Raw genomic sequence first — 144,179 nt, forward strand, 5'->3', positions numbered from 1 at the left:
GAGCCCTTCATCACCAGAGATAAAAAGGTAAAAGAAATTCCCTTTCACCTAGATTTCTGTCCTATCGTTCTAACCCCCGCAAAAATGTCTGCCCAAAGCTGATCGATCTTCAATATCTGTTCATTAACTGACCAGATTGTGGCCATTCTGTAGTCTTTAAAAAAAGGTCATTGGTATCAATTAAGAGTGAGCACCTTGGGAGCTCGAGATTTGCAGATACTATCACATATAAAATAGATAAACAAGTTTCCCCTGTATAGCACAGGGAACTATATTTAATATCTTGTAGTAACCTATAATGAAAAACAATATGAAAACAAATATATGTATGGATATGTATGACTGAAACACTATGCTGTACCCCAGAAAGTGACACAACATTGTAAACTGACTATACGTCAATAAAAAATAAAGAAATGGAATAAAAAAAGAAATCAGACCACCAATGTCCACAGCCCGCAGAAGAAAGGAAGAAAGGAAGAAAGGAAGAAAGGAAGAAAGGAAGAAAGGAAGGAAGGAAGGAAGGAGGGAAGGAAAGAGGCGAGGCACTTGTAAAGCAGGCCGAGGGGCTTCTGTCTGATAACCATGACGGTGGGGGTGGGGACTTAGCTGCAGAATCTAACCCGGGCCGGATCGCACCCAGGGCCAGAGCAGTTTTGCCTTCAGGCTGAAGGCAAGTCCCGGCTGCCAGCGTGAAGGTGTTGAGAAAAATGGGCTCCCCCGCCCTTACTACATCCCGTAGTTTCTTTCAGTTCTCTTTTGAAGAACAAAGCCAATAAACTGCCACTAGGGGTCCTCAAAGTAAAAATAATCACGGCGAAAAAGTACTCCGGCACCTTTAAGAACGAACATGCCCCGGTTCTTTTGACTCCCGGGCGCTAAGGGATGGAGTGGTATTTAGTAGTTAAACAGGAACATCTGACTGCTGTAAATGAAGCGGAGTTCTGTAAAGAAAAAGACATTTCAGCTGCTGATTTTCATTTCTAATTAGGATTTACATTAATCTGCTTCAGGAAGGCAGGCCAAGGAGATTTCAACTGGGCAGTGGAAACACTGTTCTCGCCTCAAACCTACCAATCTTTTGGCGAGCTCTGAAGAATACAAAACACCTGGGGGACAGCTTATCCTTGGCTCAGAGCTACTGAGCAATTTCAAAAGTACAGAAAATGTTCTGGAGGATTTTTAAGGTCAAAACACCTTAAAATTTAAATTAGGTGAATTGCAGCAATTGCCTTTTCCTGAAGCAGCAGCTGCAGTAGCCTTTGTTTTCTTTAGTTATGTCATAGGCAAACAGAAAAGCACAATTTAGCAAAGTATGTTCCCCGTCGTCTGTCAGTCTTTTAAAGGCACAGACTTCTCACCATTGGCTCTGCAGGCTCAGGGTCCCCTTCTCACCGCCCTCTTCCCAGTTCTTTTTCCCATCTCCACCTCTCCATCTCTCCTCTTCCATCTTCTCCCTCTTTTAACAGTTTTTACACAAAAATCAATTTCCTGATTATAATCTTGTATACATTCAACATAAATAAGTAATTGTCCTGGTTTTAAGAGTCAGGAAAGGAAAACGGGGGGGGGGGGGAGGGAGGGAGAAAAAGAAGAGTAGAAAACAGGTCTCTCTACCTGCACCTGTCCAAAATTCAAGAAGGAAAATTAGGCTTCCAAGGGGTGGTGGTGAAAATAGAAGCCACAGAGGGCTGTATCAGATGCTGGACTCGTATATCATGTTTTAGGAATTTCTAATCTGACCACAGCCAGATGACTCATACTGACTGACTGACTGTTTAGGCTTCTGCAAAACACCTGGACAGATAAAACCGAGAAAACAATTTCTCATGCCAGGTTAGCCTTTCAAGGTGGGCAGGGGAATTTTCAGCGTTTATTTCTGTTTTGTTCACCAAAGACTCACAGGTGTAGTCGTGATTTCAGACATAGTTGTGTCTGACAGTCAAAAACAATTTCCAAATCAAGTGATAAACTAGCATGGACTGAGGCTTGCTTCTGGGGAGGGAAACTGAAATGAGTCAAAGATGACCTTATTTGGGGCCAGAAAGAAGTTTCTGGAAGAGGAGCACCCTGTCTGCTGGCGGAAGCTGGCTCCCTGGCTCCCTCACTGGCCTCAGGTTGCAGTTTAGGGACATGTCTTCTCTGTCTCCCTCAAGGCTGACTGAGATGATCCTTGTGACTGAAGTCTCTCTGAATGCAAGCCATAGGGAAAGAGAAAGTAGGGTCCATAGAGTTGAATTCAAAACAGAAATATTAACTAAACCCATAGAAACAACCATATACCAGCGTGCCTCTTCTTTTTGTGTGAGAATCAGAACAGAAAAGGGATAAATAAATTTTAAAAAAATTCTGAAATTCAGGAGTCCTGAATTTAGAAACCTTGGGTGGAGAAGTAAACCGTACACACAAACAAATAACTATCTTTTCAATTCTTATTTCTAAGGTAACAGTTAACATTAACCAAGCACTTAAAATATTCCTGACTCTGTGCTGGGAGCTCTACAAGCATTAATCAATTTAATGTTCTCAACAGCCCTACAAGATAGCTATCACTTTTTAAACTGAAACATAATTGACAAGTAACATTGCATAAATGTAAGGTGTACGATGTAAATGTATACATTTATATATTGCAATATGATTATCATCTCATATCATTATTATGTCCATTGACAGATAAGGAGACAGTTGCTCAGAGGGGTTTGAAACTTTTTTTGACATGAGCAGCAGTTTCCTCTGACATAATTTGATTGAGGCCCTCACCATAACCTGAGAGCTTGAGGAACCTGGGATTAGAAAAAACTGAATTAGAATTTAAGATGGAAAATAAAGTCATTCATTAATTTTTGGATCTTCAAAAATAAAACTGATATTTTTCAGTATACAAAGTGGTTCCAGAAACATATTCTCTGACTGTCCCCTGTTTTTGTCTTTTTCTTTCTCTTTTAGAAGATTATCCATATGGTTCCCCAGTAGACTCCACTCCCCATTCAAAGTATCCATGAACACAGAGCTAGTGGGCAGAGGCCCAGAATTTGAACCCAGGATGATCCAGCCTGGAATCTACTCTGCTAGGATGACTTAACACTGTTCACACCCCTCATGCCACTGCCATGGAGACCACGTATGAAGGGTAGAGAACTGACACTTTTAGGAATCTGAATTCTCTTGTGTGCACAAAGGGGAACAACTGTGAAATGACAAAGGAATGGAGGAAAATCCACTCCCACTGCTGACTCCCACTAGAAACTAGTTCGTCTGCGGTACTACATCCAATTCACAAGATGTTTCCTGAGGTTGTTTACTTTGGTGCTATTCTGTGTGCTCCAAGGACCTCTGACTGAGGTAAGAACAAAAACTCAGAGTGTGTAGGAACCCTTGGTAGTACCACATCATCCAAGCAAAGGATTCTATATGTCCAAAATATCTGTCTGCCACTGATTGGAAATAAAAACAGTTGGTCCTTCAGGACAGTTTAAGAAGCATTAACTTATTTCATTAGGATCTTGGTAGGTGTCTCCAGGTCCCCCTTATAAGGTTTAATAATTCAGCAAAACCTAAGTTTATTAGCTGCCTCTCCAACTAGAAGGTAAATTTCCCAAGGGTGAGACTTCTTGTTCACTGCTTTATCCCTAGTTCCTAGAATTATGCCTGATGTTCAATGAATCTTTAGTGAATGACTGAAATATGATCATTTCCCAATGAGAAATGACCCCTCACTCAGCCCAGATCTTCATCCCCCTAGAAGGAGAGGTAAGGGAAATTATTTCCATTTATTTTCCCAGATAAGCTTCAGAATCATTTGGACACATTTTCCAAAAAGTTCCACTGAAATTTTGACTGACATTATGCTTAATATATAAATTAATTTGAAAAGATACACATCTTTACAACATTCAGTCTTCTCACAAGCATATGTCTGTTTACTTTCTTGTCTTCTTTTATAACTAATGGTAAAATTTTGTAGTTTTTATATAGTTTCTTCATATTCATCAAAAAGTGAATTTTAGGATGCTTTATTTTTATAGTTGCTGTGGTGTATGGGGGTCTTCCCCCAACCTTTTACTTTCTAATTATTGTTGGTATGGAGGAAGAAAGGATTCACTTTGTGAATGCTTGTTTTGTATCAATTCACTTTAAACTTTTACTAATTCTAAGAATTTTTCATTTATTGTCTTGGGTACAATATCATGTTATCAACAACTGACCATTTTATCTTCTTCTGTTTCCTTCCTTTAGTTGTACCTCTTTTTTTTTTTTTAGCTCTTTTTCTTATTGCATTCATCAGAGTAATTTCTTCTTAAATAAATCTTTGGTTAGGAAGATGTTTAAGATGCAACAAAATATTTAAAGAACAAAATCATGAGAGTTCACATAATATCTGTGATACTGCCAGTGTAGTACTTAGAGGAGATTTATTACTCTCAGTGCTTATATTAGGGAGGGGAAAAAAGAGAAACAATAAATGAAGTCAATACCTGATGAATTTTGTTCCCTTTAAGTTATAAACCAAGAGAAAGAAGAAAAAAGGAAGCAATAAATTTAAACAAAATGAAGGAATAAGACAGAGGACTAGTGAAAAAAATTACCCTTCATCACAAATAGTTTAAGAGCACTACTAGTCTACCACACTAGGGTCTTGGTAGGTATCTCGGTCTCTCTTATAAAACCTAAGAATCACTAAACAAAAGCCACTCTGAAAAGAGACATTTTCCTTCAGTCAAAAGACTACTTTTTAAAGGTCTTGAAGCCTGTAGACCTTGAAAATATAACTAATTGATATAACTAATGATAGTTTTTGAGTTTATATTCCAATGCTATATTTGTAATGAAATATAAAGGTGTGACTAGCCACAATCTGCAATTTTTTAAAGAATGATAGTTTTTTGCACTTAGCCAGCCTCGCCACAGAATGCTTAGTCATTATTGATGGAAGTCAGAGCTTTCCCCTGCCTACCCAATAAAAATGAAAAACCCAGTGGGCATTTCTTCAATGATACCTGCGGAGACCAACTCCAGAAATTACCTGGATAAAGGATCCCAGTCTTCTGGGAGATAGAGGCTGTGGAAACAACTCTACCATCACTTCTCTCCATCAGCATGTACCAAACCCTGACTGGAGGGTGAGCAAATGTACTTCACAACTTGTCTGTCTCAGGCCTTTATCAGTGAAAAAAATGTCTCCTCTAAGAATTTTGAACTTCGAAGCTTCCAACCAGGAAGGTTGAGGGGTAGGACATTTAATTTATACTTCTAGGAAGTCCTGGAACATGCAAGCAAATACATTAAATTAAATGTGCCTCTAGGTTGGTAACACTCCACCTCTTGTCAAAGAGAAACACAAATCCTTTCTAAAACTTTAGGCGTTCTCATTTAAGTATTTTATGTAGTCCAAAAAAATTAGTCAGCCAAATATGAAGAATAAAAAGTTATCAAAAGTGAGCAAAAATGTGTAAGAAAAAATAGAACTTCCAAGAATGAAAATATGCTTGTCAAAATTAAAAACTCACTAGATTATTTAAATAGCAGATTAGAATGAATCAAAGAATTGGTGAACTAGGACTAGATCTGAATAATGATGCTTAATATTTCACAGAGAAAAAGAAGCGGAAAAGATATGTTAAGAAATGTGGAGATCAAAGCAAAAATAAATAAATGGGACCTAATTAAACTTATAAGCTTTTGCACAGCAAAGGGAACTATAAACAAAACAAAAAACAACCTACAGATGGGAGAAAATTTTGCAAATGATGTAATTTACAGCACTTAATTTCTATAAGAACAGCTTGTACAACTTAATAACAACAACAAATAAACAACCTATTCCAAAAATGGGCAAAAAACCTAAACAAGCATTTCTCCACTGAAGACATACAAATGGCCAATAGGCACGTGAAAAAATAGTCAATGGAGAAGGGCCAAGATGGCAGAGTAGAACGCTGGTAGCTCACCCTCTCCCACAGCTACACCAACACTGACATCTATGGACCCACCCATCCACTCAGAACACCTACTAAACTTTGACAGAACATCGCCTTCTTCAGAAGACAAAATATGCCACAAACCTGGTAGGAGAAAAGGAAAAAGGAAAGAAGAAAAAGGAAAATAGTGCTGGACCAGTCCTGTGGGGAGGGAGCGGCAAAGGAGGAATGGCGCTCATTTGCTGGGTCTCCCCCTCCTCAATGGCAAGGTCAGCAGGACGGACGGGGAACCTCGAGGCTCATATCTGTATGAAATAGACTTTGACCGACAGAATTAACTTAAACGGGCACAAAGGGTCCCTGTGACCCCCAGCCCTAGAGGCAAGCAGGCAGGAATGGGACGGGACAGGCTGCCCGAGCCGGGTGGAGTACTGGGGCCGACTGTACAGAGGCAACCTCAGGGGACTGCAGTGTGCTGTGTGCTGTGACTGGGAGGGTACACAACAGAACAGCCTGGGTCCCCCATAAGATACAAATTTAAAAGCAAAGCAACACTGCTGGTGTGCCCAGCGGGGAGGGGCGCGGTAGCATCTGTCTCCACAGACCTGCGGCATCATTGCCGGCGCGTTCTCAAGAGAAGAGAGGCAGGGCTCAGAAACAGCCACCATATTCTCGGCTGCGGGGCTCCCAGGCAGAGGCGGGGTGGAAACCTGAATCCGTACCTAGGGGCTCCTCAACCTCAAATGCGGGACCGAGGTTTATTTACAGCCCCAAGCAGAGAGGAACATTCAGCCCTGGTGCCTCTGTGAACTCGCGCTTCTAAGCTAAACGAACAAAGAGCGGAGTTCTGGCACACTGCATGGGCGAGGGCTGGCGCGGCTGTTTTGTCAGAGCCCACCTACCAAGTTTGGACCCTGTGGCACTAAACTGGGGAGCAACCCGGCCACCTACCTTGCACAAGTGCGGCACCTGAATGAGGTGTTGGAAGAGGGCACGACCCGCCAGCCTACTGTGCACAAGCGCGGTGACGCAACGTGGTGTTGGGAGGGGGCGTGACCGGCCCGCCTACTGGCTCCAGGAGCAGAACAGACCTGGGGCTCAACCGGAGGGCCTCTGGAACCAGCCAGCGGAGTTTGCACAGCAGGGCCAGGGCAGGAGTGGCGGCAAGCACGGAACATTAAGGAGGCCCTGCTAAATAGCCAGGGCATGCTCTGGCCATCACAACATGCACCATACTCGCAACAAAAGGGATAATAGACAAAAGGCATGGAAGGAAGACTTGGCAACCACCCATACTTAAGAGGGACCTCTCAACAAAATTAAGAGTGCACAGACTCCATGGAAACACATTCACCGGTTTTTTTCTTTTCCTTTTTCTTTCTTTTTTAATTTTTAATTTTTTAATTATTTATTTATTTTTAATCCCTTTTAAATTTTTTAAATTAATTTTAAAAATTTGTCGGAGGAGGCCAAGATGGCAGAGTAGTAGGACGCACATAGCTCACCCTCTCCCACAGATACACCAAGACTCACATCTATGGACCCACTCAGCCAACCAGAGCACCTGCGGAACTCTGACAGAACATTGGCCTCTTCAAAAGACAAAGATGCCAAAAATCTGGTAGGAAAAAGGAAAACAAAAAAGGAAGATGAAAAGGCAAAACAGTGCGGGACCGGTCCCGCGGGGAGGGAGCAGCAAAGGAGGACTGGCGCTCCTTTGCTGGGTCTCCCACTCTCCAACCGAGAGGCCAGCAAGCCAGAGGGGGAGCGTCTGAGGCTCGGATCTGTACTGAGCAGCCCTTGACCAACAGAACTGGGTTGAACAGGCACAGAGGGTCCCTGTGACACCCAGCCCGAGACCCGAGCCGGGAGCTGGGGGCCAGAACAGGCTGCCCCAGCCAGGCAGAGGACGGGGATGGCTGCGCTGAGGCAGCCCCAGGGGGCTTCAGGGTGCTACACAACGTGGATGAGTGGGTGCACAGGGCAGAACAACCTGGGCCCTCCATGAAATAGCACGGCTGATGTGCCCTGGGGAGAAGGGTGCATACCCCCATCTCTGAAAACCCACGGAAGGTTCTCACCGAGGAGAGGCGGGACTCAAGCGCAGCCGCCATATCCTCCGCGCTTGGCACCCAGGTTGGGGCAGGGGCGAAACCTGAGTCCGCGCCTGGGGGCTTGGTAGCCTCAGAGGCCGGACAGTGACTTGTTTGCATCCTGAATCAGATAGGATTCTTCCGCCCTGGTGCCTCGCAAAGTTCAGAGTTCGCGCTGCCAGAACAAAGAGCTGAGTTTGGACACGGAGCAGGGGCGGGGCTGTTCCGCGGCCTTCCTGGAGCCGCCTGCCTGCGGAGCGCCGACCTGGGGCGGAGCGCGGAGCTTCGGAGCAACCTGTGCCAGGAGACGGCGGGTAGCCCCTAGCCTTTCCCGCAGGAACGCTGTGCTGGGAGGGGTCGCGATCTGCTTGCCCACAGGCACTGAGAGCAGCACAGATGAGGGCGCCAATGGAGGGCCTTGGGAAACAACAAGCCGAGCTCACGAAACAGGGCGAAGACAGAAAGACTTCTCATTAAGAGCAGTCTTCAGGAAAATGCCCCCTCCCGCCCCCCTTTTTTTTGATCTGTTCTTGCTTGTTGTATTTTCTGTTACCTTTTTGATCTTTGCTTTTTAAACAGTTGTATATCCTCCCAGTTTTGGTCCCTTTTGAATTTTTCTTTTAAAATGGTATTGTTATTTTGAAATATCCACGTCATGTCATTTTTCTCTCTCTTGGTTTTGATCGCCTGTTGTTGATTGTACACAGGTTTCAAATGTGTTTTTTTCCTCTTTTCTCCTATTTTGGAGATTTTTGGGAGACGTCTCAACCCGATTGCTGTTCTGCTTCACCTTACTCTTCAGTTTTTCATTTTATGCTGTTTTCAGGCCTTTTTTTCCCCTCCCCTTTGGAATTCTCTATCATATCTTTTTTTTTTTTTTTTTTTGTCTGTTCTATTTTTTATTACCTTTTTGATTTCTAATTTCTGGACGGTTGTGTATGCTTCTAGTTTTGGTTCCTTTTTGACTTTTTCTTTCTAGACAATTGTGTGGGCTTCTAGTTTTGATTCCTTTTGGGTTTTTCTCTTAAAGTAGTTATATTGTTGTTTTTTTAAAGAGAATCCACTTAATTGCATTTTCACTTTTTTGGGGTTTGATCTCCTGTTGTTGATTGTAAATGGGTTTCAGGTGTCATTTTTTTAATCTCCCCCCCCCCCTTTTTTTTGAGGGTTTTAAAAAAGATCTCAACTCGAATGCTAGTCTAATTCAAATTGCTCTTCTATAATTGACTATACACTATTTTCAGGCTTATTTTTCCTCCCTTCTCTTAAAATTATCTCTTTATCTTTTTTTATCTGTTCTATTTTTTATTACCTTTTTAATTTCTACTTTCTAAACAATTGTATATGCTTCTAGTTTTAATTCCTTTTTAAATTTTTCTTTTAAAGCAGTTATATTATTATTATTATTATTTTCAAATCCACCTGATTTCATCATTTTCATTTCTTTTGGTTTTGATCTCCTGTTATTGACTATAAGTAGGTTTCAAATATCATTTTTGGATCTTTTTTTTTTTTTTAAGGGTTTTTAAGGGGGGAAAAAAGACGTCTTAAAGTGAAAGCTAGTCTGATTCAAATTGCACTTCTACAGTTGATTATACACTGTTTTCAAACCTTTTTTTCTCCCTTGTTTTAAAATTCTCTTTCTCTCTCTCCTTTTTTTACTTTTAAAGTTTTATTCCTACATAGGCATTAGATAAATAAATAAATAAATAAACTCCTTTAAGGACCACAATAGATAACTGACACTCCATAAGCCACAGTACCAGAGACATATGAGCAAGATGAAGAAGCAGAGAAGCCATTCCCAATTAAAAGAACAAGAGAAATCCCCTGAAAGAATGATCGATGAAATAGACGTCGATAGCCTACTAGATCAAGATTTCAAAAAAGGAGTGATCAAAGTACTGAAGGAACTAAAAGAGATAGTGTTTAGAGATATAAAATATGTCAAAAATGAAATCAAAGCTATAAAGAAGAGGCAAGTAGAATTGGTAAACTCATTGGCTGAGATGAGAACAGATCTAAAGGCTGTGCAAAGCAGACTAGATAATGCCGAGGAACGAATTAGTGACCTAGAAGACAGGACAACAGAAAGCACCCAGTCAGAACAACTGCAAGATACACAAATAAAAACAAATGAAAGCAACATAAGGGACCTATAGGATAACACAAAGCATGCCAATTTTCGCATAATAGGGGTCCCAGAAGGGGAAGAAAGATCAAAGGGGATTGAAAAGGTTTTTGAAGAAATCATGACTGAAAATTTCCCAAACTTAAAGAAGGAATCAGATATCCAAATACAGGAAGTTCAAAGGGTCCCAAACAGGAAGACTCCAAACAGACCCACACCAAGACATACCATAATCAAGATGGCCAGAGTCAAGGATAAAGAAATGATCCTAAAGGAAGCAAGAGAAAAGCAAAGAGTGAGTTACAAGGGACCCCCATAAGGCTCTCAGCTGATTTCTCTACACAAACACTACAGGCCAGAAGGGAGTGGCAAGATATATTCAAAGTCCTGAATGAAAAAAAGTTGCAGCCTAGGATACTTTATCCAGCAAAGCTATCTTCTAGGACAGAAGGAGACATAAATAATTTCACAGACAAGCAAAAACTAGAAGAGTTTAGCAACACTAAACCCATGCTAAAAGAAATATTGAAAGGTCTACTCTAAATAGAAAAGCAGCAGGATGCTACAGAAATGAGAAACTCATAACTGGAAAGGTGATAACTCATGAGTTACAAATAAAATAAACATGAAATTGTAAAAGAAGACATTTAAGTCATTAAGAGTGGGAGAGGGAAGCAAGAAAATATAGAGTATTTTTATTTTCTTTCTTTCTTTTTTAAAATTTTTTGTTTTTGGTAGGATGGGTTCGAGATATAGTAATGGGCTAATAGACTTACAGAAAAGGGTAACCACAAGCCAAAAACTTACAAGGGAGTCACAAAAACTAAATAAAATCCATGATAATACAAAGGAAAATTAACAAACCACAAAAGGAAGAAGAAAGGAACAAAGAGGAAATACCAAATCAACTGCAAAGATTAGTCCAAACTGGCAATAAACACACATCTATCATTAATTACTGTAAATGTTAATGGACTAAATGCTCCAGTCAAAAGACATAGAGTGGCAGACTGGATAATAAAGCAAGAACCTTCAATATGCTGCATACAAGCAACCCACTTTAGGGAGAAGGACACATATAGATTGAGAGTGAAAGGATGGAAGAGGATATTCCATGCAAATGGAAAAGCCAAAAAATCAGGTGTTGCAGTACTGATTTCAGACAAAACAGACTTTAAAACAAAGGCCATAAAGATAAAGAAAGACATTTTATAATGATTAAAGGAGTGATACAAGATGAGGATATTACACTCATTAATATATATGCACCCAATATAGGAGCACCTAAGTACATAAAACAGTTACTAACAGAGATAAAGGGGGATATTGATGGGAATACAAACATAGCTGGAGATTTTAACACCACATTAACATCACTACACAGATCTTCCAGACAGAAAATAAATAAGGCAACAGAGAAATTAAATAATACAACAGAAAAATTAGATCTGGTGGATATTTTCAGAGCATTACACCCCCCCAAAAATAGGATGTATATTCTTTTCAAGTGCACATGGAACATTTTCTAGGATTGATCATGTACTCGGGCACAAAAGAATCCTCAACAATTTTAAGAAGATAGAAATTATCTCAAGCATCTTTTCTGATCACAGTGCCATGAAACTAGAAATCAACTACAGAAAAACAAAGGAGGAAAAAAACTACAGCATGGAGATTAAATAATATGCTACTAAAAAACCAATGGTCAATGATGAAATCAAAGAAGAAATTAAAAAATACTTTGAGACAAATGACAACAAAAACACAACCCAAAGAATCTATGGGCTGCAGCAAAAGCAGCCCTAAAAGGGAAGTTCATAGTGATACAGATCTTCCTCAAAAAAGAAGAACAATCTCAAATAAACAATCTAACCTACCAGCTAAAAGAATTAGAAAAAGAAGAGCAAACAAAACCAAAAGTCAGCAGAAGGAAGAAATAATAAAGATCAGGGAGGAAATAAATAAAATAGAGATTTTAAAAAATTTTAAAAATCAATCAAACCAAGAGCTAGTTTTTTGAAAGAGTAAACAAAATTGACAAACATCTGGCCAGGCTCACCAAGAAGAGAAAAGAGAGGGCACAAATAAACAAAATAAGAAAGGAAAATGAAGAAATTACAACCAATACCACAGAAATACAAAATATCATATGAGAATACTATGAACAACTATATGGAAGCAAAATAGATAACCCAGAAGAAATGGACACGTTTCTGGAAAAATACAGTCCACCAAGACTGAATCAAGAAGAAATTGACCACTTGAACAAACCGAGTACCAGAAATGAAATAGAATTAGCAATAAAAAAGCTCCCTACAAACAAAAGTCCAGAACTGGATGGCTTCACTGGGAAATTCTACCAAGCACACAAAGAAGAACTCATAGAAGTCCTTCTCAAACTCTTGCAGAAGACTGAAAAGGAGGGAGTACTCCCAAACTCATTCTATGAAGCCACCATCACTCTGATATTAAAACCAGACAAAGACACTACCAAAAAAGAAAATTGCAGACCAATATCACTGATGAACATAGATGCAAAAATCCTCCACAAAATATTAGCAAACAGAATCGAACAGCACATAAAAAAGATCATACACCATGATCAAGTTGGGTTCATCAAATCAAAACTACTTTGAGATATCATCTCACACCACTCAGAATGGCCATCATTCAAAAGCCCACAAATGATAAATGCTAGAGAGGGTGTGGGGAAGAGGGAACAGTCCTCCACTGTTGGTGGGAATACAGTTTCGTGTAGTCATTGTGGAAAACAGTATGGAGATTCCTCAAAAGACTTAAAACAGCCTTACAATATGACCCAGCAATCCCACTCCTGGGCATATATCCAGAGGGAACCTTAATTCAAAAAGACACCTTCACCCCAATGTTCATAGCAGCACTATTTACAATAGCCAAGACATGGAAACAACCTAAATGTCCATTGACAGATGACTGGATAAAGACGTTGTGATATTTTTATACAATGGAATACTACTCAGCCATTAAAAATAATAAAATAATGCTATTTGCAGCAACATATATGGCCCTGGAGAATGTCATTCTAAGTGAAGTAAGCCAGTAAGAGAAAGAAAAATACCATATGATAACACTCATAAGTGGAATCTAAAAAATAGACAAATGGAACTTTTATATAAAACAGAAACAGACTCACAGACATAGAATACAGACTTGTGGTTGCCAGGGGGAGGGGAGTGGGAAGGGATAAACTGGGAGTTCAAGATTTGCAGATACTGACTTGTATATATAAAACAGATAAACAAGTTTATACTGTATAGCACAGGGAAATGTATTCAATATCTTGTTGTAGCTTACAGTGAAAAAGAATATGAAAATGAATACATGTATATTCATGTATGACTGAAGCATTGTCCTGTACACCAGAAATTGACACAACAGTGTAAACTGACTATACCTCAATTAAAAATAAATAAATAAATAAAAATAAAATCTATTCTTCACTCAAAAAAAAAACTCAATATCACTAATTATCAGAGAAATGCAAATCAAAAATATGAGATATCACCTCACATCAGTCAGAATGGCCATCATTCAAAAGTCCACAAACAATAAAAGCTGAAGAAGGCGTGGAGAAAAGGGAACCCTTTTATACTGCTGGTGGGAATGTAGTTTGATGCAACCATTATGGAAAACAATTTGGAGATTCCTTAAAAAACTAAAAATAGACTTACCATATGAGTCATCAATCCCACTCCTGAGCATATATCCAGAGAGAACTCTAATTCAAAAGGATATCTGCACCCCAATGTTCACAGCAGCACTATTTACAATAGCCAAGACATGGAAACAACCTAAATGTCCATCAACAGATGACTGGATACAGAAATTGTGGTATATTTATACAATAGAATACTATTCAGCTATAAACAAATAATAAAATAATGCCATTTACAGCAACATGGATGGACCTGGAGATCATCATACTAGGTGAAGTAAGCCAGAAAAAGAAGGAAAAATACCATGTGATATCACTCATATGTGGAGTCTAAAAAAATGACACAAATGAACTCATTTACAAGACATAGACAGACTCACAGACATAGAAAACATACTTATGGTTACCAGGAGGGAAAAGAGTTGGGAAGGGATAAATGGGGAGTTCGAGATTTGCAGATACTAACTCCTACATATAAAATAGATAAACAACAAGTTTCTACTAGATAGCATGGGGAACTATATTCAATATCTTGTAGTAATCTATAATGAAGAAGAATATGAAAAGGAGTATTTGTATGTACATGTATGACTGAAACATTATGCTGTATACCAGAAATTGACACAACATTGTAAACTGACTATACTTCAATAAAATAAATAAGTAAAAAGAAATGTGGAGAGTAGAATGAAAAAAAGCTAGTAATTGTCCAATTGGAGTTCTAGAAAAAGAAAATAGAGAAAATAGGATTGTGTTAGTTATCTACTACCATCAAACAAATTTCCCTAAAACTTTGCTGTTGCAAACAATAAACAGTTGTTTTCAGAAGGTCAGGAATCTGGAAACAGCTTACCCGAGTAATTCTGGCTGAGGATCTCACATGAAGTTGTAGTCATGATGTCAGCCAATGCTGCAGTCATCTAGTGATTAACTAGTTCGGTTAGCCAGGATGATATAAATGTTCTAAACTTGAATATAGCTATTAACATAGTCTCATAGCATATATAGAAAAAAAAAAAAACAAAGTTGCAAGGAAAAATTGATAAATACACCATAAATGAAGGGATTTTAACAAATATTCTGTAAGATGAACAGATAAAACCAATATACTTATAGGAATAAGGAATATTTGAACATAATTAATAATTTATTTAATGGACATAAATTAAATCCTACACATCTAATGATCAGCAAATACACATTCTTTTCAAGCATATGTGGAACATTGATGAAAACTGGCCACATGTCAGTTCATAGAAAAAAATTCCCAGAAAGTTTCAGCCAGCCTTCAAACCATGTTCTGTGTTTTCATTACAATTATATTTACAATCAGTAAAAATTATTATAAGAAAATAGATTTGGAAAAAATAATAAGCATACTTTATTCAACAGCTAAAGGACCAAAGGTAAAATCCTAATGAAAATCAGAATAAACCTAGAATTGGATGGCAAACTTTATAAGGGCAAAAGCCATGTCTGTTTCTTTAACAATTTTACATTCTGGCATTTAGCAGGGGCTTCACTGATAATTGCCAAATAAATACATGAATGGATTTGAATCATAAAAGTTTAAAAATATTTACATGTAATTTAAAAAAAATTATTGTTGCTGCCTGCATTCTCTTGAGGTTAAAAAAAAAAAAATCTAGCAATTGTTAATCACAAGGTGTCCCTAGCTGAGCTATTAGAAAAGTCTGCTTGCTGGCAGATTGGTCAGGCTATTTTTTTCTTCAGCTTTATTGAGGTGTAATAGGCAGATCAAAATTGTATATATTTAAGGTGTACAACTTGATGTTTTGATACATGTATACATTGTGAAATGATCACCACAATCAAGTAATTAACATATTCATCAGCTCATAGGGTAAATTTTTTCAAATTTGTGATGAGAACACTTATATGATCTACTGTCTAAGCAAATTACAAGTATACAAGCATACAATGTGGTATTTTTAGCTGTGGTCACCATGTTGTAAATGAGATCTCCAGATCTTACTCACCTTGTGTAACTGAAACTTTGTACCCTTTGACCAAATTCTCCCCCAAATTTCCCACACTCCCCAACCTCTGGTAACCACCATTCTACTCATTATTTCTGTATATTTGACTATTTTAGATTCTACATATAAGTGAGATTATGCAGTATTTGTCTTTCTGTATCCAGCCTATTTCACTTAGCATAATGTCCTCCAGATTCATCCATATTGCTGCAAATGGCAGGATTTCCTCCTTTTTAAGGGCTGAGTAATATTCCATCATATAATGCATGTAAAATTTTTAATTACCACAAAAATTTGAGGGAACTATTTTCATGAAATTCATTTGTAATCAGAAAAAAGAAAGAAATGTTAGTTATAAAATAAAGGAAAAATAGGAAACAGTCTTTTTTTACCTGGATAAAACTACACACAAAAAAATACTATTGTCTCAAAAAGTGAAATATATGTCATAGAAAGTTAAATAGCATGGAAATGTTATACTCAGTCAAATCCCCACTCTACACTTAAGGCAAATGAGGACCAAAGAGAGTAATTGTCTTTCCCAGGGCATTAAGGCTGTTTAAAAGGAAGGTAACTCATTTCCTGTTTCCACTAATTTGTAGCTGTACCACGTCTACACAATGTGTCTTCCACATGATTCCTGCTTTCACACATGACCTTCCTGTCCACACGGCTTCCCTCAAGTGAACCCTGAAGAACTTGACCTGGGAGTGTAAATAATAATTATAGTCATTTACAGGAATTTCTTATTATGTACATCTAATTAAATTATAATAAAATTGTGTATATTTCTAAAAAATTCACGTTGAAACACTGCTATAACTTGTATTTTATCACAAAATGATATTGCCCTTGTGTACTTCATAATTTTTACCATTTTTATCTGCTTTCAAGGGAACATTGGTGCAAATATTCCATACTGCCTACCTATGGGGTCAGGAGAGGAAATAGGACACCAGAAGTGGGTAATGAGTGTTTATTCTAACTGCATATTTCTGAAGTCCTAGGCACTGAATTGACTAGTGTTTTTTCAAATTTCTCTTCATAGATTTGTAGTTACACTGTGAAATGCAACATACATTCAGCACTTCTCCAGAGCTCAATCTGTCCTGCTCTCCTGCCCTGTGAAGTGCCTCTGTGAACATGCATTTGGAGTTCAGAAAGATTGTTAAGGAGTCCATTTGTTTTTGGAAAAGAAATTTTCTAAGAAGCAGCATAGGTGCTGCCTTTTGAGAGAGTCCCAGTTCTCAGCATGTTAGGAAAATTCTTTTAAGACTGAGAAAGTGATTTCATTTTCAAATGTTCACCTTATTTTTGAAATACACCTTTTTGTCTTAAGTTCTAGAGTCCATTTACATGCAAAAAAATCTGAATTTTATAACTTTACTTTGAGAACTTTTACCTGTCACCAACAAGCTATGTCTAAAAGTCCCCATCTTTGTTCTTTAAGAAATAAACATTTTCTCACTACAAACTGACAGGAGGTAACATTTGGTACATAGATTTACTTTGTTATTCTAAGATCGTTATGTTCCCCAAACAAAATCCTGCTTTGTCCATTTTAGTCCATATATGGCTACAACACAGTGAGAACAAAAGAACTTTGAAATAATTATCTTCCTAAGACAAGAGTATATCATAAGACTATTACAGCAAGATAGATCATAAGAAGTTATTTCAATCTCTGGTTTTACAACAGTCAACTAAATGTAGAGGAAAATTCATGCTCTTGGGAGCTGTAGCAATTTTCCAGTCTTATGGATTAACTGACTCATCCATTCATTGGACCATTCCTTCACTCTTCAGAGTATATATTAAGTGCTCACTAGGTAGGATGTACATCTAGGTACTAGAGAAACAGAGCTGTAAACAACATGAAGTCCTCACACCACCACTCCACCCCATGGGGTTTGTATTCTAACAGAGAAGAGAAACAATAAATACATAAACAAATGAATGTGCAAGCAGTGTCCAGTTTTATGAAGAAAATAACAACAGGGCTAGAGTGAGGAGGGGAAGTGGTGCCACAGATAAGGGGGCAGGGTAAAGTGTCTCTAAGGTGGTGACATTTGAACAGAGGCCTGAAAGAAGAAAAGCAAGAAGCCCCAGCAGTATCTCAGAGAAAGGGTTCCAGATGGAAGGCATGAGAGGAGCAGAGATCCTGAAACAGGGGTATGAAGGATGTGTTAGACTTTTTTTTAGGGGACTTAATCTTTTCTGTTTTTAGCAATATTTTGTCTATATAATCTTGCATTTTCAACCCAGGATTGATGAATAAAACCAAAAGATTGTCACAGAGTGCCTATTAGGCCAATACCAGGCTGGCTACTCGAGATGCAGACTCCATTTAAAGGAACTTAAAGGACTCTTTGTAAATTAGAAGAGATCTTAGAATGTGAGCTCAGCCACTCAACCAGAATCTCTGAAATTGGGCAAAAATGTGCTCTTTCTTTGCATTATATAATCTAAGTTTAATTTTTTTTTAAGGGACAACAAGTATATCACTTGCAAAACAGAAATTTATCTTTCACAGCCGAAAGTATTCCAGTAAGTCATAAATCAACTGGTCATTTCTCTGTTTAATGATTTACCACCTTATCAATGGCATCTCCTTGTTAGCTTTTTATGAGGCTTATTGTCTAGAGCCAGCCTCCAAAATTAGAGGCTAATAAATGATTAGCTACATGTCTAGATGTGCAACAGCTGACTGAGAAGTAATAAAAGATCCCTCCCCTCTTACCATTCAGCTGGGGGATTAGTCAGTGTCTACTGGCACAATCCTGTAAAGATCTGGAAATCACTCTGCTAATGTGTTCAATACAGGCAGCTGGGAGAAAAGCCTCTCCGAAGTGGCTTTGGAGAAACTCAGTAATCTGATTTGACTGCTTATACTGATCACATTTAGAAGTCTCAGACCTCTACCTCCCTCTGCCATGTGTCTGTAGTCAGAGGCAGATATTGATATTTTGAATTTGATTTATAATTCCAAAAATTCATGGGCTTTTCAAGTGTGCTGTGAAATTTCAGCCATCTGGATTGAGTCGACTAATTTTGGAAGTCCAAGGAATGCTAACAATAGCTGCAAAAAGGTCATCTTTTTAAAGAAAATCCTTTCTTTCCTGGTTAAGTTACAAGCAAATTATGTAAAAATATTTGTAAAGGCAAAAATGTTTTATATTCCATTAGAAAGTAAAGTTTTCTTGCATTTCAGAAGGATCCTTTCTAGCCCAATCTAGATATGTAGGAATGTCCCGCCTTGAAGGATATTAGATAGATAGATAGATAGATAGATAGATAGATAGACAGACAGACAGACAGACAGATAGATAGATAATGGATGGAAAGAAGGAAGGAGGGAAGGGTTAGGGAGGAAAGGAGGAACAAGGGGGAAGGAATCTAGATCACTAGGACCTAGGACCTGTTGCCCAGGTTTCCAGATCTAGAAACTTGATATGCTTGATTTTTCTCAGGATTGATGAGCCTCTTGGAAGCTGACTCAGTCTAACAATCTCACAAAAGAATATTTATAAAAATATTATATTCAAAGTCATTTAAAAATTTCCTAGATGAAATCTCCCTGACCAAGATCTAAGGCCAATCGCCTGCCTTCTTATGGAAAAATGCAAAAGATACATTCAGTAGTAAACTGTGGTTGGTGGTGAGAGAATTTGAGCCGAAGGAGTTGGTATTCTGTAGCAGAAGTCACTATTATTATTATAGAAAGAACAGAAAACAGAGCTGCTAAAGTAAGCGAGCTGATGGCTGAGGCAAAGGAATACAAATGGCCCTACTTTTGTAGGGTCGTCACATGTGAGATTCAGTGTGCAGATCCGAAAGTGCAGAAACTCAATGCAGATGGTACAATTACAGAAGATCAATCAAAGAAGGAATAACTCTTGTTAATGTAATTCACAATAAGTAGGTGTATATGCTGGTTATTAGCACACTTCACAAAATATTCCTGGACTTCACTTTTCCCCACCCCACTGATATAAGACATGCTCATTATTTTAGCCAAAAAAATAAATGAATAGAAGTGAAATGTGTCACTTTCAAACCTAAGCTCTAAGAGGCAGGGTATGATTTGCCACTTCCCCTGATATGGTTATTACGGACACACAGGGTGAGTCAACTGCCCCAGGACAACCTTTGTTGGGTACGTGTGTGAGAAAGAAATAAGTGATTGTTAGGTTAAGCCACCAACATATTGGGGCTGTTTATTATTAAGGATAACCCAACCTATTCTTATACAGCCCACTATTAAAAATTATTTTAAATTAAGGCACACCTTCTTGGAATCAAAGTATATTGACAGACCAATGAATACATATAAGTTGACTTGATGTTTATATCATCACAACAAAGGGAACACCAGAATATTGTGAGATGCCTGGAAAAGCACAATTAACTATGACTGCACTGTAATAGAGCATACTCTGGCCAACGTTATAAAGTTTTATATGCTAGGTAACCTCTTCAGGTCAGTCCTCTGTTGCCCATTCAGCTCACCACATATTGTTATTTAGTTAATATTTTAAACATCAACTCACTTTTTAATATGGATACATTTTTTAATGTCTACTCCATGTAAACAGAAAATCAGTTTCACTTGCCATAAATAAAATGTCACTGTACAAAGAAATGCTATGAATAAGTAGTTATTCAAGACTAAGGAGATGTGGTTGCCTGCTCTGAGGAGATTTAAAATCCCACTAATGCAAACTGAAACTTTCTACTTGACATAATCACAGAAGTGAGAGGAAATTAAAAAGAGGGCATTTACTCATTAAATCATTGCTATGTAGTGCCCTATTCATGTTCCATCTAAAACCATTTTCAGGACCAAACAGTAGTCTCTCTATACCTCAAAAAGCAAGGCATTATTTTAACTCTCCTAATATGAGGATCAACTCCTAGTTGTCCTCCATGACTGTGTCTGTCTGCAGTCACCAGTCAGGTGGTCACAAGCAAGCGGATAACTGTGATTGAACACAGGTGTCAGATGTCCCACTTTCTTTCCTTGTACCCCTGTGTTATGGACCACTGATGCTGTGGGCCATAGACTCATTTCAACTTCTGAAAATAATCTTCTCCCATGTGCAAAAAGTCTTCCTGAGACTTTTTGGAGTTCTATTGCAGCAGCTGGGTGCACCGTTAAGCACCCAACTAACTTGTATTTCCTTCCTTCCTCCATTAATAATCAGTTTCTTTTCCTGATGGAAAAAAAAATTTAATGACTGAAATTTCCTCTTAGGCTCCCTTTTAGCTACAAGGAGAAAAACTGATTCCTACCCACTTACGTTTTACTGTTGGAATTATTTACTCATACTCCACACCTATAATATTGATGATATTATCCAATGGACCTCAGAGGCTTGGCTTGGTCTCTGTTTTCATATACCTACAAGGTTATCCAACTTTGAGCTTAATTTTCACTCACATTAGGGACCAGAGACTCTAAGGACAAAGAAGAATCATTCAGCCTGTTGTTTATTCTCTGTGAATTAAACTAAATGCGAGATCAGGGCTTCTGTGTGCACTAGGTCAAGCTGAGAGTACACAACAGGCTAGAGAATTAAATTAGTGTGCTATTCTCAGAGAGATAAGTATGAGCTGAAGTTTTATCACAACAGAAAGATCCTTCCGCATGCATTTCTTACCTAATGTTGAACTTTTATCAAAGAATTTTTTTTCCAACTAGCTGTTTCAAATAAATGCTAACCATACAGTGTCCCTTCTCTCCCTTCAGGATATACAAACCACAGAATTCCGATGACTCACCCCAAAATAGCTTATGAATATGCCAAGGACGGAAGGGCATGCTGTTTGGTTCTTTAAAACTTCCTGCCAAACTGAAGAAACCGAGAAACTGAACATACACAGATATTTAGGGACTAACTATGAGTAATAATGAGAATTTAATCCCTTTTAGTCTTCTGGGTTAGCAACAGCTTGCCTAACATGTCCGGTTACATCCTGTTTGCTACATGTGACTCCTCAAATAAATAATAATATTAATAGCACAGTGTTTCATTGTTAACACTGCTGTTATCTGTGTCAGTGGTTCCCAAATATTTGCAGCCATTTCTAGATTAAGGTCACATCTTGGAAGAACTATCAGTTAATGTCTTTATGGAACAAACATTATCACTATGACTTTGAAATAAAAAGACAGGATTCATTGTATAGAAGTTTAAGGCTGCATAATCCCTTAGAAAGGAAAGGCAATAGAATATATTAATTAAAATCTCAGGTTTGAATTCCAGTCCTTACCCCAGCGATGCCACCTTTAGCAGTTACGACCTAACTTTACCATATGTAAAGTGAGGCCGATACTATTATCTGTCTAGGGTTAGGACAGATGAGGTGAGGATTGTGGGGTGAGGATTAAACAAAGGTATGTATGTAAATAAGGGGTTCTGCTAAGTAAATAAATTATCTAGTGCTATTAATGAATCTGAAGGCCACAACCATTAAGTGACTAACAAGGGTCACACACTCATTAGTGCAGTGCCAAGAAAGAGCATTGTGAGACTGTGCTTAAAAACAGGCTCTGGAGCCTGTCAGCCCGAGTTCAAACCCCAGTTTTCCTATTTATTAACTGTAACACCCTGGGCAGTCACTTACCTTTTCTGTGCTTCAATATTCTTATCTATAATATTGAGGTAATAATAGTACTTTTCTCACAGGGCTGTTTTGACAGCTTAAAAGGAATACACATAACAGTGACTGGTACATAATAACTAATCAACAAATACTACTACCCCGAACTGGGAAGTCCTGGTTCTTCTAAAAAATAATGTATAAGTAAAATAACTGTCAACAATGACAGACTTTTTAAAACTAGGTCCAGATAAAGCAACCCAAACTGTAAAAAAAAATACATAACTTAAAAATTTACTTGATGTGGTTTACAAAGTGATCAGAATATTTGCAGATGACTTTTCTTTTTTGTCTGGTTGGTTGTCTTTTTTTTTTTTTTGAACAGAGGAGGTAATTCGGTTTATTTATTTATTTTGTAACAGAAGTACTGGGGATTGAATCCAGGGCCTCGTGTATGCTACACACTCACTCTACCACTAAACTCTACGCTCCCTCCAGTGCCTTTTCAGATTAAGATACACGTCTTCTTCAACCATGCTGTTGTGTCATGTTTCCCTTTTCCTACAGAGGAAGGATACCAAACAAACAACTTAAAAATATTTCAGACGGTAACCCCAATTGCTGAAGAGTCGCTTTAATTGGAGTTTGGAAAGAATGCCAACATCCGGCTGCCCTTGACATTCGTGGAAGAAGAACAGTGCAGTGGGAGAGTATGAGACTCCCTGTCCCAGTCCAGGCTCTGTCACCTGACCAGCTACAGTAAGCTGCTCAACCTCTGAGTTGCCATCTGTAAAACGGGGCAGTAAACAGTGCCTGCCTTATTACACATACTGCATGGAGACACGTATGTGACATGCTTTAAAATAACATGTTCTATTCATATTCATATTTAAATATTGTTATGACACTTAGACTAGTTTATTCAAAACTGTTCTGAGTTAAGAGTCATAAATGTAGTTTCCTTTTCTTTGCTTATTACATATTCAAACGACATAGATACTCTCATTTTATTTATTTTTTTCTTAAGCATATTTTTATCAGTCCTTTTTATTGAAGCACAGTTGATTTGCAATTTTATATTAGTTTCAGGTGTACAGCATTGTGATTCACTATATTTACAAATTAAACTCCATTAAAAGTTACTATAAGATAATGGCCATAGTTGCATGTGCTGTATGATAAATCCTTGTTGTTTATCTATTTTATACATAGTAGTTTGTATCTCTCAGTCCCTTCCTCTTATCTAGCCCTTCCCTCTTTCCATCTCCTCACTGGTAACTACTAGTTTGTTTTCTATATCTCTTAGTCTGTTTCTAGTTTGCCAAATATATTCATTTGCTTTATTTTTTATATTCTCACATGTAAGTCATATCATACAGCATTTGTCTTTCTCTGACTTATTTCGCTAAGCATATCTTCCAGTTTCATCCATGTCATTGCTAATGGCAAACTTTCATGTTTTTTTATGGCTGAGTAGTATTCCTGTGTGTGTGTGTGTGTGTGTCTGTTTGTGTGTGTGTGTGTATCTCACATCTTCTGCATCCATTTATCTGTTGATTGAAACTTAGGTTGCTTCCATATCTTGGCTATTATGAGACTCATTTTAAGAAGCAGTGGGGTAGACAGTGGGGTAGAGAAACAAACAAACAAAAACCTTCAAATCCTAGAGAAAGAGAAAAATAATTTGAAACTTGCCAGTCCTGACATGTGATAAAAAGGCATATTTTTACATCTCTTGATGAGAATTAGCACAGAACCCCATACATGGTAGGTGCTTAAGACATATTTGTTTAAATAATAACTAAGAGCAGATTAAAGATTTTAGGATTTATTGTGTCCAGCCCCTAATTGAAACCATCATATCCCTACTCCCACCCAATTAGTACCTAATTTGAAAATCATTGATCTAGGCCCAGCCATTGATGGCTTCCAAGAGTTAAAGGCCTGTACTTGACAGTACCTTAATAAAAAGGTTAAAATGGTGACAAAGGTATAGATAAAGAACTTCTCCCCAAACCATCATTTGTTTCTCAAATAATAAAGTACCTTTGCATTGCCTTGGAGTTCTGCTAGTGATTTCAATCCCCAGTTGAAACCAAGTGGTTAAAGGTCTTCAGAAACCATATTCCCTACCCACAATAGACACCATATCCAAAAATGAGAGAAAAAATATCTACATGACTTTTGTACTCCATGTGTCTCTTGAAGCACCATAAGAAATGAATGGGGATGTTTTGTGATTTGGGAGTAGCATTGGGGCCTGGACAGGTATGGCACCTCGCAGCTCCTCACATCTTCCAGGAGAAAACTTACGGGACAGAACTCTGCTTAAAAACTTCAGAGAACTTCATAATTCAGACTGCTTCCTTTGATCATATCACATCTGAGGATCAGATGGAGACGGTTCTTCAGGGTTGCACGTGTTTGCTGGCACAGCACTCTCATTGCGTCAGAGCCTCACCTGACACTGACTCATTATTGGATGAAAGCCCAGGGATTGGTCCTTTGTAACTTGCAAAGTCCAGCCAGTATTCCAAGCCCTTTTAGAAATGGTCCACCAACTCGCTCCCCCACTCTACCCTGAAATATTTCCGTCACAGACTCCTGAATTCTCTTGCCACCATGAGTTAGCTCCTGTCTCTCCTGATGGCTCTTCTCCCCCATTACAGCTGGCCTTTGTATCAAAACCTAATGCAAACGCTGGGAGGCTCTTCTTTGTGGGCTTTCAATAAATATTTATTCAACTCAATTCAGTCACATTCAGAGATAACAGGCAGCAAGATATCAGACTTCCTAAATGCATCTGAAAACTCATTGCCTGGGGTCAGGGTGATAGCGGGTTGTTTCCTTACAGAAAAACCAATTTTCTCAAATGTACTGCATTAAGCCTCAATACAGATACTATGTCTTATTCAAGCTTTATAAAAAATTCAACATGTCTGTCATAGCAGCTTAAGGCTCCAAGGCAGAAAATCTGAATCAGTAACAAAATTCTCCCAAAGTAATAGATGGTTCACAGACACCAAAGAAACAGTCAAACCTATCATGAAATATGTATTGGACAAAGAGAGCATAGAACCAGCTCTTGTTTCTCGATATTTCAAATAGTATGTCCTCCCATCTTCCACAGTGGATTCCCTATCTTATTAGTTTGTATACATCCTGTGCCTGCCAAATGCTAGGAACATAAATACATTATTTTGCGATTTTTTTTGTTACAAAAATAAAAATAAACGAATATGGAGTTGCAAGAGAGTAAGAAAGGAAGTGAAAAAGAAAGCAAAAAAAAAAAAAAAAAAAGAACAAACCTGTGGTTAATCAACATTTATTCTATGAGTATAAGCACTTTAGTATCATTTTGTGTGTAATGACATCTTAAATCTAAAAACAAGCTTACGAAGCCCAATTCTGTGTCCAACCTGGACAAAGCTAAACTCTTATCTATTCTCTGCACCTGTAACCGCTTGACTTATAAACAGTTTGCCCTTTTACTTTGCTTCACGGTCAGCTGCACAGCAGAAGGAATGCCTGAGATCACGTGGCTGTTGTGACTAATCTCTACAAAGAATAGTGCAGGAGATGAAAGGGAAGCCACCTCCAAAGCCCTCAAAACCAGGAGCAGGGAGCCCACCAGCCCAATGTGGTGAGTCACAGTGCAAGGATATCATGATGTGACTTGCTGGAAAAAAAGAAAGAAAAGAAAACAAACAAACAAAAAACCACTGAAATGAATTTGGGCAATATGGAACAGAGATAGTACAAGAAAAGAAAATAATTGGCTAGTTTCTGAGACTTTTTCCTCTTAGAAGACAGATAATATCGTATCTTAGTATAAAGTTTAAAATACACTGCCTCAGTTAATCAACCATTAGTATGTTACACAGCCTCAGAAATTATCATTATGAATTTCACCTGGTAGCATAAAAACTCACCTACTTGTTCATCTGATAAATATTTTTGACCTATTTGCTGCCTCTGCTTTAGATGCTGGGTGTATATGAAAAGGCAAAACAGATAAACACCTCTTCCAGAATGGACCTAACATTCTAGTATAATGTGCATGATATAATGCTGGGTCAAGGCACAGAATAAAATCCAGGGCAGCAAAAAGGAAAGAGCATGAATTTTGGTGGCCTGGCAGACACAGTTTTAAACTTTTAAATTTAAAAATAAAATTTCTAGAAATAAAAATATATAATCATTAAAATTAGAAATGCACTGAGGGAAGTGGCCAGCCAACATATGGGGAACACGTTTATTTTTGTGGGCTTGAATCATTGATCCATACTTTTTTAAATTGTTCGTCTTAACAGCTTTATTAAAGTATAATTGATATACAAAGAACTGCACATATTTAATGTTGTACAATTTGATGAGTTTGAAGATATGCAGCACCAGTAACATCATCACCACAATCAAGGAAATACACATATCCTACACCTCCTAAAATATTCTCATGTCCTTACTAACTTTTCTTTTTTCTTTTTTAGGGGGACTAGAACACTTAATATGAGATCTACCCACAGCAAGTTTCTAATGGCATAATACTGTATTGTTAACTATAGGTACTGTGTTGTATAGTAGATCTTTAGAACTTACACATCTTTCATAACCGAAACTGGCTACACATTGAATAACTGCCTATTTCCCCCTACCACTGCCACTCCCCCAGCTCCAGGAAACCACTATTGCATTTTCTGCTTCTATGAGTTTGACTATTAGATTCCTCATATAAGTGGAACCATGTAGTGTTTGTCCTTCTGTGACAAGCTCGTTTCACTTAGCTTGATGTCCTTTAGATTCATCCATGTTGTCACAGATGGCAGGATTTCTCCTCCTTTTTTAAGGCTGAATAATATCTATTGTATGTATACACCACATTTTCTTTATCCATTCATGTGCTGATAAACACATTGGCTGTTTTCATATCTTGGCTATTCTGAATAATGCTGTAGTGAACACGGAAATGTGATCCATACTTTTTCTGTTGAGATATCATAAAATACAGTGATTTCTTGGGGCAAGGGTTCTTAAGTGAGGTCCATAACTCATAGAATTCAGGGAGTCTGTGAATTTAAATAGGAACAATTTACATACGTATTTTCATGAACTAGAATCTAGCATTTCTTTCTATTTTAAGTGTAAACAACAAGTCATGGTAGAGATAATAATAACTTAGATTTTTTGCCAATATATAGTTCAGATATTTTCATATCACATAATAATTGTTGCTGTATCACAAATATTGCTTATTTCATCTCATCAAAATCATTATACTCATTATAATAGACCTATGAACTTTCTTATTATTTATTACATTGATTTTAGAGTATATAACTATTTCACAATTATTATATTTAAAAAATTTTTGATGACTACACTTCAATGTAATTGGCTTCTTCTGTAGTATTTTGTATTTGAGCCTATCCATTTAAAAATCATTATTTAGAGAAGTCCCTAGGCTTCCTCTGACAATCAAAAGTGTCCATGGTATAAGCAAGGTTAAAACAATACTGCAAAAACAAGCTCAGAAAAAAAAAAGTTATAACCACCTGCAAATTTAAATTTAAATCAATTCCCTTTTTATTTTTTAACTCTGAAAATGGCCTTCAATATAGCCCTTTGACAAATTTTACTAAGCATATTTTTGTTTTGGCTTTCAAGTTTTAATGTAGACGTTTGTCACAATTTTAATAGTGAAAGAGGAAAAAAGTGAAGAAAGAAGAAGTGAAAGATTTGTTTTTGCAATTTATCAAGCTATACTCTGTTACCTCCTTTCATACCAAAAAAAAAGAAAAAAAAAAGATATTTGAATGCCCCTAGTTTCTCTTATTTTCAAATCACTCATCTAAGAATTTATATTGGAAACTAAGCATATGTTCAACCTCTTGAGGAAGTAAATTATTTACATTTACTACTTGACATTTAAAATATAATTTAGTTTTCAGATGTTTCTATGCAAGAGTCTGAGTTTGGGTATTCTATGATTTAACAAGGCTGCTTTATCTCATTGCATCTTAGATTTCTTCATAAAATACAGAAATGAAATTCAAATATTTTCTCTTCACACTGTTATTTTGCCCCCTTCATCTCCCTCTCTGGACCTTTTCTATGGCATTCTATCTTAGTCCTTAGAGTTCTACCTGTTTGTGTCTCAGTTTCATTCAACTCAACTGACCCACCATACACCAACCAGAATTTCAAAAGAAGCTATGAACAGCAGCACTATTCTAACTGGAAGATCATCCTGACTCCCTCCCTGTTTACTCTTGAGATGTTTGGGCCTCCTTTCATCTCCAGTTCTCAGATTCTGGCAAAGTAATCCACTCTGACGTCAGCTTCTAACCCTCTGGATCCCAGGTTGCCACTGAAATTTTTGCATTGTGCCAGGCTGATTCTGTGGCTCTGCTCATACAACTAATTTTGTAGTCTATGCTGCCTTGAGGGAGAAGTCTCCCTGTCTAGGATGAGACTCCAGATTCCCAGAGGACAGGGGTTTGGCCACCCCACTGCCTCTTTTCACATAGCCCAGCCAGATCTGGAAGGATCTATACCATTGTTGAAACAGGACTTTTAAATGACCCCTTGTATGATGTCATTGGTCCTCTCCTGAAACTCAAATAAAATTGACCTCCTTATTACACTTTCAAATCTACTTCAGCAAAATGACATATCCAATACAAGAGAAAAGTGGCCTTATCGGAAATTTTTCACAGAAGATAGAGAAATAAATTGAATTACACCTCGCAACCCAGAGAAATACTTCCAGAAATGTTCTTTACTCTTCTGTCTCCCCCACACCCCCACATCATACAGCAGTAGCCTCCCCTCCCCACCCCCTCTCTCTGGCTCATTGCTGCTCTCCAAATTACATGCAGCTATAAAAAACAATAAGAAATACTGCTATGAACTCATGTGACACAATTTCCCAACGATACAGTGAAGTGACACACAGTACAATGCATAAAAGCATGTATAGCAAACTACCTTTTGTGTAACAGAAGACAAAGAAACAAGAATAGTACATATACCAGCATAGCTTCACAAAAAGAAACAAGAAAGGAGAAACCTGAAAGTAATGAAGTTGGTTACCTGCAAGGGGTGAGGGGAACAGGGTAGAAGGGCTATGCAAGGCAGTGACATTTCCCTGTGAATTTCTATTTTTTTAGTTTTGACTTGAAATCATGTTAATAGTCTACATACTCAAAGAATGAACATAAATTTTTTTAAAGGGTAAGAAAGGAGAAAAAACTAAAACTGAAAGCAAACTGAAACAAATGAGCCCAATGTTATTTGAAAAGAAAAACAGAACATCACAGGGATAGGATGGCAATAAAAGAACTACTCCAAGTAAGTTACGATCACAGTATTTGACCCTCAGCCTTAGATGAGGCATAAAGCAGAGGGTGGAGAACAGGAAACACACTTTGAACCCTTTTTAATAGGTTTTCTTTTTTAATGGTATAGGCAAAGAAATTCCTAATTATTTTATGTCTGTTATAGGACTTAGTAAATGAAGAAATGTGTTGAGATGATTGGGAGCCATGGTTTCCTCACTGTTGAAGGAGGGACAAACTAATACAGAACAGAGAAGGCAAAACCCTGTGGGGATAGATCTGAATTGGTAGTATCAGCATGGACTCAAAATTTCTAATATATATAGCTGTATATGCATATATACATGTCTGTACACGTACTTATGTAATTTACATCTGTGTATATATAGACATATGTGCCTGTGTAGCATAGGCATATATGTAGACATATCTAGATATACGTTTTAGTCATGTTCACGGAAAGGCTTAAAGGCAAATTGTCATAGTAGCAATGAACACCACCAGTGTCCAGATATTAGTCTCTAACACCATTCATCACTAAAGATAAACAGGAATTCTAGTTTCCTTGACGCCAGACTTCACTCAACTGCTCAAACTAAAGCTTTTTAATTAACTTTTAAAAATGAACAGTTATTATTAATGATTAAAGATCTATAAATGCCTTCTACATTCTTTTTTTGCCCTTTATGTTCTTTTGAAAGGTAAATAAGGACCCCCCAATCTTTAATATTTTTAAATCAAATAAAATTCCTAGAGTACTTTGGTAAATAACTTGTTGAATTCTTTAAAGAACCTTATTTCATAGTTCAAATCAGAAATGAGCTGTTGATACGAGTTTACTGGGATTGGGGATAACAGAAATGTCAATGCTTAGAGTCATACTACTCAAAGCATATTAAGCATATGCCACCAAAGAAACTGTTTAGGAAATTAACTTGTAGAGTAGTCTTAATGTGGAAAACATCTACCTTTGCTTTGACAGACTTTTCCTAGACTAGGTAGAAGTTATTCAAGAAGATCTCTGATCTATGGGTTAAATCAAAGGTTTGTCATTAATACTTTTTCTGACCTCCTTGAGAATAATTAAGTGAAAATTTTTTTAAATCCAAGAAACTTGAGCTTACAGGAGGTTCCAGTTGTGTACCTTTTGTTCACCCCAGGCAACCTCCTGTTTTGCATCCTATCTCACTTGACTTAAATTTTTGGCGCCAGACTTACAATTTCTTTGCCAGAAATAGTTAGCAACCTTAGTATGCCAGTAGATTTTGGTGAGTGGCTTCTCATAAAGGAAAAAAGTATACAGTCTTAGCCTGCTCTTCTTGTAATGAGATGTGGCCATGGGTTTCTTCTTGGGACCCAGGTTCAGGTGGTATCAGCAAGGAGCCCTGTGAACCCGCACTAACCCATCAGCAAATGACTCACCCTGCTTCCTATTGATAAGGTCAATTAAGAACGGAGTTGCCAGAGCCCCAAAGGGGAAAAACCCGCCTATTGGGAGCCAAGGCACCACCCTCGGCAGTTAAACCTAAATTCAGCCTAGGGTCTGACTATAACCAGCTTGCTGCAGTTAAGCAAGCGTGGGTGTCCTGAAAACTCAAAACAGGAAGGAGACCTGGATGTCATTCAGGTCTACTAGTTCATTCTTCAGAGATCAAAAGTAAAGTTGCTCAAATGAATTGCTCAAAACAATGGCACACCTACGTCTAAAATCCTAATCTTTGGTCTAGATTCTAGAATTTTCTCTGAAACAGAATTTGTGTGGTGATTATTTTATGTAAGTTGTAATCAGCTAATGAATATAATGCACACAGGTTATTAAATGTATATAAGAGATGGTTGAAGTAAAATCCCCAATTTATGAAAATCATTACAGGTGAAAATAGATGCAGTGATGTGTTGTAAAGAAAATGAAAACATTTTAAAACATAGCATGTTAGCATTGAGAGAACACTTGGGTGGTTATCTGTCTCAGTGATTTTACAAGGGGTTTTTTATTGCTGGGTTTTTTGAGGTTTGGGGGGAGGGGGAAAGGGAGAAGTGTTCTGTTATTTTGTTTTGGTTTGGTTTTTTTAGACTGTTTTTAAACAGCGGCCCCCACGGAACCTTTTCATTCCTAGGAACCCAGTCAGTTTGAAAACCCCCATCTATTCCTGTCCCCTTGCTTTATTTAACGGGAACTGTAGGCCAGACACCATGGTCGCTCAGCAAGAAGCAAAGACGTTTACTTAATGAAGTAACGAAATAAAAAGACCTTCTCAATCCATTCTTACTATGCTGCCAAGGGAGGCCTAGGGAAGAGCGAGAAAGGGGAGGAAGTCGGGGAGGGAGCCTCGCGCGAGCTGTCAGCCTTTGACCGAGGCGGCCAGCCCCGGCCGGCCCGAGCTCGGTGAAGACGGGCAGCAGCCGAGCGCCAGAGACCCGCGGGACTCCGCGGCCTCCAGGAGGCGCTGCAGGGCCCGAGATCTGCTCCGTGGCTGTGGCTTGGGTGGGAGGAGCGCTTCAAGGCACAGACTCATTCATAGAGCATCTGTAGAATGAATGCAGTACTGAAAGAGGTTGCAAAAGCAATGGAAGATCTGGTCCCTGTGGGGATGGAGTTTACAGTGGAGTTAGCATCGGGTTGTGTGTGTGTGTGTGTGTGTGTGTGTGCGCGCGCGCGTGTGTGTGTGTGTGTTTGTGTGTGTGTGTACGCTACAGAAGAATCTCCAGAAGCAGATACTTAGGAGAATGTTGTTGCGATGTTCCAGAACTGGTGGGGTACGTTGGTGTACTTGAAAATCCTGCTGGATTGACAAGATACAGTGCAATCTTCAAAGGTTTTTTGTTGTTGTTGTTTTTTGCAAGAAGTGTCTGTACATTACTAGGGTTTGAGAAATACCGGCTCAGCTGCATCACAATTGTTTCAGAATGATGAATTCAAATTCCCTTGGATCCGAATGTTAATCCTGATCCTGGGGACCATGAGAACCTAACCGGATGCTCTGACTTGGGAGGTGACTGTGTTTGCATTGTTAAGTTACCTGAAAGAATCATGAACAGGAGGGGTCATTAAGGAACCCATCAGGCCCAGTGTCCTTTTATCCAAAAGTTAAATATTTAAACCAGTCAAAACAGACATTCACTTATCTTAGAGTTAATACTTTCCCGGATATATTAATGACTCATTAATTGTTTATTTCATACTTCAAAATTTTATTGATTGCAGCGTTCAAAGCAATGGGGGAAATTCAAAAGAAGACTACAAAGAGGGTCCTCTAACAGTTTACTGAGGAAAGATAGTACGTCCACAGCCCATTTACTTGGAAATCAATACACCATTATGTGCCAAAGTGGACATAAAAGTTTAGTGTATGAAATGTTAGTATCAAACAACCAGTAAGGAAAGAAAAGGTTGTTTTTTTGTATGATACAGAAATGAAATAACTGGAAAAAGCCCTGTCAGTGCCTCCCGTTATACCATACTCCTAAAATTAATTCAGAAAAAAAAAAAAGAATTCAGTGTTTTTAAAAATCATACATCAACATGAAGCAAGTTTAAGCATATACATATTATCTTGGAATGGGAAGGACTTTCTAAGTAAAATCTTTGAAAGAAATAACAGTAAAAACTATTGATAGGCCTGACTGTAAAAATGTAAAATTTCATAAGGAAAAAACAAATGAAAGTAGAAGAAAAAACCAGGAAAATATTTAACAACATAAGATACCCAAAAAGCTTTATCTTTATTACAGATAAAGTTTTTACAAATCAATAAAATCTATTTCTAGTTCCTAAAATAGAAAGTTGGTCCAACATCATGATAGGCAAATTACAATTGTGATAGAAACATCTGAAAAAGAATTTTCAAAAAAAGCACTGAAGAATAATTCATTCTCACAAAAAGTTAAAGGAAAGATGTAATATTTCATGCATATTTTATTTTGAAAGTTACATGTTAATATTTTATAATAATGAAGTTGAATTAAAATAAGTACTCATTTTCTGGAAATTAAATTGGAAAACAATTTCTGGGAAATAATTAAGCAATAGATTCTAAAAATCTTACAAGCATTCATACTCTTGAACACAGTAATTCTGTTTTAGGAAATCAAATTAAATTTTATAAAAATTAAAAAGGAAGCACTTTTAAATTGACTTTCTAAAATGTTATGCAATTAAAACTAAAAATATTTGCAAATTAATCCCAGAGACAATAATTATTTTTACTATAATAGGTAACAAGTCTATCATCATCATCAAAATGTCATTAGAATAAACGTTTCTTCAGATAAGTCTTTTATGACTTCCAGTAATGTCTCTAATTTTTGCTCAATTGTAATAAGTGAGATATGCTGTCAAAAATAATATGAGACAAGTAAATGTGAATATGGATTGAATATTAAAAATTACTGTTAATTTTGTACATGGTGATAATGATATGATTGGTACATAAAACATATTCCTTCAATTAGCAATGCAATGAAGTATTTGTGGGTGAAATGAGACAATGTCTGCAATTTGCTTAAATACTCACCCCCCCCAAAAAAAAGTGAGACTCTAAATGAAACAAAATTGGAAAAACATTAATAATTCTTGAAGCTGTATGATAAGGTCATGAGAATTTATTACCCTTTCTTCCTCTACTTTTGTGTATGCTTTAGATTTTTCACAATACAGAGTTTTTAAATGTCAGTGGAATGATTTTGGCAGCTACTAATAAACATATTTTACAGGGAGGAAAACAATGTCCTAGAGAAATATAGGATGACACCTTCTAAGGCAGTAGAATTTTTTCTCAGTGCTCTTTATCTTGTTAAAAATGTAAAATATGTCTGGCTTTTGAGTTATCTACCTTCCTTTGGACCCCTCACACATTTTTTTCCTCTCTAATAACAATGCATTTCACTACATGAGTGCTAGAAGTGGGTCAAGAACCACGGTGAAAATCATTATTAAAATCTCAATAAATCTTAAGGCTGCTTATCATATTTTAAAACCGTATTTTTATATATAAATATATAAATGAATATATGTTTTATATTATTTATTTTAAAATTATATATTTATATGTATTTTAAAGAATATTTTATAAAATATAAACATATTATATATTTATAATTTTTATAGATTTATTTTAATTATATTTTTAATAAGCCAATATTCCCATCACTTATAGATAGAAATAAAAATTTATTTGTACAACTGTGGTCAGTGTCAATATGCAAAAGAGTACATCCAAAAAACTGCTCCTACCATGCTATATCCTATAATGTGTTTCTTGCCGCTGCTGTTGGGAACAAAGTTTAAGAGGACCATTAAGATGGATTGAAATGAGATTTTCTTGTGTTATTTCAATTTTGATCTTTTCTCCCACCACAGATACAAGATGGGAGGCAGTATGGAAATATATTATTATAAAGGGTAAAACCTCTTGCTCAGGAAACTCTTCACTTCCAAAGTGATATGGGATTTCTGCTTATGCATGGCAAGCCTTGTCTCGGTTAGTAGTCTGACCTGTTCTGGAGTCTTAAGCTAATTGGTCTGTTTTAGTGGCAGACTTGCTATACATGATCTGCAAACACAGTGAGATTTGAAACCATCAGGCTTGTTTGATTCTTTCATATCCTCGTGGTCTTTACTCAGCTTTGAACTCTTGGCTCCATGACCCAGCCTCCTCCATCCTTGCCTGTACTGCCATAGATCTTGATTGACATTTAGAAGTTCTTTCTCTACTGTTTGTACCTTCAGTCTTCCCCAATAGAACTTGACTTATCATGCTTTCAATTATTCCCCTCTGCCTTCACCCTGTTCCAATGAGTTCTACATCACCACTACCCAGGTCTTTCTAGCCTCCCTACTTTCCTGCCCCTCCCCCATCCACGCTAACCACAACCCAGTAGAGATGCATTTGGGTATCCGACGCGCCCAAGGCTACAGAGTTGTGATAGCTCATCTATCAGCTCTAAACAAGTGATTCTCATAATAAGTCATTTTAACAAAGATTTATAAAATAAACGCTGATAGTACATATTTTCTAGGGTGTTTTTACCATTACCTTGGCCAGAAGGAAAGGATGTGGTTTCGTTTACAGTTGTGGGGACAATGAAATACCTTTAGAATTTAGTACATTTCGAAAGTATGACTTCCCTCTCACCCTCTAAGTTCAGATATTGCTGCTTGGTAATAAGGAAAATGAGTAAAACTTAAACCTGAAGCTAAAATCAAAAGCTTCATTTGAGTCAATAATTTCTAACATTGCCATAACCAAATCTCATACTAGAAAAGTTGATCAGATTTTTTTAAAAAAGATGTTTAATTTGAATTTTCCTCCTTTTCCCTTAGGTTGCATTCAGACATTGTGTGACTTAAAATATTTTCTTTTTAACTACTCACCTCTTCTGTGAAACCTGCTCTCCTTGTGGCCTAACAACTCTGTTCAATTCAGCAGACATTTGGTAGGCATCCAGTACGTTCAAAATATTAGGAATGTAAATGTGTCATAATAATCATAGCTAACAGTTCTGGACCGCTTACTCTGCTCTAGACACAAAAATGGTCATTTATTATTTTATTTAATCCTCACAGCATCACTATGAGGTAGAGGGGCTGTTATTTTCAAGTGCCAAACTAAAAATTAGCTAGAAAAGTACAAAACTTTAGACATACAAGTTTGGATATATTCTGAAGTGTTATCAAAAAATATTTATTAAACTGATAAATGGCATGTGAAACACAAACAGGCAAATAGGTAATCTTAGAGGCAAATGTGCAGAAGACTATCTCCCACTTACTCAGAGTGTGAAGTCATGAAGGGTCCTTGCCACTGATGTCCTGCTATAGGCATTTCATTGACTGTTAGCCTTTCTTCTAGGAGTTGGAAAGGTGTGAGGCTACAGGAGAAAGGAGAGAACAGTATCCAGGAGTTGGAAAGGTGTTTACAGGAGAAAGGAGAGAACAATAGAATTCAAAATTTTTCCACAGCTACAAGCTCTGGAGAGAAGTTTGTTAAGGGATAATTGGAAATGACGGACTCAGCTAAGGTTTTGAATTCACCATAATCTCTCAGGTCCAAATTACCTATCAGATTTGGAAACTGAACTAGAAAGCACAAGTTTTCTGACCACTGATAAAAGCTAAAGGCTTTCTGTGCATTATCGCATTTAGCAATTGCAACTATGTGACACAGTATGTATTCATAGTCCTGTTTTAGAGATAAGGAAACCAAGATTCACGAAACTAAATTAGTGTGTTCAAGATATCAAAGTTGTGATGTCTTGGGGGAAGGTAGCAGAGAAGTCTCAAGGAAAGATTGAGTTTTGAAGTCAGGTAGATGTGGGTTCATATTAGAGCTCTGATATATTCCTGTGATGTAACCTGGACAAGTTCCTTAAGCTGTCTGAACTCTGCTTCCTTAACTATAAGTAACTATCGTCCCTGTTACATAGACTAATAATTAAATGAGGTAACATGTGCACAGGAGATTTTCAGTAATTGATAGTTCTTCAAATTCCTACCCACTGTGACTAACGTAGTAAGGGAAAGTCCAGGTCTTCCTCTGTTGGGCCAAGAATCTCTCTCAAATGGCAATCACTATACATTAGAGGCAAAATGTAGAGAATGACAGCAAGAGAATGAAATTTCTATGAGGAAACTATACAGGTATGGGGAGAATAAGGAGGGCCAGAGAGAGCTGTTCATATTAAATAATACCGTATCAGGAATTTTTTTGGTTTTATATAACATAAACCACATTTTTAGGGAGTCTATTGGCAATAGATTAGGGAGTCTATTGGCAGGATGAAGTAGCTCACAAAATCAAAGGAAACCTGACTAACTGGCTTCTTGCAGGACAAGGAAGGCAGAGAAGGCAGGACCCGTCATCAAGGCAGGCTGGATCATGTCTTCAGGACACAACCATGGGAATGAAATCTTCAACGATTTTCCTTCCTTAAGACTCTCTAAGATTCAAAATCCTAGGAGAGAGGATCAGTTAGCCTATCCTGGGTCACATACCTGCCCCTTTGGTTAAAATAATCCAGTCACCTTGACTGACAGTCTGTTACATGTCGAATGACAGATCATAATGGGTAAGGAATGATTCACCAGGAAAAGTTGGGGTCCTGTAAGAGAAGGAGTAAGGAAGGCTGAGCAGGTAAAACCAACAGGGTCCATGACAAATGATATGGGAGTGATGTAAGAAAAGGTACAGGAGAAAACACAATCCCATGCAAACTTCTTTTATACTTTTGATCAAAATGTTTTACAAGTGTTCCTTTATCTCGGTTCCCATAGCACTGTGAACTCTGCGAGGGGAGGGGACTGCTTTGAATATTTGTCCTCAGTACCTGACACTTAGGAAGCTCTCCTACAAATCTCAGACTCACAAAACTCTTCCATTTCACCACACAAGTGTTGCAATGGAACCACTGAGTTAGATACCATAAACAAAGGAAGAATATTCATTTATATGAATCCTGCATATAAATGAGTAAAATTCAGGATAGATGATGAATCGAATTAGTGAAAAGTTCAATTTTCAGTCTTTAGAATTTGTGAGCAATATACGTGAAGGAGGGGAAAGGATCTTAAAAATCTGGTAAACAACAGAAATAACCTTTGTTGTATACTTTGATATGCACATCAATAAATTCATTCCTGGCTAGTTGATTTTTTTAAGTCAAAATCTTATTTAAATAAATAAATAAGATGCAGACAGAAAGATTCTGGACATTTACATCCATCCATGACAGGGCAATGGCATAATTTATCCAACACCACACCCTAACCACCTGCAACCCTGAATTCTTTTCTCACAGGAGCATGTGTGTATATTGATTTACCCCTTCCTCTTGCCAAGTCCTATTAGTGAGTAAAGAGTATATTTCAGAAGCTTAGAGACATAGTCTAAAACCTTGGGGTATATTAAAAAACATGATCCTTAAAGCCAAGTGGCTCACGTAGAATCAAAGTCATGTTTATTAGCATTGGACACTAGCAATTGATAACACCCTTGGTGATTTGTTTTTCCAAAACCTGATGTAAATAAGTTTTAGGGTCAGAGTTTAAAAGGAAATTTATGGAGGATTATTAGAAATTGTTATTACTGTTTTTATTTCAAATAATTAATCACAAAGTAACCTTTCAATTTTATGTAATTAAATAATAAGTCAATTTTTCTAAGAAACTAGAATTTCTCATCAGGAAATGAATGAGCTTGGAATGTAATGAGCTTGGAACTGTATATATGCTTCTCTATTGTTGAGTGTATTTATCACCATCGCTCCAAAATGTACTGGGAAATATTTTTAAAACTAGAAAGTAGGAAGGAAACTCTCCCTTTTCTGTCATCAAACAAAATTGTTAACAACCTTGCAGAACCCATCCCAATGTCCTTTTTCATCTTCTATAAACAGGATCCTTGGGATTTTATAAACATTTCCTCCTAAAAAGAAAAGATTGTTCATTAGAAGTGGAGACATTTATTTTAAGATGAAAAATTCCAATTAACAAAACATCAATTAGCAGATTTCCACAATGTCAACAATTAAAGGGTATTAGCCCTTATCACAAAGTTGTCAATAAAAGGACTGTATGATATTAGGACAAAAAGGGAAGTGTTCAAATAATGGTACTTATCACCTTGGATTTCCAGAGGGCTATAAAACACTCCTGCTGTCATGCTTTCCCTTCCAAGTGCAAAGCAGATAAGGAGAGTGGCCCCTCTCTCTTACTGATTGCAGCCCCAAAGCAGAAATGGTCAATTGTCTTTCCTGGGCTAATACATTCACCTGGGTAACACTGTAAATTCTTCATTATCTGCAAGGTTAATTTTATGTATCAACTTGGCTAGACTATAGTGCCCAGTTTTTTTGGCCAAACACCAGTCTAGAGATTGCTGGGAAGCTGTTTTTTTAGGTGTGATTAACATTTGATCAGAAGACCTTGAGTAAAACTGGTTACCCTTCATAATGTGAGTGACCGTCAACCAATCAGTCAAAGGCCTTGAGAGCAAGACTGAGGTTTCCTGAACAGAAAGGACTTTTCCTCAAGACTCCAACATAGAAACCCTGCCTGAATCTCCAGACTGCGGCTCTCTGGAATTCAGACCCAAGGATGGAACATCAACCCTTATCAAAATTTCCAGCATGCTGGCTTGCCCCTCACAATCAGGAGACCCAATTTATTCTATATATTCCCTAATATGAAATATCGATATAATATATAGATAGATCTATGTCATATAGATCTATAGACATATAGATCTATATGTCTATATAATATACGTATATAGATCTATAGACATATATCTGTATCTATATCTATCCTGTTTCTCTGGAGAACCCTGACTAGTACATTACCTTAAGAGTGTTTCCAAAGTTTTCATGAATGGAAAGCAAGTGATTCTTTTTAATTTAATATAGCTGAAGTAGATGATTTTTCCAATTTCATATTTTATAAATCTATAAATACCACCACATTTACTCTCACTTCCCTGCTTAAAACCCACAAATGGCTTCCTAAACCCCAAAATCCTTAGCATGGCCCATCCGGCCCTGGATTTTCTGCCCCACATAGAAGGCTCATCTAACAAGATTACCAGCATCAGGCATTTTCACAAACCTCTTCCCAATGTTAGGTATGAACACTAAGTGTTAAAAATGATGCCCCAATCTGCGCCCTCGTGAGCACAGGATGAAAGCAGCTGGGAATAGGTGCTCTTAATAGTTTCAGAAGAGCATCTAAGTGGATTATTCCATCCTTACTAGATGCTTCTGCCCAGAAACTGGGGCCTACACTCAGCTTACTTTCTACTCTGAGAATTGCCGCCTGGTGAGAAGACTTTACTTACTGGTGCTCATTTCTCCAAACTCCATTTCCATAATGTGATTTGTTTCAACAACACAAATTCCCGTAGGTGTCCTGCAATACTACTGTCCTGTTTTCCTAGGGTACACACACTGATCACTTTGATGCAGCTTGAGAAACACCCTGGTGCCTATGAATAAATAGAAAAAACATCTTGGTTTCATTAGCAACACATTTAAAATTTCTCTCTTCAGTTACTGCTACAGAGGGTACATTATATCTACTTTGGTATTGTTATTTTCTTCAGTTTGAGTGGGAAATGTTTTCTGACACAGTCTATGTAATCTGAGAATAGTGTTTCCATTTGGGATCTAGTGTTCCCTGTGTACTACTCAGGTCTGCCTAGTCCTGAATAATTTGGCCATGTGGTTTGTACCTATGCCTGTTATTCGGCACCCTCTCCCAAACCTGTCTGATAATCCCCTGTTGTCAACGTGTATGGGAGAACTTGGTTATCCCATTCCTACCCTCACCAAGCATAGTGCCATGTTTACCTTTCGAGAGATATACTAATAAAATGTCCCATAACAGAAGCAAAAATCTGTAGCAATTTCCCAACAAAAAACTAATCATAAAATGGATGTGTGAAAGTTTAAACTACACCCAAGTGCATCAGGGTGGTTGTACCACTGTATCTCAGGACCACAACACACACAAACACACACACACATGCACAGGACAACCACCACCACTGCCATCACAACAATAAAAAGGAAAAAAGACAAGGAAAAAGGGATAAACCTCACATAAGTCTAATCAGTTATAATCATAAGAGGAAACCTTGACCTAATTAAGTAAAGTCTGAACTGTGTGGCTGTATTAAATATATCAACAGAAGGAAGAAGTTCTGTATAAGACTTAGGAAATGAGAAGTGAAAATTAAGAAGTGGTCAATGGATCTCACGCATCATCCAAGGGGGAACTGCCTTGAACCTTGAGCTTGGAAATTCCATTCCTCTAGGCAGATAATAAAGACAATAGCTTACACCCTGCAGTTCCCATTCTGTGGCAGAAAAGGTTCTAAGCACTCTGAGTTGACTCATTTGATATGCATAGCAGCCTGTAAGTAGGTATTATTACTATCCTCATTTTCAGATAAGGAAACTGAGGCACAAAAACGTTTATTTTTATCACTTGCCCAAAGCCAGGAGTGGAGCTAGACTTGAATCTAGATCTCCTGACCCCAAGATCGGCTCTCTAATCTTAGAATATAGTAAAAGTGCCAAAGACTGCTTCCCTTTCTCTTTGGGAAGAGAGAAGAGAAAACTAGCATTTGTTGAGCACCTGCTAATTGCTGAGGATTGTGCCAGGAGTTTTACCTACTTGTGCTGGAACCAACCCTACACCTGATCCCCGTTTTACAGAGGTAGAAAATAGGCCTCAGGGAGATCCGTGTAGAATCAGGTACTTTCTTGGGGATCACTGAGAATTGTCAGAATCAAAGCCAGTGATAATTTCACTCATCTTGAAACTAAGCAACAGACAAATTTAGTATGTCAAATAGGCCCTGACGAGAAATGCAGTCTTGAGATTGTGATCCATCTGTTCATCTGATATGGACCAATGGACCAGTCGATAAAGTATACAAACACACGGGAAAGAAACAAAAACAGGAAATGAGTTCGGCTATCATCTGACCTGATCGAATGGAGCTGAACATGAAAGGATTTAATAGATCCCATTCTACTGATTCTGTGAGTCAACAGAGAGTGTTATTTTTAATGAAAAAGAAGTCTCTGAGTCTATAGAATTGAGTGCATTTTAAATCTCTACAATTGTTTGGTTAGTACCAGAAAGACTCATTTAGATGTAGGAGAGAAATTCGGAAGTTACAGAGGTCAAAGCTGGAGCCAAGATCACCATGTATCCATTTCTTTGAGTATGACTTATCCAGAGGCCTTTCCTTTAAACAAATTTACATTTTTAAAATAATAAAATTGATATATTTTATAGGAAGTTCTATAAAAATTAAAGGTAAAAATTTCAAGACCCCAAAACTCACTATCCTATGGTAATCATGTTAATACCTGAGGCTGAGACAGTATTTTACAATGCATGTATTTTAGATAATATTTGGATCACACTATATGCACATTTCTGTCTTGTTTCACTTACTATTTTACCCAGAATATTTTTCTATGTTATTAAATATTCTTTTAAATTTAAAGACACACAATGTCTATAGCATAAGTATACAACAGGATATCTTTTGCTGCTGGACATTTATGTTGCTACCAGTTTGCACCATTATAAACCAGTGAGATAGAGGTGGGAAGAGCATTAACCCATTACTCTGAAAATTAATAAATAAGGGGAAGAATCAAGCATGTGCCATGCCTTTCCTTCATGAACTGTTTTAGAGTAACTAAACAGGGAGGAAGGGTTTCTCTTTACAGAAAATTTCCAGTTAATTTATGCAAAAGAATTGGCAGAATTGGAAAAATACCATTCTGTGAATTCCAATGAACACTGGGGTGTATGTATCTTTAGAAAACAAACTATAGTTATCAAAAGAGAGAGGGAAGGGGGAGAGGCAAATTAGTGGTATGAGGTTAAAGGATACAAGCTACTTTGTAGAAAATAGACAAGCAACAAAGATACATTGTATAGCACAAGAAATTATAGCCATTATTTTGTAGTAACTTTTAATGGAGTATAATCTGTAAAAATACTGACTCACTATACTGTACCCCTGAAACTCATTATTATATATTGTAAGTCAACCACACTTCAGTAAAAATAATTCTAATGAAGTAATAGATGTAGGCAATGACCATTAATGAATGTTATAAATAGCAATTATGTAAAATGTCAATAGGGAACTTGATAAAAGATGGCTCACCAGAACCTACAGATCGATTTTAGCATCAGTAAAAGCAGGGCAACCAGAAATTCTGTGCATTCTGGCATGATACAATAGGAAGTACCAAAAACCACACATACAGTATTGTAGCCAAAAAATAAAAATACAAATGAGCCTGACTCTAATCAAGCCTCATTCTAAGTACAAGTTTACAGGAAATAGGAGGGATAGAAAAAAATTTAAATGAAACCATGAAGCAGATATCAGCTAAATCTAGAATGTAGGACATTCTGCAGGACGAATGACCTAGTTTATTTATCAAATAAATAACAGGAGAAAGAGGAAGAGGGAGGACTGTTATACATTAGAAAAAAGTTAAGAGACATAACATCAACATAGGCAATGTGCAGGCCTCTTTTGGATTCTAACGTGAACAAAACAATTATAAAAAGACATTCTTGAGACAATAAAGAAATTCAAACATAAACTCATTCAGTTCTCTTTGGATACTTTGTAAAGCTTAGAAAACTCCTGAAGAAAGAGAGAGAGAGGAAAAGAGAGAAAGATAAGAAACAAATGAAATGAGACTGGGAAAATATGAGTAATTGCTGAAGCTGGATAACAGATACATGAAAATTCATTGTAATATTACCTCTACTTTTATATTGGTATAAAATTTTCCATAATAAAAAGTTTCCTAAAATACTGAAATAAAAATCTGTGTGTGTGTGTGTCTATATATACACGTATCTTTGTGTGAATTTTTAATAAAACCACAGATTACATTCCTAGAAAAAGAATTATGAGGTCAAAAGGCACAAACTTCTTTGAGGTTCTTAGAAAACAATTTAAGTGGTCCCCAGACAGTTTGCATCTGTTTATAACTCCCCATATGTATGTGTCCATTTCACTAGATCACCAAAATTCAATGTATATTTTGAAACATTCATTCTATTTTGATAGATAAAGGGTATCTTGTTTTAATTAATGCTTTTGTTAAGAAATGGGTTGAAATCTTTTAGTTACAATTAGTCACATATTTCTTCTTCACAGAATTGTCTAGTTATAGCCTTCATCCATTTTTCATTGCAGTCTTAGTTATTTTTGTCTTTGATTTGTAAAGGCCTTTTACACCTGAAAAATAAGTCTTAATCTGATGCCAAATATTTTCTCTTTTTTGTTAATTTTATTTATGTTATGATTATTCAGAAGTAAATTCTTATGTAATGAAAACTATAGACATTCATCTGTGCTTTATTTCATTGCCTTGATGCTTAAAAATTCTTGCCCTCTCCTAAGATGAGGTCCTCTCCTAATTATTCACGTTCTTATAGTTTTGAATGACTTTTTACTTTTACTTTTTAATCTATCTAGATTTCACTTTAGTATATGGCTTATGGCATCAGTTGGGATCCTACTTTATTATTTTCCAAACAGTAAGCCATTTTTTTCTTTTTAATTGTTTTATTTTGTCTTTTTTAGATTTAATATACCACCTGACACATAATCAATCTCTTCACAGAGTACTCACTCTTGTGTGTTTCTGACTTTCTTGATAACATGGCTCCCTCTTACTGTTGAATTCTGTGCCCGTAATCATGTTATTACGATTTTGGACCTAGTGAATAGAGAGAGGCTTGTTAAACAAACTAGGATAGGAAATGAGAGAAACAAGGAGAAGGCAAGAGATTATTATAACATGGACAGTAGATTCATTTCAGATATAGTGTATCATCTGTATCACTCAGTATTTTGTTAGCATCTACACAAAAACTGTCTGCACTAGAAAAAGAGAATAAAGACACTGGAGGCTGTGGACAGAGATTCAGAATCTGGCTTTATTTATTTCCTGGCTGTGTGTTCTTGGACAAAGCACTTAACGTCTCTGATCCTGTCTCCTCCACAGCACAATGAAGGTAGTAACATCTACATCATGGGATTCTTGTAAGGTTTAAAGGTAAGTGAGAAATTTTTGTAAGATATAGAAGTTTTTTTTTTAATTAAATGTTGATAATGCCCAGGATATTGTAAAAATATGTAACAATAAATTCATCGGGAAGACACTGAGTATGTTGGCCTTGTCTTTTTCAGTAATTTCTGCAGTAAACATGTCCACTTGTAGGACAGATGAGTATTATACAACTGGCCAGCTATTCGGAAGTAAATTTAAAACAACACACCAAAGACTTTGTTTAGCTTTTGGGAGCTCTGCATCATTAACAGAATTAAACATTTTGCAATGAACTTCAATTCTATGTGGTCAATTTGACTGAAGCACGGGACAGACTGAAATCTAACTTCATTACTTTGTGCCTTTGGCAACTACCGACTTAGCTCACCTGTGTAATGAGGAATTGTGAGTAGAAGAGGGAAAAAAAATCCCCCCCCCACAGTTGTAAACAAATCGGGCCAATATTGTGCTTAAAGCGATCCTTCAAAATACTTTCAACGAGCGAGCTTTGTAAAGACGCTCCTCTCGCCTCTGGGATCGGAAGCTGTGACCTGTGCCTTTAAAAAGATGGAGGGGCGCACGCACGCACGCGCTCGTGCCTCAGTGCCGCGAGGAGGCGGGATGACACACAGCTGGGGCTGGAGGCAGCGGCCAGGCTTCCAGCAGTAATTTGGCGCGCTTGCCCTCACTCCTCCTGCTTTAACAACTTTACGGCTGCCTACAGCTGAGCACCCTGCTCTCAACACCGCCAGTCCTCAGTTTTCCCCACGCTAGCTTCTCCTCAATGCTGCCCCGCCGGGCGCTGACTCCTAGCCGGCTTCCCAGCCTTCAGTCCTCGCTCCCGCGGTGTGCCTGGCTTCCTCCCTTGTGTCAACAAGTCCCAGCATGTGGAACAGGAGGAGGAGCCAACGTTCAATAAATACACTTGGTGAGTAGAACTGAACTGCAAATGAAGAGTAGAAACAGTGCTACTAAAAAGGTGAAAAACGCCAGTCTTCAAATGGAATAATGCAGCCGAATGCAAACACAGTCAGGAAATTATAGGAACGTTGAATCCTAGTAGAACATAGGTTTCTTAACTGTTCACATTTGCATTCCTCTCAGGCCAGAGAGGAGAGGTTTAAGTGAAAAGACTAGGTGCTGAAATAAAGCAGGGACAAATAATTTCACAGCCCAGTTTGGCTTTTTTCACTTTTAGTAATGAAGTCTCCAGAGGGGTTTGTCTCAATGTGAGAGCAATTAAAAGGAGAGAATAATGGTATAAAGGTTATATATATTTAGATGTGCACTCTCCTGGAAATCTATATACCATCCCATACTTCAATTTAATTCATTCAGTGTATGCCTTGTTGATCTAACTAGACTCAAACTTACATACATAAGATTGAGTTGAATATAAACAAAACAGTCCTGTGTATTCTACTCAAAAACCACCAAGCATAGACCAGAGCCCCAAACTGGCCACAGTCCAAATAAATAAAGCCATATCCTTTATCCTTATGCTTAAGTCTTGAAATTAGTGGTGCTTCATCATTATATTTTTATCTAATTTCTCAACCTCCTAGTAAATGCATACCATGTGATGAGCATAACTAGGCATTTGCCCATACGTTTTCTCATTTAAATCATAAAATAACCCTGGGAAGTTGATATTGGCATTTTGAATTCACCAAAGAACACAAAGCTGAGAGAGAGCAGGCAGCTGTAAAGAGCAGAACTGAAGTTTTAACTTAGGTCTTCTGATTCTAAGACTTTTCCATAGCTTAGGGTTCCTTTCCTAAACTTCCTGCTAACTTCAGTGGGTAACTGTGGATGTAAGGTATTGACATACCTTTAATAATAATAACAACAACAACAGACACAAATAGAAAGTGTCATAGAATATACTTTAAAATATATTTTCCCTCGTATTTAAAACTGGATCATGGATTTTCAAATAGAAAAACTCCAAAATCCAACCATTGTCATCATCCTGTGAAAGCTAAGGCAAAAGTCCAGCAAAGGCAAAGGCCTAGACTCTAAAGATTAATAGAGATTGCCGAGAACAAAATCTGGCTCTGCCTTTATTCACTGTCTCTCTTTCTCTGTAAGTCACTTCACTCCTCATTACCTCAGTCTCTTCATCTGTAAAATGGATAAAGTAATTTCTCCACAGAGTATTGAATCAAGGATTAAATTAAATAGCATAGGAATTACCCTACTAGGTGCCCAGAAAATCATAACTGATGTGATAAACTTTCCATTTTTTTTAGAAGCAAGTTAACTGATTGGCAGAATAAAGATGGATCTAGTTAAAATCATACATTTACACACATAATGTACGTGTATGTATAAATATGTGTGCATGTGTGTGTAAATTAGAATGCACGTGATATTTGTAGCATATGATGATAATGGCTGTCCCAAGACCAAATATGCAGTGCATTGACCTACAACCCAACCCTGCCGTTGCAGCTTTGTCTGCTCAGCCTCCACCCCAGCCCCTTCCATTCCTTCAGTCTTGCTATCCCTCACCCCACTGTGCACTCTCTACCCATCCTGGTGAAGATTTCTCTTTTCTCTCATTTGTAATAGCAGCTGCCTAACCTGCCCAATTGTGCAGGTCAGCTAGGAAGGTAATTAGGGTCCAAGTCCCCTCTGCTCCCAACAACAGTTAATTTGCATCCATATGATACACATATGAATATCGTTAACGTTTACAGATTATTTGGGATTATTTGTGACCTTTCTTGCCCCACTCAAAGTCCCCATACACAAACACTTTTCTCTCAGTTAATTTTCATTTGACATTTTTCTCTTTCTACACCTTGCTTTCCAGGTGACCCTTCAGCTTATGTCTCTACACCTTATAATGACACAGAAATTATTTTCTCTTGCAGATGCATCCTATTTTGGTATTTAATAACTCTGAAAATGTCCTTTCTCATACTAAGCCAAGCTCTCCTTTTGGATGATACTAATCTGAATTTTTTTTCCTTTTAATGATCCTTAAAAAAAACTCTCATCTAATCCCTTTTACATACAGTCAGCTCTTTAGGTAAGATCTTGTATAAATCAGATTTTACCACAAAGGCATTATGCTAAGTGAAAGGTGTCAGTCTCAAAAGATCACACACAGTATGATCCCATTCATATGACATTGTGAAAAAAGGCAAAACCATAGGGACAGAAAACACACCAATGGTAGCCAGGGCTAGGATCTGGGGGAGGGAGAGGAGTGGCACTAGTGTCTGTCTACAAAGAGGTAGCATAAGGAAATTCTTTGGGATATTGAAATATTCTGTATCCTACTGTGTTGGTGTGTTGGTGGTTATAATAATCTATGCATGTATTAAATCTCATAGAACTGTACAGCAGAAAAAGGTGAATATGACTATATGTAAATTCTGAAGAATTACATGTATTAATCTCTTACTATGTGCCAAGCGCTTCCCATGATTCTTTCATTTTAATCTTCATAATAACCCCACAAGATAAGTAATACTATTATCATCCCCATTTTACAAATAAAGAAACTGAGGCACAGAGAGTTTAACTAATTTGCCCAAGGTCACAACATTTGGTAGAGGCAGAGCTTTGATTTTAACCCAAGCAGTCTGACTCTAGAACTGAGTATCTTCACCGCTGTCCTATGCCGGCTCTGCAAAGACTAAAGGGGCTTAATTTATCTCTCATCATGAAACTGCATGACCTATTTGACAAGTAGAACATGAGACAGAACTACATAAACACAATTAGCCTGCAAATGGAGCATAGCATATGCCAGCAAGACAAGTGTATTTCTGGGCCACAGAAAGGTTTAATTGCTGTTTTAATAACTAGAATTTAAACTTTCCAATTTCCAATTTTTTTTTAAAATAAAATGCCTTTTTGTTAACATACCAAATAAATTTCAAAATCAACTTTCTAATGCCTATGGACACTGGTATGAAAACCCTTAAGTGTCTCTTAAGGAATTCTGATTCTGATGTAAAGAAAATAGAATATAGCAATTGGAAGATCAAATAAATTGTTTAAAAGTTCAAAAACCTTATTCCACTCCTCCCTCCCCACTTCCCCAAAACTAAATCCTTCCGGATATGTTTTTGGAACTAAAACCTCTTGGTAATGAGACAAACGGATAAATACACCCACGTCTGGTGCCTTGTGGTCATTCTTACACATTCATTTAGGTCTTTCAGTGCTTGCAGTCATCATCCCCACTATCTTCATTCCATGCACTTTGCAAAAAATGAAGCTATCCACTGCAGAAGTGATGCATGGCATGCCTCATAATTCAGAAGCAGCAGCAGCTGGAAAGAGAAAACAAAGGGGAAAATTATGATGACTTTTAAAAACTAAGAGTTACAAGGAATGACTAAATTTGCTAAGCAAAATCTTGAGATAATAAAGGTTCTCAGTTGTGATGCAAAGAGCTGGTTGAAGAAAACCTGCTTCTGGATTTTTAATGTTCAGTCCTTGTTCATGATGGATTTAATCACTTCAGTACTGTGCCCAAGACAAATTACATACCCAGTCCTGTACACAGTCTCCATCTCCAGGTAAGAATGGTCTGAGGTCTATGTGACATTTCTGCCTTGGATCCACCTCCCTGAAATAGTCAAGAGTTTGATGGAGCTATTCTCAGCCCACTAGCATCGTTCTCCAAACTTCTTTAGCCTGAACCCCCTTAATATACAGAGGCAGTTCTTCTAATAAATTCTACCATAACTTATATAACCTATGATTAAATTTCATACAAAATAACATCAAAAAAGGAACCAAAGAGAGATCAGGCCAACACAGGACACATGATTTGAATTCTCTGATTCCTTTCTTCTCTAAATTGCTTTAGCCATACTTTTCTTTCTGAGCTACCGTTAGAATCAAATAAGATGATGCTGAGCTGACAAAGTTCTTGCCACATAACTAGGCTCTCTATAAGTGATAGTTATCATTACAGTCAATGAAAGAAATACTGCAGATGGATGGATCCATGGCCATTTGCAGCTTTATTTCAGAATATTTCCTTAGGCAGATTTCTCTACTACTTGCCTCAATATCAGGCTTGATCTTGTTATAAACTCATGGACTTTTCAGTGTTAATTATTAGTTACCAGCACACCTCCTGTGAAATACAATGGTTTTGGTTTATGAAATTAGGCTTGCTAGAGAAATATTTAGGAGATGTGAAATGACTTTGCAACTTGATGCAGCTAGCAGGGAGATTGCACAATCTTAATTCACAGGCGCAAGCACACACACCCACACACCCAGGAAGTGCGGGGGTCTTGTGGAAATCAGTAGCTTATCTATTATGTGCACTCCGGAGCTGTAAACAAGACCATGTGAGGACTCAGCTAGAATGCTTCCTCTGAGTCAGTATTAAACAAACTTCCGAAATGTTAGAGAAGGAAATAAAGCCACTGTACCCTAAAGACACCCAGGACAGAGAGCTGGGAATATAGAAGTTGTATTCAGCATTCTGTCAGAGACTGATGCAGTAATTAAAGTAAGTTTTGTAATAAAAACAAAATGCTGCTTAATAATCAACAGCTAGCATGAATTAGAATAGGTTGTATAGAAATAGAAAACAAATTATGGTTATCAAAAGGGAAATCGGGACAGGGATTAATTAGGAGTTTGGGATTAACAGATACACACTGCTCTATGAAAAATAGATAAGCAACAGGGACCTACTGTATAGCACAGGGAACTATATTCTATTTCTTGTAATAAGCTATGATGGAAAAAATCTGAAAAAATATATATGTATATGTATAACTAAATCGCTTTGCTGTACACATGAAACTAGCATTGTCAATCGACTGCACTTCAATAAAAAATTAAATTAAAAAAGGGAATAGGTTGTAATCTCCATACCAAGTGCCTTATCAAAAATTTACATGACTTAATATGTGGAATGGCAAAATTTTAAAACACTTTTGGTGTTTTACTCCATGAGAATGCTAGCACAACCTTCTGTTTGGTGATAACACTAATGTAATGGTCTCTAATGTGGTTTTGGTTCCGAATGAATCAGAGGCAAGGATCTCGTCAATGGTGAAAATAATAAAACACCAGCAAATCACAGATTTTCACATACAGCATAGCATGATGCCGTGGAAAAGACACAGGCTTTGAAATTAGAAGTGTTCCATCTCTGCGTTTTCAAGTTTTGTGATCGTGGGCAAGTTACATCTTATTAAGATTCCATTTTCTCATCTGTAAGATCATGATATTCATGAGGTTCTTATTAAGGTCATATTAGATATTAGCTGAGTAAGCACTTGGACAAATATGAAGAGCTCTACGAATATAGGATATTACGATTTACTGCTTTAACCTGTAAATGTTCTCAGGTCAACAAAACAGAGTTAGAAATCAAGTTTAGAATATCCTGGAACTGTTTTTGCTTGACGTAGGTAATGAGTTCTAAAACTTATATCCCTTTTGAGCTGCAGTATATTTTGGTTTTTAGGAAGGAAAAGAGGGGTATCACCTATAACTGAAAATCTGCAGTTAGAGCTGAATGCAGGGAACACAGCTATTACTTACATGTAATTTTATTTCTGAGTCTTAGAAGACCAAATATAGAAATCACAAATCACAAATTAAGAGGAAATAGTTAAAGTACTTTAATCCTTACCAATGTCCACAAAGTAGGATGTTTCATTAAGTACTGTCTGGGTGCTCAGACAGTAAAGGACATTACCATTTCCGGCAACCCAAGGCTTGACCTTACACTTGGACTTCTGAAGGTAAACTTCCGGAGAGGAAATTAAATACAGAAAACCCCTTCCAGTTTGGAATACCAGTTCTTCCAAAAACACTGAAAGAAACATTTAGACTAAATTAATTTTTTAAATTTTACCCTAAAAATATTAAAACAGAAAGGCTAGTATTTTTTGAAATTTATTTAGAATAGGAAGGAAAATCAAAATCAGAGATGTCCAGAATATTTTTTTCTTTTTACCTGTGCTCCCATAAAAATATGCTCTAAAGTACAGTAAGAGTTCCTCTTTCCATCCCTACAATATTTTTACTTAAACCCTTAATCTCCAGGGCTTAAAAATGAAAACATTCAACTAAATGGAGAAGAAAGAACTGTAACATCTTAATTTACATCTATGACATATATAAATCAAATTAAATATAAAATTTGTTCACTCTCTTTTCAGTTCACAAGCTGCTCAGGATCCTTCAGACTTACTTTCTTCTCTAAGGTGTGTGTACCTCCTGGGTTTAGTGGATACTCTGAGAGGTCAAACAGAGTCCATCCTTCAAGCAGATGAGATGCTGTTCTATTTTTAAAAGACCTCTAGAGAAGGAAATTCCACAAGCTTCCCCAGTTACACATTCCAGTGTCTATCAAATCTCACTGTCTGAAAATTTTTCCTTTTCTCTTATCTAAATCCCTCATGCTATAACCTAAGCCTGTTGCCTCCTGTCTGGTCCCTAACGGAGATGGTCATCATCCTTCGTAGATCAACCTCCTCACACAAGGCACTTTTCAAATTCTCCAAGCCAGAAACCACTTGATTTCTAACTCTCTTTATCACAGCTCTTTAATCATTATCATTACTCACCTATCATTTTCTTCCAAGTTTTCTTCCTCCAACCTTGTATTGATTTCACATATCCTTTAAAAATAATGTTTTTAACGAAGCAAAAGAAATGAAAAGTGTTCAGTAACTTTACTACACTTACACCACCTATTTTAATTTTTTAGTTGTCACCCCTACATACATATATATATACATCATTGTAATCATAATGTGTAATTTTATTGAATTTATTCCGAGTTTTAAAGTTACTCCCTTAGTATCACAACCCAGAACATACCTAGAATGAGCTAGCTTATCATTATAACTTTGATGATGTTGATATAAAGTTCATGATTTGAAGAATTTCCTTCTTCACTCAGTAGAATTAAATGATTGATAAGTACTGAAACACTCTGCTAAGGAGTCAAAGCATTTAACATTCAGTCCTTGCCCACAAGCAGGTCATAATAAGACACACAGCCAATTAATTAGGATGAAAAACATCTATATAGATGATTCCTGCATCTACCTATACTGTATGTACCAGTACAAACTCACAGGGTTGACTGAGAGAGCTGGACCACAGAGGAGGGCTGACCCTGGAGAAGCCAGGATGGGGTAGTCACCCAGCCAGTGATCTGGAGGGGCAGGAGCTCTGGGTGAACTGCTACAGTTTCCACTATATACCAGGAGGCCAGAGCACCTAGGAGGAGATGCTCAGTCCTGTCCAGAGTGTAACTGGGCCTCTGTCTACCAGGAGGAAGCTGGTCAAAGACTGAACTCAGTGGCAGCTGCTTCCTGAATCTCTTCTGGATTATAAGAGCTTTGGTTACCAGAATGAAATGGCACTTTTGTGCAACTAGCAGGGGAAAAAAGGATGGTTAATAGGTTAGGTGGCTCTGGGGTAAGAATTACTTGAGGATTCACTTAGTAATTGATGAAACAAGCTAATATCATCAAGAGAGCAAAGACCTGAAAGGAAAAATTGGTTTTAGTCCCATAATGTCCTTGAAGAAATCACTTCAGATCTGATCCCCAGTTTCTTCAACTATAAAAGTAGCTGTTAGTTATGGTGTAGTCTATGATTTAGACCCCAGGAAATAGTAAATATTAAAAATAATGCATTGTATTTCCAAAAACCAAACATATAGTTATTTGAAGAAAAAATTGCTCATTTTCACAATATATGTATATATATATATATGAAATACACAGATATTATGCTCTCAACAAGTTTAGTTTTAAAAATAGAATCATGGTTTTAAAATATTAAAGGAGTTTACAGCTTAATAGATTTTGAGTACAGAGCAAAAGAGCTCAATCATTCATCCATGCATTCAGAAAATTTGATGATTGTTACCTGTATGAGGCTCTCTGTTAAGTACTGTCAATACATCGGAGAACAAAATTCAGGGTCCCAGAAAGAAAACAATGGCATACTTGAAACAGATAATTAAAGAGCATTTAATGAAGGATCTATTAATGAGAATGTGGACAGCATTAGGGGAAAATGGAGCATCCTGAGGCTGGCAACAGCTAGGAAGAGAAGCCAAATAATTCAACTTTATCCCCTATAGGCCTAAATCATCAGAGAGGAAACAGTCATGAATTGAAGAGCTGTAGCAGAGGACTGCTTGAAAGAAGCTATGACCTTCAGTAGAAAAATGCAGCTACCACTAAACCTTTCCTCCTGCCCTCTGATCTCTACTTAAATGAACTCAGTTGGAAGCCAGAGGGCAGGGAAACCCAGTTGAGGCAGCTCTTAGAAGTCAGCCTCCCAGGATACAGAGCAGAATGAAGAATTTACAGCACATCCCTGCTTGTAATAAGCATATGGTTCTGGTGGCAGAGATATTAAACAAGTAAATAAATAAAATAATTTGAAGTAATCACAAGTGATCTGAACAATTTAAAGCAAGGATGTAACTGAGGAGATGAAGGTCCCTCAAAGGAGGTATTTTTTCCAAAGAATTTAAAGACAAGAAGTAACCAACTATAAAGATTAAGAGGGAGCATCCTAGGCAGAGGAATAGCAAATGTAAATGTCCTCAGGTAGAGGGACTCTTGGAGTATTTGAGAATTGAAGAAAAGGCCAAGTACTTCTGAAGCGCATTAAGGCCAAAGACAAGTATAAAAAATGAGGTCCGAGTAGTAGGCAGTGCCCATATCTTGTGGGAGGTCAAGGAGATCAGGGAGGCCATGGCAAGGAATTTGGGCTCTATTTTAGTGCAATGCACAGCTATTGAATGATTATGTGCAGGATAGCAACTTCATCCTGTTTACATGTTCCAAAGATCACTTAGGCTGTGGAGTGAAGACTGATATTCAAGGGCATAAGAATAGAAGCAGAGAAACCAGTTAGAAGAGCATTTCAGAAGTCCATTGAAAGTTGATGGTGATTTGGACTAAGATAGTAACAGGGAAATTAAAGAGAAGATACTGTATTTTTAGAAGTATTTGCAATAGAGGATGAGGAAGAAGGGGGAGGGAGAGGAGGAGAAAGGATGACTAGATTTTTTCCACTTACACATAATGTACTTTTTGTAAGTTATATAAATAACTTGCATTTCTCTAAACATATTCATGCATACTTCTCTGCCTGCAGATTTGTAGTTTTCTCTTTCAGGAATGTTCTTCTTCTGATACACATATCTAATCTAGATAATTCATTGTTCAAGACTCAGGTCTAGGAGTACTTAAGGAGATGTCCCTACTACCCTGGACTGAGTTGGCCTTCCCTCTTCAGAGCTTCCCACAGCAACCTCTGCCTGGAACACTTACCACCTTCCTGTTAACTTGGGTTTCTCTATCACTATGGGAACAGAGATTCCTCATGGACAGAGACTGTGTTTTATCCATCTTTTAAACCTGTGTGCTCATTATGACTTCTGACACCCAAGTGGCCTATTAAATGAATGAAATAATGAAACTGTTTAGTAGAAATGGGGTCACTTCACCCTGGAGAATGAAGGATAGTTTTCATGAAGGAATTGACATTTGACTTAGGTCTTGAAGGACAGTCAGCATTTGGACATGCAAATATAGGAGAAACGCTCTTCTCAAGAATTGTATGAGCAAAGGAGCAGAGTGAAACAGAATGGAGACCAGTTCAGTGTGGCTGGAATATGGAATCTGTTGTGGGGAAAAATTTTAAAATAGTGTGCATTCAGTCTAATGAATCTGTTTTTATTCTTTAGACCAAGAAGAGCCACTGAAGATTTTTAAAGAGATACATAACAAGGTAAAATCTATTTAATACTAGAGTCTGGTTCTAGAAATGGCTGAATATTTGATTAACCCTCCCACAGATAGCCATTATAAACTCTAAACCAGGATGAAAAACAATTATATGAAGGTACTTGAGAACAACCAAAAGGAGGCCAAGGTGGAGGTGGTTCAACCCTTGAATGAAGGCAATTACAGTGAGGTTTACTTTTATAAAGCTTTTCTTCTGAGGACATCTCTCAGCCCATATAGTGCATGGTAGGTGAAGTTCATAAAGAAAGTCACTGTCTTTCTGACTTGAGGAGTCAAGAGAAGGAATTCAGGGATGCCAAAGTGACTCGATATCAAACAGAGAAAGCCCTGAAAAGGGGGAAACCACAGAGAAAGCCCCCAAATCTCCATGTAAACTTCCTTCAAATCCTTGGCTAACTACTGAATGATGTACACATGGAGGAGACTACAAATGGCCCAGCAAAGAGCAACCATTGAAAGGCTAAAAAACTAAGCAGAGATTTCAGCTGATGCCCCTCTTCCAAAACAAAGTCAATATTCTTGTTGACAAAGGTAACAGACCCCAAAATCTCTACAACAAACTATCTTCAATGCCTTGTATATAATAAAAAATCACTAGAAATTAGAAGAAAAAGGAAAATGTGACCTAGAGCCAAGATACAAAGTATTCAAGACAAAACAAACTCTGAAATTACCCAGATGTCATAGTTAGCAGAAAAAGACTTAAAGCAGCTATCATAAATATGTTCAAAGACTTAAGAGAAATTATGACTGTAAAGAGTGAACAGATGTGAAGTATCAACAGAAAAGTAAAAACTATTTTTAAAAAATGAAAATTCTAGAACTACAGCATATAATGTCGTAAGTGATAAATCCCTGAAAGTACTTAAAAACAGATTGAAAATTTCAGGGGGAAAAGGCAGGGAGCAGGACAGGGAACTTTAAGATCTATTTGCTAAAAGAAAAAAATACTGAAAAATATTGAACAGAGCCCTCATGACTATGGAATAACATCAAGAACTCTACATGCATATAATTGGAGTCCTCCATGGAGAGGAGAGAAAAAATGAGAGGGAAAATATTTGAAGACATAATGGCCTAAATTTTATGAATGCATTTAAAACATTAACCTACATATTTCAGAAACTCAGTCTTAAGCAGGATAAATATAAAGAAAACTACACCTAAGCACATCATTATCAAACTACTGAAAACAAAGAGAGAAAATCTTGAAAGCAGCTAAAAGGAAACTAATATATTATACAGAGAGGAACAATGATGCAAGTAATGTCTGACTTCTCATCAGATGCAATAGAGACAAAACACAATAAAACATGTATAAGCATGGAAAATTTTTTTTTAAAAGGCAAAAACAAAAACTAAAAAAACTATCAAACCAGCATTATATATTCAGTGAAAATAGCCTTTGAAAATGAAGATAAATGGACTTTTTTGGGATGAACGGAAATTGAGAAAATGTATTACTCAGCTAGTCAGCCCTAAAAGAAGTTATTCATATTGAAGAAAAGGATGTCTGATGGAAACTCATAGTCACAGTAAAGAATGAAGAAAAGTAAGTAGAAATGGTAAATATAAAGACCATCTCTTTTCTTTCTTCTTCTTTTAGTTTATTTAAAAGACAACTGAAAAATTTAAAGCCGTCCAAGAATTACAAAACATCAACACAGAGATCAGAACCAAACAGCTGACCTTCATCAAGGCACTTTATCTGAAAATTCAGAACACTAGGGACTAAAGAAGATTCTGTAAGCTTCCAGAGAGGGTGAAAAAGCACATGTAAAGGATTCTAAACACAATTGCTCTGGATTTTTCAATAATGACACTGAAAACAAGACATTCAAATATTTAAAGAAAATAATCTCTAACCTGTAATTCCGTATCTAGTCAATCATGTAGGGGGAAAAGAAACACTTCTTCAGATTTTCAAGGAGTCAAAAAAATTACCTTCTATGAATTGTTTCTAAGACTATTGAGGAAGTGCTTCAAGAAAGAAAGCATAGGGTGTAAGAAATAGTTTCGGCACATACGAATAATAAAGAAAAATCTTAGGAGGACAGCTGTACACCAGATGCAGAAATAAAAACAGACTATTCATGGAGAAAAACTTCAAAATAATCTATTTTTAACCATTTTTGGGCTACTCAGTGGACCCTTTCAACTGACAGCTTAAGTCCTTGTAGAAATTCTATTTAACTATTTGTTGATAGTCCTTCCCTTTTATTTCTCCATTGATTCCCTTGGCATATAACAGGGAAGCCAGAAAGAAACACAGAATAAAACAGGGTAGAAAATGGAGGACAGAGATACTGGGATTTAAGGACCTTTTTTTAGCTTGAGTTTTCCCAGAAGTAGTGCCTCAAGCAAGAACTTGTAAACAGGGAGCAGGAGTGAGGGAGTGGGAAAAGTGAGGAAAAGTGGAAAAGCAAATACACAGATGCATTATTAAAATCTCTATTGCAGGTGCTCAGTGCTGCCTGGAATCTTCTAAAGAGGATGTAGAATACCTTTTGGAATTGTTTACTTGAGGATTGATGATTTTTTTTCCCCTATAGCTCATATCCTGCATTCGTTGAGCTTTACTTTGAAGCAAATAAATTCCTATATACTTCCAGACTGAGCACACCAGCTGGAACAGAGGGCTTCCCAAAGGCAACTGCGGCATTGGAAAAACCTGAAGGCAAAAGCACAAAACATCAAGTGCTGGAGAGGATATGTCAGCATGAGGTAAGCCAATCTGCTCACTGCACATGCACTGACATTAGAGACAAGGCTAAGTGGATGTGAGTCAGGAGTCCAGCAGTGGTTCATACAGCCAATAATCTTTGCACCACTCAGACACACCATAAGTCCCATCTGCCTCGAAGCCTTCAAGATGGTGGTCAGCCACGGTCTCTACATGTGACTTAGCAGATAAGGGTTAATACAATAAGCTGCAATTAGGTTTGTGTTGCAGGAAGATTACACTTGAGATACTGAAGAAGATGAATTAGGCAGAGGATAGAATGGTGAAATATGGGAGACCATTATGGAGACTTCATCTACAGCTGATTGTGCACTACTGCAGTGTCAGTGGGGATGAGGGAAGGAAAGAATGAGCTATTTGAGATAGTGACTCAACAGAGGAAAGTTGAAAAAAAAAAGCTTCACATTGATAATTTGCTCAAAGATATCATAACAAAGTATCCAGTTTTAGGTGTTACTTGTCATTTAGTAGGGAATAAAGAGTTTGTTGATGGAATCAATGTGGTTTCAAACATAGGCCAATGAATGGATCATGAGACCAGTCATAGTATATGCATTGAAAAATAGAAATCAACTCATGTGTTAACTGTGGTTATACTCGAGGAGGTGGGTAGAGGATGAATTGATGCGATTTTTCACTTTCATTTTCTAAATTATTATCTTTGTGGCATTTTATCTTTCAAAATGAGATGATAGTCAATTTTAGGTTCTAAAAATCAGAGGCAGGGAAAATGAAGACATCAAAAATAAAAAAGGAAATAGAACTCCCTCCCTATAAACACATGTATGCAACAAAATGGAAAATCTTGTCTCTCATGCCAAGAAAAAAGTGATGTTAAGTACTTGAAAAAGAGAACTTTTGAAAAATAACATAAAGGAAGTTTAAAAATAATGTGTGAAAAGAACTTCTGCAGAAATGAACCAAATGCCACTGAAATGCTGAAAGCAATGAAGTCTTATCACTTCGTATGATGGTGATGTAAAATGGAAATGAGTAAATAAAAGCCTTTAGTTTCAGAGTTTATAAGTTCTGATAGGTTTTGTGCTATCCTCTGCATCTATTTAGCTATTATTGGAACATTTATCAAGTTCTATACTTACCTGTTTTTTCTTTTGTGAAATTTATATTTCTCCAAATACCTAGCACCCCTTTTCTTTTTTTTTTGCTCAGTGATACGTAATGAGCAGCTACTATGTACCACTCTGCTAGGACTGCTGACACTGTCATTAGTAACATAGACATGATATTTGCCCTTCTGATGATTAAGGCCTAGATTTGCATCTGACCTCAGCACTTATTTAACAGTATAACGTCAAGTAATTCACTTAATCTTGCTGAGCCTCAACTTTCTCATTATTAAAGGTAGAGGGGAATATTACACACGCAGAATTGTGTCAAGGTAGATATTGTTCATGCCTTCACTAACTCAATAAACACGAAGTTCTACATGTCTGTTATGTAAATGCTTTGTGAATCAAAACTAATGTCAGTAGTGTGACTTAGTGTTAAGTGTATTCAATGAACTGAGCTGTATTTTTTGCTTATTGGTTTGTTTGTTTTGTTCAAAAAGCTTTTACGTGAATTCAGTCACCACCAAAATGTCATTTTCTACTTCAAGTAACCGTCTCAATGTCTAAATCCAACATGTAACTTGTAAATCTGATGGAGTATAACACTTTATTTCTAAATAGTCAAATAGACAACCAACAAAACTAGAAAGCAACTTGAAGCAAGAAGAAAAATAATGAGTAAAGAGATCATAGTGAAAAGCAGGAAATTTAGAGGGATGATTTTTAAATGTGCTATCTCAGAATCACTTACATTCACTGTTCCTTATTTGCATTTTTAATGTGAGGACTACCTCAACAAAGCCAGATACTTTACTGATAATCAGACTATTGCTCGGCGTTCTATTGATTGGAGCATTTCATAAGATGACTTAGCATGAGATGTCTGTGATATTTATGTTTTGATATTTGTATTACCTGATTTTTGAGACTAAATCCCACATAAATCTTTACATTATCATATATAATACAAGCAATAGCCATGGCAGAAAGTTAATGGTATAGAAGCTGCACTCATTTTGCTGAGAACAGCAAATTCAAAGGAAGAGAAATATGTTATTATAAAGCCCACAACTTCCGTCCAACCTCACTTCTTTGCATATATCGGTGTGATTCATTATACATAAACATTTTTATACTGTTTGCTATCTGCAATCTAATACCAGCCCTTCTGCTTGATTAAGGCATTATTATAAATATGTGTACATACATATTTTATGACCTCATGAAATTTGAAAACCTGTAACATGTACCACCTGCTCTCTTTATCACCATGTCAATTTCATGACTGACAACCAGAAACAGGAAGTGAATGTGTATAGAAAATGCAGTAGAATTAGTGCTAAAAATCAGGGGACAGATAAAATAACTTTAGAATGAATGGAGTCTCCATGACTTAAAGTGAAAGGTACTGCACATAAGCACTCTAGCTAGTTGATAAAGTTGTTTTCTACAGGGATGCTGGGTTAGCAATTCTGATAGTGCTCGTTGTATATACTGGAATTGGCAGATGGTGGGAGCAGGGTTTCTCACTGTTGGAGTGGGAGCATACAGATCAGCCAGTGGAAGCTAAAATGTATGAGGGGTAATGGATTAGAGTTGGAAACAAAGGTGTGAATTCGTGTTTAGGTTGCTTTTGATACAAGTGATTACACAGAGAACTATTTATGTATGTGTCTATATGTATGGCTTAGCACATACATTACCTTGCTCTGTCAGCTAAGAGGTCCTAGAAGCACCTGCAGGTAGTAGCAATAAGCATGCCTACTGGCTAAATCTTGGTTTCTGATAGCAGAAAACTAACTAAAGAAATCAGGGCTCCTTAGAGATATGGTTGATTCTAATGCTGAGGGAGGAAATATGCAAAATAAGCCTGGAGCATCTTGTAGTACCAGAAATGAAGAAAGTTCTTTAAAAAAAACAAACAAAAAACCCCAGAAAACAAACACCTGTATTGATAGAGGTATATCAAATAGATCCAGGAGCCAACTGAAAGAGCTCCCAATGGCCAAATCTGAAACAATTTGAGCAACAAAATAAAGAGATGTATTAGATTATAACCCAAAGTATAAAAGAAATATCCATGAGTGTATACTGCTATAAATAATTGAATAAATGGGGAAGTAGAGAAAAATCTCCCATGCAGAAGAATTTCAATTAATTTATGTAAGTACTCCATCCTCAAGGAGAGGGAGAATAACTTCCCATTCCTATTTATTCATTTTTTAATCTGTTGAGATGCTTTTTTTTTTTAATTTCACCTTTTTTGAGGTATTAATTGACATCTATGACTGTAAGATACTTAAAATGTACATCCTGGTGATTTGATATATATATATACATTGTGGAAAGATTCCACCCATTTAGTTAATTAATATATCCAACAACTCATTTATTATTTTCTGATTTGGGTGAGAGCATTTAAGTTCTACTCTCTTAGCAAATTTCAATTATACAATATAGTACTAGTAACCATAGTCACAATGTTTTACATTAGAGCCTCAAAATTTATTCGTCTTATAGCTGAAAGTTTATACCCTTATACTAACCTTTATGTCCCCATCCCCTAGCCCCTGGCAACTACTTTTCTACTCTCTGTTTCTGTGAGTTTTGACTTTTGTCCACCCATTCCTTAAATGTGGACTTCACATAGTAACTTCATTGCAAAGCGTACAAGAAGGAAAGGAAGAAAGAAGAGTAACTTTACAGTGGACAAAGCTGACAGACACCGCCCTAGCCAGGTGTGAAGGTCAACATCAACAGTGATACGTCATTTGATAGCATGTATCCTTGATACGGTGTGATGAAAATGGTACTTTACTTCTGTGGTCTTCCTCCCAAATATCCATAACCTCAGCCCAAACATGAAAAAACCCCAGAACAGTTCTACTAGTGGGGCATTCTATAAAATATCTAATCAGTATTCCTTAAAACTGTCAAAGTCATTAAAATCAAGGAAAGTCTGAGAAACTGGGACAGCCAAGAAGAGCCCAAGAGACATGATGACTAAATGTAATGTGTCATTCTGGATGAGATCCCGAAACAGAAAAATGATGTTAGGTAAAAACTAAAGAAAGCAGAAAATACAGACTTTGGGTAATGATAATATATCCATATTGGTCCATTAATTATAATAAATATACGGTTCTAATGTAAGATATTAATAATAGGGAAAACTGGGTGTGGGGTTTATAGAAACTCTTTGTACTATCATCTCAATTTTTCTGTGAGCCCCAAACTGTTTCTAAAAAATAAACTATTTGAAAAAAATCAGTAGACATTGAAAAGGCATTTGATAAATTTAAGTATCAATCCCCTTTTATTTAAAAAAAATTTTTTTATTAAAAAAATTAAAAATAACAAGATACTTCCTAAACATGATATACTGGATAAATTTAAACTCAGAAGCTTTGGAAGAATTCACAGAGAAAATTGTATGTAGATTAAGTAACTTACAAGTTTCAAAATAGGTCTCTCAAAGAGAGAAAAATAAAACCTGAAAAACCATCTTCAAAGGGAAAACAATAAACAAAGGTTGATATTCTGAATCAATGTACAGCCCTTATAGATTTACTTTTTAAAGAATACTCCATTTCAAAATAGGCAAAAGCCATGTGAAGGCAATTGATAAAAGAGGAACTAAAAGTGTTTTAAAAAAAGGGAAATTATTTTGTCTCACAGCAAATCAAAGAAATAAATAAAAATTAAAGTATAAAAGAGATATGATACTGTTCTCTATTAATTTTCAAATGTATAACTTTAAAATGTATATTAAATTTCAAATGTATAATTAACTTTCAAATGTATAACTTGCAAATTATATAATATATAGCTGGTGAGATATATATATGTATATGTGTATGTGTGTGTGTGTATATATATATATATCTGGTTACAGATAATCAAACAATAGCCTCATCAGACAAATCCTGGTGAAACTGTCCACGGGTGTGTAAACTTTGAGTATATGTTTACAAGAGCCTTACAGTATCGTTCACATGTGACTCTAAATAAAAGTCTGTCCTCAAGGTTGGCAAACTGTTTCTAGAAAGGGCTGGAGAGCAGGTATTTTAGGCTTTGTGGGCCCCGTGGGCTCTGCTACAAACACTCAGTTCTGCCCCTTGTAGCATGACAGCAGTCACAGACAATTCTGAAAATGAACGAGTGTGGCTGCGTTCCACTAAAACAGACAGTGTGCCAGATTTGGCCCATAGCTTGCCAACCCCCGATCTCTCCTAAAGAATAATGAAAGTGAAAGAAAATGCATGAAACAAAATTACATGTACTTTATGAGTTCAACTATGTAAAAAAAGTATTTGTGATGAAAACATTAGCAGAAACAGCATTAAAATGTTAACCAGATTTTTTTTCTTCATAGTGAAAAGTGGACTTTTTCCCATCCTTACTCCTGCAATTACACTTTTTTGCGTATTAAAAATAAGAAAGATCTTAAAGCCAGTTTCTTTGAATTTGTATTTTATTAGTAAGTTAGAGCTTCCCAGACCTGTTTAAGATTTGAAAGTATTCTTGTGTTATTTATGTACATTCAACAAAATAATCCAGTTAATCTTCATCCAGTTCTCTATAATAACGAGCTTCTTTTGACATTTAGAAATTATATTTTGAAATATCACTTGCTTCTAATCAATTCAGATTCTGATTCTGCATCTACTGTTAGTTACTCACGAAATGTTTCACTTCTTCCGGAGCTTCTGATCCTTTATGGGGATCGCCTAAAGCCACAATATTGGAAAATGTTGCCTGTTTTTCTAAAGCTCTTTTTAATGACTCGTGTTCTAATAGCCTCTGTTGAAGTGACAAAAGAACCACTGTTGTTAGGAGGGATGTACAGTGCATTACACAAGTTTACCCTGGCAAGCCGCAGGCCCTGATCTGCAATCCTGTGTCAGCACTTTTCAGTCCCACTCATATGGCTACAGATGGGTGTGTGAGCTGCTCCAGGCTTCTCACAGGGCCAATGAAAACACGGAAAACAAAGGCCTTTATAAGCGCAGTGCTGACCACAGTCCCTGCAGTATTGCTAAAATCACATTTTTCTCTTGACTTTCCATATACAGAATACCTCTCACCTGAGAGAAATCAGATTTCACGCACAGCCTAGGACCTAAGTTTGTTGTTCTAGTGAGAGTGTGTAATTGCTCCCTTTGGAAAAGGGAAAATGCATCCTTTTTCAGCCTTTCTCTATGAACTTTCAAAACAACTCAGGAGCTCTCTGAACACATAGGATGCAAACCGTGGATGACAAGTTGGCCTAGAGCAAAGGCATACAACTGGGTTGACACTACATGAATTTAGAAAAATGAAAAAATGAAACCATATCCGAGACCATTCGAGGGAGAGAAGGAGGTGCTTGCTCGGCTTCACCAGCACCTGGGACACCACCAAGGTCATCATCCCCTGGCCTTCACCCCATCTGTTATTCTCTCTCAGAAGGACATGTGTGCTATTATAAGAGTTAGTCACTATATTAGATTTAAATGTACTTGTTTTTGTTTGCTTCCCTCCCTAGAAATTTGCTCTTTGTGAAAGCAGAGACTGTCTGGGTTTTTGTGGTGGTGGTGGTGGTGGTCTGTTTTCCATAGTAGATGTATGATAAATATGTGATGAATGCTTCGATGAATAGCAGACTAACTGAGTAGAAACACTGGATTACTTTGGATTACTGGATTACAGACAACGTGTGTTCTAGTCTGGCTGGACCATCAACTACCTAGGTGTATTAATGAGGTTCCCACTGTGATAATGCTGTGTGACGCCCACCCCAAATCTTATTAATTTACATTAGAAAGCATTTGATCTGCTCTCAAGTCTGCAAGTTTTCTGGGGATCTGCTAGGTTTGGTTACAATCAGATTGGGGTCAGGTTGGCTTCACATGTCACTTCATTCTGGCACCAGCAGCTGCTCGGAGCATGTTTTCCCAGTGAATGGCAGAAGCAAGAAGCGGATGATGTTGTCTGTGCTTCTTCCATCCTACTATTCATGTGCTTTTCAGGCTAACCCACACTGTGCTCTGCCTTACGCCAGCCCACGCTTGGTGACTCACCATCCTGCCCTACTGTCTTTTGTAGAACAGTTTCATCATCCAGAGAAAAAAGCCTCTGGCTACTACCACCACTCCTGTGGACTGCAATGCTTTGTCCTGAAGTTAATTTTTAACCCCAGGCTCTTCAGAAACTAACTTGAACACCAAGATCTGGTACCAGTGGTCTGCCCCATATTTCCATCTCTGCTTTAGGTAGCTTCCTGAGTAAGCTCTTCACAAGGTATGGCTGCTTGGGCAGAATTTTCAGTCCCTCATAATCAGCCTTCCAGTTTACAACTGTAAAAACAGCTTGTTATCTCAAATCAGTTGTTAGATTACTTGGCTCTTGCCTTCTTCTGCCAAAAGCTTTGCTCTTCTAACTGTATGATCTAGCTCTTGCCAAATTCTCTAACCCCCGTCTCACACCACTCTCTCCTTTGCTCACCATCCTCCGAATCTGCTTCTTTTTATCTCTTCAGTGTGTCAAGTCCTTTTTTTTTTTTTCCACCTCCAGGCCATTCCACTAGTTTCTTCTTCCTGTTCCTCAAATGTCTGCTCATTCTCAAACTTCACTCTCATGCTGAAATATCACTTTTTGGAGATGTTTTCTCTGGCTATTCTATCTAAAACAACTTCCTCCCATTCTTAGGCTAGTTCTACTGTTTATTTTCTTCTAGAGTCATTTATCCATTTCTTCATTTACTAATTTATTGGGTGTCTCCTTTAAAAAGTAATAATATGTCTGCCTAGTTCAATAATAGTCTCTGCTGCTCGTACAGTGCCTGATACATACAGTAAGTGTCCAGTAAATATGAATAGAATGAAAAAATAAAACTTTGGGCTCAGGCCTTCCAAAAATCTTCCTAAGTTTGGACTCTAAGCAGGGAATGTAGAAACACTTGCCTTAGTTGCCTCTTAGTGCTGGTGTCCCAGGCCCCTGGCTCTGTGACCCAGATTTTTTGCCTGGGTATAGAATACTGACACAGTATTCTAATATCTCTTACTTTGGGCATTGGACTTAGCTCCATAGTTCTGGTTTCTAGACTCTGTTTTTAAGAAACAGGGACTTAGGGTATCAACTGGTCTTCTCCCTTGCTCTTCCTGAACTTAGCTCTTGTGTGCTATTATAATAACTGTTGTTCCTACCTGTATTAGATAACAAACACAGAACTGACCCCAGACCTGCCAAAGTCCTCTTTGTCTAGCTGAACTCATGTCCTTCTTATCTCTTATTCCTGTCTTTCCACTCTAAATCTTCCTTCTTCTGTTTCTACCCTGATCATGGCATGACTATAAGTATAAGGAAGGGGTTAATGTGACACATTTTTAAAAGCTAATCATTCCAACTCACAGGAGCCTCTCTATTGGTGGCTTGTGCAAAACTCTTAGTATATTTGTCTCACTGGATACAATAAACGTCCTCATCAATAATTAGTGTGTATGCGTTTGCCAACTCTAATATAGATAGGAGCTAAATCTGCAGCATTTTCAGCTTTGGGTGCTTTAAAACAACTTTCAGATACAACTGAGACCACTTATAGCATTTACAGTGGGTATGCCTTGAAGACTCCCCTCTATAAATCTAATTTTATCACTTTCCTGAAAATTCAGTGCCAATAAAGCATTTAAGAAAAGCTACTGTGAGTTGCCTGGATATTTTCCAAGCTCTGGATACCATAGTTAGTCACATGGAATGTGGAATGGGCTAGACATCTTGGAATTGTTCTTGTTTAACTGGTGTAAGCGATTGACCCACTAGCTTTAATAATCATTATTTGTTTAACAAGTTCCTGTGAGGAAAGCTATGCAGTTGTCTTGTGAAGTAGCTTCTTAAAAGCCTTTTATTTTGTCTGGATATGATAAGGATCATTGCATGGTATGTCTAACTGATGACTTAGCGCTCTTTCAGTGCATAGAGACTTCTATGGGAAAAAGAATTAGACAATAAGGACCAATGACTTAATACATGCCATGTTTCCAATTCAATTTGCTTTGATAAAAATCAAATAATCCCCAGGAACACAAATATTTATCTACAGTCATTGGACAGTCTGTTAAAATTGGCATTCTCGGTACCTCCAGAACATTCATTTGTCCTTTATACGACCCACACATTGTCAAGAGGTTAATAATGTTGAAAAATTCCTGTGGTGTTCTTAGTTTTTGTGCTATCTGGCAGAGAAACATCAGAATCCTTAATTTTCTTTTCATCATAGCATGTTCTTTATTCACAATCAATGCTCCTCTGTCTTAATCAACAAAATAGGAAACAGATTTTAAATTTCTAAAAGCACTGTAAATTCACAGCATTTTTCCTTTGAAGAAAAATGTTTTATAGGACTACAATGAAACATGAAAAGAATTCATATGATCAGAAGACTAAACAATTAAAAGCATAATACTCTGTCCTCAATGGAATAGTCCAAGATTTTAAAGGCAAGCAGTTATTATTAAAGAGTTGGGTAAAGTAATTTTTAAATGTGATAGCTTTTATATTATGGAATATGTTTCAAAATATGATTCAACCCTAAATAAAATTATATACCACATTTCCAACATAAAAATTATTCTCTTCTATTTTGACATTGGTTTAAGTATTAACATTTTACCTTAGTATCAAATGTACTGGCACCAAGATAAAATGTACCTGAAAATAAGATAAGTTATCTACTCTAATAAAGCCATAGCAGATAAACCCTTTTATTGAATATGTCAAGTACATGTTAAATGATAAAATTTAGGACTAACTATAGAAGGACGCCTTTATACTTTCACGGTTATTATCTTTATATACATACCTAGTGTGCTTTCAAACAAGACTTGAATAAAAGGAAAATTTATAATTTTTAAGACATGGCAATTGATATTAGTCGCCAAAATTAAAAACATAGGTGTGTCCCACTTTCTTCAATAAGTTTCAGATGCTTAGAAGAAAAGTACAATGAGAAGAAGACTTCTCAGATCAGAACCTCAATTCTGTTGGAAAGCAAGTTGGAACCCAATCCTTACCCATCAGGGAGATGGGAGCCTTTATAAATAGTTGATTATAATAGATTCCCATTAGTCTGTAGGATTAGAATGTTGCTACTAAAAAGTAAAGCCCACCATTTGTGAAAGTGACTCGTAAACTAGGCATGTTTCCACTGTCATCTCCTGTCTCCAACTTCTTTCTTGGACCTTGAATCCCCTCCACCACCTTAATCTACCTTACCGCTGACTACCCTTCCTCTCTTCTCTAACACTATTTTCCCATCTCCTGCACCTCCGTTAAGCTGATCATGGCCAGTGAGCCCATCCTGATTAACCCCAACCAACCTTGTTCATGTCTATCCCTACTTAAGCACCACAGCTTCACTCGCACACACTGCTCCTCTATTCAAGGAATTTTGCCTCGGATCTGTGTTCAGCAGTTGTTCTGTGGGTGTGTGTAAGAGCTTGGGTTCTGGAGTCATTCCTCCTGGGCTCAAATCCCAGCTCTGCCCTAACTACTGTGAGGCAGATTAACAGACCCCATTAAGCCTCAGTGCCCCCATCTGTAAATTGAGGATTATAACAGAATGTACTTAACAGGGATATTGTGAGGACAAAACGAGGTAATTTAAGTAAAGCACGCAATACAGTGCTGATAGAGGGTAAATACACAATAAATACTGGTCACTGTTATTCTCATATTTATTATTTCATCAACACAGAGACAATCCTCTTTGAGGCAAAGGCAAAGTATTTTATATTATTATGTATCATTCTCTAAGTATGGTGACTGCTCTACTTGAACTGAAATCCGGACAAATGATCCCACAAATCACATGCACTTATGCAGCAAAGGAACAGAAGTGGTGGGATGAGAACAGTACCAGCTGCTTCAGGATGGGAAAATCACTGTGTCTATGAGCCCTGTGCTTTGCTTTTTCAATAGATTGAGTCCTCAGATAAGAGCATGCCAGGTCTACACAAGCTAAATACAGGACTGGTTTGTTTGGGGTGGGATTCTGAATTTACAGGCAAGTTAAGACAAGTTGTTTTCCTTCCGGCGTGGGATGCATAAATATAGACACCTGTGCGGTGTGTTCAGTTGTTGCTCTTAAAGAAAACCTTATCTTCGTTTCCCACAGTTTGTTGTGAGGACAATAGCAGAAGAAGAACCTTCCCATTACCAGGGCTGGAGAGGCCAGCAGACGAAATAGGGCAGAAGTAGGCTTACCATCACATGAAACTGAATCTGGAGGGGACCTGTTGGTAGAACTGAAACCGCTGTTGACAAAGAAAATGGTCCAGAAGGGACTGTGATGTCTAATGTTTGCAGTAGTTGTGTGAGGACAGACTTGACATGTGCTGTCATGGGTGTTAACTGATTTGTTTCGGAAAGTCCAAGCTTAAGTCTTGGAATCTCACCTGCTTAGTTGAAACTTAGTCAGTATTTTAAATGTGTGTTTATAGTATATAGGACCATGGCCTTTTAAAACCCTGCCATTAAAGTAACACAAGAGAGACAGGCAGACAGAAAAGAAACAGACAAGACAGAGAGAGACAGAGAGAGGCAAGTAGCTGAAGGGAACAAGGAAACAGCTCCAACAGGGCCTGGTTGTAACAGAATGGGCTTCTATGTTCTATAAAGGGAATTACCAAATAGGCACACCCCCTAGACAAGTGTAAATACAGCAATACATTCCAAAATTGAATACAAATGCTTTTTATTATCTTCTGTCTTTTATCATCAAGCCTGTGTTCCCAGTCATTCTGGTAGATAATTGAAAAATAACAACATAGCAAATTTCTTTCCTTGAGTCTCCATTTCCCTCCAGGCAGATGAGCTACAATACCCAGGGCACACACCCCATGTAGCCATGGACAATCCTGTCTCTCAGGTAATCCAGGGCTCTTTTCCTGATGGTCCTGCCCTTTTACTGTCCTTCCCAACCTTGAGTGAAACCCATACACGTGCACTCATGGGAACATAATGGCTCCAGGTGGCCTTATGTTTTCACATTCCTAATCTTCACAGTCTTCACACTCTTCTCCTGACTTTGCTTTATTTTCAAGGTGAAATATCCTATTTTGATAGTTGAGTTATTGTTCTCTCTCATATTATGCTTTTAAAAATATCACTGCTAGTAACCAGTTAAAATTTGGTATTGGAAGAAAAAATATCCATCCTGTACTATGTTAAGAACCAAGGGCTGAAAGGTAAAAATATATGGTTTGTTAATCTACTCACTATCAAATACAGACACACCATAGTTTGTGGCAGGATTACATGGGGCATGAAATTAGGGTGGATTTACTGAAGCTGAATCTAGGTACCTAGTTTTTTATTATGCTACTTTCTCTACTTTAGTATATGCTTGAAATTTTCCAGCGTAAAAACTTTAAAAATTTAGGGACAATCTCAGAAAGGGGAAAAAGTGGTTTGAATGATGTCCTGTGATTTCAGACGACTGTGGGCAGCACTCCTGGGCTTAGCAGAGCTCCTGTGTTCCTCCCTTCAACCTTGGGAAGCTCGTGGGAGGAAGAGGGGTATTTATTTTTAGTGTGAGTTACTTCAGTGAGAGAGCGCCCAATTGTTTTGCTGAGGTGGTCCAGACGTGAAATGCTGTGTATTTGATTTTCAAACTAGATGGAGGCAGGATGCTTAAAAGCCTTTAGGCTTTGGCATTAGACAGACTAGATTCAAATTCTCCTACCTGTACAATTTAGGGGAAATTAGTAATTTCTCAGACTTTGTACCCCTTGTAAAGTGGGGTTACTGTCAGCCTACAAAGTTATACGTAAAGCGCCTACTGATATGTCTGGCAAATAATAGATTCTGCATGTTTATTTCCTTCCTTCCTGCCATAGTTTCAGTTGCTTATCACATAATATGTTTAAGAAACTCCAAAGACTTTCTAGATATAACTTTGAAAACATTTTCAGTTCTCCAAAACACCAATAAGAGCTAGGCATATCCAGTCACTGAACATTATTAATTGAAGGGCTATTAATAGATGAGGAACCCAGGTGTTTAGACAGATTCAACACCAGATTATGTGGTGTATTAGAAAGACAATGAACTCTCTGTTAGGGACCTAAATTCTCATCTCCACTTTCTCATTAGGAAGCTGTGGACTTGGAAAGGAACACCTATCTCTTATCCTCAGAGGAGGAATTGTTCAAAAGCATTTTTAAGTTCATCACTTTCTAAAACATAAAGAATAATGGCCATAGAGACTGACTAAAACATGTGAAACTAATAATTTGGTGCGTTACTGTATTAAACAGAGATCAGTTTGGTTTTCTTCAGGTATGAAAACCTCCCTCATTAGAGTCTGACAAAGTAAAAGCACTGTGCAAATGTGAGGTTTTGACCCTGAACCAGTAGCCTTGGCCAGAAGCCCCTGCAAATTGTCCTGTTGTGTGTTTATTGTCGTTTTTACTATGATGAAAGCAGGATTATGAATTTAATGCAATGCATTGAGCAGCTGCAAATTAACTAAAGTCCAGCACAGAGAGTAATTAAAGAGTATGGGAATTCAGGTGTCAGAGACAGCAGGCCCGGCCCGGCCCTGCCCCTTACCGCAGCCTTGTCAAGTTACTTCACATTTCAGAACCTCAGTTGCCTCTTCTCTAATAAGATAAGGCATATCTACATTTTGAAGTTTTAAAAAGTTAAATGAGGAAATGCAGGTAAAATGTTTCTGGCATTCAGGAAGTGCTCAAGAATCTATTTTCTTCATGAATTTCCACTTTTAGAAATATTACACAGCTTCTTATCAGTAACATTGATTTTTATCAGAATTATGTCAAGCTTTAAGTTTTCATGTTTAAGACTCACTCATCATTGTGTGTGTGTGTGTGTGTGTGTGTGTAAGTAGGGGGAGATTACACATTTTTATGGCTTTAAAAATGGCAAAATCTTAACAAAATAGCAAGAGGACAGTATTTAGTATAATTGAGCATTCATGGGGGCAACACGGGGCTCAAAAACAGACTAAAGGGATTTAAAGATTAGGTGACTCTCAGTAGGAAACTTTCCTCCATCAAAAGCCACAGATGTCTCTAAAGCCCTTCCCACCACAGACCCAGTCACAGCCAACTTGTGCAGGCACATTGGGCAAGACAATTTGTACATCAGCCTTGAATAACAGGAATCACACCGGCATGCCACGTATCTAGAAGATTCAAAGCTAAGATAAACATAGTCTGCACAATACATACAAGTACAGTGGAAGAATCTGTATGTGAGATGCTACATTTGGAACAGTTGCTGAAGGAGACAGAATCCTCTTAAGTGGAAAAATCAGCAATGATTCAAGAAAATGACCCCTAAAACCTGGGCAGGGCAGGAAGTGACCGAGCACTCTGACACTGACATGGACCAGCAGGTGAATCAAAACCCAGACGACGGGAAGAAATAAACACACACACCGAACAACCGAGGCCAAGCATTCCCCAGGCCACATTTATCATCATCTTCGTGGAATGAAATAAAGGACAAGCTGCTATTAGTATCTGAAGCACTACGTGGTGTGTCCTGGCTTTGCTGTATGTAAATTAAATGTGCAAATAAATATGTATTGTTCCATTGTTTAGATTGAGTTTTTCTCAAGGATGGCCTGTTGTTTTGTTAAGAAAAATCATGTGAACTGGTGTGATGGCACCCGACATTTACAGAGAAACATGCCCATAATGACAGGTGGACAGAACAGGCCTTAATCCTCTTTGAGGGCACCACCTCTTACACATACACTACAAGTATTGATTCTGGATATTAGAATTTTCAGGCCTGTCACTGCAAGATGGGATTTAGAACAGTTGTGTAAGTTGGCTATCTTTATTTAGAGGCTCAATATAATCGTTGATGTTCCTAGAACAGAACAGACACTAGGCCTTTATTGACATAGAAAGAAAAGATTATCTTACTGTCTCTATGCCAAACTGAAGAAGTGAGTTATCTGCCTTTACACTTCATCTATCTCATAAGGCTTCCGTTTAACTCTTTATTTTTCTTCTTCCCTTGTATCCTCACAGTTTCTTTCCCCAAAAGCTATTCATCTTGTCCTCACTTCATGTCAACAAGGAAATCATTTAACTGATGAGGCTGGTTGCCCCAGTTTACTTCTTTTTTTTCCCAAGACAGACTTTCCCCACAATGGAATCCGTGCCAGAAAGACGGCTGCACAACCACCCCCACCACCCCCACCTCCTCATCCTCGGAGTAAGAAAACCCAGACATTTATCTGGACCTGCCAGTGCCCTTGCCTGAGAAAGCGTGAGCCTCTGAGACAAGAGAGGAAATGCTGTAGACAATAGCAGAAGCTGCACAGTCCACAAACGCTCAGCTTTTCACCACACCCATTGGTGGAATTTGTTACCAGTAAACACGCATTGCTCTAAGCACCATTATTTATTGCAGATTAAAGAGAAAAAGCATCTGCTTTTAAAGCCAGCTCGGCTCCACAGATGAAGATTGGATAGTTTTGCTTCTCTGAGCTAGAAACTAGACAGGGTAGCCAAATACTTTGAGCACATTTCTCTCTTGAAACTCCAAGATGGGCAATTATTTCAAATCTTACTGTAAAGTAATGAGGGCAGGGAACATGAAAGAAAACCATGGAACACTGTTTGGAAATTTTAAAATGCTCTAGAAATTATAAGTACAAGTGAAATTTTAGTGTTTACAGTTAGCTTACTAAGTAACAAGAAATGTTTAACCTAGGTAAAATAACAGTGAAAAGAATAATGAAGAATAAGGAAAAGAACGAGGTACCAGCCATACTCCACATCCTGAAGAGGTCCGTCCTGTCTTACCCTAGCCCATGTCCCTGTTGGTGCAGCTGCTTTAACTCTCAGAATGTCCAAAATTCTCTCAGGATCCCCTTCCCCGCTTCCATAGTATCTCAACTCAGTCTGGTAGCCTTACATCTGCCTCTCTCCAGCTGCTGTCTAAGGATGAGAGACCATTCGATCTTCCCAGCTCTCAAACATAGCTCACCTCTGGAGTCAGTGGGGCTCCTCTGGTTTCATGCTCGTAGCCTATAAGCCAAACTGACACCCCTCCCTGTCACTCTGGAACCTGGTCCATTGCCTTAAGCCTCCAGGTTTTTGGAAGAGAGTCAAATCTTGACCTTCCTGCTTACTCCTTACTCTCTGAGCTTCAGTTTTCTCATCTATAAAATGGGCTAGTCCTAGCCATTCCAAATGGTTGTTAGGTTTAGTAACACTTCATATAAAACACTTAGAGCAAGGTTTAAAACATATTATGTACTCTATAAAAGACTGATATTAATAACAAAAATAATAATTATACTACATTGGAAGTCAACAATCCCATATTATGAAATAAGTACAAACTCTATAAACAAAAAGCTGTTCCCCTATTGCAAAATATGTACTGAGCCAATAAAATTCATAGAAGTCAGTCAGAAGATTTTTAAACATTATATCTAATCTTTATAAATATCCCATGAAATATTATGAGCCACATTTTTCAAATGAGGAAACTGAGGCAAGAAAGGACTAAATAATTCACTCAAGGCTAACCAGCTGTAATGTCTTAACCCTTTTCTGAAACCAGTCCTCTCTGACCCTAGAGCCATGCTCTTATTTTGCTATTCTGTTCCCCTAAGATTGAGGTATTTGCCTGTATCAGTACCAGAGAAGTAGACAAAAGGCTTCTGCTGTTGAAAGCCATCCCTATTCAGTTTGAAGTGCCCTAGAGAAAGTTTTCATGGTTCAACATCTCATTCAATGAATCCACCATCCTTCCCCTCTAGAACCCACCCTTTTAAAACCATGATGGGGTCAAAATTGGTCTTCAGCTCCTCCCGCCTCCCCTCCTAACTCTTTCTTCCCTACTTTCCCTACCCAAAAGATCCTCAGTGGATCTACGCAGAACACTCAATGCCCTTAAATTCCCCTGCAAAAAACACAAAAGCACCCCCCCAAACCATCCTTTCCTCTAAAATTATCTCCCTTCTTCCCCCATTAAAGCGCTCATAAACTCAGCACCTCTCTATGAGCTGTGAGAAGGGGAGGCAATTTAATGAAACCGATTCATCCTTAAGATTGACTATGTGACAGTGTCCCAGGCACACTTTACTTCTTTGTAAAGAAAACATTCAGCCCCAATAGGCTAAACATTTGTCCAAATGTTCAAAAGATAAAATTTCTTGTGTTGTTTAGTTTTTAAGTAAAAGAGATCAGACAATGTAAAGGACAGATTTGATGCAGAATGCCATTCTTCTAGGCTCAATACTTCACCTTCAAATAAAAAGCTACGACACATCCTTCACATTCTGACTTGATCACTGTTTTCTTTACTTCCCAGCATTCACACCTTCCTTCCACACGCAAGTATACCTAAAACACAAGAATCAAAAGTTTAGTTCACTACTTTTGAAAGAAGATCAAATCTTGATCTCAACCACACCTTAGTCAACACATTCCTACATTGTATATTTTATCTTTTAGAGTTGTTTTTTATTATTTTGAAAAGAATACATGCAATGATAAAAAAAATTAAACATGCAAGAGAGTATACAGTAAAAAGTTATTTTCTCGCCTATAGTGGAAATCTCATTTTATTCCCCAACTGTAACTGCCATCACATTTTTTTATGTACACTTTCAGATATTTATCATAAATATGCACACACATACATAGTTTTTCCTAAATTGAGAGATACAAATAGTTTTTTTACCTGTCTTTTTCATTTAACAATATGTTTTGCTGATCTGTGTATATAAACTATTTTATCCTTTTAATTTTTGTATATCCTAGTCTTCGTGTATGCCATACTTTATTGATGAATTTCTCTATTGATGGGCATTGAGTTTGTTCTTAGTAGTTTCTTATTACAAGCAATACTGCAATGAACATAATTTGCTATATGTTTGTATATATTTGTGAACCTATCTATAGAACACAAGGCTCAAATCCTAATTGTTGAATAGAATAGTCAGTGCACTTTGAATTTTGATATTCTCAACTTACCCTCTCAAAGTTTTTCCAATGTACACTTCCTGGAATAAGTATATAAATGTGATTGCTTTTTTATGCCCTCACCAACACAGTATTTGCCACAGATCTTCCTTGCTTCTGGGTGTGGAACTATTGATCATGTATATAGTGTGAGGGGCAACAGCAAGGTAGTGACCATAAATTAGGATTCAAGTGGTACCATGAAAAGTATCCTAGGTTGGAGTAAGAAGTAGATTTGGTTAGTTTTCATTTTATACTTATTTTGACAATTAGACATTTCAATGTATCTTTAAAATACCATCTTGAAAGGCCATCCTCTTATGCTAAGGATGCTACAATATCCCTACTATCTTTGCAGCCCTTCTTTGGGCGTGGTCTTCATAGTCAGCACCACATTATGTTTTTACCTCTTCACTAGTAACACTCAGTCTTTTAGTGATGGATTTGATATTTTTAATAGCCAGAGGCATTCACAGCAATCCTTTGGGAAACAAGTTATCAAGCAAGATAAAACATTTTGGGTTAAAAATAAAGTGTGCCTTAAAATAATATGTGTAAGTGGGGGAGGGGGGGAGAGAGAAATAAGCTGGATTGAAGGATGTTTTCAGTGAAGAGTTTAAGTATGTTTAATGCCAATATGTGTGAAAAGTTTTCCAAAGTCATAGCTCTGAAGAACAATTTGCATTTGGATGTAGACATTGTGGTATGTTTGCTTTGAAAGATTGATTATTTTATAGCAACAGCTCATAAAGCTGATGATTGTAAAACACCTCCCTCTATCTTGGAGGCAGACCACACTTGTGTACATAATGGTGTCAGGTTCTAACTCAGCTTAAGACCACTTCTGGCCATAACATGGCTAGACTCTAGTCTGTACCCATGTAGACAGGACCATTGCCATTCCCACATAACAAATATGACTTCTAGCTTACACAGGAAAATAAAAAATTTTGTTTCAAGGAACAGTTATTGTTAAAGGATAAGAAGTTACTAAAAAATAAAAATAGCTTCAAAGATAGAAATAAGCATAATATTGGTTGGTAGATAATTTTGTTTGTTATAAAGGGCTTCAAAATGAAAAAGAGAGGCCTTAACTCTTATCTTGATTCTGTTCTGTCTCCAACAGCCCTGCTTTGTCACAGTTCATTTCCACCTAACTTAACTGTCCCTTTGTCATTTCTAGTTACACTCCCCAAATCCGCTATTTGCTATTTTAGAAGCACCTAATCACCTGCAACATCGTATTCTATACCTACTGCTACCTCCATGCTCTGTCTACTCATTCCCTTCTTAATCCCCTAAAATGTGGGATTGTGGTTTCCTAAAAGAAGGCTAGGCTTTAAGTCAGAGGTGGATTCAAATCTTGACTTTTAGTTTTGACTTCAGAAAATGTAATTAACCTTCTTAAGCTTTTCCAAGTGAAAAAAATATATATTGTAGGTTGTCCTAAATTATTTAATATATGTTCCCTAAAAAAACTGGGAAAAGAGTGATTATACAAGGCATGTGCTTACGAGTTTGATGTATTTTTGTATACGTATGATACATATGCATAAGTTTTATAAAATGGGAACATAATACAGTATTTATTTTTCTCCAGTTTGCTTTGTCTCCCTTTACAACATTACCAGCAATCCAGCCTCTGCTTACACATCTGTCTACTGACCAAGAGCTACATGATTGCACAAGCAGTCCTTTCTGGTTCTGTTACTGTTACACTGTATCGTAGTTGATTCTGGAAGGTTCTTCTCCATTTTGGTTTTAAACCTTCTGCCCTCTGCTTGCATACATTTGCCCTACCTCTGCCCTCTAGAACAACACAGATAAGTCTAATTCCCTTGCCATACGACAGCCATAAAACATTAAAAGTAAACCTTCATATCTTGCTGACTCTTTCCTTCTCTGAGCCAAGCAGGCTTGGGCTTTTGGAGTTTTTTATCCATTTCTCATCTGACATTATTTCTGGGTACTTGATGGTCTTAACAATAGCACCTGCCAACTCTTTAGCCTGTCCCACCTCTGGAGGCCTCCTCTCTCACCTGAAAGCCTTACCTCCTCAGTGCAAAGTCATCTCTTTTACCCAGCTCCTACTGGGCTTTGTTTTCATTTCTCTCCTCCCCTAGACTGTAGAAGATATGTCTCGTGTTTCGTTTGGAACAAACCTCCCCCCTACTCTTCACCTCTGCCATCACCAGCCTTATAGGAGAATATCTCAAAGCTATCTTTAAAGCTTGGTTGACTTTAGCAGCTATTTCCTCTTTTTATGTAACCAATACATTTTATGTGCACTGTTTTCATCTTTAAAACATTCTCTAAAGCCAACTAATAAATCAGAATGTGTTGTGGTGTGAAAAGAGAAAGGATCAAACATAAAAGAGAACTGTATTCATCATCTGAGCCCATTTTGATTTTTGAATATGTGTGTGTGTGTGTGTGTGTGTGTGTACAGCATAGTTGACAAGATGATTACTTTGGAGTCAGACACTAAGGTTCAAATCCCAGCCACTTAGCAGCTGTGTGACCTCACTGTGCTTCTGCTTCATCTATAAGATGGGGATAATAGTAAACACCTCGTAAAGTTATTACAAAGATTTCCCAGTCTACCAGAGTTACTGGTAATATGTGTAAAGTATCTAGATCAGGAGTTGGCACTAGGAAGCACTGTGAGGAGGAGGAGGAGGAGGAGGCTCTACGTGCTTGGGAAAATTGCTTTTTGTCTTTCTGGACCTCAGTTTCCTATCCTGTAAAATGAGAAGGAAAGGGGATAAGTGTTGACAATAGTGATGGTAATACTGGACAATCCTAGAGCCCCTGACATTTTACAGAGCACTTCCATATGCAGTAGTTCACTGGGAAGTACTCATTCATATCTCGCATGCTCTTAGCCAACCTACTTGCTGGAACAACTGACCAGTGTGCTGCAAAGTATAAATACTGGCTGTGGCTCCCGTCCTTCGTGCAGCAGCAAGCTTCAAAGTCCTCACATAGCTTATTCCTCTTCTAGTGTCTGACTGACTGTCTGCAAAGTAACTTAGGCTTGTAAAAGCCGGACTCCCAAGTGGCACTAAGAGACTAGGAAGAAAGAGACAGGGAAAGAATACAACAAAGGCATTCGTGTTTATTGAGCACCTGCAGTACAGGTCACTATAATGCCAATCTCATCGAGTCCTCACTACCACCGAAAGGGAAGGTTTTATTGTCCGTATTGCTGTGATAATTTCCTCATAGAGTTCAGTACCAGTGCCAAGGTCACATAGCTAACTTTCAGCCAGGATTCAAATGAAAGTCTGATGGAGCCTAAAGCTTGAGCTAGTGCTCAAGTTCCATGCAACCTCACTGAGACTTGCAATCAGTTGGGCTTGGGATGTTGGTTATCGTTTTAACTTCTCTGCTAAATCTCAAGCCCACTGAAGAGACCTGCTGCACAAAGGTCCCAAGAACATGATGAAGTAAAGGAATGTATTTTATTGTGAACAACTAGCCTAAAGATGGCAGCCTCTTTTGATCATGACTGACCAAGTCTGGCACCCATCATGAAAGCTTTAATGCAGAAATGGCACTGTATTTTGAAGGCACCCTGAGACAGCTGTACCTTAAAAGTCTACCTGGTAAGTGACCAAGACAGCTATTGAGCAATGATATTTCTTCCATATTTATAGTAGAACAGAGAACAACCACATCTGAAGAATGATCACTGTATAATAAATATTGCCAGTGGATAAGCCCATGACACTTTTTTTGTCCTTGTTCTTTCTTATTTATTTCCCACCAACACACTTCTTTGCTCCCATGAGTTGATGAGTGATAGCCTGAGGGCATGTGAGGGTGAATTCAGCATGAAATGTCTTGCTGAAAATCTTGGGTCATTAGCTGGGACTCACTGGCCTGTTCAGAAAAAGTAGCATAAAAATGTGGGAGCAATGAAGCCATGGTCTTGAGATCCCAGAGACTTCATTGTGTTTGGCAAACTCTATTAAGTTAAAATATTTGGCCTTGAATAAGCAAGATTACATTACATGTTAAGATACATCTACATTATCTTCATTGTCATTTTAACAGATAATTGCTGACACCAGGCAGGATACACTTTTATTGTGCACATGAGCCTCACAATAATCCTGTGAGGTAGGCCCAATTATTACACCCACATTTAATGAGGAAACTGAGGCACAGAAACATTCTGTAACTTTCCCGTTGTCATAGAGGGAAGCAATGGTAACGTAAGGATTCTTACCCCAGCAGCGTGACTCCAAGGCCCACTCTTTCTCAAAGCAAGTTACTGATTAAAATGGTCAGATGTGCCCATAAACAGGAACTGTTTAGGTTAATGGTTTTCATGAGATTTCCTAATCCACCTAATTCTCTACTAAGCAGTTGGTGTGAAAAAAAAATGAACACAACAATTTGTATATGTTAGAAAGCCAAAGCCTTCGTGACCGCACGGATATCCTTGGTGGGGTCACTTACCTGTTGGATCTCAGACCACACCTGAGGTGGAATTACGTTGACGGTTGTGGTGTGGTTGGAGCTCCCTTGTGGTGAACACACTTAAGGGATTACATTGTATTCTTACTCGGACTTTCCCTCTGAGTGTCTGACAATGAGGCATACAGCTGCTAGAAAGGAAAGGTGAGGGGAAAACTGTCAGCCTGTGGAACAACTTGTCATTGATTTGTTTCAAGTCTTAGAGTTCACACCCTTCCCCTCCTTTTTTACTCCACAAAGGTCCTCCTCCTTCCAGAACGTTTCTCTTCCCAAAGCCAAGGACTGATAAGGAATGAGGACAGAACGGCGGGTGCCTTGTGGTCTCAAGTGGCTTATTGGCATCGCTAAGATTTTTCAGCCTGAGTAGCACCCGTTTAGCTTGTCACGCCCCCCGTAGCAATGCTCTTCTTTAGATACTTTCTCCCTGTTGACAGGGGGTGGGGTGGGGTGAGGTGGGGAATGTGCCATACTGTGAGTCAGGTTCAAGCTTGCTCGCTTGCTGTCTCTCCATTCTCAAGTTTAATGCAGGTCAGCCTGTGCCAGACAGGGGATGACCATTCCAGGAGCTAATTGAAGGTGGCCATGAGGTGCAACTGAAAGATGAAGGGGAAAGAGGAGCTCATGACAAGGGAGTTAGGAGAACCCACCCTGGGCAATGCTCCTGTGTGTTATAAACGTCTGCCAAAGGAGCTACGATGAATGGAAGATGGCACAGCCCCAGGGGTCAGAATGTCTGGGTCCAAGTGCTACTCACCCTGCAGTCTTGGGCAAGCTCCTTCTCCTGGTGAGGCCCCAGTTGCCTCCCTGTTGGGAGAAATAAAGGGTCAGCAGAGGGTGGGGAGGAACCGAGGAGATCTTGTAGTGGTCCCTATGCTCTAAGTCACTCTGGGGGCCTGTGTCAAATGCTGGCTGTGAGTTTATTTTTCAGAGTCTGGCCTTGCATCTCACTGTAACCAGTAGCTTGTCCTTGATCCTTGAACCTCTCCCCAAGCCCAAGAGAGGTGAAGCTCTGATGTTGCCTTGGGTGTGACCCCAGTCAGGCTTATTAATAAACAACACTTCCTGTTGCTCTACAGTGAGATGCTCTGAGGAGAGCGGCAGGGGCCACACCAAGCGAGGACCTCAGCAGGGACAGAAAGAGCTCGCTCAAGTTGAGTCAGTCCATGTTTTTTCCTGTTAAATGATTCACATGCCGAGGCAAATTGGTCTGAGATGGGCAAACTCAACTCTGCCTTTCATGAGCTTCCAAATGAGTTGGTGATTTTTGTTTTTGTTTTTCCTATTTCACTTCTCTTCCCTTGGAAACATGATTGCAGTGTTTTCCATTTCAGGTTAAAGTACCCACCCCCTCCATTCAGTGCCCTGGGGAGGAGGGGTGAGCGTATCAAAGGAACAGTGCGCTGATGCTCTTGACTTTGAATCTGTTTAAGTGGCCGTTTTAAATGTTATTCAGATTCCTTAGACTTCTTTGTGACTTTTGACTCAAGTAGGTTAAATTATAAATAAACAAAATTTCCTAACATATTGTACACAATGAAGTCTGAGCTCTTTAGAAATCAAGCTCCAGACACGTGAAATTTCCGTGTATCTCAAAAGGCTTATTGTTGTAAACATCCTAGACTTTTTTCAATTCTTTTGAATGGGCATTCCTCCCGAAAGGTATAACATATGTAACATTTTTCTTCATTAAAAAAATTTAACCTTTCCTGTGAAAGGCATTCTGACATCCTTTTAACACTACTAGCTCCCATTTTGTCCTCCTGTCTTAAGTGAGGTCAGTTTTAGTTAAGGCCCTTCTTCCATGTTCTGCTTAATTTTCATGCATGTCCATAACTCTAATATTCTTTTAGCCAAGTAATTCAGGAAGAGATGGTTTTACTATTTGGATAATTTGGGCAACAATAACATCCGCCAGTTTAAGACTCTCCAGTTACTTCTCACTGTAATTAGAATATTAGCCAAACTCCTTTCCATAACCTATAGAATTCTGTAAGGCCAACTCCTGTCCAAATATGGCCAAAACCCTGCCTTTCTCTCTAAACAATCTCCCCATCATCCACTGTGGTCCACACACAGGCTTCCTCTCTGTTCCTCCAGAGGGCCAGGTTGTCTCCGGTTCGTTGCCCTTGCCATTGCTACTTCCTGAAAGATTCCTTCCTCATTTTCATCTGACTGCCTCCTTCTCCTTATTTAGGTCTGAGATCAAATGGCACTTCCTCAGTGAAGCCATTACTGTCCCCCATACCAAGGGAGCTGTAGCCCTTTCCTGCTTTATTTTTACCCCAGCTTTTAAAGCTACTGGAATGCTTTAATTTGTTTTCTTATTTACTAGTTTTTAATCAATAGTTATTCTCTGTTAAGTCTGTTATGTCCTGCGAGAGGAGGGCCTTTATCTGTTTTGTTTACTGCTGTATCAGTTTCCAAAACAACTGCCGGCATATAGGAGGCATTCAGTAAATGCTGGTGAAGGAATAAATCCTGGCCCATATCCACACCTACTTACAGCTCACTTCCATTTTTCATGGGGAGTTCTGGCTGCCTTGAGTCTTATTACACATTGTGTAATCTGGACTGAATTATCAGTTACAGTGATATCCTCAGATGGCTGTCAAAACAGTAGGAAGCTGGTAATGTCCAATGTCATTTGATCCAATTTTGGAAAGAGACACAAAGAGCTACGAATGTTAAGGATATACTAATATTGTGAGTAGGCCTTTTTAAACTTTTCCAACAAAATATATCTAATAGCTCAGAATAGTGAGTAATAATACTTAGAGGAAGATCTAAACAGGAGTATAAAGTAGCCTCAAGGACAATGTATCTCTGAAGCCTCAAGATTTATTTTTAAAATCCAGATGAATTTTGCATTCTAATCCATTAGTATATATCTGGGTTTGATTTAAAATAAAAGAAATTTCCCCTCAAATATTTTTGGGGGGGAAAAGTGCCCTCCAAGAAGACATGTCCTATTTACCCTGGAAAACAACCAAGAATCCCCAAGTACATATGGTCCAAGCTGATAATTATCCAGAAATGATTCCAGAGGAGCCTTGAAGGGAGCACAGTTCCCTCTCACCCCGTGCTGGCCCACTCACCTGTCCCCACCTTTGCCCCAGGGAGGAAGAGCTCTGGAACAAAGACTCCTAAGTGAACTGAGAGTCCTAGGAGGTGTCATGTTTTGAGAACGATAAAAGGCTAAAAGTTCTATCTTCCTGCATCGCTGTCTTCTCAAACATCTCTTTTAAATCTTTTCACTGCTCCCTTTCTTACCGTGTGCTTGGTGAGATAAGAGGTACAAACCACCCTTGCTCCTGAGAGGAGAGATCCTAGAGTGACCATATAACTCAGTATTCTCAGGACCATCCTGGCTGTGACAGTTGTCCTGGCATTAATAGTGCTCCCTTTTCACTTGTAGAATATGCGATCACTCTAAGGTACATCTTCCCTGCTCTTCCCCCCAACTTAAAAGGACAAGTAGGAACCAAACTAAAAGAGTCTTAGACAATATGATGTAAGTCCTTTTCCAGGCCAACATCAGGCCACTAAGGAAAAGTCCTTGTCACTCAGATCAGTTGTCCATTTCATCCACTAAGGAAATCCCAAAAGCATTTGAGGTCCAAACCTTGGTTCACAGTAATGAAAGTTTTTGGTCTAATGTAATTCTGCAGTTAGGATCTGTAATCACTATTGATTGCTCATTGAGGCTTCAGGATCCAGGCCATCATGTGTGCCTTACAATAATAATATTTACAGGGAGAAAACAGAAGAAGCAACCAGGATGGTAAGGGTGAATTGAGTTATTTAGTAAAAGTATTTTTAAATAAAATAAAACATACTGGATGGAAAATATTCAGTCAGAGATACCACATGAATTTGAATAATCAACCCTTTCAATGATCTAGCATTTGAAGGCATGAAAGAGAAAAACATTAAACCATGAGTGTACCAAAAAAAAGAAAAAATCTAGATGAGCTAGTAATTATGGTGGCTACTGTGGGAGGCATAATAGACCGATGGTCCCAGCTGCTGCCCTGTGAAATCCACCACCACATTTGCTCTGAGGCCATGCTTTCTGTGGCTGCTCCCAGCCATGACTGAGCACCACCTGGCTGCTAAGGCAGGCCCATTCCTGAAAGATGCAGGGACCCTCTGACAGGCAGTTTTAGCTTGAGGACTCCCAATTAACCTTGCTGAAACTTTATCTGAATTGAAATCTGAAGGCCTTTCTTCCTTGCCTTCCTTCCCTCTCTCCTTCACAGGGATCAGTCCTGCATTGTAGTCTGACAGCCCTCCCTGCCTCCTCCAGTTCCCACTTCATTTTCTGCCAAGAGGTTTCTTTCAGCAAATCTCTTGCATATCTAATCTCACCTTAGCACCTGATTCTCAGAGGACCTGAACTAACACAGTGATCCAAGGAGGGATCTATTTGAAGGACAGGAAGAATTAGGCTGTTTAATGTATTTAAGATAATTTGATCCAATACGAAGAGGAAGAATAATAGGTATAGTGACCATAAAAGAAGTTTGATTAGATTTAAGAGGGAAGTTTCTGAGAACAGGTCATAACATAAGGGGTTGTGATGGTGAGGACCGAGGTGAGAATAGTCAGGGTCTGAAGTTATTCATTTGTAAATCTGGTGCTACGTTAAGACCAAAAGCCAATTTGAGAATTTGAAGAGATTCCATTGTGTTTTGGACAACATGGATAGTTCAATTGATATATGTGCACTGGAACCCTTTTAAAATAACTCTGTTTTTGGCAGGGGGTGCTTTGGAGTGTCTTGCAGTGTTTGTGATGACAAGGTTTTGCATAATTAGAAAACATAAATTAGAAAGTTAATTCTTTGCAAGAGATAATAAATTTTTTCAGCTCATAGAAATGCATTTATTGTAAAAAGCAATAGCTTATGTTTTCATATTCCTTCATATATGGAACTTTGTGTCCTCAATGAGATGTGGTAATGTCTGTAGAACTGAATTGAAAAATTGTTTGGCGTACACTCTTACATTTAAACCTAACATATATCGTGTGAGGTTAGGAGGGCAGGTAGCATTAAAACTCACTTTACCAAAGAGATAATGGAGACTTGGGGAGTATAAATAGCTAATACGTGGTAAAGTTCATCCCAGAAACCAGGCTGTAGTAGAATTTCTGGGAGTGACTCCTAAGATTTCACACCCTAACCCCTACAATGTGTGGATGGGATGAGACGTAACTCATTCCCATGATTGCATTGTGTTATATGGCACGGATGACCTTTAAAAAAGATTATCCCAGTGGATCTAATCTAGTCACTTGCACCCTTAAAAGCCTCTCCTGCTGGTGGTAGAAGAGAAATCAGAGAGAGATGGCAAAAGGGGAAGTCAGAGAGATTCAAAGCAAGAGAAGGATTCAGTGTGCTGTGGCTGGCTTGAAGACAGAAAAGCCCACGTGGAAGACATGAGAAGATAAATTCTGCCTACAACCAGTGAGCTTAGAAGAGGATCCAAGCTCTAGATGAGAACTGCAGCCCCAGCTGATACCTTGATTTTGACCTTGTGAGGCTCTAAGTAGAGAACCTGCCTAAGCCACGTTGTGCCCAGACTTACGGCCCACAAGAACTGTGTGGTAATAAATGGGCGTTATTTTAAGCAACTTTTAAGTCTGTAGTGATTTGTTACACAACAGAAAACTAATACATGAGTTTTGTAATTCCCATATTTTCTACCATCCTTACTCTTAACCAATGCCACTAGAAATAAATTGTAGTAAACTGGAGAAGTGTAGTACTAACCTTCTAGTTTTGCAAATTTAATTTTGATTAGAATTTTAGCTTTCTTAGATTTATTTTAGGCCTGTCCTCTTGTCCTTGGGTTTTGAGCCTATGGGCTTGAACTCATTTTCAAGAAGACAGAATATCCATTTCCTCATGTTGATTGTTTATTTGAAAATATTTCAGGTTGATTATAAATAAAATAATCCAAAAAAATTATTATGGATTAAATTTGCTGTCATAGTTTGGGAACATTGTTAATTCTCTTTAGTGAAAATATTGTGGTGATTGTTTCAACAAGTATAGTGAAGAACTATTATTTTATCTGTGCAGTGTACCTCCTTCTGTAAACTTTACTCCCACTCTTTTGGAAATGCTCTTCCCCAAGTCAAACCAAGTGGTTCTGAGAAAATGTGCATGTTCATATATAACCCCATGCTCCTCCCCTAGAGAACAGTAAATTGGTTTAGAGATGGACAAAATCTTCCAGCTAAGGCAACAAAATCTCCCTCCTCTGGTAATTTTTAACTTTTCACCAGAGAAAGTGCAAGTTGATCCATCACCCATTGTAGAAGTTGTGGGATGTAGAACTCAGGAAGTACCCACGGCAGTGTTTCTTGCCATGTGGAAGAAGCCATCCTCCAGTGACAGAGAAGGGAGCCAGCGCAGAGAAGCAGAAGCAGGGGCTGGAGAGAGAGTCCCCTGGTGCTTGACCAGTTGTTTCAGTTTTTTCTGGAAGTCCCATCTCCATCCCTGAAGTTCCCATGGTTTGATTGTTCAGTTTTTCATGACATTCTGTGAATCAGCCTTTTCTCTTTACCTAAACAATTTCAAGATGGTCCAATAATCTGTAACCAAGAGACATGTGACTCATACAATGGAGAAAGTTCATTTCATTTTCCCTTGAAAATATTTATCACTGTGTAGTGGTAAAAAGTTCTAGCAAAGAAACTCATTCAAATGTCTCCAGGACACTGATGATTCAGAAGGGCTTACATTTTGATTCCTTTCAGGTCACCAACTGCCACACTCACTTGGTGGTTCTTCGGTTGGTTGGTTTGGTTTTTCTCTCTCGGTTGTTTTTGCTCACCACCAAATACTCCTTCCTAAAAGCTTTGCATGCATAAAAAAGTTTTAATTTATTACTGCTCTCTTGATTATAGATCACTATTGATAGGTAGAGCTGTAGTTTATTCATTGTTACTGCTGAATAATATTACATCAGGTGATTCTGCTGCAGTAATTTATTCTACTGTTGGTGGATATTTGGGTTGTTTTCATTTGATTTATTTCTTGGTGTTAGGAACAACGTAGCCTTGAATATTCTTACACGTGCCTGATGTAAGTATCTGCATACACACTGTATTCTGTCAGTGTCACATCATAAACATTTTTGGGCACATGTCTCACTTGTGTAGTATATCTACTTTTGAATATTTTTTATTGAAGCTGAACTAAATGTTTACAAGTGTTATATATTGCTAAAGAGCCTTAACAGGCTGAGAGAGAGAGAGAGAGAGAGATTCGACTGTAAAAACCTGTTTTTCTTTTCACTTCTATTCATATTCTTAAGGAAAAAATACTAGAATAATTTTATGTCAAATGTTTTTATATTTTGTTATAACTATTTTGTTATATAATATATAATATTACATTATATATATGATATTATTATGTGTAATATATATAATATAAATATTTTGTTGTAATATAACTCATAGTTTTTATATTTTGACATCTGATCACTTATAAGGAAGAGATAAGGGTGCCAAGTATAATCTTATTCACTTATAATTGGTTAATGTTTCACAGATGGAATCATAACATGTGCTTTCGATTATAAAGAAATAACGAAAGGCTTTAGTTAAACTGATCTTTGTTGAATCCCTGCTCTTTGGGCAAGTTATTTTAAATTTTCCAAGGCCTCTTCTCCAAATGCGGATCCACAGAGTGCTGTGGCTATGGACATGGGCTCACCACTCTGACCTTAAATGAGTTGTTTGGTGATTCTAGGCATTGGCCTTCTAGTGCATCTTAAGATAGACACTCAGACAGACCAGCACACACACTAACATACATACACGTGTATGTAGATACTTAAGCCAGGCACGTGTAAGAATATTCAAGGCTACGTTATTCCTAACACCAAGAAATAAATCAAATGAAAACAACCCGAATATCCACCAACTGTTGAATAAGTTACTGCAGCAAAATCACCTGATGTAACACTATTCAGCAGTAACAATGAATAAACTACACCCCTACCTATCAATAGTGATCAATCTCAAAATAAGATATTGAGAAACTAGTAAATTCTAGAATAATTCGTTCTTGAGGATTCCATTTCCATCAAGTTCAAAAACAAGTACAACTATACCATGTGTTATCTAGGGATACAAACAGAGGTGGCAAAACTAAAAACTAAACAACAAGGTAGTGGTTTACACAAAATTTAGGATAGTGGTTACTCCTAGAGGTAAGAGGGGGACATGAGAGGGCACACAGGGACAGAGCTGTATTTCTTAAACAGAGGAGTATGTATAGGGTGTCCACTTTCTCATTCTTCTGCCAACTGTATATTTTATGCACTTATGGTCATTTTAAAGCAAAAATAGTAATTATAAAAACTACCTACCACACTCTAAGAGAACTAAATAAAATTATAGCTGTTTAGCAACAGTGTCTAGCATATAGTAAGCTCTCAATAAGTGATAGGAGCCATAGTGATGATGTTATGACATGGAGATATTTGTACCACTTAGAAGAAGAAAATGCCAAAAAGTATGTCTTCCAAGATGCCTAGAAAATCTATGTTAGAACCACAGTCCTACTAGAGAATGAAACTTGATGGCTTTTAACCTTCACTAATCCTAGAGACAGTACCAGAGGGAATCTTAGTTTCCCAGCCATAGATGAGAATTCTGCATGGTTAAATGTCAGGCCAATACTGATGAATATGAGGTATTTAGTTTCCTGATTTCAAAGAATTAAGCCCAACCTTTAAAGAAAAAATGATTAATATCTGCCTCTTAGTAGGAGATCAAGTATCGACTTTAAGCTTTTCTAACTAGTGTCTGATCGCAGAATAATAGAATCATAGAATTAGTAAAGCACCTTGACCATCATCTCATATAATTATTTGTTTTAAAGCTGAAGAAGCTAAAACTCAGGGAGGTTAGTTGACTTCAAGGTCAACAATGAGTTTTGAGACACAACCAGAACTAGAACACAAGTTAGGTTGGAAGCTGCAGAAAATGTACTACTGTTGGTGTTCACCAGACCAAATAGAAGAGAAGATAGGAGGAGGATGGGAGTAGAAGGGAAAGTGAGTGAGATCGGAAGCACCCAGCTCCTTTCAAAGGAGCTTTGGAACTGGAATTCACTGAAGGTTCCCTGGGATACAGGCCTGACACACCACTTGCTGGGTAACACCTCTGAATGAACTCCTTTCAGGCCTGATTCCTGGGAAGAAGAGAGACTCAGCTCATTCTAATAGCAGGTATTATCTCATATGCAATTTCAGAGAACTCTGACACCCTCTGTCTCACCCTTATCTCCATCACCTGCAACTAATCCACTTGATGGGTGTATAGCGTATTTGCTCTTACTTAATTATCCTCAAATCGTGTTTATCCCTAGCCAATCATCCATCTAAAGCTAACTTTGTAATTATTTTCTTCAATAAGAACTCACAGGAAGCCTATTAAGGATAAAGGCTCTGTTCTGGACCCTACGAAATTGATGAAAGTGTTTAACCAAACTCCATTTTCCTTGTCCATTCAGGGGAGACGGTGATTTATTCTAAAGAAAAATAGACCAACTAGAAGTAACTCTGTACAGAGTAATCCACCCAACCTTTATATCACAAGGACAATTAAATAAAAGCCCATAAAGAACCTTTGCTTGCTTCAGGACCTTATCAGCTTGAGCCAGCTGATAGGGAAAGTAGGTCTTATGGTTGAACTCTTGAACCAGGAAAGGATCAGTCCAAAGTTTCTGTCAGGTGACGTGACCTACAAAACTATTCCCATTCCTTGGCTTATCTTTATGACTGACAAATGATTGCCTCTTATTTGCTCTATATGCTTGGAAAACGTGGTTAAATTGCTGAAGCTATCCCAAGCAAGAGATTTCCTTCTGGGAAAAAAAAGAAAAATAATCCCCTAAATGCAAGGTTTAATTAATGGAAAAGAGGCTTAGATTATTAAACAGTGCTTTCTACCCCCCCCCCCCCGCAATGTTTGGTGATTTGGGAGCTTTTTTTTAACAAGCAAAAACACCTCTAAGCAGAAACCAGACCTTTCGCTAACTTTTGTATTCTAATTTGTTGCCACTCTATGGTGCTTGTAATAGCCCGTAACAAGAAAGTATGACCTCATCAGTTGTTTACTCACTGCTGTTCACCAATTTTATACGTTTCATTGGAAAGTCCCATTTAGGGGAAATTTCTAAGTCATAAAAGAGCTCTTTTTTTGTTCTTTATAAATGAAAAAGTTGAATTGTAATCTAGGTACAGTGGATGACTTCTCTAAAGGGATAATTCAGTGGGCAGAGCCCAGTTTAAGCCTCCCTGATTATTAAGGGAAGCTGGGTTTGAGATCCTAAAGCAGGACTGTGACCAAACAGTGTGACCATCTAGTGGCCTTATGCACTGGCATAGCTTCTAACTTCAGAGATGGACAGTGAAAGGCAGAGTTAATAACTGTCTATTGACTGACCAAGCAATGTGCATAGACAAGTGTTCAAACAATGAGAATACTCTCTCCTCAAGAGACTTATTGTCTGAAACATTGAGTTAAATGGAGCACCCACTGTATCTAAAGACACCAATTAGTGGACAAAAACTGTTCAATCAAACGCCAACCTCCATAGTCCATTGGGAGGGCAGTAATTTTAGCATCAGAATAAAGTTACTTTTCAGAAATTAACCCTCTTATGAAGGAAACAGAGAAAGAAAAAGAAGACATAAACAAGTAAATACATCTCTCAGACAAGATCATGGCATTTTTTTTTAATCTCAGAAATTATTCCAAGTTAAAGAAAATAATTTGAAAAGACAAATATTTTCATAGTCAGGAACACTAGGTTTGGGGCATTGTCTGTTGGTTTCTTCACCTGTTTTAGTTCACTTTTTCATCAAGGGCCAATTTATTTCTCAGACCTTGACCTAGCAATAGATTAAAGTCCTTACTCAGAGATATGGAATGCCTTATCTAATGACACATATTCTTTCTCTGTCCTTCAAAGCACATATTGCCCCCTCAAAGGAAATTCACATGACACTAAATGACACAGCCCATAAGTACCTCATATGGAGATCCCCCTGGCTTCCTGAAGACCACATCACAGCACCAGTCAGCATCCTTTGTAAGAACCAGCAGATTCCATGTGTAGTTACAGTGCTGGGTAGAGGAAGTAAGAACAGGAGAAAGCAGCCTTAGGTCATCCTCCCAAGGCCCCTGATGTGGAAGGAACAATTACCTAGTACACACAAACGATCATTGTAATCCCCAGTACAAGGGCTTGGGGTGTGGGAAAGGAAGCTCGGCGTGGAATTTGAAAGCTAGAATTGCAAGGTGAGAGATCTAAGAGCTTCAAGAGGAGTCTGTTTTGTTTGTTTTCAGTCTAGACTGAGGGTGCAAGGACTTAGGAAATATGCTTTAGGTTAGAAGACACCCGGCGGGGGGCGGATTGTTTTCTTTCTCCGCTTAGAGCCCTGAGCAATAATGCACATGTCAGTGCCTGCACTCAGAGCTGACTAATGACGACAGAAATTCCCTCTCTTTCTTTCTACATCCAATCAAAAATCAAGACCGCCACTACCTTCTTAGGACGTCCTCCATGACTTATATTTCCCATACTACTGCGTTCTTCAATATTTCAGATGTCTCAGTATTTCTCACCTGGATTAGATCAGTCATCTCAATAACTGCTCTCCCCACTAACAGTCCCTGATCTGTTTTCCACACTGCTTTCTAAGGAGTAGTTTTGGCCATAGGATTGCCCAGTTTAAAAAATTTTAGTTGCTTCCAATAGTCTTCGGGTTAAAATCCAAGCTATCCTAGTACAGACTCTGATAACTCAGTCACCTTGGTTCATATCCTGTCTTTGTCACTTACCAACTTAGGAAAGTTTCTTAACCTCTTTCATCCTGAATTTCCTCATCTCTCAAATGGGATAACGATAGTCCTTCTTCATAGGTTTGTTGTGAAGATTCAATGAGATGCTTCTTTTAAAGACCTTAGCACTGTGCCTAGTTTTCAGTAACTTTTGGCTATTATTACTATTATGATTTCACCAACTCACTATTAGCTATGAAAGCCCTCTCACAATTTGACCCCTTCTCCCTCTCCAAGTATCTATCTTGCTGCTAGCCCATCAGTAATCACAGGTCTTAGGGACTACCTACTGTGTGCCAGTCCCTGGTGCCAAAGGATTTATATGTGTTCTTTGACCATTAGCAATCCTATTAGATCAGTACTAGCATCCTCATTTTACAGGTAAGAAAACTGAGACTCAAAAATTTAAGCAACTTGGCCAAAGTAACCCAGCTAATAAGTGGTGGAGCCCATAGTTGAAATCAAGCCCATTATACACCAAAACTCTTATTTTTATGACAACACTATGCCGCCTTTACCCTATTTTATTTCCCAAAACAGCCACAACAGTATTTCTGGCCCTGTGTGTTTTTCCAGAACCTTGCCACTTCTCCATTAAGAGGTAGCATCTATGTCCCCTCCCCTTGAACCTGGGCAGGACCTTTTGACTGCCTCACCTAATTGAGTCTGGCACCAGTCAGGCTACATGACTTCTGAGGCTAGGTCATAAAAGGCAACGTTTCTTCTGTCTGGCAGTCTCTTTTGGAGCATGCACCTTTGGAGTCCTTAGCTTCCATGTAAGTTCAGCTCCCTGAAGCTGCCATGCCTGAGAGACCACATGAAGAGATCACATAAAGATAGAAATGCATCAGGAGCCCCAGTTGCCCAGCCATACTTCAAGCAGCCCCAGCAGACACTGCACAGGCTAGAGAGGCGCTGCCCCACCAAGCCCTGACCAAATTACAGATTTGTGAGCTAAAGAAATGATCATGATTACTTAAGCCACTAAGTTTTGGAATGCTTTGTTATGAACTAGTAGAAAACCAGATCACCCACAGAAACCGCCAATACTATTTAAATCACTTTCATTTCCCCTGACAACACACCTTCCATGGCCTTCAAATATGCAGCTGTCTCTGCCTGCAAATCACCACCAGCCCATGGTACCCCAGCCAGCACACTCATACCCTCATTTAGAGAGTAAATTTGCTTTCAAGAGTCATTGTAGGTAGTTTTTGTTGTAGTTTTAGTCATCTTTAGTCATTATTGTAATTTTCATCATCTTTCCTCAAATCTGGAAGTGGGTTGTTAAGGACCTAAACTTCAAATCAAAATGTCTAGGCTTAGTTTTTTTTTTTGTTTTGTTTTTTTGTTCACTGCTTCCAGGCTGTGGGACTTAATCTCTTCAACCTCTGTTCCTCCAAAAGGGAGTTATAGCCAAACCCCTATCTTGTATTGTAGAGGTTCATTTACAGCTCTGGGCAAAGTTCCTGGCATTTAATAAGAGTTCAATACATGTTGCTGTTATAAGAGCACTAATTATATTGCACTGCAATTATCTCTTTCTTCCTCTGTTTCCTCTTCTGAACAAGAACAGTATATCTTCATGCTTGGTACCTAGGATATACAAAAAAACATTTTTGTTAATTGAATAAATGAATGAATGAACCAAGAATCAAATGGATGAATGAGTGAATGGGTATGTATAATTTAGCCTCCCTTCAGCTCTTTTTGTCCAGCATGTAGGAGGGGGAAGATGATAGAGATCTCCAGTTCTAGGAGAAGTAGTCCGAGTGCTGGCCGTTTGCTTTCATGTCAGGTCCAATTCTTCTCTCTTTTCCTAGTGGTACTGTGGTACCACAGCCATGCAGGGAGCATCCTCACTTGGCCAAGTGAACCCTTTTACACCTGACAATCCAAACCAGATGACAGAACTGTAAGGAAAGCCAGTGCCAAAATCTCAGATGGCCTCCAACTACGGATTCCCTTCCCTCTCCTAACTATTTTACAGCGTGCCATCAAGGTACCTGACCTTGCCAAGTAAAACCTGTTAATCTTTTACAATGTCAGTCTTTTTTATGGACTCGATGATACGGCAATGCCATATGGTGGCAGTTCTGTAGAAGGGACCCTGCTCCTACCTGACCAGCAGGATAGTGCTGCACTACGCAAATAATTTACCTCTTGCCTCAAGCTTGGTGTCTCCCCACTGATTTCTACTCAATAGAGAGAAATTTCCTAACAGCAACACAAACTTGATTAATTCGATGAGAAGAGATATTGTACACTTAATTTTCATTTTCACCATAGGATTTACATACATACGTATTTAGACATAAAATTCACATTATAAGAGCTAACAACCTATAGATATGTTGGCTGAGTTCCAATAGCTGCCATTAGAACTCAGTGATATTCCAGGATATCAATGTCATTCCACTGCATCTCAGTTTTAATATCCAGAAAACCCCAAAGCTTCAGTGAGTCCTTCGATATGCCCTCTTGCCTCAGCATAAAAGGAAAAGTTTAAATATTTTTTAAAGTGAGTAAAATCCAAGGTGCTGGCTGTCTATAGTCTGAAAATGCATTAAAAGCAAATGTGGAATTTATCTTGTTGTTATTGTAGATTCTATGCTTCTTACAAGTTTAATCATTCTGCATTCTTTCTCTGGAAGGAGCTATTTGAAGGCTGCAGAATGCTGAGGGTTAGAAAGATTTCTGAGGCGTGGCACCGCCTTCTCTGATTGGGCAGCACATCTCGAACGATGTGGGACTTTTGCCGTTGACTCACCAGAGGGCAGCAGCTTTGCAGCTTGATGTCAGCAGGCAAGAATGTCACTTTCCCTGCCAGCCGCTCCCCCCAACCCAGAGCAGTAGCCCAGAATTAAGCAAAGCTGTTTGGGTTAGCCTCTGACCAGCCTCCAGGCTGGGCTTCTCGCTGCCCTGGCGACCATGCTCCAGCAAAGAAAATCCCACCAGATCTCTGCAGGGGAACGCTAAACTCTTCCAGCTATGTGTCTCTGGGGATACCAATATAATCGCCCAGTTAAGGTTTGGATTTTGGGGGAACTGAGTATGGTTTTCTAGGCACCGTTCCTCACTACACACACACACACACACACACACACATACACAACACACACACATACCTTCTCTAGAAAGAAAACACCAGAATGCAGAAAGAAATCTGTAAACAGGCACTAGAAAAATTTCTAGATTCTAAATGGATTGTGTGCTGTTTGGACTCCTGGTAATTGATCTGCCTCAATTTCCCACACATTTCTGACTGTTCCAACTAAGCCTCAGATGAGAGCTAGAACTATCCCTGAGGCCCTTTCTACCCTAACCGTCCATGATCCCGTGAAATTAGACTACTAGGAGCTTTCTGAGGGGATCAGCTTCCTGGTGCTCTTGAGACGTGGCAGAGCTGCCCGGCCGGCAGTAGCTTGTCCTAGCTCTGTGAGTACCGATTTTCACTTACTACCTAGTTTCACATCCCTCTGCCACCATCTTTCCATTTAGCAGAAAAGAGTCTTAGCTGTAAGTTCATTAAAATGTTCATATTTGTTGCACCTTTTAGATGATTCTTGTAGTTTTAGGCAACTGCAAGCTCACACAGCTGGTAGATTATATACCCAGTTAAGATAATCATTGCCCAAGGTCAAGCAACCAATTAAACCAGTATAGGTAAGCCCAGGTGCAACTGATGAATCACAGACACTTAGTGTACCCTAATTCAACGTGCCAAAGTGTGGGGACCCCAGAGTTTAAGGCTGTCTGATTCCTTTGGTACACTAAGATCTGAGGCAAAAATGCTCTCCACATTCTTGTCCTCACTTTATTTCTTTATCCTGATAGATGGCACCAGCCTCAACTCCCTGTTCTGTTTGACTGTCTACGAGGATTCTCCAGTTTGGTTACTCTAGTGGGCTAAATTGTGATCCCTAAAAAGATACGCTCATGTCTTAATCCCCAGAATGTGGGGGTATGAGCTTATTTGGAAAAAGTTACGATCTGGAGATGAGATCATCCTGGGTGATCCAGGTGGACCCTAAATCCGATGACAACTATCCTTATAAGAAACATACGGAGGAAGCACACAGGGAGAAGAGGACAGAGCCCTGTAGAGATGGAGGCAGAAGTGGAGTGATGCAGCCACACGCCAAGAAACTCCTGGAGCCACCAGAAGCTGGAAGAGGCGAGGAATGGGTTCTCCTCTAGGGCCTCTGCTGAGAGCACGGCCCCTGCCAACCTTTTGATTTCAGACTTCCTGCCTCCAGAACCGTAACTATATTTCTGTTGTTTGAAAGGAACCAAGTTTGTGGTCGTTTTTTACAGCAGCCATAGAAAACAAATACATTTACAAACTTGAATGCCTTACAGGAATCACACAGGTAATGAAAGGAGCAAGCAGTCTAGGTAGGGAGGTTCTAGTTTTAGCAGCCACATGGTTTTTCATTACTAACGCGTTTTTTCTCAAAGCAGGGAAACAACAGAAAGTGAAAGTGGTCTAAAGCTAAAGTGAGAGCAAACGTCCTAGCCAAAAGAATTGTCTGTTACTCAGACCCATCTAATTATTGCCATGCGAAAACGTGAGCCCAGAATGGCCAGATCCTCCCATTTTTATTGGATTTTTATTTTCAATCTCCTGAATTTTAAGGGTTGGTTCAAAAGTCAAACAGGCAAACTGCACTCTGTGGGCCCAACCAAAGACGTTTGAGGTCTGAATTTTGACCGCAAGTGACTAGTTGCTGCCTCTGGAGCCAGTTGACCCTTCTAACAGTATTTAAGGGATGTGCCACAGACCACTCGTAGCAGAACCAAGAACAGGACCTTTTTGCCTCCTACTTAGACTGGTCTGCCAGTCCAGGCCACTTACATTCAAAATCTCTCCCACCTTTGGTGTAGGCAGAGAGAAATATTGGGACCCTGGACTATTTAGAATCTACAGGGATGTGTGTGTGTATGAGTGAGCATGTCTCTGTGTGTGTGTGTGTGTGTGTGTGTGTGTGTGAAGAGTATTGGGTAGAGACTGTAATGCAATGTGTGATTACTTTAGAAGGAAAAATAAAAGAAACAAAATTATTCACAGGGGAGAATTAAAAATCAAAAGCCATTTTTCTATGCTTATTTTATCACAGAGCATTAAAATATATTTTACTAAAAGGATTGGTATTTAGGTCAGATAAAACAGAAGATATAAAACTGAGATAGAACTTACTTTTGAGATGGGCTCTGTATGTAGTTTATTAAAGGTTGCTACTTCTGTAATCATTTATCACATCTCTAGAGCTACCTACTTCCTAATTCCAGACTGCAAGTGTCCTTTGGAACACTACAAAGTAATACATAGCTCAACTACATTGAATTTTTTAGTCTGTCTATGGAGGTGATTAGGAAGATAGTCATGAGCTTTGGTAGTGCTACAAAAATGAAAGTAATACAAAAATTTCTATTGTAATTCTTGTTGAGTCTGCCGTGAGAAAAGAAAGATGTGCTCAGTTTTCATAAATGATTCCTGTGTTCTTATGGAAATACTCTGAAAATAAGTAGGGGAAATTTTTGAAGGATCGCTCTAAAAGGAGTAAGAGTTTGAAAGATTTTAGGGAGCAGAGAGAGAAATGAGTCTCCTTAGTAGTGGACAAGGGTCCTTAGTGAAATTAAAGTTAAGGATACAAAGAACTCTAACAACTCAATAAGAAAACGACAACCCAGTTTTAAAATGAGCAAAAGATTTAAATAGACATTTCACAAAAGAAGGTATGTAAATTGCTTATAAGCATGTGAAAATCTCAGCATCATTAGTCATTAGGTAAATGCAAGTCCAACTCATATTGAGGTACCACTTCACAGCCACTAGGATCATGTCTATCAAAAAGACAGGCAATGACAAGTATTGACAAGGATTTGAAGAACCTGGAACTCTCACACGTTGTTGGTGAGGATGTAAAATGATGCAGCCACTTTGGAAAACAGTTTGACAGTTTCTTAGAGGTTAAATATTAATTTTCCATTCAGCATAGCAAATCTACTGCTAGGTGTCTGCCCAAGAAAAATGAAACAATATTTTCACACAAACACTTGAATGTGAGCATTCAAAGCAGCTTTATTAGTAACAGCCAAGGAGTGGAAACAACAAAAATGTCCATCTGCTGGTGAATGGATAAACTAAATGTGATATAGCCATATGATAGCATGTTATTCAGCCATGAAAAAGAATGAAACACATCTGACACATGTGATAACACTTATAAACCTAAAAAACACTATACTAAGTGAAAAAAGCCAGACACAGAACTCCACATATTATATTGTTCCATTTATATGAAATGTGCAAAAGAGGTAAAGCCATAAAAACAGATATTAGTGGTTGCCTAGAGCTGAGGTGGGAGTGAGGATTAACTAAATAGGTATAGGGATGAAAATGTTCTAAAACTATTGTAGGGGGCGGAGGATACAGCTCAAGTGGTGGAGCACATGCTTAGAATACACAAGGTGTTGGGGTCAATCCCCAGTACCTCCTCTAAAAATAAAATAAATAAACCTAATTACCTCCCCCCTAAAAATTTTTAAAAGTAATAAAGAAAAATAAAACTATTGTGGAAATGGTTACACAACCTCAGTAAGTTTATCAGAAGTCATTGGATTATGCACTTAAAAGGGATAAATTCATGGTATGTAAGTTATACATCAATAAAGTTGTTTAAAAAATTAGAGAATCATTAAAAGAATGAAACATGATGCATAAAACATTCTCTCTCCTTTATCTCATAACCAATCTTGTCAACATATTCATCAAGTGTTTCTATCAAGTTCTTCCTTTTTTTTATAAAATATTTCATGTGCATAATACATAGTTCTGAATGCATATACAAAATAGAACACAGTGGAAATTTTTTCTTCTGCTGTTCCTCCTCAGCCACCTAATGCCCCTCCCTCAAAGCAATCAGTGTTATCAATTTATTGTGTATCCTTCTAGAGACATTTTATGCATCTCCAGAAATATATGTGTGTTTGTATTCTACCCCCAACACACACACACACACACACACACCCCTTTTATTCCACTTGCAGTGTTCTGCACATTTCTGTTTTTTGCTTAATAATCAACAATATATAAGAATCTAAATACCACTCAAATCTTTTCCCTCTTAACTATTCCACTGTGAGGAAACTGGTTAGGACCCTCAGTACCTCTTGGCTGGACCATTGTATTTCATCTAATTTGAGATTCCATCAATTAGGAGACACACTGGTATTTGAGGACCATTAAGAGAAAAAATAATGCTGCCGATTAAATTCTGACATACCACTGACTGTAAGATGCATCCCAACTTCAGAAAACGTACGTATATGCATTTTAAAAATACACATATATGCATATAGAAACAATAAAATATGTTATAACATCCTCCCAACCAGTTCTCCAACAGCACTCCTGGCTCCCTTTCAATTCTTAGTCTCCTGCCAGAGTACTTTTTCTAAGCTCTAGGTATAATCTTTTCATTCCTTTATGAAAGGTCCTTTATGGTCTCCCACTGCTACAGGATGGAGGAACAGGATGAAGTTCAAAGAACTTAGTGTGACTTACAAGACCCTTCCCTTTTCTGGCCTCATTCCTCCCCACTACCCTGTGCTCTAGACATGCCCAACCACTGACTGTTGCTCAAAAATGTAGTGCTCTTTTAAAACTTTGTGCTTTTGTACATGTTGTTCCCTCTGCCTGGAATACACTTGACCCTCTTTCCTTCTAGCTAAATACCATTTGTCCTCCAAGACTCATCTCTGGGAAAACTGCCATGAACTTCCCCAGTTCAATTAAATGTTCTTTCTGTGCTGCCACCCTCTGTGCTTAATTCCATCAAAAGCACTTCTTGCCTAGTAGTAGGCTTCATTGTTTCCCTGTCTCTTGTTTTTCTCGAATCTCAAGGGATTTTTTCTGTGCTAGTCCATGGTAAGCATTTAATACATATTTAGTGGGCGGATGTGTACTTTGCCCCTGGATGTAATCAGCATGTCTGCAATAACGGAGGTGTAGTCAGCGCAGTACAGGGGAAAGTACACTGGGTCTGAAGTCAGAAAATGCCGGTTACGGGTTCTGACACTTCTCCATCTCTGATCTTAGTGTGGTCAGTTAGTGTTTCCAAAGCTTGGTTTCCTCATCTAAAAACATGAAGAGTGTTAGCTGCCTAGAAGGACTGCTGAAGGGATTAAATGAGGGAGGCATCTGAAGGCACTGGCACAGAGCTGATGCTCTCAACACAGCAACTTTTATTAGAGCGAGTGGAACATTCCATGCTGTCAGACAGTTATAGTATACCCTGAAAGCAAACACACCACCAACATGGGTTGTAATACTGAACAGACTTTGTTTTCCTGTTTTTATGTTATTTCAGTTTTGAAAAAGGTGATATATACCATGTTTCAGAAACCAAGATGATAAAAAACATACACACCCAATTCTCACCGTATCCTTACCTCCAACCCCTGTAGGTAATTACCTTTAACAGTTTTTTTAGCTCCTTCCCATGTTTCATTTTTAACACAAATACAAATAAATACATGTTTATTCCCTTCTTTTTGATACAAAATGGACCATGTTTTTAATATATATAAATACACACACACACATTGTTCTGAGTGTTGCTTTTTTCACTTAATTATTTAATAAAGGGGCTTTGTCATCTTCTAAGTTTGCCCAGAAGAATTCCAACCAAGTAGACAAGTATGTGGAAAGAGAGACTTTATTTACTCTTTGCCTCACAACTCTGAACTATAAGCAAAAGGTAAAAGCTTTGCCTCACAGCCTCAACTCCTTCTAAAGGGAACCACAAAGAAACTGTGTGACTAAAACAGTGAAAGACTGACCACGGGCGAGGAAATCGCTACCGGGCTGGAAGATCTGCAAAGGTCTCGGTATATGGCCTGCAGATCAGAAGAAAGCTGCAAACGGCAGACTAACAAGTCTTCATTACTACTGTTTCCTACTGGTTTTTCATCATATGACTGATGAAAAAACTGAGAGCCTTAACTTTTACATGAAAAGATTATTTTCAGAATTGCAAACAGATTCTATTTTTAGAGCTGTGGCTCAGGTACAGAACAAGATCTGCATTTTTTCAGGCTAAGTCTGTTTACAAATCAAGAGCTGGTAGGGTAAGGAGGTGGAATGGCCCCAGTTTAATCACCGTGCTTCCCAGGCCCAAGTCCCTGTCTCCCCACTGCCTTTACTAAAGCTCTTCACGTGGGCAGGATAATGGACTCATTAGGAGACGTCTGAAGAGTCAGTCAGCACAGATGGCACGTTCACCATCTCATGCCCAGTAAGTCACTGTCACCCTGACCCCATCTGTCACATATACACGATGCAGAAAATTTAGCAAGAAGGTTAAGAATGAGCTGAGGAAGAGAACAGAAATTCCTGCTCATCTTAGATGGGGCTGGAAGCACAGGATTGTGTCTGGCCACATAAGCCTAGAGAACTGGAAGCCTGAGTCAGCTCTCTGCGCTGTACAGGCTGCAAACACTGCAAACCCAGCAGGCAAAGAAAAATAAATGCAGGGAGCTATGGGAACCAGCAAAACAAAGGCACCAAATCTAACATAGGAGGAGGGAGAATAGAGCGGGTTATTAGACCAATTAGGTAAAACTCATTAACAGCTGATTTCTCAGCAAACTGTAAAGATGCTGGCACAATATATTTACAATTTGGTGCTTGAGCCAAAGTAGTAGAATAGTGTGATGAATGAGCTGGAGACAGCCAGATGGACAAGGGCAGAGGTTGCAAAATACAGAAAAGCATTAAGGCTTTAAGTCTTGAAATAACAGGGCATTTGAATAACTCCAGATAGTTCCCTGTGAATGGAGATGGAAGATCAGAGAGATAGGGCCAGAATTGCAGTGAAAGACAAGATGAGGCTGAAGAAGTGGCCAGAGCCAGAGATGAAGGGCCCTGTGAGATCACGCTGTGGATCTTGGATTTTGACCTGAAGGCACTACTGGAAGCCACTGCAGGGTTTTACACAGGGAATAACAAGATTAAAGTTTTGAGTAGGTCACTCATAGCATGTAGATCATGGATCTGAGTGCTGTTTCCATAGCACCTTTTATACTATATTGTAATAGGCATTTGTCTGTCTCCACACTGAAGTGTAACCTCAATAAGAGCAGAAAGCATGTCTGCTTTCTCATTATTACATCTCCAGTACCTAGTGCAATGCCTCGCACACAGTTAGCCATGGATGAGTGAACAGATGGATGGTGGGTGTCCAATCTCATTCATCTTTTTCTCTTCAGTGCTTATACAGTGCTTAGTCCAATGCAGGTAATTGATAAAGATCTGCTGAATGAATGAATGCATGCTAACTTCTGTCTCAGTCTCCAGACTTACTTTCCAACATTCTCCAAAACTCAGGTCCCATAACAATAAATCTGTATAATTTATCCAAATTCCCTTCATTGTTTGCCTCTTGTATACAGTTCCCTCTGATTAGAATCCCCTACCCTTATCTCCTGTTGATCATGTAAATTCCAATTATGTCTCAAAACTCAGCTCAGATTTTTACCCGCTTGTGGGGCCTTTGGAATACCAGTACTTCTCACCATGTGGACCCGCGTGAGATTTACATTTGATCACCTCTAGAGTTGTTTAGCTTCATGGTTTACTCTCCAGTGTGTTTAGCAATTCTTCCTTTTTGTATCCCCAAATCATCTTGGCCTATCTTCAGCATAAGCCCTGGGAGTTGGTAAATAATTCTGTGTCCATAGAATCCCTCACCTTTGTCATTTCCTCCTGTCCTCTCTCCTTTCATGTCTGCAGATTGGAAAGTCCTAAGTCTGATGAGACATCCTCTTAATCATCATTTTGTAATTTGCCCTTCAGTTCCTGTCTTTATCTAAACTATCCTGTAGGAAGCTTACAGAGGCCAGAACCACACAGTATTATAAGGACCAACATCAGTGTCCTATCATTATACAAACGAAGGGTAAGGTATTTTTGTCTCATTTTCAAAAATTTTCCAGTGATGATCATGGTTTTGTTGGCTTCTAAAGTAAAAGCAATAGATCAAATCAGAATCTTTGCAATGACTTCTTGGTCTCCTTCTTTTCATAAACAAGAGCTCAAAGCCCAGTACAGTGTCCCCTGCCAAGTGCTTTTTTTCCTAATTGTGATCATGACCACCTACCACCCTCTGCAAGGGTTTCTTCCAACCCTGGTTACTAGCATCCTGTTCAGCAAGTTATAGTGCACAACTTACTCTCTCCAACTACAGTATGTGAGGGGGAAAAAAAACTAGAAACACTGATTCTCTTTCTGTTTTCTCTAAATTAATCATTTTCCATTTTGCCATCTAATTGCCATTCTCAAGGTTTAATAACTATGATTGTGGTTAATACTTGTGGAGTGCTAGACTTAAGTCAGGCACTGTTCTAGGTGATTTATATTTTATATATATATATGTACACACACACACACATATACATACATACATATACATATATACACACATTCATTTAATCCTCACAAAATCCGTATGACATCCATAACGTTATTATCCCTCTTTTACAAATGAAGAAACTGAGGCACAAAGAAATTGAGTTATATGTCAATAACACATATTCCAAAACCGGGATGTAGCAGCGTGGAGATTTTAACCTATGCAGTCTGACTCTCAGCCTAGAGCTGGTGTTTGGTGGAGAGGAAAGGAAAGAGAAAAAATAAAGAGTTTTATCTGAGCCCTTCCACTATTAGCAGAGACTCTGGGTCAATATTAAAACCTGTTGAGTCCCACTTTGACATCTGTAACATGAAGATAGATATAGATACCTCACGGTTTGTTGAGAGAATATAACCACACATGTAAAATATTTGACTGATGGAAAGTGCTTCACAGATGTCATTTCTCTCTCTTCTCCACCCAGTTAGTTCTCTGTTTTCAGGTTATCACAACCATTTGAGAGCCACTGATTAGAAATCATATGGTTTACTTCCCAGCCCTGTCCTGTACCAAATATGTGAACTGAAGCTCCCATTTCCTTTACTGTAAGCTGACAGTCATAAAACCCATTGTAATATTAAATGAGATCATGTTTGAAAGGCAATTAACACAGTGCCTGGCATATGGTAAATGCTCAATAAATGATAGCAGTTCTAATGATGGTGATGATAAGGAACAAGAGGGGGATTATTAAGGATTATGGTGATAATATTTCCAGTTCAGTTCTCCCTCCTCACCTGAAAAAAAAAAAAGAAAGAAAGAAAGAAAACACCATCTGCCCTCCAGGACAATAAGAAATGGAAAAGCTTGTCTCTGTTACTTCCTTGAAGGAGAGAAATTACCTGAGTCCCCAGAGACGATCCTCAAGCATAACGGTCTCAGCCTTCTAGAGCATAAAATGATCTGGGACATTTATGAAAATTTCAGATAGCCACCCAGTAATTCTGGTCAATACGGAAGTCATGGAGTCCAGAGACCCAGAGATCTGTACTTTGAACCAGCTCTCAGGTGACTTTGAGTTGGTAGCCCTGGGATCACACTGGAAAAAACTGCCCTGGGATTAAATCAGCATATTTATTGTCTTGAACCGAGATTATTTATAAGAATCTAAATGAAATTTTTAGCGAGATTTAAGATTGATCATTACTTTAAGGGGATTATTTATGGGGAAATATTTATCACTGCTTGCCAACTCAAACATTTGTTCAAATATCTCACAGTTTTATGCTTGAGAATAAAATAAATAACAAGACACTCCTTTGACAAATATATGTGTGCATAGATTTGTATTTATACACATGTCAGCAAGGATTTCAGCAGTTTGAAGTACCCTTAAAGGAACTGAACTTGCAGTCCATTTTTCTTTTATTATACAGCCTAGCCTTAAATTTCAGTCTTTGCTAGGTAGGTGGTATCATCAAATGTTTATCTATTGTCACAAGAAGAATAATGAATTTGTGTTTTCTGTGACCCTGAAGGGGCTAACCTTGTTTTAGTCAGACTGTGTTCCTCACACACTCATCAAGAATGTTGTAATGCACTTCTCAAAGTTCACCCAATGAACATCACCAATATTAGTAAAGAAAAGTTATGCATGGTTAGTGCCACTTTGTAAAGAAGCTACATTTTCACAGACCACAGAGAAAGGCAGTATCTTAATTTAACTGTCATCAAACTGATTCTGTGCCGAAGTCACTAGACCATGTCTGCCTTCAACTAAATTTGGTCAATCTTGGTTGGTTTTAGAGATAAAGAATTTTCAAAGAAAAAATAAAATTTTCATGATATTTTACTTGTGACCTTTGTTATGGCTTCCACAGTATTATTAAGAAGTTAAATCTAAAATCTTTTTGGAGACAGATTTAAGTTCCCAACCCAGTGAAGCAGATAAATTTATCTTTACTGATCTTAAAAAATATTTTGAGACATTTGATAATTTTAAGATGTCTCTGGCTATGTTGAGTAAATTAAAAATTAAGGAAAAATTGCAAGTTGTTCTTAATGTAAATCAAGTAACTTGGAGATAATGAACAACTCACCTTTTATAAGATTTTTTAGTATTTTTCTAACAATTGTTACGTAAAGAATTATATCAGATGAACATCACCAATTACAGATCTCCTATTCAAGATAAGTGCTTTTTTTTTTTTTTTAAAGCATAGGTCTGTGGTCAGGCAATGCTGTGTTTGCTAATTTTGCCACTTTTAGTAACTGATCTTGGGCAAGAAGTTATTATACTGCTAAGATTTTTTTTTAAAAGGCCATTTCTTCATATGTAAAATGGGCATGATAGATCAACTTCATAGGGCAATTGTGAAATTTAAGTAAGAAGTTATCTAAAAGACTTAACAGTGCCTGGCACATTAGCATTTACTAAATGGTAAATGCACTGTTTTTTTTTTCCGGTTTTATTATATAGAATTACTACAGTTCAACTGCACATACACATTATATTGCATGTAAATACATATAAACAGTATACTGCACATTTTTTTAGTTTTCATAGCTGTACTAATTATTGTTTCTAAGAACAGATTAGATCCTTAGCTTTTTAAACTTACACAGTTATCAAAGGAATAATGCCAACTACAAAATAAGGAGCAACAGAATGTGGTAATCCAGTCCTAAAGGACAGTCAAATGTGCTTACACATATTCAAGAAATCAAAATAATAATTAGTTCCTTTGTGTCATTATTATTATTATTATTACTAATTATTATTATTATTATATTATTATTATTATTTAGATTCTTCATATGAATGCTGTCATATGGCATTTTTCTTTCTCTTTCTGGTCAAGATAAATGCTTTTAATCCATTTTTTGCAATGTTTGGAAGAAACGTGTTTTAATTTAATCATTTGCAAATATTTGAAATTAACCATTAGCTCCAGCTAATGCCAAATTTAAAGAAAAAAATTTAAGAAGCTTAGTTTATAATTTCAAAGTGCATTAAAATTTGTTCCAAAAATTATTCTGGGTCTTATATATTTAATGTCTTAGTCCTACTACTGAATGTTTTTTATATTATTTTTTGAAGTTAGAGATTAAAATGATCTGTTTCATCTTTCTACTCATCCTATGGCTTTAAAAAGTAAATCTATTTGGTTGGGAACAAGGAGGGGGTGTTTTTAAGGACCGATGGGCCATTAAAAATTAGAATCATGTGAAATCTCTGCTCAGTTGACAATGTAAGAAACAGGTGCCTGTTGGGTTTCTCTTTGGTTTGACAGGCAGGTGTGTGGTTTGCTGCTCTTGCTGATCCTTCCAGACTCCCAAGTTCAGACAAAGGCAATCCAAAGTTCCTGACATTTTTGTTAATTTTAGCTAAGAAACTCTTGTGAACTCCACCCAGACCTGGGCGTCTGCTTTCCCAGGGACAGTTTTACTCGGTACAGTCAGTGGTATTTAAGATTTCAAAAGGATGACTTTATAGAGCTGGCTGATACTTTTTGTAGAACCTGACCTCACCTCTTGAAGCCTCCTGGAAGGCAGTATCAGTGTAACCTATGTCTGTTCAAAATAGATGTTCAAGAGAGCGTAAGCCTCCAGTTTAGTGCATTTAAATTAACCTTCTGCTCTTACTCATTGATAGATATATTCAAAAAACCATGTTTTGCACTCAACCGCAGTTTGCATTGAACTGAATCACACATGTAAAACATGTAGAATGCTGATTCTTAGCCTAGCATCTGTGGATCTTCTGATTGTCTGTGAAAAGTGTGTATGTATGTGTGTGTGCGGGCATTTGTGCATTTTCCTGAGAAGAACCATAGTTTTCCAAAATTCTCAGTGGGGCATCTGATTCCAAAAAGTTAAAAGCCACTGACTTGGGGAGTATAATAAGTGATTACTTGTCTTTGCTTTATATCAAGTATAACAAAACATTGCAACGTTGGCTTCTTATGAGCTTTCATAATCATAACAATCAAAGGCTGTTGCTTAGGCCTTCTTCCTCTCCTCAGGGTTACTGAGAGCATCTCTGCAGTAGGCATTGCTCAGGGTGCCAGGCCCTTGAAAGGGCTCTCTATCAAGTCAGTTTTAGGGTCGATCAGAGTACTGGTGGAACACCAGAGGATCTGAGACAGCATTGGCATGACATTCAGATTAATTCAGATAATAACAGGTATCCTCCTTGACGTTCTCTTTTAGCTTTTCTGCTTACGACATGGAAATAGTACCAGTTGGCACTGAGATTACTTTACCACTTCTGTAACACTCCCTAATATCTCCTTTCAACAGAAATAGCAGACCTCCAGGTCGGTATTCACAGGAAACTATATCTGGCAAGAATTTAATAACATTACTTAATTCGTGATACTTCTTTTTATGATTATCTTCCATTTAAGGCACACGATATTGGCTTTCAGTTAGTGAGAAAGTTTATTTTTTAAGTAAATGTATTTAATATTAAAAAGGAGAAACAAAGAAAAATATTTTTATTAGTACAGATGACACCAGGGTGTGATAAAGTCATAAAAGTGAGATGCCAATACTAGGAATCTGAGAAACACCAGGCTAAGCAATTGCTTATCAAGCCACACTTTTATTTTTAGAGAGACTGACAGTCTTTTAGAAAATTCACCCTATTTAGAATGAATCTTATAACCAGCAACAGAAATTTCTAGTGAGCATTTCTGAAAAAATAAGTACAAATTGTGAGTGATGCCTTTAATATTAATCACTTAGGATGTTTTCAGATGCTTGTAATAGAAAACACAACTAAAATTACCTTAAACAATAAGGACTAATTCCTAATGTTTCCAGCATAGAGTCAGTCAGTGACTCGGTAACATCCTCAAGGATCCACGTTCTTGCCATATTTTCCTCTGCCATTCTCAGCATGCCTCTGCTACGAACGTCCTCAGATCTGTTCCCTCATGGTCTCAAGAGAGCTTCCGTGGCACCAGTCCTCACCCAACAATGACCAGGTTCAGGAAAGTGTGAAACCTTTGACCCTTTCAAGAGCAAAATAAACTTATTCAAAAGTTCCCTTATTTGCCTTCACATTTCTTAAGCAAGGTTGTACCTATATTAAACCAAAGCTTGCCAAGAAGAAAAGGAATTACACACGATTGCCTTAACCTAATCCTCATTCACCCACTGGGGCTAAGGAGGGACCAATAGAGATCATGGGCCTAATAGCTGAACAGGATTGGAGTTCTCTTGGCAAGGAAGTCTGAGGGGAATGGCTGTTGGGTATTTAACCCACATTGTTTGCCAGGAGCTTGCATTAACACAAGATTTTAACAAGTCCAGACTTGCAGAAAGGCTAAGGATTAATGCTGGAGAAAATCTTATTTCAGTGTCACGAGTAATAGAAACTTGGGCCATGTTGACAAAATACATACAGAAGATGGTAGTTTGGAAGGTAACAGGTTTTTTTTTAGGGGTCCAGATAGAGGAAACTCTGAAAAAATTTCATCTCAAGGGTTTAAAGAACATTAATTGGTTGAAATCCTTCTCCCCTATCCCACCCTCCTCAGATACTGTGAGCAGGAAATGCATGTAAGGGCAATCTCAGGCCAATTTTTAAAAGTGGTGGTTGTTGTTGTTATTGGTTTAAGAATTTGATATTTTTTAAAAGCTGCAGAGTAGTCATCATAGGGAAAAAATAAGAACATTATTGGACTTTGTTAGACTTTTTTTTTAAAATTTTAACTTACTCATGGAATATGTGGAGGGGCATCTTTATCTTACCTGTGCATAGGACTTGTCAGTGTTGTAACCTGGCCCTGACAGATAACTTTAGTGCCAGTAAATAAGGTGGGCTATAAACCTCCAACTCACCCTTCTCAAGTTGCTTGTGTTATAAATGCTTTCTAAGCATGATTCTTGCCTTTATTTCCCACTCTAGAATGAATGGAATCAGATAAATGACTGACTCCGGATCTAGACTGAGACATGAAGAGACAGGAAAGGCCATTCAATAAATATTGAAATATTGATTGAGTACTTACAGGATGCCAAGCTCTTTGCATTTTTTCTGATTTTCATCCCAACAATAACTATCATACAGACATTTTTTACTCCAATCTTCAAAATGTGAAATTGAGGGCCAAAGAAAGGGAGTGATTTCTTAGAATTTACAAAACTGGTAAATAGTGAAATAGAGATTTGAACTTGGGTCTTTCTGATCTCATATCCTGTATTCTTTCCATTGAACTACCCTGCCTCCTGAGGGTCTGTGCAACCAAATACCAAAGGACAGAATCAAGAGGTTTCAAAATGAGAGCAAAGATACAGGCTAAGAGATGTGGAGAAATAGAAAAACAAGAGTCAAAACCAAATCTAGGCAACAAATAGATACTTAACACCTACTATGTGCCAAGTATGGAATAGAATAGAGGCTGGGATACCTGTCTAGACATGATGGAAAGGAGGAAGTAGGTCAAGAATCAATACTGACTCCAAGATACTCTGAGATCTAAAGGGAGGGGCATTTTATGTGTTCCTTGGTGTGGGGCCAGAACAGAGAGTAGGTGTGGCTGGGACTTGGGGCTAAACAGGCACACCTGGGCTATAGGAATGCACTTGGCTGGGTGGGGTTGGGGAAAGCAAACCTTATGGTACAGTTGCCTTTTCACAACTAGGTGAAATTTCCCTTACCTTACACTTACATGGATCTGGGGGCAAATTTTAGCTACCTAATTTTTTTTAAATTTAAGGATAGCCAATTTCTGGTATACAGCATAGTGTTTCAGTCATACATATACATACATATATTCATTTTCATATTCCTTTTCACTATAGTAGCTACCTAACTCTTAATTAACTGACAGACTTTTTCTCCTTGATCATAGCCCAAATATTTCTATATTTTACATACTGGTAGAAGTTATTTTTATCTTGAATTTTAGTAACCAGACTTCACTGGGGATTACTAAAGCTATAATAGTGTTACCATATTTGACATCCCTCTGAAAAAAAATATTGCTCAATTAGCATTTCTTCTGTTATCATACCAAAAAGCTGTTGTTGCCTGAGTTGTCATCTGGGTGTAGTGTTACTGTAGATATCTGTCACTTGTGGAAATTAAACATCATTATTATAGTTGTTGGCCCAGATTAGACCGCACAGTTTCAGCTTTGTGACTCATCTTGTGGAAAAATATGTAATTTATTTTAGTGTATCAACTCTAACTTGCCAATCTTCATAATGGCCTGCATATTTTTTATCAGCCCTTCTCATACTTAACAGTGCTATCAGGAAGACATGGTATATGTCCGTATTTATCCACATCTAAGGAAAAACAATGTTAGTGCTGAGACATATTTTCAACTTGGGCTTACCAAGAGCCCATTTCATTTTCAACCCAAAGTTGGATACACCCTACAAAGCAAGTTGGGGAAATCCTGGAAGGCTCAACCCTGCAACAGAATTTCCTGAGACAGAATTCCATACCCCTCCCCACTCCCTTTCTCTGAGAGTGCAAAAACTGTGGGCCTCTCCATGTGCTGTTGGACAAAGGTCAGAAGGTACTTTGATCAGTTCAATCCTACTGATCCTGGGAAAGTGCACACAAACTCATTTTACCACATAGACTTTACTAAGCATCCCATATCTCAAAAAGCATTGAAGTCATTTTTTTCTAAATGTATTTTTCTATATTTAAACATACTTTGGAATGAACCTATAAAATTTACTGATGGTGGTTTGCATTGCTTCTTTTACAAAGGTAATGTGAATAGTGTCTGATTGACTTAGGAACAACTCTACTGTGAAATAGCCAAAAAGCTCTGAAGCTGGAGTCAGAAAGAATCTTAGGTTCAAACCTGACTCAGCAATTTGATTCTGTATTACTTTGGGCAACATAACCTTCCTAAATCTCTTCATCTAAAACATGGGGATAATAAATTTTACTTTAACATGTTGTTGGTTTGAATTCAATGAGATGTTGCAAACAAGTACTTATTATAGTACTTATACTGAAGGAACTATAAAGAAGTGGTAACTTACATTTAAGAAGCTGTAGATTCAGTCAAAGGTCAGAAACGAAATGTACTTAAGATGTAGAATGACTAATTATTGGGAGAAAATTAAAGATTTGGGTATTTTGAAAATTCCATGTAAAACATAAAGCAACCACCCTCCAAATACCAGTGACCTCCATATCTAAATCTGCAGCCTTGACCTCTCCTCCAAGCTTTAGACTCTGATGTCCAGCTTCCCACAGGACTGGTCCATCTCAACATGTCCGAAACTGACCTCAGCATTGTATCCGTCAATACTATTGTTATTTCCTAGGTTAGTGGCGTATTCCCATAATTCACTCAGTCACAAACTTTGGAAATTTGGATGTCATCCTAGATCCTCTATCTCTCATGTTCCACCCTAAACATCTAAATTAAGGCCAATAGAGCGGTGGTTCTTGAACGTGGCAGAGCTTCAGAACTAGGATGCTCTGTTAAAATACCAAGCCCTGCCCCAGAGATTCTGATTCAGAAGTCCTTAGGTATGCTGTGGGAATCTACATTCAAAAATAAATATACAAATAGCATAAAGAGCTATATTCAATACCTTGTAGTAACCTGTAATGGAAAAAAAACCAAAAAAGAATATATAGATATAGATATAGATATAGATATATAGATATATTAAAGCTATAATAGTTTTATATATATAACTAAATCACTTTGCCACACACCAGAAACTAACACATTATAAACCAACCATACTTCAGTTTAAAAAAGAATAAATAAATAAATGTACACAACTTCCACAAAGAATCTGATATTCTCTGTGACTTGGAAGCCACCATTGTAGTGTACCTTCTTACCAGATTTTATGTCCATATCTTCCTCTCCATCCCTACTGCAGCAAACTTACATTAGCCCCTCATATCTCCCTTGAATACTGAAATCACCCTGTAAGTGGTCACCCTCCCCATTTAATCTGTCCTTCCCAGTGCTACCAGATCTATTTGTCCAAACCTAAGTTTTAGAGAAAAACATATCTAAATTCAACCCCCGCCTTTGCTAATTACATGTCTATAAACTTGAGCAAGTTAGTTCATCTCTCTAGGACTCAATTTTCTCATCAGGAAATTGAGGATGATACTAATACCTATTAAATGAGATCTGGGTGGATAGCATATGTAAATCTTTTAGTACAGGGATAGGCATATAGCAAGCTATTAGAATTACTAAGGCAATATCGTTCTTGTTTTTGCTATTATGACACAACTCTAATTATATAATTCCTGTATTTTATGTTCTCCTCCTGTAACCAGCCTCCTTTTCAGTGAATAAATCCTATGGTTATGTCTTCTTCATCCCAGTTGCCTTTCTCCAACCTGGATCTCTGACAATCACCAGTCACAGAGCATCCTCTGATAGTGCACTTGTCCTTCCAGATTTCTTTCCATGACTCACACCTGAGACCTGCCCAGATTCTATAGCTCAGCCAAATGGGAATATCTAGTTTGTCTGATTTGGTTCATCCACTGCCCAGGTTTGACTTAACTAACTACCCCCTAACCAGAGCTGGGCATCCTGACTCTAAATATAAAGCTAATAAATACAATTCTCTATATATTTTGTATAGTGCCCAATTTACCACAGATATATGGTATACATAATTATACGCTACTCACTCCCTGAACATAAAGTTCTGAGTTTTCTTGCCTGAGTCAATACCTAAAATTTAAGCTTATACAGAAGTAGAGAACAGTAGAAACTCAAGTAAGCTCAGATAGAAGTAAAAGAAACCAGTCTGGAGAGGTGTCATTTTCTGGAGGTGGGTGAGTCTGGTGGTCAGATTAGCTAGAGTGCGAATATCCTTTATCAGAGGGTGAAACATCTTGATTCCAGAAAGCCTTTGTCTGGGGGGGCATTTGAAGGGCAGGGAGAGGCAGAGTGAAGCCTTTGGGAAAAGAGATTAGCAGGATACAACCACAACAATAGTGATGATGATAATAGATAACTTTTATTGTGAATCCATTATGGATTGGGCGCTGTGTTAATTCTTTTACAAACATTTTCTCTAATTGTTACAACAACCCTTCAAGATGTTGAGTAACAGATGGAAAAACTGAGTCTCAGGGGAACTAAGAGACTTTTCCAATATTACATAGCTGGTAAACAAGCCTGCTCCTCCCCAACCCAGTGCCCCACAGGAGCCTAATCAAATATCAGAAAAAGAAAGTAAAGAAACAATCCTTTTTAAAATCACATCCAAAACAATAAAATACTTAGGAATAAATCTGACCAAGGAGGTACATGATTTATACATGGAGAACTACAAAACATTGATTAAGGAAATTAAAGATGACTTAAAGAAATGGAAAGATATCCCATGCTTTTGGATTGGAAGAATCAATATTGTTAAAATGGCCATACTACCCAAAGAAATCTACAGATTTAATGCAATCCCTATCAAATTACTCATGACATTTTTGACAGAACTAGAACAAACAATCCTAAAGTTTATATAGAATCACAAAAGACCCAGAATTGCCAGAGCAATACTGAAGAAAAAGAATGAATCTAGAGGAATAACCATCCCAGACTTCAAACAATACTACAGAGCTAGAGTAATCAAAACAGCATGATATTGGCACAAAAACAGACATATGGATCAATGGAATGGAATGGAGAGCCCAGAAATAAACCCACAGACCTACAGTCAACTAATCTTTGACAAAAGAGGCAAGAATATACACTGGAGAAAAGACAGTCTCTTCAGCAAGTAGTGTTGGGAAAACTGGACAGCAGCATGTAAATCAGTGAAGTTAGAACTCTCCCTCACACCTTACACAAAAATAAACTCAAAATGGCTTAAAGACTTAAATATAAGACGAGAAACTGTAAACTTCCTAGAAGAAAACATGGGCAAAACATTCTCTGACATAAATCTTAGCAATGTTTTCCTAAGGCTGTCTACCCAGGCAATAGAAATACAGGGAAAAATAAACAAATTGGACCTGATTAAACTTATAAGCTTTTGCACAGCAAAGAAAACCATAAGCAAAACAAAACGACAACCTAGAGAATGAAGAAAATATTTGCAAATGATGCCACTGACAAAGGCTTAATTTCCAGAATATATAAACAGCTCATACAACTTAATAACACAAAACAAACAACCCAATCCAAAAATGGGCAGAAGACCTAGACAAGCATTTCTCCAATGAAGACATACAAATGGGCCAATAGGCACATGAAAAAATGCTCAATATCGCTAATTACCAGAGAAATGCAAAACAGAACTACAATGAAGTATCACCTCATACCAGTCAGAATGGCCATCATCAAAAAGTCCAAGAACAATAAATGCTAGAGAGGCTGTGTAGAAAAGGGAACCCTCCTACACTGTTGGTGGGAATGCAGTTTGGTACAGCCATTGTGGAAGACAGTATGGAGATTCCTCAAAAGACTAAAAATAGACTTACCATATGATACAGCAGCCCCACTCCTGGGCATATATCCAGAGGGAACCTTAATTCAGAAAGATATCTGCACCCCAATGTTCATAGCAACACTATTTACAATAGCCAAGACATGGAAATAACCTAAATGCCCATCAACAGATGACTGGATAAAGTTGTGGTATATTTATACAATGAAATACTACTCAGCCATAAAAAATAATAAAATAATGCCATTTGCAGCAACATGGGTGGACCTGGAAGATCGTCATTCTAAGTAAAGTAAGCCAGAAAGAGAGAGAAAAATACCATATGACATCACTCATATGTGGAATCTTAAAAAAAAAAAAGAGAGAGAGAGACAGAGAAGAGAAAAAAGAGGACACTAATGAACTCATCTACAAAAGAAACGGACTCACATAGTAAACAATCTTATGGTTACCAGGGAAAGTGGGTAGGAAGGGATAAATTTGAGAGTTTGAGATTTGCAAAGGTTAACTGCTATATATAAAAATAGATTAAAAAACAAACTTCTGTATAACACAGGGAACTATATTCAATATCTTGTAATAACCTTTAATGAAAAAAATATGAAAGCTAATATATGTATATACATGTGTGACTGGGACATTATGCTCTACACCAGAAATTGGCACATTATAACTCACTACTTCAATTTAAAAAAAATTTTTTTAAAGATAAACAGATTTCTTCTGTAAAAAAGAAAAAAAAAGCACTTGAAGGACAGATTTCAGCTTACTGAGCATGGCATGTTCCAGGGGCTCACTTGAATCAATTTGCATATTGCACTCAGAAGAGCAAATTAGTTCCTATTTCTTTAATCCCTGGGATCTCTTTGCCTTGGTCTGGCCAGACAGGACTGAGCCTTCTGGTTGTAGGTGAGGCTGGAGCAGAGAGTGATTTAGGTGATTTAAGTGCCACTAGGTTGGCAATACAGTTTCAGATACTGACCTGGACAACACTATCCTCTTAAATCACACAAGAATGCACTCATAAATCCACTAGACTCTGCACGTAACAGAAAAGTAAATAACCTCCCTGAGAATTAATTCTGGGGAGTTAATCCAAAATATTCAAAACCCATGGCCTCAGTAGTTAGAATATCAAAAAAAAAAAAAAAAAAGAAAGAAAGAAAAGACTAACAGCATGGGAGTGAATAAGTAATTTTTGGCACAAACCTACAAAAGCAACCATTAAAACTTAACATGACAAATTGTGCATGACAACTTTGAAACAACACAAAATAGACTTTGAGAAGCTAAAATTTTTAAAGGAGTCAAAATTATATCTACCATATGGACATTATTATGTTTTTGTTTGAAGCATAGAAAACAAAAGAACAACAAAAAGAACACACACTTCAGTATGAATGGGGGTTGACTCTAAGTGATGGAAACAGGAGTTATACTTTTTTTCTCCTTATTGACATTTTATGACATTTTTAATGAGCATAGGTTAATCCTCAATGCAAAAAAAAATTATTTTTAATAATAAGAGGAACTAGCCTCCTGGAAATTCATAGTGCATTTTCGAATTGTTTGAGTCTGGGTCAACCCACGTCCTATTTTTTTCATCACGCAGCCATGATCCCATGACCCAACAGCCTGGTGGCCTGTGGTAATCAGAGCTATTAAGTAACTTCCCTGAAATTTTGAGGCTTTTGCCATTTTATCCACTACCTTATAAAGAGTCTTCAACAGGTTTTTGGCTTCATAAACTATCAGAAATCCAGTCTTCCTCCCAGCAGTCTGTTTCAATAGAAGAATGTGGTGAAACACAGGACCACACAAGCAAGGGCTGGTTTTAATTGTTAAACAGTCCCCATTGTGTTTGGTTTTCTTTCTGCTCCCTGATGGGCTTCACTAAAACTCATCTGTAAATGCTGTTCCTTGAGTTCCAGTCCAAATAGGGCTGCACCCCACCCCACAGTGTATCCTGAACAGAAGTAGCCAGGTTACAAACTTGCATCAAGCAATGATATCTCAGAATCCTTACAGAAGGAAATGGATGCCAGGCGATCATAGTGAACACAAAAATATCAAAGGATCCTTGTTACTGTCTTTCGGTGATTGGTACATTTTCAAATTCTGTTCCGAATACCTTGGCAGCCGTTTTACTCCACGGAGCCAGAGAGGGGAAAGTCTGTTCTTACATCATTACCAGCAGGTTGGGGAAAACCCAGCCCTTTCACACGCAAACAGGGCTGGCTGCATTTGATTACACAGCGCCAGCCAAACTGGACTTCTCAACATCACATGCCTTCGGCAGTTGTTCACTCAGCCCCACCTCTGAGATTTAGAGAAGAGCAGAAAACACTCGAGCGGGCCCCTTTCAGACATGTAAGTGTGAAGCACTGACACCTGGTTTTTCCCACCTCCTCTCAGCCTTGCTTTGGTGGACAGGAATATTCAGTCACATTCATTTCCATAAAGCAATGCTGCTCTATATGACTCTACCAAAACCACATGAAAGGTACTAGGTGAGGGCTATCTGTATTACTAGAAAGACACTTTGAGAAACAGTAGATTTTCAAAGAAGTGTGACAAATGTAGTCCAAGCCTAGATAAACCCAAGAAGATTAAGAAGGGGAAAAAAAAAAACTGTAACAGTGGAGAAAGGACAGGGGCATCTAAGGGGACATGTAGATGTAGAGATGATACAGAAAAGAGTTTAAAAAAAAAAAAAAAAACCTGGAGCAAATTTCCATTTTGAAGTAAAAAAAAGAGGAGCTCCAAACCTTCCAACAGGACTAAATTCACTTTTCCACAAATTGTTTCCTCAGCCAGGATAGGAACCACTACACCCTCTTTCAGCCTTCCTCTCTTACACCCTCCAATGAAATTTAGTGATCTCCAATATTTATGATTTGCATTTATTTCTTTTTAATTTTAATGAAATGAATTAGAACTGAGGAAATTAAAAATGAACTTGGATACAAGGTCAATTGGAAAAATATTTTCCGGAGATTGCCAACCACTTTGGTGTCAGTTGTCCCTGCCTCCTCAGTAAGGTGTCCATGATTGTGGCCCTTTCCAGCTCGCACTGGGGGGCCAAACTAACGCAGTAAAAATCAGCACCATTTATTAACACTCTACATATTATCAGACTATGAGGAAACCCCAAAGAGGAGTGTACAGGGGTTTTTCCCTTAAGAAGCTGAGAATCTCAAAGCTGTATATCCATAAGCCCCAGCTAAGATTTTAAAGGCTCTCAGAGCTGATTTACAGTAAGAAAATGCATATTCATCTGATAATGAAGAAAATATGGAAGAAAGTATGGTTGTAAGAAAACCCTTTAGATAGCCTAAGATTTTGTTGCACAAAATGTAATCCAAGGGAGCTTGTTAGAAATGTAAAATCTTGGCCCCTAGCCCAGACCTCCTGAATCAGAATTAGCATTTCAACAAGATCCCCAAGGTAGATATGTGTTTATTAAAGCTTGAGAGGCACCTCCCTAGCCCTCTCAAGCCCCCTTACCCACCCTGTTCAAATTGAATGCAGTATGGCTTAAAATGTTGAATGGGGTAAGAAAAGACATAACTGCCACAAATAGAGGCAAGTTCAACTGTTGGGGGTTTTTTTGTTTTTCCTTTATCGAAAAAAAAAAAAACAAAACAGTGAGGCATTTCACCAAAGTGCAACAAAATTAAACAAGTACAGGAAGAGGGAAAATGGGGGTTTCAGTTACTGATAAGCTTGATATGAGTCAACTGATTGTGGCTACCAAAAAAAATTGAAAAGCTAGCAAACAAAAGCTAGAGACTGCATTTACAGAAGCATGGTATCTAGATCAGGAGAATGACTGCCCTACTCTGCCTTACACTTGTCAGGTCTTTTCAGTGCATTCAGTTGAAGATAACTGCAATTAAGAAATTCAGAGAAAAACAAGTACATGTTCAGTTGAGAAGAACCATGACAGAAAAATTAAAATCATGACCTGAGAGGAAAAACTGTGGAAGGAATTGGAATTGGTAAATTTATTTAAGAAAAGTTTTGGTTAAAAAAAAAAAAAAAAGCTTAAAAATATGGAGGAATGTGATGTGGGAAAAAACACTTGGTCTGTGGACAGGCATTTGAAAACCATTGGTTAAGATAATTGAGGGCCATTCAAACCCCCAAAATTTGTTATTTATGGACTTCATTGGATTTTCAAAGCTTCTTCTGCAAAAACCAACAAGGCAGAGAAACAGGTATCATTCTCCTCAAATTATACGAGAACATAATCAATGAAAGAGTCAGGTCTAGAGCAAGACTTTCTGGGCCTTTGTTCATTGTACTTTCATTACCCAGCTTGCTGTGAAATTCCTACTTTGGTAATCATTACAGAAGAAGAGGAACTAAAAGTGACCCCCAAAAATTATTTTGATTTTTTTCTTCTATCCTATGATCCAAATACAGTTGCCACTAGCCTTGTGTGCAGTTGTATACCTAAAACATGGCTAGTGGAACTGAGGAACTGAGGAATTGAGATCTTATTTTTATTTAACTTAATTGAAATAATAAATATAATTATTTTACATTAAACTAATATCTAGTTATTGGAAAACTTTAAGCATGTTTGAGACATTTTGGATATATGAATTTACTTTTTCCATCTTATAAAACCTAAATATAATTTTCAATGACAATTTAATATCCTAATAGGTACTTACAAGTGGAAAGTATGTCCTAGATATCATATATTTACATGAAAAGAAAGGCAAAATATTTCAGTATTTTGTATATTTATTACATGTTAAAATGTTTTAGATATATTGAGTTATACAAACTATACCACTAAAATTAATTTTACCTCTTTTTTTTTTTACTTTTATAATATATTAAAATCTTTCAATGATCTATGTGGTTCACATTATATTTCTATTAGACATCCCTGTTCTATGTCATTCTGAAAAGTTCAAAAAGGAATTCAGTCCTTTCTGTCCAAGCTGAGGCTGTCAGTGGCTGACTTTTCTATCCAGCATGCCTGATTTAAGAAGGAAAGATGGAAACCCTGCCAAAAAGAGTAAGATTTCCAGCATCACTCTCCACCCTCACCCCTCCAAGCATTGCAGAAGTTTGAGCAGGGTCCCATTCTTAGAAATACACAGTTTCCCTGTTGTCAGACACTCCCAGACAATAAAATGGGACATTTCTGGAATTTGTTATGCAAAGAGAAATCTCTTTTCATTCCTGCTCCTTTACTTCAGGTGGACCACCTCTTTTTGCTGTTGCCCTGTGTGCCCTTGGGTGGGACTGATCATAGAGGAGACCATCACCCTGTTGAGTCCTCTGTAGGGGAAGCAGTAAAAATCAAGCTCAAGCTGCATACACTTGAGTGCCTGTGTCAGGAATAAAGTTACAGACAGCACAGTCCTTCCCAGCTCCCCCAAACTAAGCCCAAAACTCACAACTGGAAGTTGTGGTTTAAGAAATGAGGTTGGAATACATCATTCCTTTCCTCCCCTTCACCCAGCTAGGTGCTCACCCCAGTGAAGACTTCTTTCAGTGCTGACTTTCAATGTCCTTTTCTCTACTTTAGTCATACCCTGTGACTCCGTCTTTAATATTTATCACCACTCTCCACATCAGAGATCTCCTAGAATCTCCTGAGGTGTATTTCCTCATCATTGCCTGACACTCTTGAGATAAAAGTCAACATGCCAAGGACATCCTGACCCTTGAGAGAGTCTAACCAGTTTACAGGCCTAAGGTCAGGAAGGAGCCAGCCTAGAGTCTGCAACAGTGCTTCCCAAACCTCAGCTATTCACATGCCACTTTTATGTTTTTTGCCATACCTCATTCCTCCAGAATTTCTATGAATAAATGTCTTTAAATAACTCATATTTTTAATTTAAATGTATTTAAACAAGAAACTTTATATCACTGTCATAAATGGAAAACTAATATTTTATATGCATTAAAAGTACATAACAATCAAAATAAGCATTTATCCATTACCATCTAAAAATCCTCCCTTCTACCACCAGTGGTAAACCCATTACGTGGAAGAACACTGGTCTAGAACGTCTGTGGCAGGACAGACGGAAGTCTAAAGTATAGACATGAGCTTATGCAAATTTCATGGCAAACTGATTTGGCTTAGGAAACCAGCTGCTTCAGAATAAAGACTTTCTCTGAACCACGGTCCACAGATCTGCAGATCCCCTCTCTGGACTCAGAGCTGAGGACCGGTTGGGGAATAGGGAAGTACAGGAACCCAGTACAGCCCAAGAAAAGCAGAATGGTCCCAAGAAACTCATTCCCCAACTCATTCCACTCCCAGCTTCCAGTTCCAGCAGTGACGTCTGAGTTAGCAGCATACTGAGAGTGTTGGCATGGTCAAAGACTTGAACTGGGGAGCAGAAGGAAACAAATATATGAAATATGAACTTTCCTTAGACTGTGCTATGTATCCCAAAGTGACTGGACAGGTAATCTCAAGTGCTTCTCCCCCTCCCCCCAACTGCCTCCTTCATCAGAGACTTTATTTACTGATAGTTCCATAATCCCCCTTAAATCAAGTCGTGCAGATAAAACAAATACAGCTTGGCTTTTTCTTCTAAAACCTCTTTCTTTTCGGGAATTACTATTTTCCTCAGCACAAGAAGGTTGTTCTTTGTCCATGCATAGAAAACGAAACAAAATTCCTCCCTTTGGAAAATGATCTTAAAATTTTAGAACCTCAAATTTTATTAAAATCCCTAGATGCATAAAATGACTTTAGATCTAGACTATGTTGTAGTTTTATGTACATGATCTTATTTCAACCAACTCTCAAATAGGAATAAATGTAACACTGGTTTTTAAAATTTTAAATTAAATAAACAGATTTTACACCATATATCCACAGAGATTTAGGCAATTAAGATGGCAAAGAAAAAGAGTTTTTGGTAGCTAAATGAATAAGCAACAAGCAGTTTCCTTCACACCAGATAAAACTAAGGGTGCTGCAAAGAGGTTATTTTGAAGGCAGATTTCCAAGAATTGTCAATCACTCTCAGTTAACAGAAAATTACACCCATATATTCTTAGAAATCTCTCAATTCTCTCCTCACTACATAGTGCTAGGGTGGTAATGTTCCTCTTTGAGGTGGTGTATATTAAATACACGTGGCTTGATGTGAAAATGCTAGGGGATTTTTGCATACTTTCCCAGCTTAGATGCACAGATGCTCTTAGAAATATTTTGCAGAGGTAAGTGGCTCAACACATGTTCCAGACAATCTTTTTGAATAGTGAAAACAATCCTCTGAAAATTAATAGCTCTTTAGAGGGAAGGGATTACTATTTCCAACATGTATAGCTATTCCATTTTAATTCTTTTGCCTGAAACATCTGACAAATATTGCTTTTCTAGGACCCTTTATAAAGAATGAAGGCAGTACTAGTTAGCCTCACAAAAATTAATACCCAGAGAAAATATTTTATAAATGGCAGGGGCCAACATAGAAATAAAACAATTTGTACTATGTAAAAAAAAAAAAGGAATGATCTGTAATAATATTAACTTTTAATATCAGTTGTACTATGTTAGCATGAACTTTCATATTCATGTTTTCTACTCCCATAAAGACTTTCTTATTTATTATCTCCTTTAAGTTTCTCTGAAATAAGATAGCACTATTATCCTCAGTTTAACAATGAATAAATAGAAATCTAGAGAAGTTAAATAATTTTCCCAAAGTTACAAGCAAGATAGTAGTGAACTAGGACAAATCCTACCACTTTATCTTCTGGCCAAATGAAATTATCAAACTGTAGTGTATTTTCTTATTGTGTATCGACCTTACAAGTTGGAGTGTCTTGTCTTCCTGCCATTTTTTCTTCTTTAGAACCTAAGCATCACTTGAACACAGTCACAAGAAAACTTCACTAATATATTATCTAATAATATTTATTCTAGCTATGTTTTAAATAATCACTGCGTTGGGCAGTCCCTTAAGGGAGATATCCTTATTCCCATTTGACTGATGACAAATTAAGGCTTAGAGAGCTTAAGTCATGTGTGCAAGGTCACACAGACAAAAATGACTAGAGAGGAAATGGAATCTATCAAACTGTAGAGCCAACATCGTGGTCCCTCCCCAAGACTCTTCAAGTGAGGCTGTAGAGCTCCAGGGTCATTTTCCAGCCAATAGAATTATTCAAATGTGGACAGGCTAAGAAACAGACTGAAGTTGGTCTTTATGCAAGCTAGAAATTACTTTGGTGAATCAAATTAATCTCTATATTACAAAAAGATTATCCAAAAGGATCCATCAAGCATTAAGTGCTTATAATTTCATATAAAGAAAAAATGTTAGCAACTTGTTATTAACCTCCAAGGCAACTACTCTGAAAAGACCCAAAGTTATCTGCAACGATCACTATGACGCAGATCTGATGATGAGTAATGATCCAAAACCAGTTCTATTTGGGCAGGAATGTGCTTTTGTATATACACGTGGCTCCCAATCTGCCTGTTCTTCTCAGAACTTTGCTCCATTCATTCCTCTGACTGCTGGACACTTTGGCATCACCTCTGCAACTGATGCACAAGGGCAATCCCTCCCTCCCTCCAATCCTGCTCCTATTTGGAATCACACAGTCCCTGGATTAGAAGGCATTGTTTAATACTTTGGGGTTACAAACAGTATCAAATTGCATCTGAGAACACTAAAGTAGGTAAGCCGTATTGATTAGAAATAGTCATTCTCATTGGCAACGCCTAGCCCATAATTGGTGTTCAGTAAATATTTGTGAAGCTGGACTCAGTAATATCAAAATAATTCAAAAGGAAGCTTTTCCCCAGGGTACAGAGCCATATATAAGATCCACAATGGATAATTGAAAATAGAATGTACTTAGCTTAGAATCATAGAAATTGAAGAGGATTTAGAGATAATCATATCCAATGAGCAACTGAGGCCCAGAGAGATAGGCCCAAGTTCACAAAGGCAATTAGTGGTAAAAGTGGACCATTAAACAATGCCAGAGTCTTGGTTGGATTCTCTTTCTAAAACATTGTCATGTAGAAATACCATTTTTAAACTAAACTCAATCACACTCTCAAATATGTGGTTACTGTGAAACAGATTTCTAGGTACATGGATACTTAGGCCCTCATGAGCAGATCATTTTTAAAAGCTGTATATTCCTAAACGTGGCCTCTGAGTCAAGAGACCTGTGTTCAAGTCTCAGCTTTTAACTAAGTACTTAATAGGAAGTCACTTTGCCATACTTGATATTAGTCTCCTGAACTGTAAAGCAAAGAGGCCAGCTGTATCTGTCAGGTTACAATTAACAACAACAACAAAAATCAAGCTGACTTAAGCAAAAAATTCACACTGTTTTATGTCTGCTAACTTAAGAGTCCAGAAGTAGACATGTTTCAGATGTATCTTAACCCAAGGGTTGAATCATGTCCCCAGGATCTAATCTTCTCCCATCTGTCTGATATGTTCCTCTTTCCTGGGTGGGCTTTCAGGCCCCCTGTGTCACAAGATGGCTGCCAACTACTCTAGGCCTGTATCCTCCCAAATTCAAGTCCTTTGAGTCAGGCAGAATCAACAACTACCCTGGACAAAGTGCCTTTAAGGTCACTGGCATTTGCATTGATTTCTGGTTCTATGAGCTCCCATTAATGTCTAGCTTAGGTTATAAGCATATGTAAAACTGGAGGAAACTTAGTACTTTTCTGTGCCCCAAAGGAAGACATTTGTTACAGTTCCACTTTGATGGCCACGACAATGACATTACTGGCACTTCACCATGTGTCCCATTCTTCAGCTCCTCCTAATTGTGGGTTCTTCCATGTACTCTTGTTTTTCTTCAGCTCACAGTTCTACAGGAATACCTCCAATGATCTCCTGGATTTGATTTTACCTCCTTGCATCTAGAACTTTTCCTTCTCTAACACTTGTCACACCGGTAGTTATTTGTTCAGTGTTTGCCTTCCTTGATTGATTGTCAAGTCCAAGAGGGCCAGGGTCCTTTCTGTCTTGTTGATAGATGTGAACAAGAAAATTGGAGCATGGAGTAGTCTGATTAAATTTGGGGAGAGTGAAGAGAAAGTTCTCTTTATGCTTATGCAAATAGCTAAAAGGAGGGTTATCTGGAAAAGGGCGAAGAAGTGAAAATGAAACTAACATTTCAATATGTTGTATGCTTGGGGGCTGCAAAGACCAACAAGTCATGGTTCATGTTCAGTAAATGTTTTTTGTTTCCTCTTTGAGTCAGAAAAGAAGAGGTTGGGGAAACAAAAGGGAATTTGTATTCCTGAAACAGGAAGAGTGAAATGAGAGAAAGAAGAATTGGGGAGAAAAGACAGGCTTTGAACATTAGTGAATTTCACTGCCTCCTTTTACCTTCTTAAACTGCAACTCAGCATACACTCTGAATTCAAGCTTATATTTTGCAGCTGAATATGGAAAGTAAAGGCCTGTTTCTTAAGCTTTATAAAGACATCTGGGGCTCTTTGCTTTGTCCATTATAGTATTTTTTCAAAACCCAGTTCAATCAACAGACGGCACGGAACCCCTGCTACGTGGCCAGGACTGTGCTTACCACTGTGGGCCGTGTACTTTAAAAGAAATGCTTTATCCTAAAAAATAAAAAAAATAAATGCTTTATCCTGCCTACATATCTCAGGTCTCCACATCCTTCCTAAATGCATAGCTGCCTGTGTGCGCGTATTTATCCTTTTTGTTTTCCTTTTAAATCAGCACTCTGGAATTGTGGTAACACATTTTGGTGCTGTGTTAGGTGAGGAAGCTGAGATAGTTGCCTACATGACTCAGCCCAGCTCATGCTCTCCCAAGTTTCTTTTATTTGACATCCCACCCTCATTCTGACCATACTGCCTTGGCAGCACCACAAAGTCCCAAAGATGGCAATGATTAAGTCATGTCTCCTAATAGAAGCTAAATTACAGATCTGTTTTCTTACAGTGATACAAATAATGCTAGTCTCCATCTGAATATTGAAGCCTGTAGAATTCTGCAAAGAACACTCACATATTAAATTTCTACCAGCCTACCAAAAAAAGGAGGATGATCAAAAAACATGTTTATTCTTGGCAATTAGAGTTCCCTCTGGAGAGAGGGATGCTGTGATGGGGACACCTCGTGGAGCTTGAAGTGACATGATAAAAGATAAGCATAGGTTTTTGGAAATTCTCAAGAAGTCAGGGAAGCAGTATTACCAAGGCAGAAAATGTAAGTTGAACAAGCATTTAAACAAATTAATATTTACTTAGTAGATGTCAACCCTTCAACACCCAGATGGTACTAATTCTAGAGATGTGAAAGAATTTGGGTTTGATTCAAATGGATAAAATCAGAAAGCTGGAGAGAATTCAATATGAGCTATCAGAGAAAGAAGGCACTGGGGGTAATTACCCTTCCAGGGAGGCATTTAAAGCCTAAAAAAAAAAAGTCAGGGATAGTCCAAAGAACTTCTGTGCTTCTGAGGCAATTTTTACATGAAGCCAATGAAATGGCTCTTATGCCTGGAATAAAGAGATGGGGTACAAACAGATGTGGAATAAAATACCTTCTCCTTCTATTCATTTCTGTAGAATATTATAAACTAAGTGAGTAAAGGAAACAGAGCTTAGTTGTTTTTTTCTCCCAAGACCGACCCATTTTATTAATTATAATTTGTGCATATCTTAATAGTTGACTAAGTGTGTTATACTGTACTAAATAATTGAGGGAGGTGCACCCCATTAGACCAAGGCATGAGGTGTCTGCAGAACAGTGTCTGTATCCCAAGCCATGAAAGGTAAAAAAAATCACTATCAGTAGAAAAGTGATGATTGAACTAAGCTAATGAATCTACATGGGCTTTACCTGCCACCAGCCCCCCGTCCCTCCCCAAAAAATCTATTCCATCACAAGAGCTTCTTTCCCCTTTGAAGAAAATCTAACATCTAAAAACTCAAGTCAAGTCTCAGTTAAATTTCAAAGGGAGGCAGTGGGTATTAATAAGGAATGCCTTTGTCTTGGTTAGGATCACATCTGCCTCTCTCCAGGGACATCTAGAAGACTTTGGACTCTGTAAAACTGCAGTTCTCAGAGTCTAGTACCATTTTCCTATGGATGCCTCTCTGTCAAATCATCAAGGAGTACCTGGAAAACTAGACTAGAATGGCAACTTTTGCTTAAGGCATGTCAGTTAGCTCTGTTCTGCAAATGAGCCAGGAGCTGGAGGCATCCTTAAGACTGGAGTGAGGAACTTGGTGGGTGGCCTAGAAGGGAGTCTGGGTCTTGTAATAGAAAGACACAGAGATGGAGCTTCTGGCCACGAGAAGCTGCTGAGGAAGATACTCACACTCTAGGGAAAGATGCCAGTCCACGTCAAGACTAGATAAACACTAAAGAGAGTGAGCCCAGGTGCCAGCCCAACACTGTAAATAAAGGATCTTGGCTTTGTCAGGGGGAAGCCCTCATTATCTTACAGAATATGTCACAGGAAGAGCACAAAGAGAACTACAGCAAACGTGTGGGTAACAATAAAACTTAGCCTACATATAATGATTACAGTTGTTAAAGTGCTTTCCCACAAATGATTGCATTGAATCCTCACAACTTTAGGGAGAGAAGAAAGGCAGATGTTTTATTATCACTATTTTATTATCATTTTTGCTGTGCCCACCTTTTAGGTTTATCATGAGGCTCAAAATGAGATGTTAAATAACAATTGTCCTGCATGTGGCCACTCAGCACATCTTGAAACCCACCGCCGCCCAGGGAAGAGAGTCCTGCTCCTCCATCCTGCACACAGGAGGGGCCCATGTTCAGATCCTTCATGACCCCAGTCCCCACATGGTGAGCTCACCCACATGTGACTAGGCCAGACCCCCCCTCAGACCCTCAAATGTCTTTTTCACCAAATGACTCACTCCTTCTTTGGAATGTCTGTGGTCAATTAATTCCAATTAAAGCTTCCATTCCTGTAATCCTCATATGCCAAAAGAAAGTCAGTTTACCTCCCCTGTTCTTAACCCTTTAATGCTCTGTACTTCCTCTCATTGGCTTCTCTCCTCAAACCACTAGACCCTCTGGAATCTTCTTCCTTTAAGTAAAAGAAGAAGGACCAGTAAACATAACATCTGCCCACACTATGCTGTATATTTCACCTACTGTAGAACTAAGGGTAGCAGTGACAATCTGTGGGCCCCTCAGTGCTCCTTTAGAACCACTACACTTCCATGCTGGTACCTATGTCATCTGACCACACCACTGTGTACACATCTATGTTTCTATCATCTACTGACCTCCTGGTCACATTCTTTAAGATATAACACTCCTCTTCTCCTCTAAAACCCAATTCTGCCATTATTCTAGAAAACTTCAACGTCTTTGAGAGCAATCCACACAATACTTTCAATCTACTGTTCCTTGACCTCAAATACACAATACCAAGTCTCACCTCCACTCAACATAGACTTCCCCACACTGCCAGGAGAACATCCTGTATCTTGTCATCACCCAGAATGGTACCACACCAAAAATTTTAACTACAAACATTGTGTTCTCTGACACAGCTGTCTTTCTTGCAATGCTCTCAGGACCCTCATTTGCACACACCTGCTCTTCAAATTCACTGAGTTCCCCAGCTCCTGGGTCTTCATTTCCTTCAGAGTCCATCAGCCTTCCCCTAAACAGAAGCAAGTAGGTGGGTATCTGAACTACTCACCATCAGCACCTTCAAATCCATATATCTCGTCCTGTATCGCTCTCGCCTGGTAAACTCCCAACACAGGATGGATGCCATCTTGGTACCTAGAAGGCTGAGCACTCCTAAGTAAAATGTTAAACCATTCAAATTATTGTTGTAACAAACATATGGTCTCTGATCTGAAGACTTACAATACATCTCAATCTTTTCACTTGATCAACATTCCTTCCTACTCTCTTTAGTAATTATTTTAAACATATAATTCTATATTGAGGAACTCAACCAAAACCTGCACCCTCACTCTAAGTAGACAATATAATTTTTTTCTTCACTGAAAAAAAACTGATGTACAGAGAGACAAGAGGAAAAGGAGGGAATGTGGTATCATAAAAGCTAACTTTTTTTTTTTTTAAAGAATCCTCTACTCTCTCTAGAGACCATTAAATAGAAAAGTTCTTAAGACTCACCCTAGACTCTCTGCTCAGCTCATTTCCAGAAGTATATCTCATCTACTCCTACAGCTTTAATTATCTTCTTTACGCAAGGGACTTTGAATTCTATCAGTCCAGATCACCCTCTTATGTACCATTAAAACTTCAACTCAACATTTCCACTTAGAAAGTATCTTAAATCCTCATGTCCTAAACTGATCTGTCTCTCTTTTACTCTGTCTCTGTCTCTCTCTCTCACATGCACAGAAATACACACACGCACACGCACACAATTCTCTTATCTCCTCCACAGTAAAAGACATCACCACCCAGTTGTTAGAGATACAAACCCGGTAGTCATCCTTGCCTCCACCCTCTGCCTCACCCAATTCATCAACATTGTCTCCTAATATTATCTCCTGGCTTTCTCTCAAATCTAATCTCTTTTCCCTGTTCAAATAATGAACAACAGCCTTGTTCAAATAAGGAAACCATAGTTGAATTAGGTTAAGACACTGCACAATGTCACAGAACTAGTAGGTCAGAGTCAACTCAGACTCCCATCTTCTTCCGAAGTCCATGCTTGAAATTCTAGAATACTGCCTCACTTGGAAGGGCTCTCAGAGCTCTCCAAGAAATACAAATTAGACTATTTCAAGTACAGAATGGCCCAAAACCCAAGAAAAGAAGGCACTGGGGGCAATCAGCCTTCCAGGGAAGCATTTAAAGCCTCAAACAAAATCAATGGAAATTGAAACAACTTCTGTGCCCACAGTGTTCTCCTGAGGCAGTTTCTCTATGAAGATGAAAAATGGCCCTTGTGCCCAGAGATAGGGATACAAACAGATGTTGGAGAGAAGAGTATATCACAGAATGCGACCATTGATGGGCTTATGTCATGACTGAGAGTTATCCTTTGCTTTTTAAGCCACTGAGATTTTGAGGTTGTTTGTTGCCGAAGCATAACCTGGTTTATTCTGACTAATTTCAATCTTGTTCTGTTTTCATTCGGGCTTATGTGTTGCTCTCACTGTCAAATCGAGAAAGAAATAAAAATTGAAATGACTGCACGGAGTGTTCTTCCTCTGGAAAACTTTTCTAATAATTCTTTTTATCCTCTTATTAGGTTCATGCTTTCCCCAGGTTTCTCTCTTTTCACTTCTGGTGTCAGTGAAGGTGTTCGCTGGAGGGAGTGAGAAGAGGTGAATGTTAGAGGGAAAAAATTAATGAATGGCAATTTTTCAGTATCCCCTCCCCCGAGACTGAAATTACCTTGAAATTTATGTAAGAATAGACCATGAGGCCTACAGAAAGGTGCTGTAAAGGTCTAGTTTTTAATACTATATCGTCTTTCTAGAGATATGTTTTTATAATTTCCTAAGTGTGGCAGCCAAAATACTCTTTGCACTAGAAGCTGCATCTACGTTTCCTTGGTGGCTCACAATTTTAAAGTACTTTTGGCTAAAAGCATGGGCTTTGGAGTCTGGCAGAAGTAAGCCTGGTTCTCTGCCACTTCCCAGCTGTGTGACCTTCAGCAGGTCTACGATGAGGCCAATGGTGGTATCCATCCTGGAGCGTCACTGTGAGGTTTAAACTGCCGGTGAATGTGCAGCGTTTATAGCAGTGCTGGCAGGGCTGCATAGGTGCTGGTTGTTAATAGTATTAGTAACACTATTGTTTTCATCATTATTGTTATTTTCACTAAATAACAGATATACAGGAACGTGCATTTGTGTATCTAATCCATGGCAGCTGGGTCTGAAAGGCAAGAGAACGTGAAAGCTCTGGTAGAAAATGGGAAAATAAAGATAGACGCAACACACACGCAAACTGAAGAATGCATGGCCCTTCCGGGTAACTTATGAGCTAGTTTCTGAAAGGGAATCAAGAGGGAATCTTTTTAATTTAATATTTATTTTTATCAAGACGATTCGTGTGTATTTGGAGACAAATCCTACTACCATAACACTTATAATGAAAAGCAATAGTCACTTGTTTGGGATGGGGTAGAGGTAGACTCAAAATACTTGTTATTATATGGTAAAGGTGAGAGAAAAGGCTGTATCTAGAATAACTCCTAGTTTGTGCTAGACTACTAGGTGGGTGGCAGGCTGGTTAACTAAGATGGAGAGGACGGTTAACTAAGATGGAGAGGACTGCAGAGAAGCAGGATTTACGGCAGAGCAGGGGGAGGCAAAGAAACAAAGAGTTCTGATTTGAACATAGATATCGAGTCATCCAAAGTGAAGATGTTGAGGAGACAAGTTTGATAGCCAGCCTAAAGGTTAGGGCATGGGTCGTGGGGAGAGTTACTGATCTGGAGATTATTGGCATGTAAGTGTTAAATACATAATGTTTAAATGATAGCAACCTAGGAGAAGAAAGCTAAAAAGCTGATGCTGAAGCCCTTCAACATACAGAGCTCAGGCTAAGGAAGAGCAGCCAGGAAAGGTGACTGAGATGCAATGGCTGATAAGATTGGCCAAGAGCCAGGAGTCAATTGTGACTCTCGGGTAAACGGTGGTTCAAAGATGAGGGCACAGTCAACTGTGTGCATGCAGCTCACACATATAATTACAGTATAAAGCCAGCCACCTTTTATTTCCCTGACCCTACCCTTCGTGGACATATCCATCCAAATCCTATCTATCCTTCATGACCCAGCAAGAAGGCCATCACCTTGGTAATGCATTTCCTGACCCCACTAATAAAAAATGCTCTCTTCCTCTGCAATATTCCATAGCCCGTTTTATATGATATTTTATTCTGTTTTGTGCTAGAATTATGTGTAGTCTCCCTTCATCCTTCCTTTATCGCAACTGGACTACAGTATAGTCTCCCAACCCCTATAATTCAGCAGAGTGTTTGGCTTGTACTAAGCACTCAGTGAAGATCTTCACTGAATCAAATAGAAAAATATAGAACTCCAGCATGCAGAAGTATATTCAAAGGACAATCTCCTTTAACAATTTAGATTTCTGTTTGCCAGCATATGCATTATCTGCACCCAAACCCAGAAATAAATTTTACATTTTCCTGACTCTCTATAGAAAAATAGTGGGAGGAACTATTCCCCCAAAATAAAGTTTTAAAGTAACATATTAAAAAAAAAAAAGTGACCAAAAAACAGGGTGGTGTGGGCAAAGCTCCTGTCATATGCCTTAGCTGTTTATCTCCTGAGCCAATGGTGATTTTAGAAACCATTCAGACTAGTCTTTCTCCCAGATCTAATGTATGAATATAACAAGTTGCCTAAGTCCCATATGTGAAATGACATTTGTGATCCCTGAACTTCACACTAAAAAGCTTGGGTTAGAAGTCAGGCAGCAGTTCTTCAGTCTTCTTGCTTCAAACATCAGCATGTACTAGCATCCCCTTACACTGAGGAGGAGTGTGATAACAAGGAGTCATCTGGAAGGTAGTTCCGGCTAAGAGTTGGAGGAAGAGAAGCGAGAATAACAGGTTATCAATGGTAAACACAGAGTCAAAACTTTATGAACTAGGGAGAGGGTATAGCTCAAGTAGTACAGAGCATGCTTAGCATGCATGAGGTCCTGGGTTCAATCCCCAGTACCTCCTCTAAAAGTAAATAAATAAATAAACCTAATTACCCCCCCCAAATAATGATAATAGTAAATAAAAATTTAAAAATTAAGAAAAAACTTTATCAACCAAATAGAATTTCTGCAGACCTAATGACGGAGAATTCTTTGCCAAGCTGCCACGTGCAACATGCTGTAAAAACAACTGGGACTTACAGCAAGAATGTTCATTTCTATGATGTCCTTTATCCCCTCCTCTGTTTTGCACCATGTGGCAGAACAATCGTCTTTTGAAACTAATCATTCTTTCATGGTCAAAGGCGATTTACTAACTAGATCCTCAAATTTTGCTAAAAATGTTAGGCCTTTACATGTGTTTTTAGATAGGCAAATAATCTAGCAATTAAGAATATACATTTTTAGTTTCATATTCCAGATCTACCACATATTTGTGATCATCCAAACTGGTTGTTTTGTGTTAAGATTCCTACTTCCTGTACTTTCAGACCCACATATTCAGAGTTAGAAAACTCGCTTTGTGAGCGCAAGGTAACAACTCTTACAGACACCCAGTAGCAGGCTACATACGTGTAAATAATCAGCCTAGCCTTCTTTTGCTGCTACCCTAAAAAAATCCAGTAACCTCCTTTTCTTGATGGTGGCGCCAGTTCCACCACACTCTGGAAGGTATTGGTTTCCTTAAGTACAACGTGGAACCATCAGAATAAAAGGGCAGCATAAGGAAAAACAACAGTGTAGGACTTTGTGGTCCATAGATTTAGCTGCTCATACAAGAACCTGGGAGGGGAAACCCCCAAAAGATTAGTCATGTCATTTTGTGTTGCAGAACTCAGTTCAGGTTAACAAAGGATTTGCCAACAAAGGAGATGGGAGAATGGCAGTATTCACTTGCTCTGGTCTGAATAAACAAATGTGGGATTTGTGGGCTGACTAATGTCCTGGGATAAAACCAGGCAGTCAGCCAAATTCTAGGAGTTTTGATGAAAAGTCAGCAAGCCCACACTTTTCTTCATGGAAAGTGCTCTGTGGGAGTATTGATGTCCACAAGGGCAGCCTGGGTCTTCAACGAACCTTAAAGATTCACCCACATTCAGCCACAAGGACTTCTTAATGCTTCTGTATTTGAAATCACAGATTAAGTGATAGAGGCTGAATTCCTTCTTCTTTGGAACTGTTAAATATGCCATTCATCTTCTTTTAGAAATGTATTATCACTGTCCCCTTTTAAATACTGCATTGCTCTGAAAATACGTAATTAAGCCACTAAAATGTGACTCTGGTTCTATCTTTCCATTCATTCATTTACTTCATTCATTGAGTGCCTTCCATATGCTCCAGGCACCATGTGAAAGAGTGACTGAGTCAGACCCAGTCCTGCCCTTGGGAAGCCCTTGGGCAACCTTTGACAATTTCAAGGGCACTGGAAGAGTATTACAATCTTGTAATTTTATTTTTCATTAGAGGAAAGTATTAAAATTTGCAAACTTTTTTTAGTAGGAGAAGGAATAAGCCCTTCAATGATAGTCACGGCATAAGAAATAAGAGTAGGAGGTTCCCCTTCATTTGGCCACCAGGGTTCCCCACCATGATATGAGGACCATAGTCATCCCTTAACCCTAGACTATTTTGTCATTTATCACAAATGGCAGCTAGTGAAATATCAAGGACTAAGTTTCACAAGTTCTTAGCTAACTCAAGAAGAACTTCCCAGTAGCAGCTGCTGCAATCTCCTTTAAATCTATAAGGCCAATTTATCTACTTAGGTCTGAAACATATATAGTATATGGAGGCTAAAAGCAAAATCCGTGGAACGATTCAATGTGAATATAATATAACCTAGAGGGAGAATATAATATAACCTGCAGTAACTGATGTAAAGAGAGCATTTTACAGGTCTCGAAAAAATCTTCAACCTTCCCTGTAATGTAGGGTCTTCTTAAGTCATATTTATCCACACTGGAGACTTCATATTTCCCATATGAAGACCTAATCTTCATGACTTATTAACTCTCCAGAGTCCCAGGAGAAGCCTACCAACCTGCAAATTTAGAAAATTCATTTTAAGAGGCATTCTATGTAATTGCCTTTAGAAAGAAATATGGGTAGATTAGCAGAGATTTCAGGCAAGCTCTTACCCCCCCAAAAAAAAAACTGTCAAGGAATCTGGGGTTTTTGAAGTCATCAAATCAGTACCAAGATTAACATATTTAGGTTAAACTCACTAACATAACTCTTTAGGAAGAAAGGTATTAGAAAATGAAGGTTTGGAAAAGGAGCAATAACCCCAGCTTAATTACCATGAAGAAGGGAGAGAGAGTTGAAAGAAAAAGCTACAGACAAATTGGAAAAGAGCTATTCTAGGTATAAAAAACAGGGAACGAAAACCTGAGCCTGGGATTGGATGATAAGCAGATAGCAGAAGCACCACAAAAACTCTGTTTGACCAGCGGCTCGGTGCACGCCTTGAAGGAACAGGATGAAATGCACAGCCCACAAACCAGAGGAAGCCGGCACAGGAAGCGGGGAGGAAGATAGAGGGCTATGGACTTGGGGACAGGATGAAGCCAGTCCATGTGAGGTTCAAGAAAACCAAGGAGGCAATACAAGCATCAAAGTGTTTCCTTGTGTCAATAACTCAGGACCGCAACCTGATTTCAAAACACCATGGAACCACGGATGGAAAAGCTGTGCAAACTGCGTCCCTGTTTAAAAACCTCTGTCTGCTGTTGGGTTATCCAAGACGATCAGAACCGTTGAGCACTGTGCAGGGCACATACTGGATCCCACTGAGGTGAGCGGTTTGACAGGCAGTGTCATATTTCCCACCGAAATTAGACAAGCAGCTTGAATTGACAAGTAGCATGAATAAACATAAAGAGCTTCCCTAGACAGTGCCAGAGAATAAGGTGCCAAAAGCCTGAGATGGTTATTAGTAAATGGTTACCGCCTCTGATTGTCTGACTACAGCCTCTTCACCGCCAGGAAACTGCTACAGCAGAACCCAGCCAAAGCAATCACTGCTCCCTTAGGAAGCATTTACCGTCTACTGTGAGCTCTTGCTAATAACCCCGCTGTTTGCAAAGTGGCTAGACAGGGCACTGACGGCAATTCCTGTTGTCGATTAAAGAGAAATTGCCCAACAGACTTTTAACTTTTAACTGGATTTCAGCCATGCTGTTTCCTTTGGTTACCTATCAGCTGAAACTTCTTTGGCAGCCAAGTTCTAGTGTATTTTATTTCCATGGTCATCAGAGCAGGACAAAGGAAGAAAAACCGGAAAGGGGTCAGGACACCTCAGCTCTATCCCTAATCAGCTGCAAGGCCTTTAGCCTGGCCAAGTTGCTTCCCTTTTCCTTTAATCATAAAATAGGATAATATAAAACCTGCTTCATAGGGCTGTAGTCATAGGAGAGAGTAGAAGGGCAAAATGTTACAGAAGGTATATTCATATATAATGCTTCAGCATGTGTATTTGTGTGTGCGTGCACACAACTTTTTAAATGCTTTCCAATTGCATAAAAGTGAAGTCCACATCTGGCAAGTGCCTGGGTAACTAAAGTGACATGGGTCTGGATTTACGAACAAAAATGCTTCCCTTGGTTGAAAGGGAAAAGACAATTGTCTAAACTGTTCAGACCATTTTTCTTCTCCAAGCCCTAGTCGTGGAGTCTACACGAGACTGACGTTCATGACTGCTGGCAGACAAAATATTTTGAGCAAAAAATAATAATAGCTACTTCTTATTAAATGTTTACTATATGCCGGCCAATCCATGAAGCACTTTACAAATATTACTTCCCTTCCTCTTCATTACAATCCTGTGAAATGTGTATTATTTAATAGACTATACCTTAGGCCTCTTAATGAAGAAATGTATTATTTGAGCTGATACTGAAATCCAGGTCTGTCTGACTTCAGGGCCCTTGATCTTAACCAGAGCCAGTATGGGTCTGTGAAGGAAACCATGTTTCTCTTTCGCCCCAAATTTTTGTGTTGCTATTAAAAGTCAGTCCATGCACTCCAGCTGGAAATTGTGAAAGCTAAAAATCCAGCAGAGAACCCTAACTGCCAGACTAGCTGTACAGACTCTTCCATGTAAATCAAAGGAAATGATTCCCCTGGATTTATGCAAAAGAGAAGGAGAAAGAGAAATTTGTTGAGAAATGTAGGCTCAGGAGAGTTAGGCCAATAGAATGAGGAGCTTTGGTTGGTATACAACCTTTGGCCAGCTCCCTCCCTCCAAGAGAAGGCCACAGCTGAGAGATTTCATACAGAGGCACACAACTGCCCGGGGCAGTGGGGTTAGTACAGAAAGACGTTTACAGGATGACAGTGACAAGCTAGTTGTCGATGAAATCCAGCTCTAAAATACATCCAATTACTTACATCATCTTCGGAGTTTCCAACTTAATATTTTCTTATCCAGTGTTTAACCACAGAAAAGCTGGATCTCAAAATTGCCTTAATGGAAAAATATTTAGGAAGGAGTTACACAGTAGGTCATTCTTACTGTTCCTGTTGTTATTGCAATCATTAGCTATGTTTTACAATATATTTTCTTGAACAGAGACAGTGTGAGTCATAAAATGATATAAGGAATTTTGTACAACAGTGTAAACTTGGGCTATAAGAATTATAATTAATAATGATCATTGTAATACATTTTAACATTTGTAATGTAGTGTAGTGTTATAGACTGGTGTTATGGACTGTTCATTTCAGTCTTTTTGCTTGATTAGTCCATCAGAAGCGATAAGTTCTTTAACTCCCCAGTTCTTAGAAGCATGGAGTTGCAACCACGGTGAAAGGGTATCTCTTCAGTGCTCAAGTTAAGGTAAAATAAGCATTGCTTTCTTACCAATCCACCAGCATCCAGACTTTCATTCTAAAACTTGTGCGAATGAAACATTATATTAGCATGTAAAAGGATGCAAAGAATCAGTGTCTCCTTTCTACATAGTTGCAGCAACAATATACATATACAAAACTCTAGGGCTTATGAAAAACTGCTGGGTACAGAAACAATAAGAAAAAGAAAACAAAAGGGGAAGAGAGGAGAGAGAAAAAGAGAGGGAGGGGAGAAGAGAGGAAAGGAGGAGGGGAGAAGAGAGGAGGCAAAGAAAGGGAAGAGCTTGGGCAAATACGGGAGATGAAAAGACTTCATTTCTGTCTCATAATGCATATAATACAGATAAACTCATGGCACTAATTTTTATTATAACTCTGGAGGTAACTTGGATCACCCTCATTTTTCAGAAAAAAAAAAAATCAGTGCTCAAAGAAGTAAGGTAGGCTATGCTACTAAAAAGCATCAACCCCAGAAATTGATCCTAGGTCTCCACAGTTTTAAAAGTACCCATTCTCGTTCAATGTATCTCATTATCTTTCTTCCCAAGAGAATGCTCCTTTGATGTACAAATTTCAATTCTGTAAGTGCAGATAACGTACATCCAATGGCAAGAGGACAGAAGTCTTTTCATTGATTCAGAATGAAGTTATTCTTCTTCTCATCAAAAGAGAGACTGGATGTAGGAGAAAGAAGTGATAAACGTTCATCCTGTGATTTGGCTGTGACCTACACAGAGAAGATATTCCCTAGTCCCTCTTCCTAGGCCCCTTTATCACCTGGACAGCATGTGGAGGAGAGAAACACATTGAACATGATATACCTCTACTCAATAACTAGAATATAATAGTTCCATCTTGCAATTTTAGCTAGTTTAAAACCTATACAACAAATCCTCTTGCCTTTTTCCTCTCTTGAAGCAACTGTCTATACATAGTCAAGCCTCTGTGACAACCTTAGCAGTTCCTTGAGAGAGTTGGCAGACAGTCTAGTTTGGCACCAAACCCAGGTTCAAATTTAGGCTCCATTACCTATGCGCTTTGTAAAAGCAAATTATTTCACTTCTCTGATCTTTCTATTGTTTCTCAATTGGTTTCCCTAAAATGGGGGGTAATAATATTTCATGGAGTTGCTATTAAATTAAATAAAATGACATGCATAATGTTCCTAGCATGGTGCCCGAGATACAGAGAGTCAGTATATTTTCCTTGACTTGTTACTCTGATCTATTTCAATAAGCTGTCAAGGAGACAACGTAACAGCACCTGGAGGTAGCTTTAATGTCTAGGGAATCATTCTATTCTGATGGCTCTCATTTGCTGCAGGGAAATTTATCTAGAGGAAAAAAAGCCTTCAAAAAAGCTTTCTCAAGAGAACTGAGTTATTCAGGTTGTCCCAATTTTACCCTGTGTTCTAAGTCTAGTGCAAACAAAATTGCAACCTATTAAATATTTAGTATTTATTACAGCCAGTGAATTCATTTTAGGTCCAATTTGTAATATTGCAGTATGGTATTGTATTATTGTGTGTGTGTGTGTGTGTGTGTGTGTGTGTGTGTGTGTGTGTGTGTGTGTGTGTGTGTGTGTGCGTGCATTATTGAACTGTTTAATGAATGTGCATGGTGATTTTTGAGGATTTTAAAGAGCTTTGACCACAATTTTGAGCAGTTTACATTATAGCAGAATTTTATAGTATCTTCACTTTTACAGCATATTGCTAAGTCTATATGGTTTATTTAATATTCAGATCTTGGTGAAGAATACAACCTGCAAGGATAACATTAAGCTTTAAATGATCTACTTTTTGACCTGCATTGTAGCAAAGAGCAGGGACAGCCTGTGTATTTCACTAGTTTCTCGGTAAAAACCACACCTATCCCCAGTACCCAACAATTACTGCTCCTCCAACCAATTCTACCTCTTGTCCTTTTTGGTGAGGAGGGAACTGACTAATTTAACGAAGCTAATTCATTCCCATTTCCACCACTAATTAGCAGTGTAGAGTCGAATAAACTAATCTAAGCCTCAATTTCTACATCTACAAAATCTAAATAGATTCAAAACAGTAATTATTCCATGAGATTAGATTAGATATTTTGGTTAGGTAGTGTTAAGTGTTCCACATATAATAAATGTTCAACAGCAGTAGCTACTGTATGCTAGAATAGAAACAATTCATTTTCAGTTTATAATCCTACCCCTATTTCCCTTTCCCTTTTTTGCCATAACTATATATTTTTTCTTTCCACTCTTTATCCTACAGTATTATTTGTTTGTAGAAACTCCTTAAATCCTTTGTGAAGGGAGACTAGGCATTAAGAAAAACTGTACACACAAATGAATCAATAACACTTTTTCTCTTTCTTCAAAGAAAAACTTTCTAAACTGAACACTGATCTTGTAATTTCAAGATCTTGTGATTTTTTTCTGCACAGTGGCTGATCACTGATGCTTTCTAACTTGAATATAAAGTGGGGTTCTCATGAGAGGGTCAGGAGGGTTGTGTGAGGACCCAAATGAAGCATATTCAGGCATCTTTGCTTTCAGACCTCTTCTCCCAGCCAAGATGGGAAATGTGAGTTAAACATTTCCACTCTAACAGACTCATTCGGCAGAAAAAGAAGTCCAAGTGCCAGAAGGAATGGGAAACACACACATATGCGTACACACACCACACACATACACAAACCACCTGGTTGAGGAAAAGGCACGGGTAAAAGGGGAAGGTAGGAGAAGCATGTTATATTCCATCAAGCTGCTGAAGAAAAAAAAAAATTTGAGGCTTAAAAAGGAAGATGCACAAGGTACAGACAGGGCTCTGGAAATACAACACTTCTTAATGTACATTTCACGCCAAAGTAATCCTCATACACTGTCTTAACACTTTTATAGGGAAGATAAATAATGGAATGAATTTAAGTATTCAGAAAGCTTATGTCAAAGAAGAGTTAAAAGATAGGTTTAAGGGATATATTATCCCATTTAGTTAGTCAAAAAACAATTATTTAGCACCAATAAATCTAAGACATTCTGCTGAAAACACAGATGAGAAACAAGCAAGGCATGGTTTGTACTTGGAGTTCACTGTATATTGGAAGCAAAATTAAGGTATGCAAATAAAAAGATGTGCATATCATAAACTTTATGATGGAAATACTAAGTATGCAAACACAGGGAAATTTTTTTTCTAGTTACTGCTGCGTTTCAACATTTTTTTCCCTCTGTAAAGTGAGGGAGTTGTCTTAGGCCCCTTAGGTTCCTTTCAACTTTCATTTTAATTTTGTGATGTTTATAAAATATTTATTTTACCATTTTTTAGCAGAGAACTGGAAGAATTTTGCCTTTAGTAAATTAGGCACTTATACCAGAGAATGCAGAGGCTTTGTAAGAAATGCCTTGGTTCAGTAGGACAAAGACATTCTCACTTATTAGCAACTGGAGAAACAGAAAACCATTAGCCCCCCCTCCCCAAAATTTTTAATCTGATTTCTCCCACTTGACCCTGCATTCCTAGAATGGGTGTAATTGACACTAACATCCTTTTTCTGAGATGATTATTCTGTTTGACTAACAGCAAATATATTTGATAAAAAGTGTTTTAATCTGCCACCATCATACACCAATTTTCATAAAATCTGGTATGAAACCTCAGCTAACTAAAGAACAAACACTAAAATATGAGGGCCTGTATGAGTTACAGCTGCTCTACGCAAAATGAATTTTCACTTCCACTGTTCCCTCTTTCCTGCCCTTTTGCCTCACATTGTGATAGGCATGTCTGTGAAAGTTGCAGAGATAAAATGAGATAAATTTAAATTATACATGTATAGCCTTTAATAAATAATAGCTGTTGTTACCATTGCTATGATTATTATCATTATTTATACATTTTATTGTTTTTCTGCCATTCCTCACTTTCAAAGGTAACTCCTACATGTAAAGCTTCCCAAAGTCTGGTCTGTTTAGTACCAAGAGCACTTGAGATCTGAGGATGCACACAGACACACGTGAAAATATTTAATTTAGTAGTCATATATTTATATTAAGGTATATTTGAAAAATGGATAGCTAGTACATTACCCTAATGATTTAACAGATATTATTAATTAAATTTAATTAAGTTAAAAATAGTAGTATATTTACAGAGCACAATAGGATAGGTGATATGTGACTACAGCAAAAACTGGGAAGATGGCACAGGAACAACTGAAGTTTGGGAAACAAATAAAGCATGAACAACTGCTTTCACTATCTAAGGAGTGGGGAAGGAATGTCACATTTTGAAAGACGCAAATCTCTCACTTACTAGATTATAAACCTCTAGAAGGAAGATCCAGTCTTCACCTATGTCAGTAAATTAACATGTGCTCAACGACTCAGTGCTACCTAGATTTGAAGATAATTGAAACTCCATGTATGTGAGTGTCTTTGATCAGAACATTCCCCTTATGCAGGTAGCTCTTAATGGAGAAAAATGTCTTATAAAGGCAGCGAATATAAAAAAAGGCTTAAACTGTAATTCATACCTTATTCAACACCAATGATTTCTTACTATTGAGAAAAACCTATGAATATGAGGCAATCTTTACCAATGTTTAAAATACATGGATTAAAAAAAAACTCTTAAGTTGCTAATGTATGGGAGGAAAATTTTAATTTCTCATCCTTCACAACGTTGGGAAAGTCCAAGCACACAGTAGCATTCAATAATTTTTTGTTGAATCAATGATTGATGTGGATATCAGTGGATATTATATCTACAAATAACCTAAAGCTTCACAATCATAAAAAGTACAGGCTGGATAGCCCTTTACAACTGGGGAAAGGGAGCTAAAAATTTAAAAAATCAGATGGAATTAAGATTCCATATAAACAATGTTATAATATTGTTACAATGACAGCCTATTAATAAGAATGTCATTAAAAACTCCATTGTAAATAGGTTTTCAAAGCATGTTTACATTTCATAAGCAAGGCAACACATTATCTAATTGTATTATGAATCTAATTGATTAGGAGAGTTTAAGCATAGTCATTCTTCTTTGTTTATGTGATGACAGAGAATTAAGAGACTTCTGCTGAAACATGAGGGCTTTTTGAGAAGTAAGTTCAGTCATACCTGTTTTTCATCTAATATAACAAAGCCAAACAGGAATATTATGTGAAATTTTTTATCTAACCACTGGGTCTGAGTACCAGTGGGACAGCACCATGAAGACACTCAAAGACAGTGTGGATTGAGACCCTGGAGAGCAGAGCTTCCAGCCATACTGTGTTGGTGGCCTTTGGCCAAGGTGGAGTCAGGGTACAGCAGGGAGGGTGGGGTTTACTCCAAACAGACAGTGAGACAGCTGAACAGGTCTTCACACATCCATTAATTTTATGTGTTCAAATATATAAATACATTCCCATGCCATACCTTTCCAAACAGCAGTTGCGCCCTTTCTGTTTTTTAAAGACAGAAAAAAGAAAGATTTAGATTTATAAGCTCTGTGAATGGTA

At 38.0% G+C, this 144,179-nt stretch overlaps 4 long non-coding RNA genes across 4 annotated transcripts; 1 reads left to right on the plus strand and 3 right to left on the minus strand.

Annotated features, from left to right (window-relative positions):
* Window positions 1-38,979: 38,979 nt before the first annotated feature.
* Window positions 38,980-52,186, minus strand: LOC105092867 (uncharacterized). The gene is made up of 5 exons (XR_004136127.2): window positions 52,008-52,186; window positions 49,540-49,671; window positions 44,960-45,046; window positions 40,609-40,755; window positions 38,980-39,201 (listed from the first exon to the last, which is right to left on the minus strand). It is a non-coding gene; the product is annotated as an uncharacterized LOC105092867 (long non-coding RNA).
* On the plus strand, window positions 46,003-63,363 carry LOC116152596 (uncharacterized). Its single transcript, XR_004136123.2, has 4 exons — window positions 46,003-46,307; window positions 56,103-56,146; window positions 58,776-58,887; window positions 62,544-63,363. It is a non-coding gene; the product is annotated as an uncharacterized LOC116152596 (long non-coding RNA).
* LOC135322256 (uncharacterized) lies at window positions 52,948-81,504 on the minus strand. Its single transcript, XR_010382629.1, has 3 exons — window positions 81,441-81,504; window positions 76,254-76,352; window positions 52,948-53,001 (listed from the first exon to the last, which is right to left on the minus strand). It is a non-coding gene; the product is annotated as an uncharacterized LOC135322256 (long non-coding RNA).
* Window positions 81,505-81,526: 22 nt separating this feature from the next.
* Window positions 81,527-92,774, minus strand: LOC105092866 (uncharacterized). Its single transcript, XR_004136125.2, has 3 exons — window positions 92,517-92,774; window positions 82,213-82,262; window positions 81,527-81,589 (listed from the first exon to the last, which is right to left on the minus strand). It is a non-coding gene; the product is annotated as an uncharacterized LOC105092866 (long non-coding RNA).
* Between the last annotated feature and the right edge of the window lie 51,405 nt (window positions 92,775-144,179).

The sequence above is a fragment of the Camelus dromedarius genome, chromosome 10, assembly GCF_036321535.1.
Source record: "Camelus dromedarius isolate mCamDro1 chromosome 10, mCamDro1.pat, whole genome shotgun sequence".
NCBI lineage: Eukaryota > Metazoa > Chordata > Mammalia > Artiodactyla > Camelidae > Camelus > Camelus dromedarius.